The sequence below is a fragment of the Carcharodon carcharias genome, chromosome 3 (assembly GCF_017639515.1).
Source record: "Carcharodon carcharias isolate sCarCar2 chromosome 3, sCarCar2.pri, whole genome shotgun sequence".
NCBI classification, from domain to species: domain Eukaryota; kingdom Metazoa; phylum Chordata; class Chondrichthyes; order Lamniformes; family Lamnidae; genus Carcharodon; species Carcharodon carcharias.
Window position 1 is genome coordinate 149,870,798 of NC_054469.1, and position 124,538 is coordinate 149,995,335.

The 124,538-nt window shown below is 43.8% G+C and overlaps 1 protein-coding gene across 5 annotated transcripts; it reads right to left on the reverse strand.

Annotated features, from left to right (window-relative positions):
* Nucleotides 1-9,175: 9,175 nt before the first annotated feature.
* On the reverse strand, nucleotides 9,176-112,068 carry cpvl (carboxypeptidase vitellogenic like). 5 transcript variants are annotated; one of them, XM_041185083.1, is made up of 14 exons: nucleotides 111,891-112,066; nucleotides 101,083-101,155; nucleotides 99,227-99,408; nucleotides 97,816-97,934; nucleotides 93,522-93,636; nucleotides 90,941-90,999; nucleotides 66,389-66,468; nucleotides 64,796-64,862; nucleotides 52,892-53,014; nucleotides 52,483-52,614; nucleotides 49,171-49,269; nucleotides 40,963-41,136; nucleotides 34,452-34,634; nucleotides 9,176-9,686 (listed from the first exon to the last, which is right to left on the reverse strand). In XM_041185083.1, exons 3-14 carry the CDS (start codon nucleotides 99,405-99,407, stop codon nucleotides 9,585-9,587), a joined length of 1,434 nt encoding a protein of 477 aa, XP_041041017.1. In that variant the 5' UTR covers nucleotide 99,408; nucleotides 101,083-101,155; nucleotides 111,891-112,066; the 3' UTR covers nucleotides 9,176-9,584. The 5 variants fall into 5 exon arrangements, with proteins under 5 accessions (XP_041041017.1, XP_041041016.1, XP_041041020.1 ...); XM_041185082.1 differs by having other exon boundaries at nucleotides 101,083-101,158; XM_041185086.1 differs by lacking the exon at nucleotides 111,891-112,066 and adding an exon at nucleotides 111,805-111,871 and having other exon boundaries at nucleotides 101,083-101,158.
* Nucleotides 112,069-124,538: the final 12,470 nt, after the last annotated feature.

Genomic DNA, 124,538 nt, shown 5'->3' on the forward strand with positions numbered 1-124,538 from the left:
GAAGGAAATCTGCCTGGTCTACATGTGACTCCTGACCCATGGAAATGTGGTTGACTCTTAAATAGCCTCTGAAATAGCCTAGCAAGCCACTCAGTTGTATCAAACAGGTACAAAGTCTACAAAAAGAATTAAAATCAGAGAGATCATTCGGTGTCGAGCTAGGCACCAGAAATGACAAATGGCCCTGTCAACCCTTCAAGGTCCTCCTTACTAACATCTGGGAGATCTGTCCCACAGACTAGTCAAGCTACAGCCTTACAGAATTATAGATTACAGATGATGTCTCAGGCACCATCAACATCACCAGAGGTGGCAGCACAGTGGTTTACAGTCGAGATGGAGTTGCCCTGAGAGTTCTCAACATCATCTCTGGAACCCATGAAGTATCCTGGCATCAGGCCAAACATGGGCAATGAAACCTTCTGCTCGTTACCACCTACTGCCTCCCTTCAGCTGAAAAATCAGTGCTCCTCCGTGTTGAACATCATTTAGAGGAAGCACTGAGGGTGGCTGTGGCACAGAATGTACTTTGGGTGGGGCACTTCAATGTCTATTACCAAGAGAAGTTTGGTAGCACCACTACTGACTGAGCTGGCCGAGTCCTAAAGGATATAGCTGCTAGACTGGGTCTGCAGCAGGTGGTGGGGGAACCAACAAGAGGGAAAAACTTACTTGACCTCATCCTCACCAAACTACAGGTGCATCTCCCCATGACAGTATCGATAGGAGTGACCACAGCACAGTTCTTATGGTGATGAAGTCCCAATTTCATATTGAGGATACCCTCATGTTGTGTGGCACTATCACCATACTAAATGAGATAGATTTTGAACAGATATAGCAACTCAAAACTGTGAATCCATGAGGCACAGTGGGCCATTAGCAACAGCAGGAATGTATACAACCACAATCTGTAACTCCATGGCCTGGCATATCCCCCACTCTACCATTACCACCAAGCCAGGGGATCAACACCAGTTCAATGAAGAGTGGAGAAGGGCATGCCAGAAGCAGCACCAGGTGTACCTAAAAATGAAGTATCAACCTGGTGAAGCTACAACATAGGACTACTTGAATGCCAAACAGCAAAAGCAGTATGCAATAGACAGAACTAAGTGATCACACAACCAACAGAACAGATTTAAGCTCTGCAGTCCTGCACATCCAGTCGTGTATGGTGGTGGACAATTAAACAGCTAACAGAGGGAGAAGGTTCCACAAATATCCCCATCCTCAATGATGGAGGAGCCCAGCACATCAGTGCAAAAAACAAGGCTAAAACATTTGCAACAATCTTTAGCCAGAAATGCTGAGTGGATGATCTACCTTGGCCTCCACCGGAGGTCCCCAGCATCACAGATGCCAGTGTCCAGTCAATTTGACTCACTCCATGTGATATCAAGAAATGGTGAAGGCACTGGATAGTGCAAAGGCTATGGGCCCTGACAATATTCCGACAATAGTACTTAAGACTTGTGCTCAGAACTAGCTGTGACCTTAGCCAAGCTGTTCCAGTACAGCTACAACACTGCCATCTACCTGTGGACAGTTGCCCAGGTATGTCATGCCCCCAAAAGGCAGGACAAATCCAACCCAGCCAATTACTGCCATCAGTGTACTTTCAATGATCAGCAAAGTGAAGGGAGGGGTCTTCAATAGGGGACTATCAAGTGGCACTCACTCAGCAATAACCTGCTCACTGACATTCAGTTTGGGTTCTGCCAGGGCCACTTAGCCCCTGACTTCATTTTAGCATTTGTCCAAACATAGACCAAAGAGCTGAAATCAAGAGGTAAGGTAAGAGTGACTGCCCTTGACAGCAACACAGCATTTGACTGAGTGCGGCATCAAGGAGCTCTAACAAAACTAGAGTCAATGGGAATCAGGGGGAAAAAATCCCCACTAGCTTGAGTCATACCTCGGCACAAAGGAAGGTGGTTGTGGTTGTTGGGGGTCAGTCTTCTCAATCCCAGGACATCACTGCAGGAGTTCCTCAGGGTAGCATCCTAGGCCCAACCATCTTCAGCTGCTTCATCAATGACCTTCCCTCCATCATAAGGTCAGAAGGGGGGATGTTCGATGATGATTGCATCATTTGCGACTCCTCAGGTACTGAAGCAATTTGTGCAAGTCTTGGACAACATTCAGGCTTGGAATGATAAGTGGCAAGAACCATCTGCGGCACAAAAGTGCCAGCTAATGACCATCCCCAACAAGAGAGAATCCAACTATCTCCACATGACATTCAGTGGCATTACCATCACTGAATCACCTGCTATCAACATCCTGGGAGTTAGTGTTGACCAGAAGATGAACTGGACCAGCGTATAAATACTGTGGCTACAAGAGCAGGTCAGAGGCTGGGAATTCTGTGGAGAGTAACTCACCTCCTGACTCCCCAAAGTCTGTCCACCATCTACAAGACACAAGTCAGGAGTGTGATGGAATACTTACCACTTTCCTGGATGAGTGCAGCTCCAACAACACTGAAGAAGCTTGATACCATCCAAGACAAAGCAGCCCATTTAATTGGAACCCCATCCACCACTTTCAACATCCACTCCCTCCACCACCAAGGCAGTGTCAGCAACTGTGTACCACCTATAAGATGCACTGCAGCAACTCACCAAGTCTCTTCGACAACACCTTCCAAACCCACGACCTCTATCAACTAGAAGGACAAGGGCAGCAGATGCATAGGAACACCACCAGCTGCAAGTTCCCCTCCAAGCCACATACCATCCTGACTTGGAACTATACTGCCATTCCTTCACTATCGCTGGGTCAAAATCCTGGAACTCCCTCCCTATTGGCTCTTTGGGTGTACCTACACCACATGGACTGCAGCGGTTCAAGAAGGCAGCTCACCACCACCTTCTCAAGGGAAATTAGGAATGGGCAATAAAAGTGCTGGCTTGGCTAGCGACACTAAAGTTGTGTGAAAGAATAAAAAACAAAGAAAGGCACAAGGGTATAAAATGGCAGGAGAGAGTGGACAAGAGTTTGGAGGAACCTTGGGGGTTATAAACCAGCAGAAGAGAGCAGGTGAGAGTTTGGAAGGGGTTTGGGGGCTATAAATGGGCTAAAGAGAGTGAGCATAAATTCAAAGAGCAGTAGGGTTATAAACCAGCAGCAGGGATTGAGTGAGAGTTCAGAGAGCAATGGGGCTATAAACCGGCAGGAGGTGTCAATTGAGAGTTCAGAGAGTAGTGGGGGCTATAAACCAGCAGGGGGTGTCGATTGAGAGTTCAGAGAGCAGTGGGGCTATAAACCAGTGGGAGAGAGTGAGTGAGAGTTCAGAAAGCATTGGGGTTATAATCCAGTGGGAGATAGTAAGTGAGAGCTCAGAAAGCAATGGAGCTATAAAGCAGTGGGAGAGAGTGAGTGAGAGTTCAGAGAGCAGTGGGGTTACTACACAGTCTATGACTTCAGACCGCATTTGGAAACAAAAATTGAGGTGTGACATCACAGGGAAATCGTAAATTGATTGCCTGATGAGTATTGCCACTTAGGGACTCAGTCTAAACAACTGGCAGATTAAAAATGTTAAAAATATTAAGTATTAATAAGTAACAAGTGAGAAGTGAGATTCTGGTGGGTCTTACCTTTTATTTTTAAGTAAGGTTTATCGCTACTAGTAAGGTGTGGTAAATATTAGTAGGATTTTCAGTATTAGGTGTATTCATGCTTATTAATAGCAGTAAGGTTTATTAGTATTGGTAAGGTTTATTAGCAGTATCAAGGTTTACTAATAAGTAGAGAAATGGCAGTGCTGCCCCAATCTCTAGAATGCACATCCTGTGCTATGTGGAAACCCCAGGAGTCTTCCTGTGTTTTGAATAATCATTCATGTAGGAAGTATCATTGGTTGCAGCAGCTTGAGCTCTGGGTTTTGGAACTTGAGCAGCAGTTGGCATCACTGCAGCGCATCTGTAAAGTTGAGAACTTCATGCATAGCGCATTTATAGATGTGGTCACCCCTTGGCTTAAGAGTATGCAAGAAGAGAAGGAATGGGTGACTACCAGGCATTCAAAAAGGAACAGGCAGTTAGTGCAGGAGTCCTCTATGTACAACCCACTCCAACAAGTATAAAACTCTGAATACTGATGAGACTGATGGTTCAGCTGGGGAATGCAGCCAGAACACCAAGTCCATGGCACCATGGGTGTCTCAGCCATATGGGTTGCAGTGGGTGGCGGTGGGGGGGGGGGGGGGGGGGGGGGGGGGGGGGGGGGGTGGTGGTGGCTGAAGGGGTTGCAAGGAAGACTGATCAATAGTGTGGCAACAAGTGCTGGCCTTGCCAGTGATGCCCATGACCTATGAAAGATTTTTTTTAAAGTTAGGGGAATAGATAGGTGCTTCTGCAGACACAGATGTGTAGCCAGAATGGTGTGTTGCCACCCTGGTGCCAATGCCAAGGATGTCACTGAGCATTTGCAGAGCACCCTGAGGGGAGAGGATGAACAGCCAGCAGTCATGGTCCACATTGGTACAAATGACATAGGCAAAAAGAGGGATGTGGCTCTGCAGTCAGAATTTAGGGAGCTAGGTAGGAAATTAGCAAGCAGGACCTCAAAAGTAGCGATCTCTAGATTACGGTCAATACCACACACGTGAATATAGAAATAGAAGGATGAAATGGATGATGTGTGGCTGGAAAGATGGTGCAGGAGGAAGGGCCTTAGAATATTGGGACATTGGGACTGGCTTTGGGGAGAAGGAACCTGTAAAGGCTGGACGGTTGCACCTAAATAGAGCCGGGACTGGGTTCCTTGTGGGGCTTTTTGCTAGTGCTATTGGGGAGGGTTTAAAAAAAAATTGGCAGGGTGTGGGAACCAGGAGATAATATCAGAGATGAATACCAAGGTGCACAGAATACTGGGAGAGATAGATAATACTAGAATATGAAGTAGTAAGTCAATACGTGGGATCAGACTAAGGGAAAAAGTACTAAAGTCTAAATCAGGGTTACTGTACACGTATGTGAATACACAGAGTGTGCTAAATAAGATTGGTGAATTACAGGCACAGATTACCATGTGAAAATACAATGTTATGGCTATTACAGAAATCTGGCACCTTGGTGAGGCCACAGCTGGCGTAGTGTGTGCAGTTCTGGTCACCACATGAGAGGAAGGATGTGATTGCACTGGAGGGGGTGCAGAGGAGATTCACCAGGATGTTGCCTGTGATGAAACATATAAGTTATGAAAAGAGGTTGGATAGACTTGGGTTGTTTTCGTTGGAGCACGGAAGACTGATGGGGCAACCTGATCGAGGTGTACAAGATTATGAGGGGCATGGACAGGCTGAATAGGGAGCAGCTGTTCCCCTTAGTTGAAGGGTCGGTCACAAGGGGACATAAATTCAAAATGAGGGGCAGGAGGTTTAGGGGGATGTGAAGAAAAACGTTTTTACCCAGAAGGTGGTGATGGTCTGGAATGCGCTGCCTGGGAGGGTGGTGGAGGCGGGTTGTCTCACATCCTTTAAAAAGTACCTGGATGAGCACTTGGCTCATAACATTCAAGGCTATGGGCCAAGTGCTGGTAAATGGGATTAGGTAGATAGGTCAGGTGTTTCTCACGTGTTGGTGCAGTCTTGATGGGCCAAAGGGCCCCTTCTATATTGTGTGATTCTGTGAAGGGCAGGACTGGGTATTAAATATTCCTGGACATAAGGTATTCAAGAAAGATAGATAAGAAAGGAAAAGGGGAGCGATGGCAGTATTGATTAAGGAAAGCATTGCAGTGCTGGAGAAAGAGGATGCCCCAGAGGGATCAAGGATAGAATTCATTTGGCTAGAGCCAAGGAACAAAAAAGGTGTGATCACATTGGTCAGCATAATCTAATGACCACCAACTAATGAAAAGGATTTAAGAGGAACAAATTTGGAAGGGAATTACAAAGAGGTGCAAAAATTGGAGTAGTTATAAGGGACTTTCATTACCCTAAAATAGATTGTAATAAAGGACAGAGAGGGGAAAGAGTTCCTAGAATGTATTCAGGAAAATTTTCTTCAGCAGTATGTTTCTAGTCCAACAAGAAAGGAGGCACAGCTCGACCTGGCTCTTGGGAATTAAGTGAGCCAAGTGGATCAAGTGTCAGTAAGAGAACATTTAGGGGATAGAGATCATTGTATCATAAAGTTTCGGCTGCTGAAAAGGACAAAGGAAAATCCAGAGTAAGAATAATTAATTGGGGGAAAGCCAACTTCAATAGGATAAGAATGGATCTTAAGAGTCAAAGGTTGACAGGAAAAACATAGCCCAACAATGGGCTACCTTCAAAGAAGAGATAGTTCAGGCACAGTTAAGATATATTCCATTGATAAGGAAAAGTAGAACAAATAAAGCCAGAGCTCCCTGGATGCCAAAAGAGATAGAAATTAAGATAAAGAAGAAAAAGTATGGTTATGACAGATGTCAGGTAGAAAATATAATTGAGAACCAGGCTGAATATGGAAGGTTCAGAGTAGAGGTAAAAAACAATAAAAGAAGCAAATAGGGAATATGAAAAGAGACTGGCAGCTAACATAAAAAGGAATCCCAAAGTCTTCTGTAGGCATTTAAAAAGGAAAGGGTGGCAAAAGGAGGGGTACAGGGCCGATTAGGGATCAAAAAGATTATGCATCGATTCAGAGGGCATAACTGAGATATTAAATGAATCCTCTGCATCTGACTTTACCAAGGAACAAGCTGCTACCCAGGCCATAGGGAAAGAGCATATAATTCAGACACTAAAATTGATAAGGAGGTGGTATTGGATAGGCTGTCTGTTGACAAGGACTGGATGAGATGCATCCAAGGAGACGGAAAGAAGCAAGAATAGAAACTGCAGAGGTGCTGGCCATAAATTTTCAGTTCTTTAGACTCTGGTGATGCCAAAGCACTGGAGAATTTCAAACATTACACCGTTGTTCAAAAAAGGGTGTAAAGATAACCCAGCAACTACAGGCCAGTCAGTTTAACTTTGGTGGTGGGGAAACAATAATTCAGGACAAAATTAATGGAAAAATGTAAGTAAATTAAGGAAAGGCAACATGGATTTATTAAGGGAAAATCATGTTTAACTAACTTGGAGTTCTTTGAAGAGGTAACAGAAAGTGTTGATGAGGGCAAAGCTACACCTTGGACTTCCAAAAGGCATTCACTACAGTGCCACACAACAGACTTGTGAGAAAAGTTATATCTCATGGAATGAAAGGGACATACCAGCATGGATATGAAATTGGCTGAGCGGCAGGAAACAGAGAATAGTGGTTAATGGTTGTTTTTTGGGCTGGAGGAAGGTTTGTAATGGAGCTCTCCAGGCGTTAGTTGCTTTTCCTGGTATATATTAATGACCTAGACCTTGGTATACAGGGCACAATTTCAAAATTTGTGGATGATATGGAACTCGGAAGCATTGTCAACTGGAAGAGGATGGTGTAGAACTTCAAAAGGACATAGACAAGTTGATGGAATGGGTAGACAGATGGCAGATGAAGTTCAATGCAGAGAAATGTGAAGTGATTCATTTTGGTCGGAAGAACATGGAGAGACAATATAAAAGAGGGTACAATTCTAAAGAAGGTGCAGGAGCAGAGGGACCTGGGTGTGTACATGCATAAGTCATTGAAGGTGGCAGGACAGGTTGAGAGAGCGGTTAACGAAACATACAGAATACAAGTGCAAGGAGGTTATGTTGAACTTCTATGGGACACTAGTTTTACCTCAACTGGAGTATTGCATCCAGTTCTGGGTGCTACATGTTAGGGAGGATATGAAGGCAATGGAGAGAGTGCAGAAAGGATTCATGAGAATGGTTCCAGGGATGAGGAACTTCAGTTATGATGATAGGCTGGAGAAGTTGGGGTTGTTCTCTTTGGAGAAAAGAAGGCTCAATGGAGATTTGTTAGAGGTATTCCAAATCATGAGAGACTGGACAGAGTCAATAGGGAGAAACTATTTCCAATCATGAAAGGATAAAGACCAAGAGAGTACAGATTTAAAATAATTGGCAAAGGAAGCAAAAGCAACATGAGAAAAAGCTTTTTCACTCAGCGAATCATTAAGGTCTGGAATGCATTGTCTGAGTGCATGGTCGAGGCAGGTTCCATCAAAGCATTCAAAAGGGAATTAGACTACTATCTGAAAAGGAAGAATGTGCAGGCTTACGGGGAGAAGGCAGGAAAATGGCACTAGATGAATTGCTCATTCGGAGACCTGGTGCATACATTGTTGTATGTTGGTTGTGACATGGATATGCCTGAACAATAACTGGTTCATTGAATGAACATAACTATTTAATTGGGCCCAGTGACTATCTGCTACTTGCAGGCGAGCAGCACTGCCCCTTGCGCTCCCAAACCTGCCTCTGGCAAAATGGCCTGGCTAGGGGATTGAATCAGAGAACCAGCATGCAAGCCAGTCCCAGTGGTGTGCATTTCAGTGCCTGCTCACCTCCGTTCCTGGTGGGTGCTAAAAATCCAGCCTATCTTGTCTATAATTGTGGTTTATGCCGTTCCATTTTCTTAAATAGGGAATTAATACTTGACAGTCTCCAATCTTTTGGTACAATTCATGTTTCCGAACAGTTTTGGAAAATTTATGATTAGAGCTATCTCCTCTCAGTTGCTTTCAGTATTTTGGGAGGGGGCATTCTATCTAGGCCTGATGACAGTCCTACTTTTGGTCCTACTAAGTTAAACCAAATGTTCGTCTCCAGTAATGGTTCGCTCAGCTACAGTTCCATTTTTAATTTTCTCTATAAAAACCAAGACAAAACACTTATTAAGCAACTTCCAAATTCCTTTATTCAAGTAAAATACAGCCCTGCTCATCGCTAAGTGGTTTCAAACCTTCTTTCAACAGTCTTTTTCCTTTCATCTACTTAGTGTTTCCTTTCATTCTGGCTACCAGTTTTCAAAATGAATATTCAGGGATGACATTTCAGGTCACCAAGGGTTAAAGTGACTGGTTCTGAAACATGTAGCTGCCACCAAAGAGAAAATGTTCTTATGTATAACTACAAAAAAACCACATGCTTCATTGTAAATGTGAAATTTATTTACTCAAAGTCTACTTAATTTCTACCCCCCCCCCCCCCCCCCCCACCCCAAACCTACCCCATTGAGGAAATGTTCTTTGACGTTTTAGGAGGCTGGCAACATACAAAAAACTGTGGAATGATAAATTGGCAATATGAAGGCATTTATTTCTCCAATCACATTTCGTATCTCGTAAGAACTGATATAAAAATTACATCAAATCACACATTTTTTACACTTTTATGAAAGCAAAATAGTGTGGAAGCTGGAAATCTGAAATGAAAGTAAGGTGGAAACTAAAAATCCAAAATACAAACAGAAAATGCTGGAAGTATTCAGCAGCTCAGGCATTATCTATGGTGAGAAGAGCAAAGTTAACGTTTCAGGTTGATGACTTTTCATCAGAGCATTGATGTAGTTCAGGTCTCTTCTCATGCCACAAAATAACTGTAGAGATATGCTAGGGAAATTCTGCATGCTTTCACACTTTGATGTCTCATTTAAAGCATAAGATATAATAAACTAAAAAAAAGAGACTGTATTCCACAATACAGTTCAAAAGAATTGTCCATTTTTGGAGATGAAACGGTCAATCATGTCAAATGCCCTTTCAGGTTGATCATACGGCAATAAGTGTCCACCACCTCGTATAATTACCTTAAACAGAAAATATAGAATGCACTTTAATAAACTTAAATACAACAAAATAAAAATTACAACCTGTTGCTAACATTTATACTGAATTTCTCCTGGATTTAACTTATGAGTGCACTTGATGCATATTGGAGATCAATGCTGCCTGAAGATTGCCTGATTGTCAACAATAAAATCTATAACCAATATACAAAGTTCCCTGCTCTGAAACTTTAAGAATAAAGGTTATCTTGTTGGCAAAAACTTTTCTAAAGTACAGATCATGCAGCAGTTTAATTTGCCTCTCCCTTTTCATTTTATCAAGGTTTTTCTTTCTTTTCATTTCAGTGGTCTGTGCCACATGGTGACGGTGTGTTACAGTTAACTCAGGGAGTCAGAGTTGCTGGAACAACATACACTTTTACATGCATGCTATAGCCTGGAGCTATGGAATAGAAGAGGCTCCAATTTTCTTTCCAACACATGGCTGACCAAGAATCTCCCCCAATCTTACCACCTGCGTGCCAAAGAAGGGTTTACAGGTTGAAACTTAACCTGTTTGGATGCGTTTTAAATGCACCTTCCCAGGCCATCAGGTCCTGAGGTGGGACTTGAACTGTGCCATGTGGCACTCCTCAATTGATGCAGCTCGAGTCTCTTTTTGTGCCATAAGATAACTCTGAAGATATTGCAAGGGATATTCTGTATGACTCATCTTCCAATTTTTCTCCTTATCTATGGAGTGAAAAAGAAGTGGTTGGCCCCTGTTCAAAACATCCCAGCAGCAAATGAAAGAATGGCAAGTGAGGAAATGCAGTTGCAAACTTGGATCTATTATTCTGGATCACGATGAGTTAGATCACTTTTGCATTTTGTACTAAGCTAGATTCTTTACTTTAAAAAATGTTAGCTTTGAGGAAATCAGGTTGAGCCTTCAAAAATTTCAATTAAAGGATCAGGATTTATGGAAGGTGATTTTGAAACAATGGCTATTTACCTAAAACTAGGTAACTTTAAAATTAGGAAACCGCTGGCATTTTAAAAAGCTTGAAATAAAGCAATGCATCATGGAAAATTCTGAATTCCTTTAATCTTAATAAATTTTATGACACAATTGCAAAAAGGGTACAATACTAATTCCCAATTTTCTGCAGCATCTGTGGATAGAGAAACAGATTGTAATAAAGGACAGAGAGGGGCCAGAATTTTTCCAGCTAGAGATGGGGTGGGAGGCAGGAAGGCTGGAAAAATAATGGCGGAAGGCATAGGGAGACAATCTGGATAAGCATCTTACTAACATCAGCACGGCTCCCCCACTGTAAGGGGAGACCACCAGGTTCACTGTGGCAACCTCCAAGTGTCTTCTCATGTTGGGGAGGGGGGGCGGTGTTGCTGGGGCTGCCTTCATTTAACAGCGGGAAATGGCCCACAGGGGGAAGCGGCAATGGCTGACTCTACAGCTCTGATGCTGTTGCTAGAGGGTTCACCCCTTTGATCGCCAGGGCCCACCCGTCAGGCCCAGGAACATTAAACAAAAATGGTTGCTGGTCTTCCGAGGGTGCATTCTCAATCTCCCAGCAGCCATGTCTACCAGTGACACTGCCAAGGCTGTCAAACTGCTGGCTCTCTGGTTGGGCAGGTAGTTTGGAGAGGTAGGCTGCCATTCTTAATGGGACAGTGCTCGAGGCAGTAGCCTCTTAACTAGCTACCAGCCCCTCTCCACTGGCAGGATCTTCCGGTCCCGTCAAAGTCAATAGACTTTTGAATGGTTCACTGTGCTCTAGGGATAGCACTTCCTGCACATGGGCAGTGTCAGCTGGCTGCAATAATACAAACAAGTTGGCTTGAAGCAGGCTAACAATAATGTTCAAGTTATTCATTTTTAGATCAGTGCAGTCCTTAATAATAAAAAAAATTGCAAATTCTTGTACTGTGTTTACCTATATTTCAGCAACTGTATCTCTGTAAAACATGCTTCTGATGATTCAGGAAATGAGGAAGATATATAACAAGGAAATTCAACAAATGAAATTCCTGAAGTTTTAACACACTGGGGGAAAAAATAACATTCAATATATTTTGCTCATATATTACACATAAACAAAATATATGTTCATGGTTTGATTTATTATGGATTGTGGCAAGTTAATTAGTGTTCTGTGTGGGGTCTTTAACCCCTCTGTAGATGCAGTCATTTCTCTTTCAAAGCCCCTGGGTGTCTTTTTAGGCCCAGAGTGGAATGGGAGTGAGGCATGAAGTATCAGTTCATTGGCTAAGCCTGTTTTATTGCCAGTTCCTTTTCAAACCATCTCAAAATAAAGCAAAAATACCATCCTGTCACTGAACAGAAAGGAGTCAGGAACAATTTCACATGTGCCGGCGGCTGCACAGTGGGTCGAATTTGCATGCACAACTGTTCCTGACACCTTTCTGGTCAGTGGCAGGAGTTACAGTGTTGTACATTCCCTTATGGAATAAAAACTCTATGGGAAAAGGTGTACAGCCATGGCTAAGTAGAGAAGTTAAGGATTGTTTAAGTTAAAAGAAGTTTACAATGTTGATAAAAAAAAAGTAAAGCCTGAAGATTGGGGGTGGGGGGTGGTTTAGAAATCAGCAAAGGACGACCAAGAAATTGATAAACAGAGAGTTAACAAAATATAGAATAACTAGCAAGAAATAGAATTCTGAGAGAGATTCTAAAAGCGGAAAGAGTAGCAAAAGTACACGTGGGTCCCTTAGAGAAAGTGTTAGGAGAAATTATAATGGGGAATAAGTTAATGACAAGACATTAAAGAAATATTTTGTATCTGTCTTCATAGTAGAAGGCACAAGAAACATATTGGAAGTAGTGGGAATCCAAGAGGCTAATGAGAGTGAGGAACTTAAAGTAATTAATATTAAAGAAAAATTATTGGAGAGATTAATAAGATTAAAAGCTGGCAAATCCCCTGGACCTGACAGCCTATGTCCTATGGTTTCAAAAGAAGTGGTTGCAAAGACAGTACATGTACACTGTATTCTGGAATGGCCCTCGAGTTGGAAGGTAGAAAAATTTAACCCCACATTCCAAGAAAGGATAGAGAGAAAACACAGGGGATTACAGATCAATAGGGGAGACAGTGGCGTAGTGGCTATGTTGCTAAACTAGCAATCCACTGGCCCAGGCTAATGCTTTGGGCACATGTTTGAATACCATCATGCAGCCGGCAGAATTTAAATTCAGTTAATAAAGCTGGAATTAAAAAGCTAATCTTGGTAATAGTGACCATGAAACTATTGTTGATTGTTGCAAAAACCCATCTGGTTCACTAATGCCAGAGAAGCAACCTGAGGGAGGAGAGGTGCAGGGCCAACAGGAAGTCCAAGGCGAAAGGAGCCACAGAAGACGCCACTATCCTGCTGCCAGGGTTTACAGGCGGTAATGCAGCTACCCCAATATGCCCAAGGTGAAATGCTGAAGGAGGCTCCGCCTCTCAAGGGAGACTGTGACCTCCAACTGTCAGATGATTGGCCCTGAGATCAGCTCTGTGAGGGTGGACACCCCATGCCAGTGGCTCTGAAGGTCAAAGTGGCCCTCAACTTCTATGCCGCTGGCTCCTACCAGGGCTCAGTGGTGGAATCTGTGTGGAGTCTCCCAATCAGCTGTCCACAGTTGCTTCAAGCAGCTGACAGACGTTCTGTTCAGGTGTGCACTGACTTTCATTCATTCCCGTATGGATGAGGCCAGCCAGACAGAGTGAGCCAGAGGCTCAGCAGCCATTGCTGGCTTCCCCTGTGTCCAGGGTGCAATAGACTGTCCACATGTGGCCATCAAGGCACCAGCAGGTGAGCCCGGTGCCTTCGTCAACAGGAAGGCCTTCCACTCCATGAACGTGCAGATGGTGTGTGATCTCAGGATGCTGACTTTACAAGTCTATGCAAGGTACCCAGGCAGCTCCCTCGACACAAACATCCTCCGACAATCCCAGGTGCCGGGGCTCTTCAGTACTCCAGCCCGACTGGATGATGGCTGCTGGGTGACAAGGGCTATCCCTCCAATAGGTGGCTCCCTGCCACCCAAAAACAGAGGGCGAGTAGCTGTACAACAGGAGCCACACCTCCACAAGAGCTGTGGTAGAGGGAACCATAGGTCTTCTCAAGATGTGCTTCCGATGCCTGGACCGTTCAGGGGGGGCACTCCATAATCCCCAGATCATGTGTCACCAATAATGGTTGCATGCTGCACTCTCTACAATCTGGTGCTGGAAAGGGGGGACACAGTGGAGGAAGAAGATCTTGACGCAGCTGCACAGACAACAGACAATGAGTCCGGTAGTGAGTCCGAGGATGAGCACGGTCAGGAGAATGCTGAGGGCCTGGATGCTGACCTGAGCAACCTCCAGGGAGGCAGAGACACCTGGGACACTTTGATTCCTTCAGCTAGACTACCTAATAAGAACCACCACCACATACCAGGGCTGCAGAGTCCATACTCAATCCTTGATAGCACCAATTCCTTGGTCAACAACATACACTATGTGCCTTTGCAATAAAGTGTCAGGAGACACACGTCCGTCATAACATCATGGCATACCCTGCATCTACAGAACACATAACAGAGGCCAGTTGCTCAAAATAACCTCTCACTTACTTGTGAATGTGAAACATTGCTGAAATTAACATTAATCAGTGTTTTCAATCACACCATTAAAAAATGTAAAGAAAAATGGAGGAACAAAATCTCACTCGTGTTAAGTCCATGTTGTGCTGAAGGTGCTTTAAGTTTTCGTTTGTGGGTGCTATGTCTAGGTGCTCTCCCCTCGCTGGCACCAGCATTGGAGACAGCCTGCTCACTCTGCTGTCTTGTTGGCCTTGATGACCTTGGCGGGCGTCCTCTGACCCGTGGAGCCTGTGCTGGCCTCGCCTGGGAGGAAGTGGCCAGTGCCACAGCTGGCATCTCCCCAGTCACCGCAGCCTCATCAGATGCCACGGTCACTGGCTGAGGGGTGGAGGAGCTGCTGCTGTCATCCGGAGCACCCTGAGAGGACCCCGCAGAGACAACAAGCAACTCATGCGCCAACGTGAGGTCACATTGGACCTCCCTGCTCACCACTGACGGATGGGCATCTAGCTGGGATACTGGGCGCCCAATCCATCTCCCACACTGACACTGACCAGCTGAGATCTGTGTGAGGACTTGCAGGTCAGAGTGCATCCCGCAGGACCCCCGGATTGAGTCGCTGGAGGAGCCTCTACATGAGAGTTGCCACTCTCTTGATGGAGGAGGCATTGCACTCAGCCAAGAGGGTAAATGCAGTGCTTATTCTCCGCAGGGACTCCTCCACAATGGACACCATGGCAGGCATTCCCTCAAGCATCTTCACCAGATCCTCCCGCACACCCTACTGGACATCCAGCAGCCGCTGCCTGATGGATGACCCCAATGGCCCATCACCAGCTATCAACTGAGCATTGCCCTGGTCCCCAGGGAAAACTGTCTACAATGTTACATGATAATCCTAAGGTTATTCCACATGAACATAGTAACATAAGCCATTCAGTACAGCAGTGAAAATAATCTCAATTAAGGAAAATACAAAATTACAACTAAAAATCAAATTGCGTTATGAATAAAAACTCAAGAAAAGATCTAGTGTATAAACTAACCAGACAGAAAGAACATTCCTATTCCATATTGAATATATTTTAAGTTTTGACCCTCTCTATACATTAATTGTGAAAGCAAATATAAAAAAAGCAGAACTTGTGTCTAATGAATGTGCTGGTAATTTTTAAATTTAGACTTCCTCCCTGCAAAATGAAGAAACATAGCAGGAGGCCTTATTTTAAACTTGCAGGAGTTCTAGATTTCCCCCGGACTACTCATTAGAGTAATTTATGAAAGTTGAAGGACCAACAGCTTGTCTGCAGGATATTGCCACAGTTTTGTGTCTGGATGTGGACATTTCCTTAGCAGTTGACCACTTTCCACACAAAAATGTATATAGGGTGACCTTAAAGAAAGCCCCACTCAAAAGTAAACTACTAATTCATCAAAACTATTTCCTTCATTTCACACAGAATTATAGGATTGCATTAAAGTGGACACATAAACGGCAAATCAACAAAAAAACAACAATATTTGGACTTTGACCTTCTCAACTGGATGACCTTCTGCAGAAAGGGCTTTCATGAACCACAAGACATAAGCCTTAACAGCTGTTTCCATAATCCAGAAAATCGAATGGGAAAATGTTTTACATATGTCAAATTAGTCTTTTTTGTAAAGGGGAGGAATTTGAGAAGCAGATTTCTTTGTTATGTTTTTATGAAACGTGTTCACAATGGTTTACCTTTACTCTGTTAGCTTTCAATACATCTCCCTTAACAATGCAATTGGACCAGACTGCACAGCTTCACTCATAGGTTACCTTTCCACCATACTCTGTGATAATTGTTTGCATACAACTGCCATCATATCCTTGAATAAATGCTTACACCACTGATTTGAAACTTGTTGAATGGTACATTTGACCAAATTTGCCATTGTTCCAAAATACATTTTGCAAAGGCCATGTTCAACAAAAGATATAAGGACACAAGGTAATTGAATGAGAGGCATTTAATCTGTTGGGTCTGTTGGTTCCAATGGGCCATGTTTACTATCTGTATTGTCTGATCAAGTTATGCAAAACAAGAAACAATTAAAAATCTCCCTGATGCTGAAGGAAAGAGTAAAATCTAAAGGATGTCCATAACATATAAATAAGGTTAGTAGCAAGCCATAGAACACCCCCCTTTCAAATGCCACTTCACCCAATTAAAGTCTAGTTAATGTCACCACCTTGTGCATTTTTTTGCTAAGACAGCTGTCAGCAATCTGGTTACTATGATTAATTTCAGGTGCCCTAACTTTTTTTAAGAAATAGGGCTTTAAAAATAATTACTTCTGGCATTTGTAATTAAAATTATATCATACTTTAGGTGTCCTCCTTAAGTAATTCTAGAAGATTTGTAAGACTAAACTCACTGGAGAAAGTTTTAACCCCAGCAATTTGGTGGATTTGGGAATAGAAAGTTAAATTTTTTTTAAAATTGCAAACAAACGAAGGGATGGATGCCCAATCTGCCCTCAGGAGGTGGATTCCTTATTTAAATATTTTAATGAGGCTGCATGCCTAAGATTTTATCTCCGTTCCAGCTTTAATACTGTCCAGCCAGGTTTCCCAGGCCTCGGGAGTGATTATGGGTCGTGGGTGGATTGGTGGGGTCGCCCCCAGAGACATCAGAGCCCTGGGAAAACATCAGGATGGGACCATGGAGATAATCGTAAGGTGACGATAGAGAAGACTGGGGGTAAGCCAGGAAGGAGAATGCGGTTAGAGAGGGCACTGGACCTTATCAGAGTGGGGAGGGGGGAGGGTGGAGGGTGTGATCCGTTTGCTAGGAAAGTTATTAGGCTAGCTTGGGGTGTGACAGGTGGTAACATTCCTGCCCCTCTTGAATCATAAGTAGTGCTGGAAAAGCACTTGCCTGTTCCATCCAGCAATCTTTGCCACCCTTCAGCAGCCAGCTTCTCCAATCCCTCCCTGTAATTATCAGAGCCATTGGGCTGAGCTTTGTGGAGGTGGTAGAAGTTCTAGCGCTGAAGCCGAAAATAGGAGGCAACCTTGCTTCAGCTGGTGACAGGATACAGGGAGGCATATTGCCAGTGGTGGCCAATTAAGAATGGTGATGTGCCCCAAGAGCTGCTGGGCCAATCAGAGGACCGCAGCTCAGTAGCAACCCTGCTAACAAAGGCCATTGCTGAGGCTGTAGCTCCAAGGAGAAAGTGTCTCAATGGCTAAGTGCTCTTGAAGAAAGGTAAGTGGGGTTGGGGGTTGCCAGGGCCAGGCATGCAGGCCCCGACAAGTGGCAGGGGTGGGGGTGGGGCATTGCGAAGGCAGTCATGCCACCACCATCGTGTGCCCAAAAAGGAGGGCTCCCAACCTTACTCCCTGTCCCCACGGAGTGCACTGTGAAGCTGTGGGACCTCCCCATCTGGCAGCAGGCCAAGATGGGCAGCTGATCTGGCAACTTCCCTGCCACTGGCAAAATGACATGGCAGCAGGAAGATGTCAGGCACCCTTCACCACCACCTCCACTAACTCCATCCCGCCTTCCCACCTCCAAGCCAGCCATTGGGCAGCGTGTTTCATATGGGCGGGCTTGGGCGCAGAGCTGATCGTTGCCCAGTATCGGCTCCGCGCCGCCATTTTATGCAGGCGGGCCATAAACAGTGTAATATGCAGCCGGTAGCACTACATGTGCGGGTTGGGGGAGGAGGGAGAGTCGGGGCCAGCAGCCTTTTACGCATGCGTGCGAAGGGGCGCAGAAATCTCCGAGACATGGAGCTGCCTCAGGGAGATTGAATCGATGTTCAAAAGATTAAATAAAAGGGTTATAAATTGATTTAAACATGTCCCCTCATGTGACTGTGTCACAAGTTGGGATATTTTTTATATTAATGAATTTTTAAAAATTTATTTAATAAAAGCTTTAGAAAACCTCATCCTGCTGCTTGGGCTTTTCGCCTGCCCGCCAACCTTAAAGTTGGACAGGCAGCATTTATAATAACCTTAATTAAATCCTTAATGACCTTAAATAGGCTGTTTACATATCAGCCCTAAATCGCTACCCAGCGCGATGATGTCGGAATGCACGCCTGATATCATCGCGCGTCATTTTACACGTGGGCGCACGCCAACTGAAAAATCCTGCCCATTGTTTGTAAATCACACTGACAATTCCCTATGGTTTCTGCTTTGCTTCCCAAGGTCAGTGTTAAAGTTAGAACAGAGATAAAATATTTAAATGATGGACACTCGCCCGGGAACAGATTCGTCATCCATGCCTGGGTTTGTTTGATTTTTTAAAAACAATTTTGACTTCCCACTCCTCTCCCACGCCCCTTACCCCACACACAAAATCCACCCAATTTTGTGATTTGTCTTTGCTCACAATGAGCCTAGTTTTACAAACCTTATGGAATTGCTTGAAGGCGCCACTAATGTATAATTTAAATTGAAAACTTGTCAGAATGTATTTTCTAAAGTTCTACTTTAGATGAAGTGTCAGCATTGGCTTAGTTGGTAACATCTTTGCCCGAGTCAAAAAGTTGTGGGTTCGAGTCCCACTCCACAGACCTGAGCACAAAAATCTAGGCTGACAGTTCAATGCAGTATCGAGGGAGTGCTGGACTGTCAAAGGTGTGGTCTTTCAGATTAGATGTCACACTGATGCTCCATCAGCCCTCTCAGGTGAACATAAATGATCCCATAACACTATTTGGAAGAACAGGGGAGTTATCCCTGGTCTTCTGACCAATATTTATCCCCAGTAAACATCATACAAAAACCCAGATTATCTGGCCTTTATCATGTTACTGTTAGCAGGAAATTGCTATGCACAAATGTCCTGAGATTGTGAATAGTGCTATATAAATCAAAGTCTCTCTTTCTTTCCCTCTCTTCTCAGGAACATAGGTACTGTACCATAAAAGCCATAATTTTCCCATTATTAATGTCAGATTATCCCAATTTTTGCTTTTAATGCCAGGATTACGTGACTCATTCATCTATCCTCTGGTTACAAACCTTGTATTTAATGTTATGTCCAAACTGTTCATCCCACATTCCCAACCCCCAACCCTTCAATTTCTTCACAAATTCACGTATATTTTATCTGGTCAAAATGCCCTGAAAAAGAATGATTTGCAGATTGCTTCATAAACTTGAGAATTTCCTCCTTGGGGTCTCTTTCCTTCAAGGGTTAACCACATCCCCTTCACATATTAGATTACCACATGGATCTATGTGAAATTAATGCACAAGATGAATGAATTCTTGTGGTTAACAATAAGCTGAAGGAGAACAAAACCTGCACAAAATATTACAGCATTCCTCATACTATACTGAATGAAGTTGAACAACAAGCATGTATTCACATAGGACATTTTGTGAACCAAACTTACCTCCTAGAATCTACAGCCGGATACAAAATACTACCATTATATAGGCTGTATATATTGAAATTTTACTCAACTTAAGAGTTATCTTTTTGGAGTGCAATTGTCGATTTTTAGTAACCAACAATTTCACAATTTTGACCCAAAGTATTAAATTTTGAGCAGATTGAAACCATTACAGATGACTGGGACACAGCAATTGAAGAAGGAAAAAAGTTAAAACAGGCAAAGGAATAGATTCTGGGAGGTGGTGGGAGACTTAGAGATGGCACAGCAGGCTTTGCACACTGGAAGCGCCATTCATGGGGTGTGGGCATCACTGGCTAGGCCAGCATTCATTGCCCGTCCCTAACTGCCCTTCAGAAAGTGGTGCTGAGCTGCCTTCTTGGACTGCTGCAGTCCATGGGGTGTGGGTACACGCACAGTGCTGTTCAGGAGGGAGTTCCAGGATTTTGACACAGTGACAGTGAAGGAACAGCGATTTATTTTCAAGTCAGGATGACGTGTGGCTTGGAGGGGAACTTGCAGGTGGTGGTGCTCCCATATATCTGCTGCCCTTGTCCTTCAAGTTGGTAGAGGTTGCAAATTTGGAAGTTGCTGTTGAAGGAACCTTGGTGAGTTGCTGCAGTACATCTTGTTGATGGTGCACACTGCTGCCACTGTGAATTGGTGGTGGAAGAGTGAATGTTTAAGGAGATGGATGGGGTGCCAGTCAATTGGGCTGCTTTGTCCTGGATGGTGTCGAGCTTCTTGAATGTTGTCAGAGCTGTACTCATCCAGGTAAGTGAAGAATATTCTATCAGACTCCTGACTTGTGCCTTGTAATTGATGGACAGGCTCTGGGGAGTCAGGCGGTGATTTACTGTCTATAGAATTTCCAGCCTCTGACCTGCTCTTGTACCCACAGTAATATATGGCTAGTCCAGTTCAGTTTCAATGGTAACCCCCCTGAATATTGATAGTAGGGGATTCAGCAAAGTGCAACCCCAATGAACATCCCCACTTCTGACTTTATGATGGAGGGAAGGTCATTGATGAAGCAGCTGAAGATGGTTGGGCCTAGGACACTACCCTGAGGAACTCCTGCAGTAAAGTCCCAGGACTGAGACAGTTAACCTCAAATAACCATAACCATCTTCTCTGTGCAATATGTGACTAACCAGCGGAGAGTTTTGCCCGATTCCCATTGACTCCAGTTTTACTAGGGCTCCTTGATGCCACACTCAGTCAAATGCAGCCTTGATGTCAAGTGCAGTCACTCTCACCTCACTTCTTGAGTTCAGTTCTTTTTTCCATTTTGGATCAAGGCTTTAATGAGATCAGGAGCTGAATGGCCCTGGAGGAACCGAAACTGAGCAGGTTATTGCTGAGTAAGTGCCACTTAATAGCACTGTCGACGACGCCTTCAATTGATCTGTTGATCGAGAGTAGGCTGATGGGACGGTAATTGGCCAGGATAAATTTGTCCTGCTCCTTGTGGACTGGACAGCCAATTTTCCATATTGTCTGGTGGATGCCGGTGAGGTAGCTGTTCTAGAACAGCTTGCTGGGGTCGTGGCAAGTTCTGGAGCACAAGCCTTCAGTATTATTGCCAGAATATTATCAGGGCCCATAGCCTTTGCCATATCCAGTGCCTTCAGCCATTTCTTGATATCACGTGGAGTGAATTGAATTAGCTGAAGACTGGCATCTGTGATGCTGAGACCTCAGGAGAAGGCTGAGATGGATCATCCACCTGGCACTTCTGGCTGAAGATTGTTGCAAAGCTGAACGTTGTGACAAGATTCATTCCCTCATTGTGTTCCTGGTCTGCAACCAAGCATCTTCCCAAAGATGGAAGAGGAGAAAAAGGAAAGACATCTTTGGGGGAAATAATCAATCATTACCACATCATTGTGATTACACCTACACACAGTGACTTACAAGTGCTTTCGGTAGAAGGATGCAAAAAGGTAATTCCCTCTGGAGACAGTCAGCAACACAAGGAAGAAAGAAAATAGACTTGCATCTGCTCAAGTTCATAAGAGTAAGAGGCGCCTTGATTGAAACATACAAGATTCTGAAGGGTCTTGACAGGGTGGATGTGGAGAGGATGTTTCCTCTTGTGGGAGAATCTAGAATTAGGGGTCACTACTTAAAAATAAGGGGTCGCCCATTTAAAACAGAGACGAGGCGAAATTTTTTCTTTGAGGGTTGAGAGTCTTTGGAACTCTCTTCCTGAAAAGGTGGTGGAAGCAGAGTCTTTGAATATTGTTAAGGCAGAGGTGGATAGATTCGTGGTAAGCAAGGGAGTGACAAGTTATCGACGGTAGGTGGGATGCAGATTTCAGGCTATTATCAGATCAGCCATGATCTTATTAAATGGCAGAGCAGGCTCAAGGGGCTGAATGGCCTACTCCTGCTTCTTGTTCGTATGTTTGTAAAAAATACAAAGAAGGAACAGTAACTGTTACAAATCCTTTTTTACCATAGATAATTTCTGGTTTTGTGGTGCCAGTTGCTCCTATAAGTGTTCTGAGCTCATACTATTGAGTGCTCACACTACCTCATCCACTTGTACAATATTGTACAACCAGGGATTCAACAATAACTACACATCATTCTCTGGACCATATAATTGAGTCACATGAACATCATTTCTTTGAAGATGGACCAAACAAAATGAGGTGAGGTGAGGCTTGATCTGATTTCTCCAACAGCTTCCTTGATAACCACATACCCTCCACCCGCCATATAGTCCCAACTTGTTCAGAACACTAGTCCACTCGCACATCAGCCCTGCCTTCACTGACCTACATTGACTCTTGCCTCTTAACATTTTTAACGATAAATACTTTTAGCCACCTCTCTTAAGTCTCTCATTGCATTGCAGAATCTATTCCTTTGCCTATTTTAGCTTTTTTACTCCCCTTCAATCCTCTTTAAAATGCCTTGGAATGCTTTTTTTCTTAAGTTAAAGGCACAATATAATTTTAAGGCATAATTTATTTTGTTAAAGGAGTTGTATGGAAATTCTATTTAGTTATAATTCAACAATGAAGAGGGTTGAAAAATCTGAACCAGGTGTGCACATGCAGCAATTTAGCCTTAGGTATTTATTTTTGACATTAACATTTTATAAACAGGGTACACTAGCTAGGTGTTAGGGCATCGTTCATAACTATTCAAAAGAGAGCTCAACGAGGAATGATACATATCTATTGATTGAGTTCACTAACATCAAGAAATTTAAAACAAAAAACCCAGGGATCTCCTGTTGTAAGAACATAAGAAATATGAGCAGGAATAGGCCATATGGCCCCTGAAGTCTGCTCCACCATTCAATATGATCTTGGTTCATTTTTTATCTCAACTCCACTTTCCCACCCAACTCCCATATCCCTTGATTCTCTTATTTTCTTGGGATTTTATGATCTCTGTCATAAAATATTTAACGACTGAGCATCCACACCTAGGGTGGAAAATACCTAAGATGTATAATCCTTTGAGTGAAGAATTGTCTCCTCATTTCAGGCCTAAATGATGGCCCCCTTATCCCAAGATTGTGACCCCCAATTCTAGAGTCTCCAGCCAGGGGAAAACAGCCTTTCATCATCTATCCTTCATGTAGGAACATGTAAGAAATCAAAAGAGGATGGGGGCTAAATTTGATAGCCCATGCTAATTTATTGAAAACAGGAAACATGCCAACTTTGTGCTGCTTATTCATTACAATGATTTGTGTGTGCAGCCAGTGCTAACTACTGGTCATTGGCTGCACACATCAGCATGGGGCCCAATATAGCAATTTCCTAGCACCACTTAAAGCCAGCCTGCACCTCTTAAAATGGGAGATGTATTATGGCTAGAGCAGCTGCTGGGAGCCATGCAGGAAGTGAATATGTGCAGGAGATCAGTGAAAACTGGCACAATATAGGAGACAGCAGTATCCAAATTTTTTGGATGTGGAATTGAAATCCTGGTGGAGGAGATGGAAAGGAGGAGAGATGTCATGTATCTGTAGAGGGCCAGGAGTCCCTTCAGACATGCATTCAAGAGCAGCGGGAACAGATAACTGTGGAAGTCAGTGGCCAGAGTTAAGCCCCAAAGACCTGATTAGAGTATCAAAACAATTTAAATAATCCTATCTCACATAAAAAGTCAAAGTCCCCGAATGCACCTTCAAATGCCAGATCATACCAACTGCACCATAAGGCTCACACACTGCTTAAATCATTACACTCCCATCACTCACTTACCAACAATCTCTATCAATCAGATCTCATGAGCTGGATTTTCCCGACCCGATGGCTGGCGGGCTTTAAAAATAGCTGGTGGAGCCAGAGCAAGGATTTCCATCCTCGTTTCCAGCGATGGCAATTTCCATTGGTGCAGGAAAAGGGTGGGGGTGTGGAGGTGCAGCAGCCTGCATGCTGCTGCCTCAATGTTGCCAGCACCATTGTCTAAGTGGGCATTTTGGGAAATACAACAATTCTGATGGAGCCGGGTGGGTTTGGAAGGCGACATGAATCACAGCAGCAAAGAAGTGAACCATGGGGGAACCATGATTTGGAGCTGGGAACCATATGACAGGTCAGTACAAATGGTGTTGCCAACTTTACAGGCCATTATGAAATGCTATAGCATAAGTTATATCTGTTTTTACATTAGTGAGTGATGAAAAGGCTGTGTTTTGAAAAGATAAGTGATCATTAAATAATGTAGTTGCCAGGTTGTTAATTCTGATGACTGGCAAGTTGTCAAGTGAAAGGACAGAATTGTGAAAGGAGAAAAATCTTCGTATGCACTAGAATAGATTATCCATTGGATAAAGTGCTATTCTGTATTGCACAATTTTTAAAGACTAACCCAGTTTGAAATCCAAACATGATTGCGTGAAATTCCCCCATAGCTTTCACTTTTTCCTTGAAGTTCAGCTCAGCTGCCTGTTTAGCTGTTTTAAAGGCTTGACAGATGACTGAGCATCTGGTGACCTTCAAGTGCTCTAATATATGCTGTTTAGGAGGGTTAGTTTGCACAGTTGTTCAGGGAAATGTAATCTGAATGCTTGGCTGCCTTTCAGACCATTAATATATTCTGCCTAGCAGGGGTTGTTTACACGGTTGTCCAGGAGGATGTGAGCTTGTTCATTCTAATAGATTTATGAGTATTTTTGAAGAGGACAATGGTTTTTAGTGGCTATACATGTGTGTTTATTTTGGCAGGTTTATGAGCATTTCAAAGGCTTCCACATGTAATAGGGTTGTTCTGTTTATAGCAGCCAATGCTCTAGTGGGTTCAGGGGGGTGAGGGGGGGCGTGTTGGATTAGAATGGGCCTCACACTGATCTCCAGAACTGGGCTAATGTCTCTGGAGGCCGACCGTTTAACTTGGCCACTTTTTCGCATCGACCCACCTCCATCTCTGCCTCAGGCCTACTCTCTCCCCATTCAGGCCATCCTCCACTGGATAGAAATCCTGCCGGCCAGCACTCCCAGTAGGCCCATACTTTTGGCACTAGCTGCCGTATGGTCAGTTTAATGTCCAGTGTGAATGTTAGTGAATGGCTGAATGTTAGTGGATGGGTGAATGAAGGAATGGATTGGGTCGTAGGGTGGGTGAGATAAGTGTGTAAGTGGGCAGGCTGGATGAGGTAAGTAGGTAGAGGGGCAGGTGGGTACAGTGGTAAGTGGTAGGGTAGAATGAGGGTGGGGAAAGTGGTTAGGGTGGCAGATGGGTGAGGTGGCAGGTGGGTAGGTAGAGGTGTGGGTAGTCGGGTTGGGGGCTGTAGTCAGGGAGGGGGTCAGTGTGAGTAATGGGGTGGGGGTGGGCGGGTCAGTTCTCTAGTTACCCAGGAGTTAGATGAGGATTTTTCTGTCTAATGTTTCCTGGGTAACTATTCAGGTAAGTACTTGGAACTATCTGAAGCCTCTGACTCTGGCAAGGGGTCCCAGGGATCAGGGGAATTGTCTGTTGGATGTTCAAACTTCCTGGGAAATTCCGAACAGAGGTCAGTATGCCAGGATTTCCAAGGAGTTCCGACATGCACCTTGGTCGGACGTCCGGTCTCCAATGATCTGGAGACTGAAAGATCTGGGCCATTATCACAAATTTATGTCATGCAGCCTTGTGATACACCAATCCCACTGGCCACCTCAGCTAAGTTTTCTTTACACTGAAGAAAAACAGAGCTGCAGTATTAGTTCTACTGTAAAGTAGAAGTAAAGAAATTCAATTGATTTAAAATTTCTTTTGAAATCTAATTCGGACAACAAGATCTGTCTACAAAATCAGGAGTTATTTGGATCATTGAGAATTGGAAAACTCCACTTTATTAATATGCCTCTATAAAAAACATATGTAAAATTTAGTCGAAATGTAGGTTTTAAAACAGCATTCATAATTTGTAATTTTTTTAGTCTCACTGGATTTATAGCTTAAATAAGAATCATGGCAAACATATGACTAAATTTTAGGGGTTTCAATAGGAAATAGGCAAATTCCTGGTGTCTGAAAAATTTGTGCTTCTTGTATCTTACGTGTGATAGGGATATCTCAAGGAAAGATAGTAAATAATTAGATGGGTAGGCCACATGCATCAATGGTCTTCTGCCTAAAACAAATTACTTAAAAAAAAATCTGCAACTACTGAAACTCAGTATTTACTCTTTCCCTTAAGAGTAAGGCCAGAATTATGTAAAATAATATAGTCAGAAGTCTCTAAACAGGATGCTTACCCTCAAGTCTGATCATGTGCCAAGCAACATTCTCTTTCTTGGGAAACATGTTTGTTGGCCAGAAACTTCAACTGGACAGCCACACACGTGCTATAGCTACTATAGCATGTTCAGTATTTTGCAGCGAGTGTCATACCTCCTGACTCCCAAAGCCTCTCCACCACCTTTAAGGCACTAATCCGGAGTTTTATGGAATGCTCTCCATTTGCCTGGATGTGTGCAGTTCCAATAACTCGGTGAAGCTCGACCACATTAAGGATAAAGCAGCCTGCTTGATTTGCATCCCATTTACCAGTTTAAAAATTCACTCCCTCCACCACTGTCGCACTGTGTACTATCTATAAGGTGCACTGTACCAACTTTGACAGCAGCTCCCAAACCTGTGACCTCTACTATTTAGAAGGATAAGGGAAGGAGACGCATGGGAACACCGTCGCTTTAAAGCCCCCCTCCAAGTCACTGACTTGGACATGTATCACCTTTCCTTCATCATCACAAGGTTAAAATCCTGGAATTCCTAAACTAACAGCACTGTTGGAGTATCTCCATCATCACTTTCTGGAGGGCAACTAGGATAAACAATAAATATTGGCTTTGCTCTTGATGCCTTTCCTCAGAATTAATTTCCAAAAAAAAATTCTCACCCTTCTGTCACACCTGGTCTCAGCTTGGCATATTCTCATAATGTTACAGCTATAATTCAGAAGTTATGCTCTGTGAAATCATGGACTTGAGTCCATGTCCTACCATTTAGTGTTACAGCATCAATGCTTGATCTAACTTACAATGTTAGTTAGGCATTTTTTAAAATTATAGCTATGACCTAATTAAAGCAATAACTTTGTTTCCAATTTTTGATGACTAAATTGAGACTAAAATCTGGAGTCAGGAAGAAGAAGAAAAACTACACAAATTCCTCAAGGCCAATGAAGTGATGCCTGTTGCCTCCAGCACAGTGGGTGCTGAGGGCTAGTATTATTGGACGTGAAGGTCCGAGGCCTCCCTTGTGCGGATTGTGCACAAGCTTTAATGCGGTCTCCACATTTACTTAAATGTAGGTTCTTTCCCCATAATGCAATCAGAAGGAGAGGCCATTTCTTTTAGGATGTTATGGAGGCCTGTCCTTTCAGTTGGTTCCTTGATGTTAAAAGGACAAGGACAAAAATTAATCATTTCTGCATTGTTTTGGTTATGTAGAACAAAATAATTTATTGGACCTTTTTGTGGCCTTTCCAATAGCTCTTTAAAGCTGTACTGTATCTTTTGTCATCAACTATTCGTATAGCTGCAGTTAGAGCTCCTTATCTTTTGGATAGGGTATTCCTACACGCATCTTTGCAGGTTTTAAGAGGACGAGGATCACACAAGATGTAAAACACAAACACAGGTGAAATTGCAGCTTAGAGATATTCAGCTACAGAGACAGGATCTCTTATTTGGGTCTGATTGAAGAAACTTGTCACCACCAACTCGGATTCCCACAGGAAGCCTTGACTGAAACCTGAACACTCCTGCAGCTACACCTGAAGACTTGACCCTTTGAAACACAATAGCTGAAAGATGCGCCTGTGTGTGAGGGAATGAGAATATATGTAAGTAACGAGCGAAACAAAGGATCTCAGCCATGAACTTGAGAAAGCCCTAAAAAATTGTTTTTCACCATTTTAGCTCTTATATTACACGTGGCTTTTACAAAATCCAAAGGAACGAGGGATCCAGGAGACAAAGATAATGGAAAATGCAACTAATGCAATTAAGTCTTAAAACCAGAAATTCCAAATTCCACTTTCACACCAAAAAAATTAGTCATCTGTACTAATTTAAAGTGGAAGTGACGAGCAGGATAACACTCTGAGCGGGACTATAACTGCCAGCCAGCCATCTACAATAGCAAGTACGACTGTTGTTTAAATAGGGCTGAATTATCCAATTAGCATCCGAAATATGATCAGTTAATGGGCTGCATTTTCTCCCCAGTTCCACTTAGGAGTGGAATACTGTGTTTTTCAAATTTTAACTTGGCAGTTGAGAAACAATTAGTCACTGCCAGCTTTATGCCTTAGTCCCCAGTCCCCACTTAAGGCATCTGTGCAATGTTCACACTCAGCTTTGCACATGTGTGGATGTGCAGTGATCGGAAATGTGCCACGCAGGGAACAAACAGGTCACATACAAGCAACCTTCCTTTTCAGATGTGCACATGCGTGGTCATGCGTCAATCTTAAAGGGACCACTCAGCACAACAAGCTGGCTTCACACAGCAAACAGAAGTTTAAGAGAACACTGCATCTGTGCCCTACAGGTAAGGAAATTCAGAAAAGTGGACTGGCTAATATAAAACAGCACAAGGAAACAGTTCAGCCATTAAATAAATTTGTTTCTTTTCGAGGCAGTGCAGAGAATACCAACTAGATGGTTTTACTGTGCCCTATCACTGGATTTTGTTTTTATTTTTTTTTTAAAAAGAGCATCTGGCCAGATATGATTGCAATCTACACTTCAGTGGAACAGGGCTCAGTCTATATGCTCTAATTGTAGTTGGTAGTGAATATCTCACCTTTCATTTTACCAGCAGCAGCCAAAAAAAATACATGAAAAGTCTAAAATCTGCCAATCGGTTAATTAATGGGTGCACTCAGGAAATAAAAAAAACAAGTCTTTCCTTCTTTCAAATACAGTAATGATGTTTCATGGCACAAGTCACTATTAAACTCAACACTTGACACAATTTAAAAAGACCTACTTGATAAAATGCTCTAGCCAAAACATGAACTTCTTGTTCTTCAAATGTTGACTGACTTAAGGTGTATTTTCAGCATTTTTCTCACGAGGAGACATTATTATTGTTTTAATTGACATTACTTTTATTTGTTAAAATCCTGACCCCAAAAGAAATGTGTTGGAGATTCCTGACCCCAAAAGAAATGTGTTGGAGTAATAATCTAAGAACTCATCGTTAATAACCTGTACTTCAGTTTGTAGGGAGATACTCACACTTATATACTGAACACAGGAGACGCTCCCTTGACATGGTTTGAAGTTTAATTCATCTTCCAAGTTATGGTTTCTTTCCCACACCACTCAATACCATGCTTTGCACACGTGTGATCAAAGTGAAAGCATAATGGCATTATGCTGCTTGTGGTTTAAGAAAAAATATCGCAAACTTCCTCCTTCCTGTCTCATGGCTATTGCCATCTGGATGAGTTTTGAGGCATCTGTGGGCTGCTGAATTTGCACCAGTGTAATGAAACATGATTTCTAAGGGCTGCATAACTTGGATATAACTGCTTTAACTTTAATGAAATGAATCGTCTGTAAAATGCTACAGATGAATCTTTAGAGTTCAAGATATCAAAGAGTGCATAATGTACAGGGATTAATTCACATGATTGCCTGGATTAAAATTTATGTGATTTTAACCCACAAATTATTCAGCAAATTGAAACTTTTGCATCAAGAGAAAAAAAAGACTTGCATTTATATAGCCCCTTTCATGACCTCCAAATGCCCCAAAGCACCTTACAACCGATAAACTATTTTTAAAGTGTGGTCAATGTTCTATTAGCAGAAACACAGGAACAATTTGTGCACAATAAGGTTACACAAAAAGACAATGGGCAACATTTTCCCACCATCAACATTTTCCCACTGTCGCGATGGGGGGGAGGGGGATGCGTGGGAAGGGGTATAACGGGTGGGTTCCTGATCTGCGGCCCCACTTGGAGGTGCGCCATCATTTTACGTGGGCAGGCCAATTAAGACCAACCCAGTGTGACGTCCGCCAGGAGGGGCTATGCGCTCCCTCTGCGGGGGGGGGGGGGGGGGTTCCCTGAGCCGGGAGTGCATTTTCCCACGTATGCGCGCAAAAGAGCACACTCATTTCCCTGAGTCTAAGTACAGCCTCAGGGAGATCAGCTCTGGTTTGCAAATTTCAACAAAGAAGCGAAAAAAATTACTGACATGTCCACTCATGTGACACTGTCACATAAGCTGGGACCATGTCAAATTTTTTTATGTAAACATTTTATAAAATTTTAATACATTCATGAAACCTCATCCCGTCCGTGGATGAGGTTTCATGCTTTTTCAGAAGCCCGCCTGGGCTCCCAGCCTGCCTGCCAACCTTAAGGTTGGACGAGCAGGTCCATTAGTCATGTTAATTACTTTATTAATGGCCTTAATAGACCTTTGACAGTTTGGCAGGCACACAGCCTGAAAATCTAAATGACGCGGGGTGACATCACCCTGCGTTGGTGAGGGGGGCCCCACCCGCCAAACAGAAGATTCTGCCCAATGAAATAATGAACTGATAATCCGTTTTGGTGATATTGGTTGATTTAAGTCCACCTGAAGGAGATGTGGCCTCTGACATGCAACATTTCCTCAGTAATGCAATGAGATGTCAGCCTAGATTATGAGCTCAGGTCTCTCTCACGGAACTTGTGCCTGCAATCCTCTGACTTAAGAGACAAGAGTACTATTTCTAAATCTTAGGGAAGGTTGCAAGGACATGATTGAAGAGTTAGACTTTAGTAAGCTTTTGAAAATAGAGAGAGAGCCAGTGGGGTGGAATGGCTAATAGAATTAATTCCCGACTATTCAGCAAAGGTGGCTATGGCTCTCTTACACAAGGTGCAACGGCAGGTGGTAGGATGCAAATTTGGAAGAGTAGGAAGACTAGTACATTGGCAGTAGAAGGTTGTAAAGGTAGGGAGAGGCAACACCATGGTAGGATTCATAAATGAAGACCAAGATTTTGAACTCAAGGGGCTGAATTTTGCCGTTGGCCAGCAATGGGTGGGGCCCACTCGCCGACGCATGAAATGAAGCGGGATGATGTTGGGTGGAACTCCTGACGTCATCCCGCCCCATTTAAATTTCCAGGAAGGCAGGGGCACAGCAAAACAAGCTGCGGGCCTGCTGACCTGTTAATGGCCAATTAAGGCCATTGACAGGATCGTTAAAACAATTAAAGGACCTGCCCGTCCAACCTTAAGGCTGGTGGGCAGGAGAGGAGCCCCGGCGGGAAATAGAGAAAACATGAAACCTCATCCACCGGCGGGATAAGGTTTCATGTAGGGTTTTAAACAGTTTAATAAAGTTTTTAGTGTAATTTATGAACATGTCCCATCTCATGTGACATTGTCACATGAGGGGGACATGTTAAGGATTTTTTTTTCTATTTTTAATGTTTTTAAAAGTGTCAGTGATCTCCCTGAGGCAGCACTTTGCCTCAGGGAGATGTGCGCTCTTTCATGCGCATGTGTGAAAGAGCGCACTCTCGCTTTTGGGGAATCCCCCACCCCCGTCCGCCCGCACAGGAAGCGCATAGCACTTCCTGGCTGACATCACGCTGGGTGGGCCTTAATTGGCCCGTTCAGGTAAAATGGTGGTAGGGCCCGCTTCTCCGGTGGGGATCAGCTCCCCGCCCGCCGGAAGTTGGGTTGTGCCCACCCGGCAGGCAGAAAATTCTGCTCAAGAGCAGGGTTTTCCCAGCCCTGTAGAGATGGGGGGTGGAAAAATAGGGGTGAGCTGCACTGGGATGGCTCTCCAACACATCCCCACCGCTTGAGGTTTCCCAGAAGTGGATCAGTGCCCACACTAATGAAGGTGGACAGCTAATCCAAATTAGGGCTGATTTTTCAGGTCATCTTGAGGAGGGGCACTCACCCCTCCCACCGCATGGAGAACGTTAGCTCAATAGAAGTGGCTTCCCTGCAGCAGATCAGGAGGTCATTAGTGCCAGAGACTACGTGCTCCAGTAACAGGGCCACAGAAAGGAAAATCCACCTGCAGCCAGAGGGCTTTCTCCTCTCTTCTGTGGGGCATTTCACTTTTCTCCCTCTAAAATATTGAATTATTTTTATCTCTCCGAAGGTGATTCCATTTTGAGGGGCCGTTATGTTCTCAGGCCTACCTCATTAGTGCCCAGTAGGGCTGCTGAGGCTACCAGCCCTGCGATTGGTCCAACAACATCGGAAGCCCACCTTAATTGGAAGATGAATACACTAAAGGCCACCTTCAGGAAAATAGCTCCCCTGGTCTGGCCCCTGGCAAATGTAGGCTTGGGACCCCATTTTGACCTGACATCAGGATCCCGCAGCCCGCAGATAAATCCTGCCCAATGCATGATGGAAGGAAGCCTTTACAGTCAATGAGGGTGGTGAGTTTGAAAGACTATGTCAAAGGAAACAAGTGTGGAGATGCTTTAGTAATATATTAAAAGCTGACATTTGTCACCCAAATGAAATTTTAGTACTTGATCAGGCAAAAGACTCAGTTTTGTTCCCAGTATCAGTGATACAACACTCCAGCATATGGCACATCAACTGAACATGTATGGACAGGGGAGCTACCAAAACTAAAGGGATACTCATATTCCATCCAAAGAAATAGCATAATTAACTCCATTATACACTTATCCTTTTATGGCTCTTTACATCGATCTTGTGCTTGCTTAATTTTTGTGCTTCATATCGCTATTTAGTTATAAGTAAATATCTTAGTTGCTTTAGTCTGAAGGACACTTCATGTCTAATATTTGTCATGCAGTTATGCAAGATTGCATTAAATCCTGAAAGTAGTTACAGCTGTTACAAATGGGGTAATTATTAATCTTCAAGTAAGCTATTCTGCTAATAACAGATGATAAAAAAAATGTGCAACTTCCATTTTGTGTGAAAGGCCACATTCTTAGGAATTGCTGTTGGAACATTTTGAGAAAATGGGCTGAATCTTTAGGCCCTGACGAGGGCGAGCAGGGGCCCAGAGGGGAGGATCCGTAATTTTGCGCAGTTTTTAGCACCATCCTACCCCCAGGCCGTTTTCCCGAAGGCAGGATGGAGGAGGGTGGGGTGGGGAGGAGGCAACAGAGCTACCTGCCCACAAGCAGCTGGCAACTAATTAGGGTTATAGTAACAAAGTGCTGGAAACAGCAGGTCTGGCAGCATCTGTGGAGGGAGAAACAGAGTTGATGTTTTGAGTCAGTTCTGAAGAAGAGCCATATTCCACTAGAAGCATCAACTTTGGTTCTCTCTCCACAGGTCCTACCAAATCTTCTGAATATTTCCAGCACTTTGTTTTTATTTCAGGTTTCCAGCATCTGCAGTATTTTGCTTTTATTAAGCTAATAAGGATTGTTTAAAGGCCTAGGATTCAGTTCTTTTGTTGAAATAAGTGGTTTGGGTTCATCATGGGTTCAGCTGTAATAATAGGACTAGGGAAATGTCAACAATGAACTCTATTGAAACTGCAGGAACAGATGGCTAATGTTTTTTTTTCAAAGCTACACAAGGTGTTCTGTCAACCAATGCGTTCCAGCTGTGGGTTTGCTTTTTTACTTTAACTGGCAGCCACAGCCAGCATTTTTTCATTTTTAAAGGGCTGGGGATTTAAATAATTTCAGATCATGACACTTAAACACACCTTATCTGCCCTTCAAGAGCGTTTATGCTTCCCCCATAAATTTGTGGTTCCTATATTGCGGGTTAAGGCCTTGGAACAGAGAAAATGGGGATTTTTTGAATTCAGCACTAATTTCAAATGGCCTGAGTTCAGGTTTCCTGCCTGTGTGATTCACGCCCTGCCCCATTACGCCCACCAGCAAAAAATTGGATCTGCTGGAAATGGAGGTGGGACTTTTGTATCTGGGCCCCACTTGGCATTTTTAAAAGGCCTCTGGAATCTGCCCAACTCTGGAAAAATCCAGCCTCTATTGTCAAAGGCCAATTGGAATGTTCTCGCTGACAACGATGGCCCGGTGGCTAAGGGCATTTTTTATTTGACAGTTTAAAAAGGCTGGAGAGAGGGCGCTGCAATCTAGGGGCACCTACTGTCTTAGTTACATGAAAAGGCAGCCTGCTGCATTTTCTGAGCCAGAGGAACTCTTATTGGCCCTCCAGCTTCAGATCACTCCCGCCATTTTCAATTGGATAGCGAGCCTCACAACGTGCAGGCTTTCAATCCCCATTTAAGCCGGACGTCAAGGTCCTGAAGCCCACGAGAAAAATCCTGCCCAAGAACTCAAAGCCAGGAAATACCCTTTGGGGTCTCAAAAGATTCAACAGATAACTGTAAGTATGGTACCTGATAAAAGTCGCCAACTTTTCGAACGTAGCCGGCCACTTCAGTGTCACTGGGATTGATGAACCAAAAGTGCCGCTTTGCATTTTTGAATTCCTCAGCTTTGGACCACGGCACAGTAAGCAGAAAACGTTCAGTTAAAGGAGCTGCTACAATTATATCAAGTTGTCCGTTATACATCAACACCTGAAGGAATAAAATCGAGAATAGGAAATATGAAGGACTTTCACAAATGTCCACTATATTGGAACAGAATACATGCTGAAGGAACTAGAACTTTGGGCTGGATTTTTGCCAAGTCACGATGATTCAGGGGCCCCTTAAAAATGGCAGCTGGGACCCCATTCTGGGATTTCCAATCTCTCTCCCCACTTGGGGTCTGATTTTCTGGAATGGCTTTTAAGATTGCAGACTGGTTCCAGTCAAATGCCCACAGCCTAAACTGCTGACCAGCTCCAGTGAGGGGATAGGCATGTCCTAGTCCTCTGCAATTTTCATGGAATGAGACTAAATTCTCAAAATTTCATTGTTCACACCACCTCAGAGAACCACAGTCTGCATGAGGGGATCTTTTAAAAGGCAAGTTAAAAAGCTCTTCCTCATGCCCTCCATGCCAAGCTATGGGACCCAAACATACCCTATGGCTTCTTATGCCTCCCAAACAACCTGTATGGCCCCTCATGCCCCCCAAGCCAAGCTATGGCACTTCCATGCCCATTCACCTACTATACATTATATAGAGCCAATGAACCCAAAGTGAAAGTAGGATGTGTGAAAAAAGCTTTCTTCAAAAAAGTAATTCATTGAAAATTTTCCAATTTCTTAAAAAAAACCTTTTTACAACATGACAATAAAAGTGTCGATAATCCAGATCCTTTAAAGTATCAATAGTAGAAACTGCAAGCAATTGAAATCTCTTTATCTTGTGCAAATAAACATTGTGAAATTGGCAACAAACAGAGAGCCTAATCTGTCAATCAAGCAATATCTTCCCTGGGGCTCAGATGATTCAATAAGCTACCTGATTTGTGGGAAGCCTCATTATGTATTCTTGGCTGAGAGCCCAGACATCCTTTGAAGTACTAAAACACCCGAGTCACAGAGAAAACATTGCCTGATTGACAGTTTTGGTTCTCTGATCTATGCTGTCAATTTCACAACATTTATTTACACAAGGTGGTTTCGAGGGCTTGTGGTTTTCATTATTGATACTTTAAAGGATCTGGATGATTAACACTTTTATTTGTAAAAAGGAGTTTTTTTTAAAGTAAGCAGAAAGTTATCAATGAATGACTTGTTTTTTTAAAAAGCTTTTATTTTTCCACATCCTACTGTTCTTGGTTCTATACACTGCACATTGTGTGAATGGGCACGGAAGTGCCATAGCTTGGAATGGAGGTATGAGGGGCCATAGGGGTTGTTTGGGCAGCATGAGGTAGTATGGGGACATAGGGATTGCTTGGGGGGCATATCTTGGCATGAGGACCATTGAGGTTGTTTGGGGGGTGTGAGGTTTGTCATGGGAGGCATGAGGGGCCATAGGGGATGGGTGGTGGCCCATGAGGTGGCATGGATGGGGCATGGGCAGTGCATGGGGTGAGGGCCTATTTTTATTTAAACTGAGGTGAATTCCCACAGCACCAAGGCGGGCCTTTTAAACAGCCCATCTTGGCATCCCGCACTCCCTGTGGCTGCCTCCGAACTTTTTCCCTGGTCGGCTGGCTCGACTGCAGCCTGTGCCTGTGCCCGTGCCCACACCCACCCCCACAATTAAAATCCCATCCTTGTGGGCACTTTCTCCCAAGGCAGAAATTTTCTGGACTCCTGCTACCCGTCTCAAGGATGAAAATCTAATCCATTAAGTCTATAAGTTGACAAATGTAAATATAACCATCCTTTGCCCATGGATCATGACACTAAACCGTACAATTTGCTAGATAATTTGCTAGCTCACTTGTTATCATACAACATGTTTAAGCATTCAGCATAATTCATGTAAAATAAGACAATAAATTGGATGAAATGGCATTTTCTTATGCTTTAGAAAACCTATGGTACATTTAAGAATTGTATCTGAAGAGTAGAATGATTGCTAAGTGTTCCAAACAAAACCCTTCACAGCTGTTGAGTGCATGTTGCAATGTGGAAATAATCAAGTGATCCCTGAACACAAGGCAGAGACTAAAGTACATTATGCACTGCAGGCCTGAGAGGCCTAATTAGTCTTGATAACAATCCATGAATTAGTTTCAGGAACTGACAAGTTTCCACCCAACATGATATTAAATAAGTTTAGGCTTATTAACTAAACAAATTTGTTTCTGTGAAACTCTACTATGTGTGATAGGAACTATCTGCTTCCCTATAAAGCAGAAGACAAACAGCAGAAGGAAAGTTATCACAAATTTCAACATGCTCCTAACTTCCAATTTTAAAATGACGAAATTTACCAATTGAGAACAACACCAGGGCTCGTATAAAAACAGAAAATGCTGGAAATACTCAGCAGTTTAAGCAGCATCTGTGATGAGAGAAAAAGAGCAAATGTCTCAGGTCAATGAACTTTTGCCAGATCTGAGAAAAGTTGGATATATAATAGATTTTAAGTGAGTGAAGCGGCAAGGAAAGGATGGAAGGTGGAGAAAGAACAAAGTGAAGGCCTGTAGCACAGTGAAAGACAGGAGAAATAAACTGACCAATGGGATTATGGTGAAAGGCAAAAGGCGATGGTAACGGGACAAGTAAATGAACAGAAGTTAGATTTAGAGGAGGCATAAATGGAAATAGCAGAATCATCAATTGTTCCCTGAAAAATGGGGAACGAGGATACGATCTGAAATTATTGAAGTCTGAAATTATTGCATTATGCTGAGACCAGAAGGGTGTGAAGTGGTCTGATCGAAAGATGAGATGCTGTTCTTCGAGTTTACATTGAGTTTCAACAGTAGTAGGCCAAGCACGGATGTTAGAGTGGGAACGTGGCAGAAAATTAAAATGACAGGTGACCAGAAGCTTGGGGTTATGCTCACACTTAAGATCTGAATGGGGGTATTCCACAAATCAGTCACTGCTTAGTCTTCCCGATGGAGAGGAGACTGCCTCATGTGCATTAAAGAGAGTATAATAAAATTGAAAAACGTACAAGTAAATCTCTTCACCTGGAAGGAGTGTTTGCAGCTTTGGACAGTGGGAAGGGAGGAGGTAAAAGGGCATGTGTTGCAGCTCCTGTGCTTACATGGAAAATTGCTGTGAGAAAGGGAGCAGACACTGGGGGTGATTGAAGAATGAACCATGGTCACAGAGGGAACAGTCCCTTTGGAATGCTGGAAGAAGAGGGGAGGGATGTGTTTGGTGCTGGCATCAGGTTGGAGATGGCAGAAATGTCAGCGAATGATCTGTTGAATGTGGAGTTGGGTAGGAAGGTAGGTGAAGGGGAATCCACCCATCACCTCCACTGCCCCCTGTAAAATGGGAGACAGGTTGGGCTGAAAGGAAGGCGGCAGGCAGGCCACGCTCTCTATTTACAAGGCTCCCTGCATTAAAACATGCCGGCAGGGGAGTGTAAAATCCAGCCCCAGGTCTCTGGATTACAAGTCCAGTAACCTAACCACTATACTAGCATACTCCTGATGAGAATAAAGGAAACCGAGGCCAGAATTTTGAGGTTGGCGGATGGGCACAGTCGGCACGGCCAGGATATGGCCCACTACCCGCGATTAGCCCCCAACCGTGATTAATGGCCAGCCAGCGTGAAAAGTACACTGAAATGCTCGGTGCTGCTGAGGTAGGGGCGGGAGGAGCGAGTGTTGAAGTCAGCGCAGGTGATGGAAACACTCACAGAAAGCTCCCTGAAGGCAGAGAGCTGTGTCAGGGAGCTGAAGGAATCAAATCCAATAAAAACTGGTTTTAAAATCTGGAAAAAATGCCCATGCATCAGAAACACAGTCACCTGAACACACAACATGAAAATTCTGTGCAAACTTTTTAATTTTTTTTTATTTAATGATGGAAACCTCATCCTGCCCTTGGATGAGGTTTCCTGAAAAATGCAAAGGCCCCCTGGTCGATTCGCCTGCCCGCCAACCGTGATGTTGGATGAGCAGTGGAAAATCCCAGTTAATTGTGCCATTAATGGGCTTAATAGTCCTCTCAATTGTTGGCTGGTGCGCTGCTGACTCTCATGCCGACTGAAATATTGCCCAAGTGCGTGATGACGTCGGGATGCTCACCTGATGTTATCGTGCGCTATTTTACACTCAAGCATGTTGGGCACATGCCCGCACACTGAATGAAAGATTCTGCCCAGAAATGATACATTTTTATGCAGTAGTTGACCTGAACTTGCATCGCCTCCAGTTGCCTTAACAGGATGGAAGTCAAACTGTAAAATAATGCTTATTTTCAATTTGGTTAGCTGTTGTGTGGTTTACATAGTCGTGGACAATGCAACACTGTTAATTGTTTGGAAAAAAGTTCAATATGCACCTTTGAGTGATTAGTAATTGTGCTTTAAAGGGCAAAAACTATGAACCAAATCAAACATAACCCAATATTATCAATGCCATTGTGTATATTATTACACATTATGCATCATGTGTTTCATTTGGCAACATCTTTCCCCTTATTGAAGCCTCCTGCTTGGCTACACTTTCCACTACTTGACCCACCTAAACAGCTACAGTTACTGTGTAACCCTATCACCAAATCAGGCCTCGGCCTTTCCCTATTCTTCCCGCAACTCCATCTGCTTCAAACATCTCACCTGTCTTTCGGCTCTCCTTTACATCCCTCACTGCGTGCAAAATCCCCAACTCTCGCTCCAAGTTTTACCCCAAGATATCCTCCATTTCCTCTCTCAGCAGCTCCATGAAGCTACTCTTCAACCTCGACAATTTTGTCCATCTCCACCTCAGCCTACCTTGCCCATCTTCCCTGAATTCATTAACATATTGTCCTCACTGTACCTTGCACTCCACATGAACCTTCTTACCTTGATTCATGGCCTCTCACTTGAACTCATCATTTTCCATGGTTTCTTGTGGTCTTGATTACTGACAATGCCATCTTCAATTGCTTTCTTGTGTTCCTAACTGCCTGCATCCAATGAACCCTCTAAGCTGTGCCACTGCCTGAACCTTTCCACACAAGCCGCACACAAATTGGCTCCTTTAAGTGACGTGCCTGTGTGGCTACACCCAAAAAATTTTAAAGGGCCCTATCACTTAAAGGAATCGCTTGTAAATAACAAAATAAAAGCACTTTTCTTGCATCTGCTTATTTCTTTCCAATTCCACTTATTAGTGTCTGTCCTGAAAAAAACTTCTCCCCTCTCTCCTCCCCAGCCAAGGCACTCACAATTGCACTATCAAACTCTCAACTGCCTGGACAGCCATCCCAAGATATTTCCTGTAGCTATTCTTTAGCCCAATCACTCCCTCATCTCCATGCCTGATGCCCTGCTCTTTAGCAAAACTTTTGGTATCTTCTAACCTAGCCATCAGTCCTGGTATGACGCTTACATTCGTTTCCCTCAAGTCTAAAAGGTACAGATTGAACGTAACCGCATTAGCTATCATTACAAGATCTGTATCTGTTCACTGGAGTGAAGTAGCTTCTTATTTCCACTACCAACTACCTTTTCAAACATTCCGTTCTAACCCTCCATTCTCACCTCCAACAAATATGAGATGATCGTCAATTCTTTGTTACTAAGATACAATCAATCTGTTCAGCCACATCTACTGCTTTCCTCCCTTCCCCATGCTCACTTAAGCCAAAACTCCCCTCAGATCCCCTAAGAGACTAACCTTGAATCACATCCCTTTCTAGTTTCTCTCCCTTCTGTCTCTAAGCTCATCTTATCTATGAGACCTGTCTCTTGCTCACTGTAATTCCATTTTAATACCTGGCCCCCAAGCTAGTTAATACTGTAAATGGTTCCCCCTCTTCTGGTATTGTCCACTTCCTTTTAAAACTGGCTCTCAGTTCACCTTCACCTTAAATAAAAATTCTCAAACTTGGTGTTTAAGTTGCTCCACAGCCTCATCCCTTTCTAGTGCTGTCCCCTCCTCCATGCTAGAACTACGTGTTCCTCTGAATATGTTCTCTTGTGCATTACCCTCTCCCCCCACCTCACCAGAAGAAGCCATGGCTGATGACCTCATACTCTAAAATACCCTCCCTAAAATTCTCCACTTCCTTGTCCCAGTCCTCTCCAAGGTCCACCCAAGAACCCAAATGGTTGACCATCGCTCATATTTTCCCTTAGCTCGGTAGCCTTTTATTTCATTACACCTATGTGAAGCTTTTTGGAATGCTTTTATATGTGTACTACAAATGCAAGTGTTTGATGTTCTTGTTTCATGTTCCACCACTCTAGTGTGTTCTCCAATTTGGCTAAAACATTGGGGTCATTCTCACAAAATACAGCTCTAAAAATCCAGAATAAATATACCAAAGCTTATATTTTGAGAATTGGTTCCACTGGCCTCATCTCCACAGAAGTGACTCTTACCCTATAATTATTCATTAATATGGCTACCCATGGCTTTACTGATTGCATAATATCCTTCAAAAGATGTTTCTCCACTTCTGATCCATCATGGAAGGTTAGGTTTCCCACATGAATAAAGCTCCTCACTTCAGGCTGTGATAAATAGGCACCAAAGTAATTTTGATCCAAAGGTTCCTGTTAAAAACAAAATCATTATTATGATCCGGTTAGGGGCCATTAACATTTGAAGAGAAATCTGAACAGCTTGTTATAACCAATAGAACTATGCCACAAGATTTCACGTTTTTAAACAAAAACACAACTTTATTGCATATAACAGACTTAAACAAAACAAGCAGTATTAACTTAACAAGATGTTTTATAATTATATACATTGCACTCAAGTTTACTTCTTACTTCCCTCAAGAATTCTCTTACAAGACGCATCAATCTTAAAGTTATTTATTCTTTGGGACCACCTATAAGTATGCAACAGTCCTCTGGAGACTAATTTAATTCTCCTTAGCTCAGCTATTCTCAGATGTAAAACTTAATTTACCATCTCTTGATGGTGGATGCCTCAGTCCCTTGTTCTGATTGCTTTTCCAATACTGCCAAAGTAATCTGCTGGTTACTTTCTTTGGCACAAGACTCTGGTGACCATAGTAGATTTTTGAACTAGTTTCTGTTCCCTCACAAAATTCAAATTGAGATTAAGCCTCAGCTGCATTCCACACAATGAATGATGAAGTTATTTTTGTGATCCCCTTACAGTACAGGTCTATCTAACTGTCATTTACTTTGGCTATCTTCTCTCAGCGACCTGCAAACTGCGCACACCAGTTCCAAGCTGCAACTACTACTTGGACGGTTCTGTATCCCTTTACGTAGCCTCAGCTGGTTTCAGTCTGCCCAGAAGTTTTGGTTTCCAAATCCCAGGTTCAGTTATTGTTTCCTTAGAAAGGAAACTGACCCTCCCAGTTTCTATTTTTCCCTTTTCATTTCAGTTTCTGTTTTCAGCTAGGTCATGCATTGTTTAGGTTTCTCCACCTAATAGCTCAATCTCTTCTATTCTGATCTTTTAAGTGTAATAACCCCCCCAATTTGTTTACATTGCATGTACCCCATTTTCTACAGTTAAAACTTGAATTCTTAAAACTATATGTTATATTCTGAAACTAAAAGGTATATTCTAAAACTCATGAACCATGAACTAGATAGTTGCAACATCATGGATATATCAAGGAACATCATGTTCATAGAAGATTTTAAAATTATGTAGAGTACAAAATTATTTACATTATATGTTGCATTATATTACATAAGATTAGTTAAAAGCTATGGGTTAAGCAGTTCAAAACTTTCACTTTGAATACTCTTTATCTTAATAGTTAGAAATTCCTAATTTGCAAATTGCAAGAGAAACTCACCTCTGCAGCAAAATGTACTCATCTCACTCGCCGCCATTCTCGCCCATCTGCACCAAGCCTCTAACTCAGCTCCAATTTCCCTCTTCCTCTAATCCGCCCTCCCACTCCCAACTTTTCTCTGCCTTTCCTGTTTAACTTCTTTTGGCTGCCCATGTTGCAGTTCTCCCTCTGTACTGGCCAAATTATTCTATCCTCTAACTCCATTTGATTTGAAGGTTGCACTTAGATTTTCATTGCCATATGCAACCTACAGGAGAGCAATTGCTAATCATAGAAAACACATGAGGTAAAAGGAACTTGACTTTAACATCGGACTAGCAATAGAAAATTATTTTTACATGATCATCCAAGAATAATTTCTTGTAATATTACACAGTGCAATGTCTGTATTTGTCAACGTTACTTTTGCTCAGATATTACATCATTTATATGGCCTCATTCCTTCGTATTCCTTGTAATTTTTATTATGAATGACACAGGAATGCATTGTGAACAGCATGCAAACCTAATAGGGCAGAAATACCAATTTTTACTGTGCTACTCACCAATGATCCAGTGACATATTTCACCATGTCTGATTCTAGAGTACAATGTGTACATTATTCTTTATGGTACAAAATAGCACTAGCGACACGCATGATTTTCTGTCGACAGATCAATTCATTCCAATTCCCCACTTCCACAACTAATGGTTTTTAACAATTGTGGAATTCACAAATTTGAGTCAGATTAAAGCTGCACCTTTGAACGTTTGCTTTACATTTGCTGACCATCCAGTAAAACTTCTCAAAAGTACAAAATTGAAATCCAGTAAAGCAAGTTATGCCATGATCCTGTAATTCTTACATATCAAAATGGAATTTGAAGGCTGCAGACAAGACCAGGAAGGATGTCCATGTGCACATGTCTGCAACATCCAAGACTGAGGGTGGAGGGGAGGATAGAGTCCATCAGCCATCAGAAATTCCTCAAGCAGGAAATGCTACATGCCAAATTTTTGACTTTTGATCAATATTGAAAAGAAAAAGAAAACAGAAGGCTTGTTTTGTAGGCTAAAGGACAATGGGTTACCATTTTAGGATAACATATGTTCTTTATTTACACTGCACTGCAATTTGTAGAACTGGCGATTTATGTAGTAAACTTGCATTAAAAAATTACAAGCTGCTGCACATTATCAGCTTTAGTGTTAAATTATTCCAACCTCAGCTATTTTTGAATGATGCCTAGGAATAGGTCATATTATATTTATTAGAGTAACATTTCTGACCCACCAAAATTTTTTATTCTGGGAATAAATCAAACACTGCAAGATAATTTATAAATGTGGCAGAAAATAAAATAATTTTAAGAAAAAATTGAAGCAATGATTTGAATACTATGAAACATTCAAACTACCACAAGTTGCACTTTTCACAAGTTCATAGGCTTCAGCTTTCAATTCCCTGGCAATGAATCAACAGGATTCCAGAGTAATAATCTTACTGAAGGATTGTTACATTAGAAGTGTTGTGTTGGCAGTTTGCTCAGTGTAATATGTTATGTGTATCAATGTGTTTCCCCAAGGTTCCACACATTACTCACCAAACACTTTTCAGTTTCTGCTCTTCAGAAGATGGAAGTTAGACACATCCCAAGTTGGTAACAAAAAGGAATTAGAGGGAAAGGTGTCATGGTATTCTGACAGCCTTTGTCACCTAATTGTAGGATGGACATTATTGCTCGAGATGATTTCAAGGATTTTTTTCCCCCCAGTGTGCTCAGAGTCTAGTTTTACAGACACGTTGGTAGGGAGCCAAGAAGAGTTTGCCTGCCAACCTTTTTAGCCTGGGAGTGGGACTTAGAAGGGGCGTAGAATCTTTTTGTGCTAGTTATTCCCAAAGTACCGTCCCAAATTCTATTGCAGTGAATAAATATTAGGAATAAAGCTGGACATCAGTCAACAACTGGTTATCTCTGTGCACTACCTGTGAAAGACAAGCATTTTGTGCACTGTTAGACAGTACAGCTTTAAATATAACATGAAAAACATATTGGAATGCACAAGATGTTTGTTGGACTGCACATGGAGTACTGTGTGCAATAACCATCAAAAAGATATTGATCCGGGTATTAAAGTCAGTGGAGAACAAATGGTGCTAGCCATTCAGTATACTTAACAGTAGTCTACTGACTTCCATAAGAACATAAGAAATAGGAAGAGGAGTAGACCATTCAGCCCCTTGAGCCTGCTCCGCCATTCAATAAGATCATGGCTGATCTTCTTGTGTTTCGATTTCCACATTCCCATCTAACCCCGATAACTTTTGATTCTCTTGCCCTAACAAGAATCTATCTACCTTTGCCTTAAAAATATTCAATGACCCTGCTTCCACCACCTTCTGAGGCAGATAATTCCAAAGTCACACAATCCTCAGAAAAATTTTTCCTCAAGTCTGTCCTAAAAGGGCGACCCCTAATTTTAAACAGTGCCCCAATGGGTTTTTTAACTGGAACATGCTGTGATTAGAAACTTATTTTGGTACAGCAGCCTGTGCAGAGGTCTAGGACCTGTGTAAACAGGGCAAGCAATCTGATTATCCAATCAGATCGGCACATTCTTCCTGAAGCATGCAGATTCTGAAGCAGGATGTGAAAATTAGAATAGCTAATTCAATGTAAAGATCATAGAAAGTAAATAGAGGGGGAAAATTTATGGGATTAAGGGAAAGATAAAAGAGACAAGAAAAATTATTTTTATTTTTTAAAAATCTCCAAAGATAATTAAAATCCGAAGGAATAAAACTTCATTCTGTTTATTTTTCAGTGCCAGAGACCAAGGGCAGAATTTTCCATTCCCGTTGGCATCAAGCATCATGGCGGGTGTGAGCGGACAATATGGCTGAAGGCCAAAAATTAGTTTTACACCATCATGGAAGCAGTTTGCGTTCGTCCGCTTGGCCCGTCAATGGTGGGCTGAGTTTCCCGCTGCCGCACACCAGGAACATCATTTTAATGCATCTTCACATCATCATAAGGCCTGCTCGCCAGAATCATCTCCCCACAAACATACCGCCCAGGTCGGTGGGAAAACATGCTGGTGCAGAACATGTCTTAACAAGTGTGACGTGCAGAAGTCAGGACATACTGTCAGGGCCTTGCTCACATCGCAAACATCCGAGGAGCCGAAGATGCTGAAGCCCGACAGCAACTGGACCCTGGAAGAACGTATGCATCACATTCTGGGTGGATTCTCATGGACATAGCTCTGCCGCCAGACAGCTCATTGAAGGTGGAAAGTCATGGCTGAGGCTCTGCTTCAGGACATCAGTGTCTTGATGACCATGGTCTGTTGGGGATGATCGTCGAGGGGGTGGGGTGGAAGGTCCAGCTGAGTGGGAAAAGAAGGTGTACTGGAGGTTGGGAGAGTCAGGTCTAGGTTTTACTTGGAGAAGAAGGTAGGAATATGTACCGGGGGAAGATAAGGTTGGGAGGGGGTAAACTGTGGTGCGTGGGGGGAGAGGAGGTTTGGGGGAAGGAGGGAGTGTGGGGGGAGGAGAGTGTAATGGGAGGAGAATGCAGCAACTGAGGAGGAACGTGTAAAGGGAAGAGTTGGCGGGGAAGGAGGAGGAGTTTGGAATGAGGCAGGACTTTGGGGAAGGACGGACTTCGGAAGGATTCTGGGTGAGGAAGGAGCAAGGGGGTGAAGCTGTCCAGGTGAATGTGCAAGGGAGAGGTCTGTGGAGTCAATGACTGTCTCCAGGGAAGCAAACTTAGGGTGGGTATGGTAGGAGGGAATGGTGAGTACGAGAGAGGGCAGAGTGAGCTGATAGGGTGGAGGCTGAGGATGCATTGGTAGCGGAAGAAGGGATGGTAAGGGTGGTTGGTGGGGACTTGGGGGCAGACATGATCCCTGGGGATGGCAAGGAGGGGGTCGGGGGAGATCAATGTGGATGGGGGTGGGATTCTTGGGAAGATAGGGAACGTGTGTGTTCCCTGGACATCCTGGAAAGAAAAGGGTTCTGGCTGGCAGGTGATGGTGGGGAAGTGGAAGGCGATGTCGGGGGGGCGTCAACAGTGATGGGAGAAAGGACATGGGTGACTGGGGAAGGGAAAGAGTGGCAGAGCTGAAGACACACTTCACTACAGCCATCTTGCAAAATTGAAAGTGAACAGAGCCTTGTGTTGGATAGGCACAGGTGCTGCATGGGCGTACGATCAGCATGTGGGTGGAGATGCAGGTCCGCTCAAATGGACAACCAAAACAGAGCCCCAGCAGGCAGCATTGAAAATGATAAGAACATGGAGATTAGGAGTGTGATGGAGGGAGGGTCTGTGTGCGTGAGAGAATGCTTGCAGGAGGCTCCTGGAGCACACACTCTCCAGAATCACTCGTGGTCTGGCCGCGTGCTGAACTGATAGGTTGGGTGGGAGGGTGCAGGGGACTTACAAAGTCTGTAAATGAAGCAGACAGACACCATTCAGTGAAAGCGAATATATTTTCAGATTATAAAGTGACAAAATGCGTTCACCCGTGCAACCACTTGTGATCAGAAATTTTTAACTTTTCTAGGCACTGCCCTGACATCCGCAGCAGGGGTGGAGACAGCTTGTGCAATGGTTGGCCCTTTTGCCCTTTTGCCTCTGATGATTTTGGCGTGGGTCTTCTGGAGAGCTGAGGCCTTGTGGCCCTAGCTTGCTTTGGCTGTCCTCCTGTGGGCCAGCTGCTCCCTCTGCAGTGACAGAGGATGAGGTTGAGAGAGTTACAGGCAAAGGGGACCCAGAGGGAGAGGAAAGCATTTGAGATTCCTGAGTGCATGACCCAGGGGTGTCCAGCTGCTGCTCCTCCTCCCTTCATATGCCCGTGGGCTCTGGCCTGACTCTTTGAGGGGAAGGAGCACCTGGACGGACATCGAAATGCCCCGTTTCTCTCTCACGTTGCCACTGCAGGAACTCACCCATGGCCCCCATGATGGAGTGCAGGTCTGCTCACATCTCCACGTTCTGCTCGCCCAGGGTCTTGATGGTGTCTGCCATCCTTCCCATGGAGACCTCCTTACGCACATATGTGGGCACCACTTCATCAGAGAGCAGGTGAACGCACTCCTCTGACTCATGTGCCCCTCTGTTGAGGGCTTCCAACTGCTCTGTGTGATGTTCCCTCACCTTCTGCTGACGCTCCAGGATGAGTTGGAAGGCCAAATCCAGATGCCTCTTCCCCAGCAGTCCTCCAAGTGCCAGGGAGCTCGGCTGAAACTGCCTCCCTCTGCTGCAGACACGTGTCTGTGCAGTGACCACCAGCTTGCGAACCTGAGCCTGTTCTAGATCTAGGTTCAACCGAGGTCTCTGCGCTGGTGGACGGTGTGGGTAAACACTGTGACGGGTCTTCCAGGCTGTTTATTTCCAGCTGTTCAATGGAGAAGGTGTCCTCTTTGCTGAGGGACTGGCTGGCTGAGGGTTTTGGTCACTTGGCAGAGCTCCCTGTGAACCAAAGTACAGATGATTAATGCATGGCAGCAGAGTCAAAAGCAGGAGAGAGAACACTCACAGTTGCATTGAGAGTGGAATCATGTGCTGCAGGACCCTCACATTGGTGTTCACCGCTAACCTCACCATCACCACAGGCATGGCCCATGTCCTCACCAGTCAGTGCCATGGCACACTCCTCAAAGTGAGTGAGGGACCTCATGTGGGCCACTTCACCCCTAGTCTGTGACCTCTCCCTTCTGTTATGAGCCAGCTTCTCCTGAATGAAAACAGACGGAGAGAGTGTGAGCAGGACACATGGCACTGAGTGGAACGTTTGTGTGGTGGGCGAAGCCAGGGACGGGATGAGGACAGGAGTTTGAAGGAGGTGTGAGGGTGTGTGTGAGAGTTGGTGTTGTCCCTTGAAGTGTGAAATTCCTGTGGGTGTGTGATGAGTTTGAGAATGTGTGAGTTGAGGGTGATGAGAAGAGTGACTTTGGTGGAAAAGATCATCATTCATCTTCTTCCTGCCCTGGGTGGTTGTCCTCTTTTGCAGGGCGTTGGCACTGACCACCACTGCCACTGCTTCCCATGCTGGATTTATCACCTTGCTTGCTGGCTTTTGCCCAGAGTCGAGGTAGAGGACATCCCGACAGGCCTTCACTGCGTCCAGTAGGTGCTCAAGGAAGGTGTCACTAAATCTGGGGGCAGCACGTTTCCTTCCCTTTGGCAGCCATCAGTTCCCAGCAGCTTCCTATCCCTTGAAGAGTGCTAGCTTTTTGCAGGCGCGGCCTTTAAATATGGTGCCCAGTTTATTGAGGCCTGAATGGGGTGGGGGAATGGGAGGCCGCCTCCTCAACGACCTAGCGTGTTTCCAGGAATGCGTGATGCAAGTGGCGGGATCAGGACGATATGGCGCAAAAACCCACCATTGCAGCCAGCATTCCCGCCTGCTACTGCACTTTGGTACAAATCTGTACAATTCCGCCTGAGTTAAAATAGAGCAACTCAGACAGCTTATTGCTGATTTACGAAGAAGTAGCTTACACCAGAGCATTATAATAAAAGTGGAGTGGATAATAGGTTCTCTATATTGCAGTAGGTTTCATGGACTACTGTTTTATGGTCTTTACCATGTTACTTGATTATCACACTAATAATTTTTCAGATGTATGAAAGGTTATACTTTGGAAATGTTTTACTGAAGTGACCTATGTTATGCCACAATACTACCCCGGTGCAAGATGCCATCAGGTAATTTTATCTGTCTTTCTCAGTTCCTCCATTGAAACGCAGAGGACATTCTAAAATGCACAAAGCTTGTAAGAATGGTTTTAAGATTCCAGTCACTCACCGTGCACTGCAGAAAGTTGAAATAGTTGGTACACCCTGTGACATTCTTGTAGAAGGACGGATATTCAACTGTGTCACCATTCAACAAAGTATCAAACACCTAAAGGAAAGTAATAAATACAGAAAGCATGAAACAGGAAAACAGCAAATATTGTCAAATGTACATTAAGATTAATTACCTATTTCTAAAGTAGAACTGAAATTTTATCAAATATATGAAGAATTAATTTTCTAAAATATGGTAATTGGATCTTATAGAAACAAAAAAAAAAATCATAAGGCTCCTGGACGGCCATTTGAGTAAATATACTGCATTACGTAGAAGTAGTAAATCATAGCAAACCAGAAGGTCCCAGAATTAACCACTAGACTAAACTAAGTTAATGGCCTCAGGATAGAAATGGAGAATGCAGGGAGTTAAAAATGAGATCAATGTTTCGGATTAAAGAGAAAGAGCTAGCCAGGGTTCCCACTCCTGAAACTGATCCAATAATCCTTGCCATAAACTGAAGGATGATGACTGAGATAGGTTCCAATTACATGTACTACTTTGACATTCTCACCTTTACTGAGTCCCTTATATCCCCCCAAGATCTTATTCTCAGGGTATGCAATGTCTCTTGTAAAGGAGCACCATACTTGTAAATCTTTGAATGTCATGAACAGAATCAGGCTATTAAGCCAATCAAGTCAATGCCGGATTCTGTCAAAAAAAGCATTTCTTCTCTTCAAGATCTCCCTACCTACAGCATAATTTGAAATATAAAATCCCGCCCTACAGATGTTGACACACTAGAGAATAAATGAACCCTCATATTACCCTCTAGGAATGAAAAGAATACTAATTTCTCTTCTGGGAGTGCAAATGCTCCCTGATTATCTTGATGTGTGTTGGCAGTACAAGCACCATGACATGTCTCAGTATCCTTAGGTTAGGCAAGGTAAACCCAACCAGGGTTCCTGCTTATGATGGCTATTCAGTGAGTCTGATGGAAGCATATGTGTGAACATCAGGAAATAACAGATTTTGGCTCAGCTGTAATACATCAAAAATGAATTAGATTTTAACAAAATAAGGTGAAACATGTTGTGGTGGGGGCCCATTGGACAGTGGGGAGTTCTTCAATCTTCAGTCTAATGATCTGTGTTACTGTATTGCAAACCACTAGTCAGTTAGCCACTCAAGATGCAACATAGCTATAGTTGGTGCCACCTGCCTAATCAGCTTAGATCAGAATGCTGGTTGATTAATGTTTGAGCATGAATGTATCTATTTAATATTGCTTTGTGTGGTAACCGCATAAAGACTGCCACATATAAATAGGTCATTATCGACATTTATATAATTTCCCGCTTTTCCTTTCTTCCACAGAATTAATTTGCAAAATGGGTCAGTGTCACATTCCTTCTAACTAAAAGCAGCTGTAACACAAAACTATTCTATAGTATTTTATATGGCATAATGTTTGCTCTATTTGAAGATGTAACCTAGACTTAACACATGCAGAGATAAATGCAGAGATAGCCATCCACAAGGTAATTACTTTAATCTGCTATAGGAAACTATTATTTTGCATGTGATTTATGATTAAAAATGGAACAATCCAATATAATTGCTTTAATTAACATGTAAAGAACAATTTACCTGAAGAATTTAGATAGAGAAAATAAAAATGAACTGTTTCCAAAGGTTGAAAGGTCGTTAACTAGAGGCACAGACTTAAGGGGTGAAATTTTCCAGTCCCTTGTGGCGGGTTTAATGGGGGGCAGAGGAGGACAATGCGGCGGGAACGGAGAAGTTGGTTTACCCCGGCATGAAATGACGGCAAGAACAGGTACTGCCACCCGTCATGGCAAGTCGCCATTCCTGACAGAGGCCGGCATGAAACCATTCTGCATCCCATTAATATCTTGCACATGTCGGTTTTAGCTGCAAGAAGGCCTGAGGCAGCTTGCGGAAAGTGGAATTTGGAGACTTCCAGTGACCTTTATCCCCACCTTTTATCCTATTTTCAATCTTACATCCCCACCACCTCACCCCCACAAGGGCCATCTGTTACGTGTTCATATTGTTCTTTTCAGAGTGCTTACCCTTGTTCTGCTATTATCACATTCTGCTTTCTTACCTTTATGCCACTATCAGCACCTCCTTTAGCTCTTGTCATTACCATTAACACCTCCTTTGTCCTTTTGTTCATGACATCTTTGTCAATCTCTCCTTTGCCCCCACCTATCACTGGTCTTCTATACAGCTTCATCTGCTCCACCCCCCATTAAACAGTATAAATTTCATCACATGTTTACTTCTCTTTAGCTCTGAAGAAGAGTCATACAGGCTCGAAACGTTAACTCTTGTTTTTTTCTCCACAGATGCTGTTAGACCTGCTGAGTTTTTCCAGCATTTTGTTTGTGTTTCAGATTTCTAGCATTTGGAGTATTTTGCTTTTGACCTTAAACATGATGGGGTCATGAAGAGCAGCAGATGCCTGTGAAACTCTACTGCATAGCCTTTAGGAGAGAGAGCAGAAAACTGGAACAGAAATAACAATAGGGAAGGGAAAATACATATTCTGTTGTGGAAGTAAATGTTGTTACCAAATGGAGTTGTCAATGAAATTGTTCACAATATCTGCATCATAAGTTGTTAATAAACAGAGTTATTGTGACAGTGCAAGAACTACAGACATGTTAAAAAATTGTGGAGCTGTTGCGAGAGAATAATAAACATCCTTGCTGAATAACTTATTCATTTGGCACTTATTCAACAAGGAATTGTGTCAGTACAGAAAGAAGAAATGATCTGAGTGAAATACAAGGATAGTTCAACAACTGAGTCTGATTTTGCAGGGATGAATATTATCACCACATTTGTAGTGATAAATAGCACAGTGAACTAGAAAAGGAAAGGCTGCCAATCAATAGAATAGGATTTAACTCAAGCTACTCTTCTGCAGAAACAAGGAATATTTAATCAGGCACGTGAGCTTTTGACTCATAGCATTAGATAACAATATTAAGTCCTTTTCCTTATGCTTTTCAGTTGTCATTAACTCACTGATCTAGTGACAAGTTTGGGCAAGTACAAAAGGATTCCACTTTGTACACTTACATACAATTCAGAATTGTTCTGTTGATTATATTACATTTTGGAAAGGGAGAGCATTCATTAGAATATCGCAACACTGATTGCTTTTAAGCTGAACAGCATGCCATCAAGCAATGAACTTCTGACCCCCCATCATGCTCTCCACTGACCCTCACACTACTCAGATGTTTCCAATTTTAAGACCAAGACCAAGCCTCTGGTACATACTTCAAAGGCTTCCACCCATTTCTTCTGTTGGATGTAACGCACTCCTATGTCTGTCTGCTGCTGGACGTACTGCTTTTGTTTCTCATCGATGATCCCAATCTGGTACATGAACTCCGCATAACCACCTAACATCTGTGCAACAGACACACAACAAAGGAGTAACTTTGTTGCCTTACAAAAATTCAATTTCAAAATTTGAAGAGTGATTTTTCAAAGTCAAAGGCTGCAATCAGCATGGTCAGCAAGGTATAATTTAAAGCAATCTAGTAGTTACTGGCAAGATGAACATATGGTAAAAATTAGCATCTTGAAGTTATGAGGAAGTAGTCTAAGAATTGACTTCCTTTTATCATGATAAAACTAAATTACAACTCAAGCATTCTGCTTAATTTATAACAAAACCACTTACTACTTCGGGATCACTCAGTCCATCGCCAATGGCCATTCCCTTGAAGTTGATCTTTACTTTGGCAGTAGGGTTGTGGATATGAATATGGTAACCAATTGCAGGCACATACTTTCCAGCATAGGACTGATGTTAAAAGACATACACATAAGAACTTCAGTAAAACATTCCATTCACAACCCCACGGCTTGCATTGATGTTATTAATTCTCTATATTCCTGTAACCAAAGTAATGCTTTGAAAAGAAAGCCAAAATAGATTTTATGCAAATTAGCATTAGTAAGATAACATTTTCCAGTAGTTTTCAAAACATTGATTATATGCTGAAGGGAAAGCAGAAGACAAATGTGGCCATAGATGTGCAAAAACAAAAGAACAGCATTCAATAACAAGGTCACAATTATATATGAATAAACTGCCTATGGTGTTGACAGATAAATTTAATCTATTACAAAGTGACAACAGAATTGGAGACAGACTTCGGAAACTCAGTCCACAGTGCCCACAACTCCACTTTGACATTTGGCATATCAAAATTTTACAGGAAATGTTGACATATCAGATTATATATATTATATATATTATACATAACAGTGGTCAGTGTTGGGACCACAACTTTTCACTTTATACATTAATGATTAGATGAAGGAACTGAGGGCATCCTGGCTAAGTTTGCAGATGATACAAAGATAGGTGAGGGACAGGTAGTATTGAGGAGGCAGGGAGGCTGCAGAAGGATTTGGACAGGTTAGGAGAATGGGCAAAGAAGTGACAGATGGAATACAACGTGGGGAAGTGTGAGGTCATGCACTTTGGTAGGAAGAATAGAGGCATAGACTATTTTCTAAATGGGGAGAGAATTCAGAAATCTGGAGTGCAAAGGGACTTGGGAATCCTAGTCCAGGATTCTCTTAAGGTTAACTTGCAGGTTGAGTCGGTAGTTAGGAAGGCAAATGCAATGTTGGCATTTATTTTGAGAGGACTAGAATATAAAAGCAGGGATGTGCTGCTGAGGCTTTATAAGGCTCTGGTCAGACCACATTTAGAATATTGTGAGCAATTTTGGGCCCCGTATCTCAGAAAGGATGTTCTGCCCCTGGAGACGGTCCAGAGGAGGTTCACGAGAATGATCCCAGGAATGGAAGACTTAACATATAAGGAACGTTTGAGGACTCTGGGTCTATACTCGATGGAGTTTAGGAGGATGAGGGGGAATCTGATTGAAACTTACAGAACACTGAAAGGCCTGGATAGAGTGGAAGTGGGGAAGATGTTTCCATTAGTAGGAGGGACTAGGACCCGAGGGCACAGCCTCAGAGTAAAGGGAAGACCTTTTAGAACAGAGATGAGGAGAAACTTCTTTAGCCAGAGAGTGGTGAATCTATGGAATTCATTGCCACAGAAGGCTGTGGAGGCCAGGTCATTGAGTGTATTTAAGACCGAGATAGATAGGTTCTTGACTGGTAAGGGGATCAAAGGTTACAGGGAGAAGGTGGGAGAATGGGGTTGAGAAACTTATCAGCCATGACTGAATGGTGGAGCAGACTCGATGGGCCGAGTGGCCTAATTTCTGCTCCTATGTCTTATGGTCTTATTACATTGGTAAATGTTGAAAGAAAAAGGTGATCAAAATTGGTGCACCCTACCCAAGATCTTTAATAAAATATTGATATGTATATATGTTTAAAATACAATCTCTGTGTAGGAATGAGCAATCTCTACCCTGCTCTCGTCTTTTGAGTATCAGTCCTTGTGGTAGGGCACACCTTTGCATGTATCAGTAACTCACCAATATCACACACAAGTGCTCATTATTCACATGCAAGTCTAAACAGCATGCGTCTGCAGGCTTTTGGCTCATGAGTGTACATCTCAACTGAGTCCAATCCTATTCTTAGCTGGTGTCTACAGCAGTTAACAAGGCACCACTAAACAGGTAACTAGAACTGCAGCTATGACCAAAGCAATCCTGTCTAGTCAAAGTATACCAAGATCAAATGTAGCAATTCTACAATATTGGGCCATTCGTTAATTTGCCAAAAGACAGGGATCAACCTGAAGACTTTCCTGGCACAGCACCTCATTATAATATGTATTTAGCCACTAAGCCACAAGGGATCTTGTATTTTAAATAAAATATTTCAGAGACTAATTACCCACTGACAAAATTCATCCAATTATGGACTTACAAGACTTCTAACCAAGCCACCAGTTAACCGCAAGGGAGAACAGAGCAAATTATTATTTTTTTTAAAGTAGTTGTTCTATGATTCCTTGGTAACCAACAGGGGAAGACAAAAAGACAAAGTGGCTGATTTTCATCTCTCCACTGAGTTGGATGAAAGCAATAAAATGATCAGAATCATGGCACAGAGCTTACTACCCTACTCCCAGCTCCGCCATTCTCAGCACAATTTTGAAATGAACTGGGATATAGGTGAGCAGTGCTCATGCCCAAATCATGCCCTACTCAATATATGAAAATTGAGAGTCTATGACACAAGAGGCTCCACTGCGATTTTGGGCTTCCACTGGGCAGCATAAGCCCCGCCAAATAAATATGTATATACAATAGCCTACTGAATAGTTCTTAAAGAGGAAGGTGATCTGAAACTGCTGCAAGCAAGTTCCTGCAATGGTTCTTTTGGGGTCCAGGGAGGACAAATGCACCTCCTGGCTTCAGAAAGTTTCTTTGGAATTCTCTACCCCAGAGAGCAATGGAGGCTGGGTTATTTAATATATTCAAGGTTGAGTTTGACAGTTTTTTGATTGACAAAGGAGTCGAGGGTTATGGGGGCAGGCAGGAAAGTGGAGTTGAGGCCGAAATCAGATCAGCCAAGGTCTTATAGGATGGCAAAGCAGGCTCAAGGGCCAAATGGCTGACTCATGCTCCTTTTTCTTAGTTATTTTATAAAGATAGTCACACCAGCTACTGATCCTTCCTTGGCCACCCCTAACTGTTGCTGACCCCCTTTAAATGGTGGAAATTTCCTACACCACCCCACAACCCTTCCATTTTGACAAGCTGCCTGCCATGGTGGTGGTGTAGTGGTATTGTCGCTGGACTAGTAATGCTCTGGGGACCTGCATTAAGGTCCCGCCATGACAGATGGTGGAATTTGAATTCAATAAAAAAAAAATCTGGAAGCTATGAAACCATTGTCGATTGTTGTAAAAAACCCATCTGGTTCACTAATGCCCTTTAGGGAAGCAAACCTGCCATTCTTACCTACTCTGGCCTACAAGTGATTCCAGACACACAGACATGTGGCTGACTCTTACATGCCCTCTGAGGTGGACTGGCAAGCGTTGTATCGAAGCGCTACAAAGTCTCAAAAAAGGAATGAAACCGGATGGACCACCCAGCATCGACCTAGGCACCGGAAGCGACAAAGACAAAACCAACCCTGTCGACCCTGCAAAGTCCTCCTTACTAACATCTGGGGGCTAGTGCCAAAATTGGGAGTAAGGTCTCACAGGCTAGTTAAGCAACACCTGACATAGTCATCCTCATGGAATCATTTCTTACAGATTATGTCCCAGACTCCACCATCACCAGCTCTGGGTATGTCCTGTCCCACTGGCAGGACGGACCCAGCAGAGGTGCTGGCACAGTGGTATACACTCGGGAGGGAGTTGTCCTGGGAGATGTCAACATCGTACTCTGACCCCATGAACTCTCATGGCATCAGGTCAAACACGAGCAAGGAAACCTCAGCTGATGAATCAGTGCTTCTCCATGTTGAACACCACTTGGAGGAAGCACTGAGGGTGGCAAAGGCACAGAAGGTACTCTGGTCCATCACCAAGAGTGCCTTGGTAGCCCACTACTGACCGAGCTGGCTGAGTCTTAAAGGACATAACTGCTAGACTGGGTCTACGGCAGGTGGTGAGGGAACCAACAAGAGGGAAAAACATACTTGACCTTGTCCTCACCAACCTGTCTGCTGCAGATGCAACTGTCCATGACAGTAATCGGTAGGAGTGACCATCGCACAGTTATTGTGGAGATGAAGTCCCGCCTTCACATTGAGGATACTCTCCATCTTGTTGTGTAGCACTACCACTGTGCTAAATGGGATAGATTTTGAACAGATCTAGCAACTCAAGACTGGGCATCCATGAGGGGCTGTGGGCCATCAGCAGCAGCAGAATTGTATTCGAACACAATCTGTAACCTCATGGCCCAGCATAACCCCACTCTACCATTACCATCAAGCTAGGGGATCAACCTTGATTCAACGTACAGTGCAGGAGGGCACGCCAGGAGCAACACCAGGCATACCTAAAAATGAGGTGTCAACCTCATGAAGTTACAATATAGGACCAATTGTGTGCCAAACATCATAAGCAGCAAGTGATAGACAGAGCTAAGCAATCCAACAACCAACAGATCAGACCTAAGCTCTGCAGTCCTGCCACATCCAGTTGTGAATGGTGGTGGACAATTAAACAACTCACTGGAGGCGGAGGCTCCACAAATATCCCCATCCTCAATGATGGAGGAGCCCAGCATATCAGTGCAAAAGATAAGGCTGAAGCATTCGCAACAATCTTCAGCCAGAAGTGTCGAGTGGATGATCCATCTTGGCCTCCTCCACAAGTCCCCAGAATCACAGATGCCAGTCTTCAGCCAATTTGATTCACTCCACGTGATATCAAGAAACTGCTAAAGGCACTGGATACTGCAAATGCTACGAGCCTGACAATATTCCGGCAATAGTACTGAAGATTTGTGCTCCAGAACTTGCCACACCCCTAGCCACGCTGTTTCAGTATAGCTACAACACTGACGACTACCCAGTAATGTGGAAAATTGCCCAGGTAAGTCCTCTACACAAAAAACAGGACAAATCCAAACCGCCCAATTACCACCCCATCAGTCTATTCTCGATTATCAGTAAAGTGATGGAAGGGGTCATCAACAGTGCTATCAAGTGGTACTTGCTTAGCAATAATCCATTCACTGATGCCCAGTTTGTGTTCCGCCAGGGCCACTCAGCTCCTGACCTCATTACAGTCTTGGTTCAAACATGGACAAAAGAGCTGAACTCCAGAGATGAGGAGAGAGTGACTGCCCTTGACATCAATGTAACCTTTGACCAAGAGTGGCATCAAGGAGCCCAAGCAAAACTGGAGTCAGTGGGAATCAGGGGGAAAACTCTCCACTGGTTGGAGTCATACCTAGCACATAGGAAGATGGTTGTGGTTGTTGGACGTTAGCCATCTCAGTTCCGGGACATCATTGCAGGAGTTCCTCAGGGTAGTGTCCTCAGCCCAACATCTTCAGCCACTTCATCAATGACGTTCCTTCCATCAAAAGGTCAGAAGTGGAGATGTTCGCTGATGATTGCACAATGTTCAGCACCATTCACGACTCCTCAGATATTGAAGCAGTCCATGTCCAAATGCAGCAAGACCTGGACAATACCTAGGTTTCGGCTGACAAGTAGCAAATAACAATCGCGCCACACAAGTGTCAGGCAATAACCATCTCCAACAAGAGAGGATCTCATCATTGCCCCATGACATTCAATGGCATTACAATCACTGAATCTCCCACTATCAACATCCTGGGGGTTACCATTGGCCATAAATTGAACTGGGTTAGCCATATAAATATTGAGGCTACAAGAGGTCAGAAGCTAGGAATCGTGTGACAAGTAACTCACCTCTTGACTCCCCAAAGCCTGGCCACCACCTAGAAAGTACAAGTCAGGAGTGTGATGGAATACTCCCCACTTTCCTGGATGTGTGCAGCTCCCACAACACTCAAGAAGCTCGACACCACTCAGGACAAAGCAGCCGCTTGATTGGCGCCATGTCCACAAAGATTGACTCCCTCCACCACCGACACATAGTAGCAGCAGTGTGTACCATCTAAAAGATGCAATGCAGGAATTCACCAAGGCTCCTGAGACAGCACCTTCCAAATCCATGAGCACTACCATCTAGAAGGACAAGGGCAGTAGATAGATGGCAACACCACCACCTGGAAGTTCCCCTTCAAGCCACTCACCATCCTGACTTGGAAATAGATCAGCATTCCTTCACTGTCGCTGGGTCAAAATCCTGGAACTCCCTCCCTAACAGCACTGTGGGTGTACCTACACCACATGGACCGTAGCGGTTCAAGGCAGCTCACTACCACCTTCTCAAGGGCAACTAGGGATGGGCAATAAATACTGGCCCAGCCAGTGAAGCCCACATTCCCCTGAATGAAAAAAAAGCTAGAAAATTAAGAGCAGCTCAGCTCTCAGTTTAAAATGAGACCCAACCATGAAAATGTTTTGCACCTCTTGCAAATGAATTGGGCAGACCTGTGCTATTAAGAAAAGGAAAGATTTGCATTTACAATGCTCGTTACGAATAGTACAAAAATAGGTCCATCACGTTTATGTCAAATTCTTAAAATGATATGGACAGTATCCATTAAATTCACAAAATATACATTTGTGTCATTTGAGATATTTCTTTTGAATTTCATGGGTTGGATTTTACCAAAGGCGAGCAGGGGCGGGGCCCGCTCGCCGACGCGTAAAGTGACACATGGTGATGTCGTGCGGAATACTGCGCCTCATTTAAATTTTCAGGAAGGCGGGGATGCAGCAAAATCAGCTGCGTGCCCGCCGACCTGTCAATGGACAATTGAGGCCATTGACAGAGCAACTGAAGTAATTAGCGGACCAGCCGGTCTAAACTTAAGGTTGGCAGGCAGGCCAGGAGCCCCAGCGCAAACTAGAAAAAGCACGGAACCTCATCCACGGGCAGGATGAGGTTTCATGTAGGGTTTTAAAAATTTTAATAAAGTTTTTTTGGAAATTATAAACTTGTCCCAACTTATGTGACATTGTCACATGAGGGGACATGTAAGGGAAATTTTATTTTTCTATTTTGAGCTTTTTAACATTTACAGCCGATCTCCCTGAGGCTGCACTTAGCCTCAGGGAGATGAGTGCGCTCTTTCATTTGCATGTGCGAAAGAGCGCACACTTGATTTTAGGCATTCCCCCGCCAATATAGGAAGCGCATAGCGCCTTAATTGGCCCGTCCACTTAAAATGGGGGCTCCAATCGGAAGCACGCCCGCCCCATCAACTGAAAATTCAGCCCCATCTGTTTCACCAATAAATATTGTAGGTAATTTTTGAGAAAAGAATTGAAATGAAAGCAAAAATTTGTTGAATGCAAAAATACAATTATCTAATTCTTCTGTGGCATAGAAATCATTCCCAACTCCGATGTAGCTTCAAAATGAAATTCATGATATTCATAGAATATCTTAAAAAATTGGACTTCTGTGCCCACTGCCAGCCAGAATTTCAGCTACATTCCAATATAAAGGCACATGTACATTGCATGCATAGAATTAAATCTATGGCCCCTTGTTACTGATCTCTCTGCTAAGGGAAATTGGTCCTTCCTTTCCACTCTATCTAGCGGCTCATAATTTTATACGCCTCAGCTCCCCTCAGCCTCCCCTGTTCCAAAGAAAATAACCCAGCCAATCCATTCCCACCTTTATTGGAACTCAATGTTTGAGTCCCTCCAATCAGGTTTCCATCTGTGCCACAGTACCAAAATGGCTCTTTTCAAAGTCACAAATGACATCATTTGTGATTGTGACAAAGGTAAACTGGCCCTCCTCATACTTTTCTGCCTGAGGCCGTTGACAAGGCTGACCACACCATCCTCCTCCAACGCCTCTCCCACTGTTGTCCAGCTGGGTGGGGCTCCTCTTACTTGGTTCCATTCTTATCTAACTGTAGTCAGAGAATCACTTGCAATTGTTTCTCTTCCTGCTCCTGCACCATTACCTCTGTTGTCCCCCAAGGATCTATCCCTAGCCCCCTCCTATTTCTCATCTACATGCTAATCTCTGGCAACATCATCCAAATATGCAGAATTAGTTTTTACATATATGCTGAAGGGCTCTACCTCACCACCACTTATCTCCTCCTCCACTGTTGCTGAATTATCAGATTGCTTGTATGACATCTGATCTGGAATGAGCAGAAACTGCCTCCAATTAATCCCTGGGAAGACTGAAGCCATTGTTCTCAGTCCCTGCTCCAAATACCGTTCCCTGGCCACTGACTCCATCCCTCTCTCTGGCAACTGAGATTAAGCTAGTCGTTCACAACCTTGGTGTCATTTGATCTCCAGGAGAGCTTCAAACTCATATTTTTGCCATCACTAAGACCACCTAATTCCACCTCTGTAACTTTGCCCACCTCAACCCATCTCCTTCTGAAATCCACATCCATGTCTTAGTTACCTCTAGACGCCACTGTTCCAATGCACTCCTGGCTGGTCTCCCATGTTCTATCCTTCATAAACTTGAAGTCATCAAAAACTCTGTCGACTGTGTCTTAACTCTCAGTAAGTCCCATTCTCCTATCACCCTGTATTCATTAACCTACACTGGTCAAGCAATGTATTGTCTTCAAATCCCACCATGACCCATCCCCTCCCTATCTTAGCAATCTCCCCAGCCCCACAACACTCCAACATATCTGCGCTCCTCTAATTCTGGCCTCTTCTGCATTCCCAATTTTAATTGCTCCACCATTAGTGGCCGTGCCTTCAGTTACCTAGGCCCCAAATGCTGGTGTACCCTCCCTGCACCTCTGTGCCTCCCCTTTAAGACACTCCTTAAAACCTACCTCTTTGACAAAGCTTTTGGTGAGCTAACCTAATATCTGCTAAAATGGCTCAGTGTCATACTTTGTTTTATTATGCTCCCAAGAAGCACCTTGGGATGTGGCATTACGTTAAAAGCATTAAATAAATATAATTTGTTGCTGCTGTATCTACATTTATGTCTAAATCATAGAGGTAGATTTTTATATACACATATAAATATAAACATTCATATATGATGAAAAGCAAGGAATCTGTGTAACCCCACTTGAAATAACCTTCCAGTCACAAATCAGACCTGTCGACCATCAACCTTTGGTTTCTACCAACTGAGTGAATTTTGGATTCAACTTGCCACTTTCCTTTGGATCCCATGGGCTTTTATTTATCCAACCAGTCTACCATATGGCACTTTATCAAAAGCCTTGCTAAAATCCATGTACATCAAACTAAGGGATAAATACCAACTTGTATTTATATAGTGTCTTATCCAATTCTCAGGACACCCTATGAAATTATTTACAGTATACTGGCTGTTATTTAAACAGATGTGTCAGCCCAAACTCAAGAAATGGAATGAATGACCAGTTCATTTGCTTTTGGTGGTGTTGACTGAGGGTTGGAATGCTGGCCAGGACACCAAGGCGAACTCCCTGCTCTAAATCAAAAAGTACCATGGGATTTTCCACATCCAGCTGGCTTGACATTTTATCTGAAAGAGTGCACTTTAACCATGCAGTATTGGACTAAAGTTTCAGCTTAGATTATGAGGTCAAAGGCAATTTTTCCCTTTTGTGCTTTGGCATTAATAACTGCCAGGGTGGCTGGAGAAAGAAAACCAAGTGTGGAGGATTACATGCCTGTAATGGTGCCTGCTGATTTTCCAGCTATTTATATTCAAGAAATCACCATTTCCTGAGTTGGGTGCGTGAGTGTTGCTAACTGAGCCATGTGGACACCAGAAAAGAATTATAACAGTATACAAGCTGACAGTAAAGCACAGTCAAGTCACAACAGATTTTCTAAACAATTGTAACGAACTTCATTGAAGTTGCTCTGAAAAGTAATAAATTCCTTTACACAGACACTGGTTTTGAAATTTTTAACTGTATACATGATCAAATTTAATGAATACTGGTAAGCTCTAAAGCAGCTTTAAGAATTTTGCACCAATGTAGAAGGCTAATCATGTCACGAAAGTGGATCACAGCCCCAAATTACTTACATACATATTGAACTTTTTAGGGGAGACGTGTGTTTTTTAAAACAGACATACAAGCAAAGACACTGAGCAAAAGCTGGCTGAGAATTTACAATAACCACTTCCAGCAAAATTCCCATGTAGATTATACTTGACTGACTAGTTCAGATAGAACATGGAATGTCGCACCTAAAAAGATATCAAGGCCTACTTCTGACAGAGACACTTGAAAGGAAGAGATGGAAGGCAAAAAACTGAACTTTAATCTCCTGTGGTTGCAGAGACAATGGAGACTGATTACCACACCTCAGCACACATCCAAAACCATCTCCTGTTGAGTTCTCTCTCAGATTGTGGAAATGATCTGAGTTGAAAAAAAACCAGACTCTGAATGAAGAACATTTTTCCCTTCCAGGAATACACAAGGAAATGGGTTAAAAATCTAGATGCCAACTTGATCTGTGTGTGCTAGTGTGCTGTAACAGCAGAAGGTGGTCAGCTAGGCACCCTTGCGGTTTGCAGGCAAAAGGCTATATCTCTCTCTCTGTTGCTGGAGGCAAGTCAGCAAAGATCCAATCAAGGAAAAGAAAATGGACAGCTTCTTCAGTCAAACTGCAGAACCATGTGTCTCCAAACCAATTGCTAAACTGCCAAAGTCAGCTCTACCGGAATTACCCAATTTATCGCATGCAACATTTCAGCCTCTACTCCTCACGGACTATAAAGACTGATATGTATATCTTTTTTAACTTTTATTTGGATTCAACTTCTCACTTCTGATCTATGTACATGTGTGTTGCATTTTTATTATTTTTCTCGGGTTTTTAGTAACTAATAACATTTTTTTTTGGCTCAAGAAAACATGGTTAAATTGGCTCCTTCTAAAACATAAATACATTTGGACTGAGAAAAGGTATCCACGAAGGAAGGGATCCTTTTTAAATTAACCTTGTTGCGACCAACCAAGGGGGATGAGTAACGAAGGGGAGCCAGCTCATTCCTCCTCACCCAGGAGCATAACAAAATTTCAGCAAGTTAACAAATTGGGAGACCTCGCCCGGGGACCAGTTGTAACAATCTCTAAACCATTCTTAACCAGCATTTTGAACATGAATGTATCCTCCTCACAATGTTCCAAGTTACATTTTGAAATTACAAATATAGAGACCATCAGAAATTTATATCTACTAAAATATCCTGGAATGGGAGAGAAGGGAAAAGATAATATATGTCAATACGATTTTCAAAGTATACAGTTGTACCTTTTGAAATGTTTCCTTTGAATTTTATTTATGTAACCAATAAATATCATAGGGTAGAATCTTCTTCCCCTACAGGTGGCAGGGATTGATACCCGATGCTTTCCCACCTCCATCAGAAGCTCCTGCCTCTCCTCTACTTGATACCTCAAGTTGTCAAACAAAGACCACTTAAGGGCCTCTTCCCAACTCTACTGCAATCTTCTCAGCTCCAGACAACTTGCTGACATGCGGCCTGTACAACCAGTTAAACTGTGCAGGCTGCATGTCAGCTGGAGCGAGGGGGCGGCGTCCACTAATCTGTACATGATTGAGAATATGGACATGGGCAAGGGGGGTGGCCACTGATAGCCACCACCCTGCACTTGCTGCCAACCCCCGTGGTGCTACTGCCCTCAACGTCCCTCACCCCATGAGACCCCCAACAACACTTAGCCTTTATCCTGGGTTGCTCCGTGATTCTAGGGCTCTGGGGGCAGGGGCGGGAGGTGTTGTTCCGGTAGCAGCCACGGCCTCTTCCGTGGCGCTGCTGAGTGCAAGTGCTGTCGGCCTCTGATTGGCTGGCAGTACGTCGTATTCTGGGGTCCTCAGTCAGGCGGAAGGTCTGCCACTGTCCACTCAACTGCCTGATGGGCAGAAGATACGGAGGGCCTTCCTCCTCCAGAGTGCAGGTGCCTTGCCACTTTATCAGGCAGCGCACAAGACACCCACTGAAAACGGAAGATTCTGCCCATTGGTTTTTTTTTTGAAGAACAGAGTTGAAACGGAGGCAAAGATTACAAAAATACAAAATTACATTACCCACCTCTCCTGTAGCATAGAAATCATTCTGCTGATATTCATAAAATATCTGGAAGAACTGGATAAGGGCACTGCAAAAAAAAAAGACATTTTAAATGATCCATTTTTGCCAATCCTGCAGCTGGACTTTTCATCCAACAACTCAACACAAAATTTGACTTTTTTTTAAGGTTATAACTGTAAACAAGCACAACATCTACAACACTGCTAGCAAAGCAATGCGATTTCACTACAGGTTTGAAAACAGTTGCCAGCTGAGTGCAATCATCCATTTATAGTTAATTATTGAAGTTGTCGCTAAAAAGTGGAATTAATTTTCCTTAGTTAAAGCAGCATGGGTAAAAGTGCAGCATCAAAGTGCATTAGAGGAAGTTACCAATCCTACACCCAATATAAACAACCTCATAAATTTGTCACCAGTGAAGGCTGAGAAAAGAATGTTTGCATTTTACTCACTTTGTTTTTGAAGAGCAAGTTCATGTGCAATGTTCTGAGCACATGGAGAATATAGAGGATAACACAGGTGAACCTAACTTTGGCTAGAAGATGGGGAAGTAGAACAGTATAAATCAAAGTCCACTACCTAAAGAGCCTATCCCCATTTTATGACAGATTTTCTGAAAATTTAATTAATAATGGTCTCTGAAATGCGAGTTTCACAAAGGCTTTATTCTATTAAGCCCCTTAGAAGTATCAGATTAGACTGGGGGACAGTTATGACCCCCAGCTGAACTCCAACAGCTTCCAAAGCAAACTGCTGTCTTCCTTCTGTGTGTATGTCTATGGGAGGAACCTGCCTATCTGGCCCTGTTGCTAGGCAACAACACTTTTTCTACTTGTGTGTTTACCTTTACTTATAGCAGTCGTAAGCTCATTAGAAATGCAAGCAGCCTTTTAAAGTGAAACTAAAACTCCATTTGACCTCTCTTAACACACAGATACAGAAATACAAATCAAACTTAAGCTTTAAAATTAAAACTCATTCCTAACAACCACAAATACATACTTAAACTATCTCTATTTCCTAATAGGGACCTTAAAGAATCAGTTTCTTCTTCAAGGTATTCATCAAGTACTAACTTCAGCACAACTATAGAAACAAATATGGGTTTAGAGGATGAGGAGGACTCATTAAAAAGATGTAAAGTAGAATTAATACATTTTTAAGCTGGGCACAAGGTCATGTGAGCTGGTGAGGTTGAAGACTCTTTCTTAGAAATTGATTTTGTACAGGAAACTAAGCTGTTTTAGACCAAGGTGGAGACAATAACGGTCAGCAATTACAGGAAAGAACATTTTACGTTTGATGCAAATTCTGAATTCAGCTCTAAAGAAAGAAATAATTAAGTATGGTAGAAAGAATTAACTTAAAAAGTGAAAGAGGTACGCAAGCGCATAGGCTGGAATAAACTCTGATCTAATTGTGAACAGACTTTGCTCTTTCTCCTAACAACAAGAATAGTATCAAAAGATGCAGATCGTCACAGCAACATAAATTGAAGAGGTCACATTGAGGGCATTTACTTAAGGAACAGGAAGTTAAATTTCTATTTGTTTAAAGTTTAAATATGCAAAAACAAATACAAAGAGGACTGACCTGTACAGGTCCCTTCCCACATCATCTTCATTCTGCGCATAGCCTTCATCCTGGTCAGTAAAGCTGAAGCCAGTGCCAACCTAGTGTCCAAGAATAATTAAATATTACCTCCATATGACATATACTGAAGTAAAATGGCACCAAGTACTCCCATTTCACCTGACAAAAATGAATTCTTGAGGCCTTAATTTTGTAAATGTTGAGTGACAATTGCCACTGCATAGTGCGCACAGTACAGAAACAGGCTGTTGAGCCCAACAGATCTACAGCTGCGTTTATGGCCAGAATTTCACACTCCCCCATCAGAGGGTTTTTAGACTGGAGGGGTGGTGGAGGGGGGAGTAGCGTGAAATTGAAAGGGTAGGACTCCCTCCTGGTTCCTGCCCGCCCACTTAAGGGTTGTTTCCTACCCAGCCTCAATTTTTAGGCTGCCAGGAGGATTGAACTTGCATGAGGGAAGGCCAAAAATCAACAGAATTACATCTCGGGCAGCATGGGGGAGGGTGACTCCATCAGAAGCCCCCTTCTGAAGTTGAGCGTTAAGGTCCGGTAGCCTCTGGACATCCCTCCCCCGACCAGCCCTTTTCCCAAGAGCCCAGTCACCCCCTTCACGCTCCCTCATGGCTTCCCTACCATTTCCGCTCTAGGACCCCCATGAACTTACCTAGGCCCCAGTGCCCAAATTTAGTCTCAAGTGTCCTCCTGCATTTTGTCTGCTGTCCACTGCAGGAACTGGAAAGCTGCCGGCCAATCAGATTGGAGTGGGGATGTGTTCCAGTTGAATCTTCAGATGGCGGGAAGTGAGACTCCACCATCTGAAAAATTCAGGCATATGTTCCACATGAGCTGCCTCTCACTTTACTACATTTCAACCTATCACCATGGCCTGAATTTCACACTTGCTGTGTGCGCCAAGTTGGCCAGAATGGAAGCGGATGTGGAATCCGCTCCTGGCTGCGGTCGTGTTGATAACACGATTTCATGCTGAATGGCCAATTAAGGCCAGCCCAGTGTGAAACGTGTCCTCTCAATGATCGGGAAGGGCCTGCCAGGGGTGGGAGCCTATCAGGTGCCGGGTACAATGGCGGGCACTTTAAAACTGGCAGAGGCAACTCCTGAAGGCTGCCGGGGAGAATCTTTGGAGTCTGTCCAAGAAACCATTTCATTCAAACAATGGCCTCACCAGCTGCTGGAAATGCCTGGCGGGAGGGCAAGTCGGGTGGGCACTCAGCACCCCGTTCCCTGGATGAGTGCCTCACAGTCCTTGTGGAGGAGGTCGGTGTCAGGCAGGACACTCTACTACCCAGGGATACAGGAGGAGTCCACCGCACCTGGCCAAAAAAAGCCTGGGAAGAGGTGGCAGCCGAGGTCAGCAGCCACAATGTTGGATGGCGCACACGGGTACAGTGCCATAAAGGTTCAACGATCTGCTGCGCTTGATAAGCATGAGTACCGAGTTGGCAAGGGTCAGTGTGGAGAAGTGTTAAGGGCTAGTCTTCCCCTCATGGAGCTCAGGGGTGTTAGAGTCTGAGTGCCAACAGTCACTGACACCAGCGCCGGCCAAGAGGGTGAGCACTGGCTGTATGGCCTGAGTGCCTTGTGGGTCGAGGGCCACAACTCGATGTGCCCTGCACGGTGCCCTGGGGGGGGGTCGTAGGGGGGAGGTGGTTTGCCAGGTTGCAATGTGGCTGTAGACAGAGAGAGGACAAATCAATGCTCCTCAGTCATTTCAGGAGAAGAGAAGCCATAATACCAATGAAAGAACTAAGAAAAACAAAGGCCCCCCCAAAATTCCTCATTCTGATGAGGTATGAAATGGATGTCTTGGAGCTGGAGAGCCACCACCTGCCTCAGTCAGCCGGCATGAAGAGGCAGGGGTCTCTGACGAAGGTAAGTGTGCAGTGCACAGAGGTGAGTGTGTCGGATTGTGCAAGAATTCTTGTGTAGTCTCATCATTAATGGGAGCCTCAAACCTAGAGTTCCCATTGATCATTGAAAGACTTTGGCACCAAATTGCAGATCTCCATTGTCTCACCAGGGTACCAGGCATGCATAGTGGCAGTGTGATGACTTTAACTAATGACATGTCATTGTTCTCCCCTAGAATCGCTAGCTCACCCACAAATGCAGGACCCTAAAGAGCCACCCTTGACGCCAGAGGAGCACTGGGCTTTAGAAACACCTACATCACACCCCCTCTCTGCACCAAGCACCAGTGCAGATACCGGCACCTTGGTGGGCATTATATCATTAGCTAAAATGTTGGGGCATAACGGTGAGGGCACTTCACACTCACCTGAGGAGCAGGCAGAGGCAAAGAGTGCCCAGGGTGCCAGCAACTGAAGGGCTGCTGAAGACCAGGATGATGCCAATTCAAAGGCAGATGATGAGCTTCTGGAGTCATCAATTAGGCGGCAGATGCTGGATGTCCAGCAGGATGTGCGGAAGGATCTGGCGGAGATCCATGAGGGTGTGCGTGCCATGGTCTCTGTTATAGAGGAGTCCATGCAGAGCATGAGCACTATGCTGCTCGTCATAAGTGAATGCGCTGCCTCTTCCATTGAGAGAGTGGTGACTCTCTGGAGAGGCAGCTCCAGGGACAGAGTGAGGGGTTCCTGAGGTTGCGCTCGGACCTGCAAGCCCTCACACGGGCAATGACCTCACGAGGTCAGTGCCAGTGTGGGAGATGGATGAGACACCCAGTATCCCAGCTAGGCGCCCATCCATCAATGGTGAGCAGGGAGGTCCAGGGTGACCTCATGTTGGCACACAAGCTGCTCATCATCTCTGCGGGCTCCCCTCAGGGCACTCTGGATTACATCAGCTGCTGCTTCTGCCTTCTTCAACTCTGAAGAAGTCATACAGACTCAAAACGTTAACTGTTTTCCCTCCACAGATGCTACTAGACCTGGGGAGTTTTTCCAGCATTTTCTGTTTTCGTTTCAGATTTCCAGCATCCGCAGTATTTTGCATTTATCTCAGTGTTTAATTCACTGCCAGGAATGCCTACCTCGAAGAAGTACTGCTTTTTTCTCTAACACCAGATATTGTTATGTTCATTTGATGTGAGTGCCAACATGATATAAATTTTGCTTTTGTCTTAAAGGTCTGAGTACGCTTCACTTGTTCTGTAGGCGCAGGGCACGCCAGTATCTCATGCTGGACATGAATGGCTCTAAACTCTACTGCACAGGCACTGAGTGGACTTTGGATTCAAAGGAAAGGCTCATTTCAAACAACCAGGATGGAGGCCGCACCTCTGGCATGAGGTGGAAGCAGGTCTTTGGCAGCCTAGTTGAAGAAATGTCGGATCAAGGCGTCCCTGGTGTCCCAGCCTCCCTGAAGGATACAGAGGCCTGCCTCCATGTCCTCACCATGCTCCTCTTCTGACTCACTACTGGATTCATCCTCTGTGGCCTGTGCAGCTGCCTCAAGATCCTCTTCCTCCCATGGATCCCCCTTGCCAGAGCCAGATTGTGGAGAGCACGGCATGCAACCACTATCAGTGACACCTGCACTGGAGGGTAACATAGTGCTCCCCCTGAATGGTCCAGGCATCGGAAGCGCATCTATGGCCCTCTCTATCAACGCCCTTGTGGGGGCATGGCTCCTATTATAACTCTACTCTGCCTCTGTTCTTAGGTGGCAGAGGTTTGTCATAAGCCACCTTTTCAATGGATAGCTCTTGTCACCCAGTAGCCATCCATCCAGTCGAGCTGGAGCAGTGAACAGCCTTGCCACTGGTGAATGCCTAAGGATGTAAACATCATTGGAGCTGCCAGGGCACCTTGCACAGATTTACAGAACCTGCATCTTGTGGTCACAAACTATCTGGATGTTCATTGAGTCAAAGCCCTTCCTGTTGACGAATGTGCCCGACTGACCCACTGGCGTCTTGACGGCTACACGTATGCAGCCGACGGCACCCTGGACGTGGGGGGAACCAGCAATCACTGCAAACCCTTTGGCTCACTCAACCTGACTGGCCTCGTCCGTACGGAAATGAATAAATATTATTATCCGCCTGAACAGAGCATCAGTCACCAGCTTAACGCAACCATGGACAGCTGATTGGGACATCCCACAAAGATCCCCCACTGACCCCTGGAAAGAGCCGGAGGCATAGAGGTTGAGGACCACTGATGTGCACAGTCACTGGCATGGGATGTCCACCCACACAGTCGGAGCTGATCTCAGGCCCATTTATCTGGCAAATGGAGGTCGCAGTCTCCCAGACAGGCACAGCCTCCTTCGACATTGCACCTCACACATGTTAAGGTAGCTGCATTGTTGCCTGTAAACCCCGGCAGCAGCATAGTGGCGTCTTCTGTGGCCTCTCATGCCTTTGACTTCCTGTTGGCCCTGAGCCCCTTGTATCTGTGCCCCTCCTCCCACAGGTCACTCCCCTGGAAGCTGCATAGGGACACCTGGCCTCCTCTCCCTTCGGCCCCTCTCTTCCTCCTTAGAGGAAGTATCACTGGCGGAGACCACATCCACATTGCCAGGGTAACAGAAGGATGTCTGATACCTGGAAGGGTCCACACGGTCAAAATCCTCCGGGGACCTTGGAAACACCAATGAGTCCTGAAATGAAGCCAAGAAATGCTAAAACTGAAGTTCAGAACAGAGATGAAGCTGTCAAGTTCAAATAAGCAACCAGCAGCAATAGGCTAAACTCCTCACTACTCACAATGGCAATGCTGCTGACCCTTTTCATCCCGCCCTTGGGTGAGGTTTTGTTAAAGGCGGGCTGCCCATGCTATGAGTGCAAAATCGCATGGGCACTATAAAATCGGGATCAATTGCCTTTTTAATGGTCTTAAGTGGCCCTTTAATTGTTGGTGGGTGCGCACGGATAAAGATTGCTCGCTTGTGGGATGACGTTGAGACACTTAACCCACGCCATCTTGCACTATTCATGCTCGGGTCGGGCATGCACCTACCTGCAAGATTTAAAATTCTGGCCCATATCTTTTTATTCCTTTCTCCCTCTTGCACCTATCTAACTTCCCCTTCATTTCATCAATGCCATTCACCTCAAATATTCTATGTGGTCGCAAGGTCCACATTCTAAGCCCGCTGAATAAAAAGCCATTACACATGGAATTTTTTTTAAAGAGATGTTTATGCTAATACATCTAATTGTGTGTCTTTGTCCTGTTGTCAATTTTTCCCATTATGAATTCCAATGCACACAGTAATAATGGAAACGACTTATTAAACTTGTCACATTTTAATTACAATCTCCACATGTGATGGACCTGTGGATCAGTTTTGCACCTCCCTGGTCCACAGCCTATGTTGCAGAGAAACCCCTATGCTTCAACCATCTTGGATTGTCTGCTTCCCAAATTGCCGTAAATTTTACTAATTGGTTGAAACTTCCCATGTGCAATGCCACAGAAGAGTCTCTCGTGTATTTATTTACTGAAATATATGCATTTATACATTTCCTGCTATTCTATTGCTTGTTTGTCTTTTCTACATACATGCATCTAAGTTGACAATAAATAAACGTTCAGGTTTCCCTTCCCAAATTATATTCTAATTATGATTTTGGTGACATATTTTAGAAGGGTTTTTGGTGATTTGGGATTTGACATCACTTCTTGTTAGGTGGTTGGCAAGAACCAGTAACATGCCAGATTCTTGACTCATACTGCTTCCAAGTACCAATTACAGTGCAACTTACAGCTGCAGAGGGGATTCCCTGCACCAGCACAACATGAAATTCGACATGACTCATAGTACTGAAATTTCTCATCAAATTTATACCACTGCCAAATATGGTGCAAAAATCACAGTTGAATCTAGCTCCATGTTAGCTGTATCACCTCTACTGAAATCCACCCAAAGATATAGTCTGGTATACAGTAATATTGTGCTGACTCCAATCTAAAGGTGTGTCAGGATCCAAAATGAGAGTTCTACATTACGGTTCTCAACTGAGAAGATTTCAGGGGCTTGAGTTGGTTTGACCCATTAGTAGTCTCTCCTGCTCCCCTACATATTGGGATTATTGGAATAGTCTCAGATACAAAGATTGTACATACACAGGTTCCCACTGTTGGACATCAATTGCAACATGGTTGGGCAAGTTCCCCAGCAAAACACTGGCTTCTACAGATTTATCTCCACATTTTCTTTGCTTCTCCGTTTATAGACATAACCCACTCAGTGCTTTTAATTATTAAACAAAATAGAGGGAATTAGAACTTCTCAAAACATGAATGGAGGGCAAGAAAAAATAGTGAGTTAGTCTGGTGTTGCATGAACTGAAGTAGCCCTCATTTCAACCCTTTGCTTTCACCTCCTGCAGTGTCATCCTGTGTGTGTAGGAAACAGGTTATATATTTTTTTCTTTATTCTTTCATGGGGTTTGGGCATTGCTGGTGAAGCCAGCATTTGTTGTCTATCCCTCATTGCCGTTAAGAGTCAACCATACTGTTGTGGGTCTGGAGTCACATATAGGCCAGACTAGGTAAGGACAGCAGATTTCCTTCGGCAAAGGAAATAGTGAACCAGATGGATTTTTACAACAATCAGTGATAGTTTCATGGTCACCATTATTAAGACTAGCTTTATACTCAAGATTTATTAATTAAATTTAAATTCCATCAGCTGCCATGGTGGGATTTGAACCCATGTCCCCACAGCATTAGTCTGGGCCTCTGGATTACTAATCCAGTGACATTACCACTATGCCGCCACCTCTCCTGGTTGAAAGGAGACTACCTTTTCACTCGATGGTGGTTGAGATGAGAACCCGGGTGCTAAAAATGGAGTATGTTACATGGTCTTGGAAGGAAGAAAGAGGTGTGGAGGCAGCAAGAAAAGGGACTTGCCAGTGTCTGGATTTTCAACAAGGCCATAACCCATGTATGGTATTGAAATAAGAGGAAACAGGGGCTTTGAGATTAACTGTAGCACGGCCTTCCCACCCTGCCAATTGAGGCTCTTAAGTGGAGCATTAGTGGCCATTTGAAGGCCTTATTCCTCTACTGCTAGTATTAACCCAGTAGCCAGAGGGGTACTCGCCACGCAGGGATCACGACAGGCAAACCTGTGCAGTGGGGTCCCTCATTCAAAGACATTCAGTGCTTGATCAAAGGACCTGCATCAGGAAGGGGGTGCCTGCTGAGAACGACCACCTGCCCTTACTGCCAAACACTCTCACCCGCAATCCCTACCCTGTGACCCCTCTCCCCATCCCCCCGCCATTCATCTCTGGCCTGGGATCCAGTGATGATACTTATGCTTGGGTGGGTGTCATACTAACAACAGCCCGGTGGGCAGGACTTCCACTCCTGGGTTCACTGGTCCTGGTGAAAGCTCTCCGCTGTCACGTTAAGTGCCTAGCTGGCACTTAATTCGGCAGGCCTTCCCTAACAAAAGGTGACGCAGGGCTCTCGCCATTAAATACTGCCCAGTATGTGGCAACCAGATTATGCACGCACACCTGGTACCCTGGCTTCCTCCACTAAGCATACATTTGGTATGCATTCCGAATCTGCTTGCGGAGTGTTGCTCCCAAACTCAAATAAAGCCAGAGAACCTTGCTTAGTGGAGACAGTATAATCTGATCAATCCAAGTGAAGGGTTTCATTACCACTGCCATGGGCAACTGCAAATGCTGAGGTCTGCAACTGATTATAAATTGTGCTTACGTAGACCTTGTGACAATCCTAATAGCCTGAGATTGTTCTAACATTTATTTTTATGCAGTTAATATAACATTAAATTCTGTATTACATGGGGGAAATGTCTCTTTCATAATTGTTGATAGAAATGAACAGTATTTTACAATTTACAGGAAGTACAAAATACCAAACCTCCATGCCACTGGGAAAAGTTTGAGGTTGGTGGGGTTTTGGCCGGGGGGGGGTGGGGGGGGGGGGGGGGGCAGATTGTGTGCAGGTATAAAGTAGAATGTATTAGCGAAAGTAGAAAGAGAGTCAACCAACAACCAACTGATGAAGAACGCTACTGTTCTGAAATCAGGATCAAAGAATTTTTACCTTGTACAGTATATATTTTTTGGTAAGTTTCCTTAAAGGCTTTATGAAATTCACCAAGTATTGGCGTGATAAAAGCAGATTTCCACTAGCATTGCTCACAGGTAGTCTGAGGATCTGGTGCAATACTGTAATATTTAACTACCAACCTGGTCAATTCCTTTAAGGGGAATGCTCAGGTCACCTCTATGGGGCAAGAAGTTCAAATAAATACTGAAGTAAATTAGACTCTAATGATTATTAATGATATTTGGAGAATTCTACAGGTTAGCAGCTATTTGGCTTCTATTTTTTGTTACCCTAAACACAAGATCCTTAATAAGACGAGGAACAGGCTTATTTAGAGATAAACAGATCTTTAAAAGGCAGGGATGTAGGTAGCAAAGGAAATGGGCGCAGGTGGTATAAAATTGGTCTTCGTTGATACCAGAAAACTGTTGTATACAATGGAAGAGAAAATCAGGCAAAATGTTAAAACTGGCTGCCAATTCATTATTGTCAGTTTTGCATTACTGCCAAAGGCCAATTTCATCCCAAGGTTTTATAAATAGGCAACTGAATGCTAAAGGAAGGAAAAAATGTTGAATTTGCACAAGACATTGACTGGACTACAGCTGGACCAGCATGGAGACCTTATTACCAAGAGGGTGCTAGAATCATGGAAAGGATACTGCAAAAATTCACCAGAATGACATAGTTGTTGAGAAAAGTTTTAAAAATTTGGACATCTTTCCACTGAAACAGGGAATTATCGTGTTCCATTTTGGGCGCTTCCTACTAATGTCAGGTTACCTGAAGATATTCTGTAAGGTACAGCAGCACTGGAAACTCCATAAAAGGTATTATACTCAGAAGTGTGCCTGTATTGTCCAACATCTAATTATATATCCTTTGTTCCCAGCCAGGGGAGAGCTATGATATTGATTTTCTCTCTAGTCAATGATTCACAAGTAGGCTTGCCCATACAAAACTGTCAAATCTCCTCCCCTTTAGTGTGTGAGTTTAAACACAATGGGGGAAATATTAGGTTGAAAACGGGCAAGGTGATCATGACGCACGATTAATGTGCACTTGCTTGCTCCGACGCAAGCAGCATGCAAACTTTGTACTGCCTGCTAATTTCACGATAGCAGTATGCAGCCTAGCACTAAACACATGGAGTAACTGGAGGAGCAGGAAGCCCAGGTTTTTGCAAGGCTAGCACTTAAAGCTAGGCTGCATCTGCGAGTTTGCTGCACGCAAAGTTGGCTGCAGCATTTCCTACATTACTACAGTGACTACACTTCTAAAAGTACACCATGGCTGTAAAGCACTTTGAGACATCCAGAGGTCATGAAAAGCACCATATGAATACAAGTCTTCCCTTCTTTCTTCTACAATTCAATCCCAATATGTGGAAGTGCGCCATTATGGATAGAACAGTTAAGCCATAGAAATTTGGGCATGGGTGTAGGGGCATTTTCTGCAACTGATTGGTGATGCCTGAGGTGCATCAGATATTGGGATTCGGCCTTCATTACCCTCAGACCAGTAAGATGTAGACTGTAAATAGGTGGCTTGCTGCAGTTTGAAGATCATGCTAATGCTGGCGTCACAGCAGTTCTCAGGAAAGTGATGAAGGGAGGCAACTGAGATGGAGAGCGATCAGATCAGGAGAAAGCAGTGGTCATGTGAGAGTTGGTTGTAGTGATCAGGGCCTAGATTTTCGGAGTTACAGAGACTCTGGGGACCTTTAAGAATGGTGGGCGGGACCCAGGTTCAGAAGGCCCACCCCCTTTGCTGACAGATCCTATTTTTGCCAAGGTATCGGGTGGGATGTGGCTCACACATGAAGGAAACCCGAATTCAGCAAAGTCACTTGAATTCAGTACTGAGTTCAAATAGACTCTATTTTCACTGGAGCAAGGGCCTTAAACCACAGTGTCAGAGTTACAAATTTTTAAGAATAGACATAAATGCTTGTGAAGGGCAAATAAGGTCTGTAGAACTGTCAAGATGTGGAGTTATTTAAATAGGTTATTTAAAAATTGAAAAAAACCACCTGTGTCTGAGAGTTGAAAGCATCTGTGCTAGCAGTTTCAATAGGTGCCTGTTGACATAGCCTTAAGTGCCATCATTATAGCATTGTTACTGCCTGGCCGTTTTCTACAACCCACCATTATCACAGTGGGGGAACTGTACGTTTAGTTTGACTGATAGCTATAAGAGGTTATTAAAAGATCAGCTGTCTTTGACATGGGGTTATCAGTACAAATGCTTGTTTTTATATGGGATTAAGTCCTTAGGTATTTAAATATATTGAATGGGCTTTCAGGAATGAGTGTTTTTTTTTTATAAAATGAAATCTGTAATAGATATTTAGAACCTTATTTTATTTTATCTCAGCATGGCTCCTGAGGTCTGCCAAATTGGATACTGGGTGAGTTGGCATAGGATGTAAGGGCTTAGGAAGGTGGGAGGGGAGGATGAGTTGGCATTAAGTTGGCATAAGGGCTATAAGGGGCCTTGGAGGCAGTTGGGTGCATTGGTTGGCATGAGTGGGAATGGGGAGTGGGTGGGGGGGGGAGCATGTGTGAGGGATGAGCTGAGAGGGCCTAATGTTTAAAGGAAACAACTGGGATGAAGGTGGGTCTTTTAACCAGTCTGACTCAGCCCTCTGCAGCTCCTGTTGCCACCTCTGCTCTGCGTCTGGGGCTGGTGGGCCCAAATCCATCCTGCACCTGCGACCCCACCTTTTCCTCCAAGGCAGATGAGGCGAGCTGGGAGATTTCCTGACTCTGAACATCCGCCTCAGGAATGAAAATTCAGGCTCAGGAATGGGATGAAGTGGTGTGGTGCTGATGATGGCGATAGGGCTGGCAGGGGACAGTATTAGACAGGACTCAGGTTCCTTCAATGCTGGATAAGGATGCTTGCTCCTCTCAGCTCTGTATTGAAGTAAACACATTGAAATAGTTTCTTTTTTGGCTGTGGCTTAACACGTGACCCCTTTAAGGGCCACCTGTAGCCCTGGCTTTCCTAACCAATCTTGCACTGGGGGCCTCAAACAAATAGTAGGTCCCCTATTTGCATCTGCAAAGGGATTAACAATTGCTGAGATAGACACAGGTTTCTGTAGCCAAGAGTGAGAGACCAGACGGTGGTGCTGCCTGCCCAATTACAGGGCTCGGGACATCTGTTCTGGGCTAGAGAGGAACTTGCAGTAGAAGGGGGAGGATCCAGTTGTCGTGGTCCACATAAGTACCAATGACATAGACAGGACTAGGAACGAGGTTCTGCTTAGGGAATATGAGCAGCTAGGAGCTAAATTAAAAAGTAGAACCTCAAAGATAATAATCTCTGGATTATTACCTGAACCAAGAGCAAATTGGCATAGGACAAATAAGATTAGAGGGTTGAATGCATGGCTAAAAGGTTGGTGTGGCAGAAGTGGGTTTCAATTCATGAGGCACTGGCATCAGTATTGGGAAAATGGGAGCTGTACCAATTGCACAGTCTTCATATGAACCATGCTAGGAACACTATGCTAGCAAGTGGTATGACTAGGGCACTAGAGGGGACTTTAAAGCTAAATAAGGGGTGGCGGTATAGTGGTATACAGTTGGGAGGGAGTTGTCCTGGGAGTCCTCAACATCGAATCCAACTCTATGAAGTCTCATGGCATCAGGTTAAACATGGGCAAGGAAACATCCTGCTGATTACCAAATACTGCCTTCCCTCAGATGATCAATCAGTACTCATTCTTGTTGAATACCAGTTGGGGAAGCACTGAGGGTGGCATGGGTGCAGAATGTACTCTGGGTGGCAGACTTCAATGTCCATCACCAAGAGTGGCTCGGTAGCACCACTACTGACTGAGCTGGCTGAGAGCTAAAGGACATAGCAGCTAGACTGGGTCTGTGGCAGGTGGTGAGGGAACCAACAAGAGGGAAAAACATACTTGACCTCATCCTCACCAACCTGCCTGCTGCAGTCGTTGCAGAGACGAAGTCTGGCTTCACATTGAGGATACCCTCCTTCATGTTGTGTGGCACTACCAACGTGCTAAAGGGGATAGATTTCAAACAGATCTAGCAACTCAAGACTGGGCATCCATGAGCTGCTGTGGGCCATCAGCAGCAGCAGCAGGATTGTATTCGAACACAATCTGTAACCACATGGCGCGGCATATCTCCCACTCTACCATTACCATCAAGCCAAGGGATCAACCCTGGTTCAATGAAGAGTGCAGGAGGGCATGCCAGGAACAGCACCAGGCATACCTAAAAATGAGGCGTCAACCTGGTGAAGCTATAACACAGGACTACTTGCGTGCCAAACAGCATAAGCAGTAAGTGACAGGCAGAGGTAAGCGATCCCACAACCAACGGATCAGATCTAAGCTCTGCAGTCCTGCCACATCCAGTCCTGAATCATGGTGGGCAATTAAACAACTCACTGGAGGAGGCGGCTCCATAAATATCCCCATCTTCAATAAGGAAGGAGCCCAGCACATCAGTGCAAAAGATAAGGCTGAAGCATTTGCTACAATCTTCAGCCAGGTGTGCCAAGTGGATGATCCATCTTGGCCTCCTCTGGAGGTCCCCAGCACCACAGATGCCAGTCTTCAGCCAATTCGTTTCAGCCCATGTGATATCAAGAAATGGCTTAAGGCACTGGATACTGCAAAGGCCATGGGGCCTGAAAATATTCCTGCAATAGTACTGAAGATTTGTGCTCCAGAACCTGCCACACCCTTAGCCAAGCTGTCCCAGTACAGCTACAACACTGGCATCTACCCAGCTATGTGGAAAATTGCCCACGTGTGTCCGGTACACACAAAGCAGGACAAATCCAAACCGCCCACTTACCATCCCATCAGCCTACTCTCGATTATCAGTAATGGAAGGAGTCACTAACATTGCTATCAAATGGCATTACTTAGCAATAACCTGCTCACTGACGCCCAATTTAGGTTCCGCCAGGACCACTCAGCTCCTGACCTCATTACAGTATTGGTTCAAACACAAACAAAAGAGCTGAACTCCAGAGGTGAGGAGAGAATGACTGCCCTTGACATCAATGCAGCATTTGACCAAGTGTGGCATCAAGGAGCCCTAACAAAACAGGAGTCAATGGGAATCAAGGGGAAAACTCTCCACTGGTTGGAGTCATACCTAGCACAAAGGAAGATGGTTGTGGTTGTTGGAGATCAGTCATCTCAGCTCCGGGACATCACAGCAGGAGTTCCTCAGGGTAGTGTCCTCGGCCCAACCATCTTCAGTTGTTTCAGCAATGACCTTCCTTCCTTCATAAGGTCAGAAATGGAGATGTTTGCTGATGATTGCACAGTGTTCAGCACCATCCGCGACTCAAGGTACTGAAGGAGTTCATGTCCCAATGCAGCAAGACCTGGACAATATCCAGGCTTAGGCTGACAAGTGGCAAGTAACATTTGCGCTACACAAGTACCAGGCAGTGACCATCTCCAACAAGAGAGAATCCAACCATCGCCCCTTGATGTTCAATGACATTACCATCACTGAATCCCCCACTATCAACATCCTGAAGGTTACCATTGACCAGAAACTGAACTGAACTAGCCATATAAATACTGTGGCGACAAGAGCAGGTCAGAGGCTAGGAGTCCTGTGGCGAGAAACTCACCTTCAGTATACCCAAAGCCTGTCCATCATCCACAAGACACAAGTTAGGAGTGTGATGGAATACTCCCCACTTGCCTGGATGAGTGCAGCTCCAACAACACTCAAGAAGCTGTCAAGCAGCCCACTTGATTGGCACCACATCAACAAATATTCACTCCCTCCATCACCGACACACAGTAGCAGCAGTGTGTACCATCTACAAGATGCACTGCAAGAATTCACCAAGGCTCCTTTGACAGCGCCTTCCAAACCCACAATCATTACCATCTAGAAGGACAAGGGCAGCAAACACATGGGAACACCACCACCTGGATGTTCCCCTCCAAGTCACACACCATTCTGACTTGGAATATATCAGCATTCCTTAACTGTTGCTGGGTCAAAATCCTGGAACTCCCTCCCTAACAGCACTGTGGGTGTACCTACATCACATGGACTACAGCAGTTCAAGAAAACAGCTCACCACCTTCTCAAGGGCAACTAGGGATGGGCAATAAATGCTGGCCGAGCCAGCGAAATCCACGTCCTATGAATGAATTAAATAAACAGGAAGTAGTAATGGTGGCTTGTGAGAAAGGTGCAGTGATAATCATGGGTGATTTCCATCTACATATAGATTTGTCAATCTGATTTGTCCGAGGTAGCCTGTAAAATGAGTTCATAAGAGTGTTTTCAGAACAGTTTCTTGAGCAACACATTATGGAGCCAACCAGAGGGCAGGTTATTCAAGACTTGGTAATGTGCAATGAGACAGGATTAACTAATGACTGCATAGTAAAGGAACCCCTAGGCTGCAGCGATCATAACATGATTGTGTTTCACATTCAGTTTGAGGGAGAAAATAGTCGGAATGGATTATTGCTTTAAACTTAAATAAAGGCAATTGTAAGGGTATGAGAAGAGAGCTGCCTAAAGTGAACTGGGAAAGGAAGTTAAAGGATAGGTCAGTAAAGATGTAGATGAAGACATTTTGAGATGTTTCGTAAAATTCAGCAAAGGCACATTTCAGTGAGAAAGAAAGACTCTAGGAGAAGGGTGTATCATTTGTGACTAACAAAGGAAGTTAAAGCTAGTATCAAATTGAAAGGAAAAGCGTACAATTCTGCAAAGATTAGTGGCAGGTCAGAAGATTGGGCAGAATATGAAAATCCTCAAACAATGACTGAAATAAAAACAAAAGAAGGGAAAAATTAGAGTATAACAGAAAACTAGCTAGAAATATGAAAACAGAAAGAGTTTCTAAAAATATTTTAAAAGGAAAAGAGTAATAGAGTGAACATTGGTCCTCTAGAGAGTGAGTCTGGGGAATATATAGTAGGAAATAAGGAAATGAGAATGCATTGAATAGATATTTTGTGTCTGTCTTCATGTAGAGAACACAAATAACATTGCAGAAATACTTGTAAATCAAGAGTTGAGAAGGGAGGAACCCAAAACAATTACAATCGCCAGGGAAAGGATACTGAGAAAATTATTAGAACTAAAGGTTGACATGTCCAGAGGTCCAGTTGGGCTTCATCCCAGGGTCTTAAAAGAAGTGACTACAGAGATAGTAGATGCATTGGTTTAATTTTCCGAATTCCCTGGAACCTGGAAAGGTCCTATCAGGTTGAAAAATAGCGAATCTAACTCCTCTATTCAAGAAAGAAGGGAGACAGAAAGCAGGAAACTGCAGGCCGTTTAACCTAACATCTGTCATAGGGGAAATGCTAAGGAGGTTAGCAAGGCACTTAGAAAATCTTAATGAAATAAGGCAGAGTCAACATGGTTTTGCGCAAGGGAAATCATGTTCAACTAATTCACTCAAGTTCTTCGAGGAAGTAACATGCAACATGAATAAAAAGGAAACCTGTAACTGTGCTGTACTTGGGTTTCCAAAAGGAATTTGAAAAGGTACCACATCAAAGGTTACTGCACAAATTAAGAGTTCACGTGTAGGGGTTAATATATTAACATGGATAGAGAGTTGGTTAGCTAACAGGAAACAGAATAGGGATAAATGGGTCATTTGATGTAACCAATGGAGTGCCACAGGGATCAGAGTACTGGGGCCTCACCTATTTACAATCTATGTCAATGGCTTGGATGAAAGGACTGAATATATGTTGCTTAATTTGCTGATGACACAAAGATAGATAGCAGGGTAAGTTGTGAAGAGGACATAATCTATCTACATCCCTTTGCCCTATATCCTTAAGTGAGTGGGCAAAGGTTTGGCAGGTGGAGTAAAATGTGAACTTGTCCACTTTGGCAGGAAGAATAAAAAGCAGTACATTATTTAAATGAAGATAGTTTGCATAACTCTGTGATACAGAGGGATCTGGGTGTCCTAGTACATGAATCTCAAAAAATTTATACGCAGGTGCAACAAATAATTAGGAAGGCAAATGGGATGTGGTCTTTTATTGCAAGGCGAAAGGAACATAAAAGGAGGGAAGTTTTGCTACAGTTGGACAGGGCGTTGGTGAAACCACAGCTAGAGTACGGTGTACAGTTTTGCTCTCCTTACTTCAGAAAGGATATAATTGCATTAGAAGCAGAGAAGGTTCACTCCACTGACTCCTGGGATGAAGGGGTTGTCTTATGAGGAAAGGTTGGATAGGTTTGGCCTGTATCCATTGGATTTTAGAAGAATGAGAGGTGATCTTATTGAAACATAGAAAATCCTGAGAGGACTGACAGGGTGGATACTGAAAGGATTTTTCCCCTTGTGGGAGACACTAGAGCTCAGACACAGTTTAAAAATAAAAGGTCTCCCATTTAAGACGGAGATGAAGAGAATTTTTTTCTCTCAGAGGGTCCTTAGTCTGTGGAATTCTTCTCCCCAGAGAGAAGAAGCAGGGGTCATTGAATATTTTTAAGGCTGAGTTAGATAGATTCTTGATTGACAAGGGAGTCAAAGGGTATGGGGAAAGTAGAAGCCACAATCAGATCAGCCATGGCAGAGCAGGCTCGAGAGGCTCAATGGCCTACTCCTGCTCTTAGCTCACATGTTCGTTTGGATGCTTCAGATGTAGGCATTGCAGGCCAATTTTTTGGCATTTACCTAAAGGCTGGTGGCGCATTTCTGGCCTATTATGAGTATATGCTTCCTGCCTACTAAATTGAAGGCTTAAGATGCCATTTAGCATCCACAAAACAGATGATGGAATTTCTAAGGCATGAGTGTAGATTCACCAACGTGTTGAAAGGATCTACAGAAAGAAAAAAGACATCAGATACTATGACTGATTCTACTGGAGCGTAAAAGGTTAAGAAATAATTCAATAGATGTCTTTAAAATTGTGAAACGTTTGGAAGCACAAACAGGGAACTTCTGGTTGGGGATTCAGTAATGAGTGGTCATCAATCATCGCTCAGTAAAGAGGTTAAGAGAAAATTCTTTGCATGGAAATGGAAACAGAGCAGATAGCTGCAACTGAACAGCTGGACCAGGCACAAGCATGATGGAACAAATGGTTTTGTTCAATGCTGCAATTTCTATGATTACTTCAACAACAGTTTCAGTGCATCTCAAACTCAGCAAAAAAAAAACAGCTGGAAATAACAGTCTTTTTTTCTCATTTTTGTTTTCAATTGTGTGTATGTAAAAGCAACAAACCACAATTGAACAAAGTGTAACATTGGCAGTGCAATGTAAGAGGCTTTTGTATAAACAGATGGAAGAGTATTGCAATTGAACAACAAAAGGGCAATATACTTGGCATTGCTTTTCGACAAAAATCCTTAAGCAGCAGAAGGAAGGCGAAAGAAAGAGAAACTCAGTCAGTAGTAAGGAAGTATTAAACCAATAAGTTATTGCAGAGATTGTATCTACACTTAAGTATACTACTTTTGATTCAACTACTGCTAACCCTTCTGATTTACTGCTGCATTAACATACTTAAAAAGGCATGTGATTTGACTTTGATAATAAGTGGAACCATTTCAAAACTCAAGTTCTTCAATTTTAAAATAGGGAATACTTGATGGAGAGCCATTGATAATATCTGCATGAAAGGGGCAACTGCATAATTCAAATGTTGGTTAAGATGTGTTGCACCAAATCACAAGCAAGAAATTCTAAGCTCAAATGCCTGCTAAAGAATATTTTATATGTACAAGTATGGGAAAAGTTTTCAGCTTGATTAATCAGGACCATTATAAGCACAGCAAGCATTTTGCTATCTCCCATGTCAAATTGGTTTTTCACTTCCCTCCTTAGCTCTGCTGAGAACCTACTTCACAGTTTCTGATCTCAGCCGTGGCCTTGCAAAGGGAGCCCTGTGAAAAGAAATGGTTCACCCACTTCAAAAAATTCATTACCAAGACTTGTCACAAATGAAAAGCAGGTACAAGTTTAACTAATGTATGTTTTAATTGTGAAGAGTGAAACCCAAGAGCTAAATTTTGTGGAGACGGCATAAGTCTCCTCACGGGGGCCAAAAGCAGGAGGTGATCCTGCTCTGGCAAGTAGCGACACGTGGGCAGCCTCTTAATCGGCTGCCTATGGGGCTGCCGTCCAATTAAAAGCCTGCCCTCAAGAAGGTCAGCAGCCTCACCGCTAGAGCTGGCCATTGGGGCATAGGAACAGGACTAGGTCATTTGGTCAAGTTGCTCCTTGATGAGGCTGTAGCTGCAGGGGAGGGAGAGCAGCTCAATAGCTGGGCACCCTCAAAAGGTGTTCAGGAAGACTGGAAGAAGCTGGGAATTGGCAGCCAGCCTCCAGCAATTGCGAGTGGGTAGCCATGGAGAACTAGCAGCACCTTTGCCATGGGGGCAATCCATTGGCCAAAGAGTGCCCATTGAGAAATGCTCCCTCCACCAGAGCCTGTTGACAGGTTGTCAAGTTTGCCTGGGAAATCTCCCTGCTTGGCAGCGGGTCTCTGGAAGTGTAAAATGTTTCTGAATTAACTACTTAAGTGGCTCAATTGGGCACTCGACATGCACCAATCCACCAATTTTGCCACTGCTGGCAATATGGCATGATGTCAAGAAGTGGGTGGCATTCCTCCCACATTGTGCACCCGCCATTTGCCAGCCCTCCCGCCTCCTTTCAAGTCCCCAAAAGGCCCAGAAAATTCTGGCCTAACTTCCTAGATTTTTGACTTGCTTGCACTATATCTAAACATAGTTTCTCGTGGCAAGGATGAACAAAACCTTTGGCCGTTAATCTCAGTAACATGGATGCAATTTTTTTTCTCTCCACCTGATTTTAAGGCCAGAATTTTCCGTTTGTCGGTTGGGTGTGCCCGACTGACTCAGCGGTGGGCCAACAACCGATTGCCACTGAAGAAACGGGCCATGCCGCCATTTTTTGCCGGCAGGCCAATTAAGGCCCGCCCAGCGGGTTAGCGACTCCCGTGGAGAACGGGAAAACAGTCGGGGGGGCGGGGGGCGGCAGACTGCCGGTTCCAATGGGGCGCTGGCAGCCTGCTCGAGGCAGTGCACCATGGCCACTCATGGAGAGAGGGAGGTAGGTCCGAGTGCACAGCAGCATGAGCAGCAGGAGGGGGGCAGGCTGCAGGAGAGGCCAGCGGGGGGGCCACGGTGCCCCCCGATTTTCCGATGCATGCCTTGCTGTCCTCCAAGAGGTGGGCATCCGTCGGCACCTTCCGTATCTGGAGGATGGGAGGAGGGGGGGCCCCCATGTCGCCAGCCATGCGTGGGAGGAGGTGGGTGGCGCACCCATGATGTGTGGCGCACTGGCACACAGTGCAGGAAACAATTCAATGATTTGCTGCACTCTGGAAGGGTGGGTACCATGTTAGTCTTGGCCATTTGACCCAGAAGGCAGCCTTTAACCACCACCCCCCCCCCCCCCCACCCCCACCACCCCCTTCCAACCATGTCTTGCTGTTGTTACTGCATTGGGCATCTGTCGCACACTGGGTGGGCAAATGGGTACTGACCATGCTTACATCAGCCTTAGTGGTTGAGGAGAAGAAGGGTTCTCCCCACAACATTGGTCTTTGTGGCATTTGAGGAGTCGGGGGGCAACCTGCAGGGGAGGCAGCACGACACATACGCAGACTCCAACACGTGTCATATTGATGGCAATGAGATGGTGCAAGGGGTGCCTCAAGGTGTTTTGGGCAAGTACCATCTGTTGGCATTGGCACCACACCTAGTTGCGCCTCCTTGCCATGGGCGCTAAGAGCCGTGTGATATTCAAAGTGATGGACGCCAAATGTAAATAAGGTAGCTGTTGGGGGAAGAGGGTTGGGACTAGCTGTGCCATCTTCTGGGGACTGATCATCAGTGGTGTGGACAGGAGCTGCTGGATGCCTCAGATGGGCCATTGTGGTTGGGGTGCGGCATGCACGTGCAGAGTACATGAACGATCAGCCTCAATAAATCCTCTTCTTTGTTTTGCAGGCAACAACTCACCATAATGCCCAGGAGCGCCAGAGGGCTGGAGATGGGCGCGCCCTCCTGCAGCGCCTCACGCCTTTTGAAGAGCAGGCCATGGAGCTGGGCAGGAGGCAGTTGGCCGGGGGCGGCAAGGCTGGGGTCCAGCGGCCAGGTATTTGAGGTCCACAGTCTCATCCACTCTGTCTGCCCAGCATCCAAACCACTGATGGTTGCTGCAATCGTTAATGCTGAAACACTGCTCATTCACAGACTGAGACACTCTGACGTGTGGGTCATACAGAAGGGACCCTCCTCCCGTTGAGGATTCGCGTCTCCACCACCTTCCAAAGTCACCTTATCCCATTTGTGACCACTATCACCATGGTCTAACATGTCATTGGATCGCTGCTGCACAGCCAAAGAGTCATTGCATCTGAGGAGGTTTGGGACCTCCAGCACCCTTTCAGCCAGTGCGCCCCACATTAATTTGTCCAAAAGGTCCTCAGCAGCTCAGCTTCGAACCTCATGGCACTCAGCTTGAATGAATGCTACCACGTTACTCATCCCTGCGCCAAGCGGAAATGTTGCCTTCTGCCCACCCGCTCTATGCCCCTCCTTATGGAATGAAGGTCTGCAAGGGACGAGGCACATGCTGAGTCCAGCACTGATGATGTGCCTCTGGAGTTGTCCCCAATGCAGCAGCAGCTGCAGGACAGGCAGCAGGAAGTGCGTTTGCATCTGGCAGGGTTGCATGAGGGAATGCTTCAGTTGTTCTCTGCGACGGAGGTGTCTAGGCAGAGTGCACGTGAAGAATCCGCCCTCAGGGCAGAGCATCAGGATTCCTTCAATGAAAGACTGGCAACTCAGAGAGCGGCTTCCACTAAATGGATCAAAATACGATTGGGTTATGCTCTGACCTGCAAGCCCTCATAGCAGTAAGGGCCACAGGTGGTGTTTTCCATTGTAGGATATGTTGTGAACACCAAGCACCGGTACTCATGCATCTGTGGTGAGCAGGGAGATAGATTCAGACCACACTTCGGCGCAGCAGCTGCCTGCCGTCACTGTGAGCTCCCCTCATGGTGCTCCAGACCAGGGCAGCAGCTCCTCCGCCCCTCTGCCAATCAACATTTCTTCTGTTGAGGCTGCGACAACTGGGAAGGTGCCAGTTCTGGAACTGGCCACTCCCTCCCAGGCAGGGCCATTACAGACTCCACAGGCCAGAGGACACCTGCCAAGGTCATCGAGGCCAATAGGACAGCAGAGTCAGCAGGCTGTCTCTCAAGCCACTCCAAGCGATGGGGCCAGCACCTAGATGTAGCACCCGAAAATGTAAGCATAAGGCACCTTAGGCACTCCACGGGTATGTCACTGGTGATTTGGTGTTGGTCTTAGAATAGGGACCCAAATTTTTGTGATCGCTTACAATTTTTGTTTTGGACAAAATAAAGTCCACCTTTGTAACCATGGCTGAGGGTCTTTTGTTTGTGGTGCATTTTTCTTTTTCACATATTTACGAGTGTTTGAGTGGACACTGATGTTTCTGTACTAAGCCCTTAGTTGCAGCTGATGAGGTGGAAGATGTAGCACCTAAGTGCCACGTGTGGAAGTGCCAGGCAATGCTGGTCCTGCAGATCCATGTGTGTGGAGCTAGCTGAAGGTTCATTGGATTAAATTGTCCCAGGTGTCCTTGCCTCCTTGGTGTAGTAGCGGGTCAGCGTGCTGCCCCTCATCAATCGCCCTGTGCTTCCCCATCCTCTGAGGCACAGCTGGATTCATCATGTGCAGCTTCATCCACTGCATCAAGGTCTTCATCGTCAACTGCATCCCCCCTTTCCAGCGCAAGATTGTGCAGTGCGTAGCAGACTACCACTATCAGAGAGACGCGATCTGGGGGGGTACTGGAGTGCGCCCGAGTGGTCCAAGCAACGGAAGCGCATCTTGAGAAGACCAATGGTTCTCTCCACCACAGCCCTTGTGATACCGTGGCTCCTATTGTACCGCTGCTCAGCTTCTGTTCTTGGATGGCGTCATGAGCCACCTTCTGAAGGGATAGCCCTTGTCACCCAGCAGCCATCCATCCAGCCGAGCAGGAGCACTGAAGACCCCCGGCAACTGGGAGTGTCTGAGGATGTAGGCGTCGTGGGAGCTGCCTGGGTACCTTGCACAAACTTGTAGAATCAGCATCCTGTGGTCACACACTATCTGCACATTCATGGAGTGGAAGCCCTTCTTGTTGACGAAGGCACCAGGCTCATCTGCTGGCGCCTTGATGGCCACACGTGGACAGTCTATTGCACCCTGGATGCGGGGGAAGCCAGCAATGGCCACGAAGCCTCTGGCTCACTGTGCCTGACTTGCCTGGTCGCAGCGGAAGTGGATGAAGGTGGATACCCATCTGAACAGAGCGTCTGTAACCTGCTTGACACAAGTGTGGACAGCTGATTGGGAGACACCACAAAAATCACCCACCGAGCCCTGGAAGGAGCCAGAGGCATAGAAGTGGAGGGCAACTGTGAGCTTTAGAGTCGCTGGCATGGGTTGTCCACCCACACAGTTAGGGGAGATCTCAAGGCCAATCATCTGACAGATATAGCTGACTGTCTCCCTTGAGAGTCGGAGCTTCCTTTGGCACTGCACCTCAGTCATATTGAGGTAGCTGCTTCGCCGCCTGTATACCTTGATAGCAGGATAGTGTCGTCTTCTGTGGCCCCTTGTACCTTAGATAACCTTGGCCCTGCGTTCCTTGTGCCTGGCCTCCCAAAGGTGGCTCCGCTGGAGGCTGATTGTCCAGTCCTGGCCTCCTCCTTATTCTATCCCTCCCTTCCTCCTCCTCAGGGAATCTGCCTCCACTGCAGAGGTCAGAACCCATAGCCCCGGGCTAAATGGAGGCCTCTGGAAAGCTGCAAGGCCAAAAAAGAATGCTGTTTCCAGAATGCTTTCACTTTACACAACAACCTCTTGGACATCAATGAGAACTACTAACAATCACACAGGTATGTCTTAAATACTTTCATCAATTATAACTTCGTGAAAAACATGAATAACCCCCCTTTGAGTCCACATAGCCCGACATTGCAAAAGTTCTCTTAAATAATCTCCTACCCGTCTTCCCGTTGGGCCCGTGCACCGACCCGAAGTTCGCACGGGCCCCTCAAAATCGTACACAATTGGCAAGTTAAAGGGCTTAACGAGCCCTTCAATTAATGGCGGGCAAACTGATCGCGCCCGCCCACCAAACTATCGCGATGGCACGCACTGATGTCGGCACGCTCATGCAATGTCAGCGCACGTCGTTTTACGCACTGACGTGCAGGCTACGCCATCTGCATGTCAGCCGGAACATGGTGTAACTGTAAAATCTGCCCTCAGTTACACTTTTATTCACGCTTTGAAATAATCTGCAAACTTGGGGTTTTACTTTATCTGCTGGTAGAATTGTAACTTCGCTCATGGCCCTCAAGGTTGAGTGCCACTAATGCATCAAATGTTATAGCATTTATCAAATTTAATGCAATGTTTATAGTTTGAGGCACCAAGTTTGTAATGTAAACCATAGGTTCGCTGTTGATGTGTTCAGGCCTTTAATTAAGATATTCATGGATACTGAGCGAAGTGCAGGAAATTGGAAACAGGGATTTTTCATCAATCAAGAAAACTCCCAAGTAGAGTCAAAACATGATTTTCTTTCAGTGGCACTGTTTTAGGCAGCTCTTGATACAATCTCACTCTCATAAGAACAGTTCCTGGATTTGCAACCCTTCCAAAACCTGCCACTAAATAAGTTTTGCAAATAAGATGCCAGGCGATGACCACCTCCAACGAGACAAAAGATAACCATCACCTCTTGATGTTAAATGGCATCACTGAATCCCCCACTATCAACATCCTGGGGGGGTTACCATTGTCCAGAAACTCAACTGGACTAGCCATATACGTACCTGCTACAAAAGCAGGTCAGAGGCTAGGAATCCTGTGGGGAGTAACTCACCTCCTGATTCCCCAAAGCCTGTCCACCGTCTACAAGGCACAAGTCAGGAGTGTGATGGAATACTCCCCACTTGCTTGGTTGCTCCCACAACACTCAAGAAGCTTGACACTATCCAGAGCGAAGCAGCCCATTTGATTGGCCACAATTACAAACATTCACTCCCTCCACCACTGATCCACAGTAGCAGCTAGTGTGTACCGTCTACAAGATGCATTGCAGGAATTCACCAAGGCCCCTTAGACAGCACCTTCCAAACCCATGACTACTACCATCTAGAAGGACAAGGGCAGCAGATAGATGGCAACACCACCACCTGATAGTTCCCCTCCAAGTCACTCACCATTCTGACTTGGAAATATATCAGCATTCCTTCACTGTCGCTGGGTCAAAATCCTGGAACTCCCTTCTTAACCGCCGTGGGTGTACCTACACCACATGGACTGCAGCAGTTGAAGACGACAGCGCACCACCACCTTCTCAAGGGCAATTAGGGATGGGCAATAAATGCTGGCCTAGCCAGCCCATGAACAAATTTAAAAGAAACACATAAAATAGTAAGAACACTTACGGGATTGTCAATATACAGCACTGAATATTTTGATGTCCATGGTACCTTCCGTGCCTTCACTAGATTTGAGCATATATATATGTAAAAAGAAAATGTTAAATTAGCAAGCAAAAGTCACTGAATTTAAAACTTGAAAGATTAGTTCTCTTTGATGATCAGTTCTCAAAGCCAACAAAATTGCTGGCTCTTTATGTTTCATTAAGATTTGGTCAAATTTGACTGAGGACTTATGACCTGTACCAAAGGTGGGAAAACATTTCTGCACCCAGTGATGTGTCATTATGCCAATATCCAGCATGTCTAATCCACATAAGAAGGTGGCCGCCAAGAACAGAAAGAGCGTTAAAATTCAATCAGTTCATAAATTTCAATCCCACTATTTTTAGGCATTAACCTCATAATTAATTTCAAAGCACCAGAAATAAAGAGCGTGTTGTGTGTGAAAATATTCAATTGTATTGAAAAATTTTCACAAAAGAACCACAAACGTGGATGAACTACCAGCACCAGGTGTGTTTCTGCAACCTGAAGTTCCCAATCTGCACCACAATTTGGAGCATTGGTTTCTACTTGCTGGATATGTGTTACTGCCAGTATAAGGCTATTCACGCATATAAGTAAGTTCTGTGCTCTTATATGAGTAAGTTAATGAACATGAAAGAATGTGAGGGTAGAGATATAAGAACATAGGAGCAGGAGTAGGCCTTGGCCCCTCGATCCTGCTCTGCCATTTAACCAGATCACGGTTGATCTTTTACCTCAATGCCATCTTCCTGCACTTGTCCGATATCCATTAATGTCAATGGTATCTAGAAATCTATCAATTTCTTCCTTATGTATACTCAATATATGAGCTTCCACAATCCTCTGGAGTAGAGAATTCCAAAGATTCACCACCCTCTGGCTGAAGAAATTCCTCTTCATCTTGGTCCTAAATGGCTCTTATACTGAGATGGTGTGCCCTGTTTCTAGCACCCACAACCAGGGGCAACATCCTTCCTGCATCTACCCTGTTGAGCCTTCTACAAAATTCAATGAGATAATCTCTCATTCTTCTCAACTCTAGAGAATACAGGACCAGTCTTCTCAATCTATCCTCATAGGACAATCCTGCAATCCCAGGGATTAGACTGGTGAACCTTCATTGCACTCCCTCTATGCCCAGTATATCCTTCCTTGGGTAAGGAGACCAAAACTGCACATAATACCCCGGGTGTGGTCTCACCAAGGCACTATACAACTGCAGGAAGACTTCCTTATCCCTGTACTCAAATCCCCTTGCAATAATGGCTAACATAGCATTTGCCTTTCTAATTGTTTGTTGCGCTTGCATGTTAGCTTTCAGTGACTTAGAAACAAGAACACCCAGGTCTCTTTGGACATCAACATTTCCCAATCTCTACCCATTTAAGAAGTACTCTGCATTCCTGTTTTTCCTACCAAAGTCCTTATCGTCACATTTTTTCACATTATATTCCATCTGCCATGTCCTTGCCCACTCAGTTTGTATAAATCTCCTTGAAGCCTCTTTGCATCCTCCTCATAACTCACATTGCCATCAAATTTTGTTTTTAATCAGCAAACTTGAAAATATTACATTTGGTCCCCACATCCAAATCATTAATATAGATTGTGAACAGCTGGGGCCCAAGCACTGATCCTTGCAGTACTCAACTAGTCACAGCCTGCTATCCTGAGGATGATCCATTTATCCCTACTCTGTTTTCTGTCCTTAACCAACCTTCAATCCATGCTAGTATATTGCCCCCAATCCCACAAGCTCTAATTTTGGTTACTAACCCTCTTGTATGGGACCTTATCGAAAGCCTTCTGATAAGCCAAATGTACCATATCCACCGGTTCTCCCTTATCTATACTCAAAAAGCTCCAACAGGTTTGTCAAACATGATTTTCCTTTCATAACTCTATGTTGAGTCTGCCCAATCTTACCACTATTTTCAAAATGCCCAGTTATCACATCCTTTCGAATAGATTCTAGCATTTTCCCTACTACTGATGTCAGGCTAACAGGTCAGTATTTCCTTGTTTTCTCTCTCCCTCCTTTCTTAAATATAGCAGGGTTACATTTGCTACCTTCCAATCTGAAACAGCATACAACAGTTAATGAGAAACCATTGCTATCTCACAACACCAACAAAATCCTACATCTGTTTAGCAACAAAAGGAGGGAAGGGGAGGGGGTGTTGGAGAAGTGAAGTGAGTGCCAATTCTTCATTCATACAATGTCAAATAAATATTGCATGGGCAATAGCCAAGCAGAAAACAAGCACTTGCAAAAAAGAATTATTGTAGTTCCTTTCTTGAAGCACAAAGTTAAAAAATATATAATTCAACATCAGTTCACGACTTATATACAGCTTAGCATTTTACATTAAAGCAGGAAACAATAATTCAGAATAAATTGAAAAGTTCAAACAAGTGATTTTTTTTAAAATAACTGAGCGGCCTGTTCAAAGCATTCATGGGGAAAACAAACCACACATTTCAAAGGAAGAACAACAGCTAGATTTTGGGATATGGAGTCAACATATCCACCCTATAAGATCAAAGTTATACCTACATGTAAGATTTTTAGTGACAACATATGGTCCATGTTCAACAAAAAGCCCAAACATTGATGAGCCTCCAGGGCCACCTTGAAGCCACAGCAATACAGGGGCATTCTGTGGGAGTGTCTGTAAAAGCATACACAGTTATCATTAAATCACAAATAAAAACACTAATATGATGAATGGCATAGGGTCTGGGGAAAATGCCCATGAGGATAAGGGGAAGAAATGATTGTACAACATTAAAACCTATTTAAATTGCATCTACAAGGGGAAAGAACCAGTTTTTCTTCAAAACAAACCCAAAAGACAAATGAGCAGGAACTAACAGATAGTAAGTTTAATACACAACCTGGGAAAAGAAGTGCAACAAATAAAAGAGTCTTTACAGACGCTGCAAATTTCAGTGCCTCTAGAAGTCCGTGGGGAAAGGGTTGACTATAGCAGACGGTCAAGAATTGGATTTTTGTTGGATCCAGTAGGATTGTAAAATCAACCAGCAGCTGGTCTCAAAAATCTGCTGTGCTGCACAATGAAAATCACACTTTTATAAAAATATTTATTTTTAAATGATGATTTCAGATGTGCTTTTGTGCATCAGATTGAAGGGTGTTGGGTCTGTGGAATGATACTTTTCTTTACTGCCCTGTCCCATATTCATCATTCAGTCAAGCATTCCTTGTGCAGGTAAGATACAGCCAAGTGCATCAGGAATCTTCTCCTATTCTAGTTTAGCCTTTAACACAACCCCTTCTACTCAGCAAAGGGAGTCTTTCACAGGTATCATTGAGCATGATTAATAGTTTATGAGGAATTACAGAGTATTTTTCATTTTGGTACACGCACTGAGATTTACATTAAGATGCCCCAAACTCATTTTATGTCGGAACTATACAGTTGTTTTATCCATTAGGCGATGATAGATTTCAACCTGAGGCTGTGATAACCATGCAGTTCAAGAGGATAGCAACAAAAAGAAAAAGATAGACTTGCATTTATGTATTGCCTAGCACAACATTCATATGTTCCAAATGTGTAATGCAGCAAGTAATTTGTGCAGAGTCAGGTTCCACAAACTGCAATGTGATAATGGCCAGATCATCTGATTTTAATATGTTGGTTGGCCTCGACACCAGGAAGAATATCCCTGCTCTTTTTCAAATAGTGTCCTGGAATATTTTACATCCACCCAAGAGGTTAGAAGAGACCTCAGTTTAATATTTCATCTAAAAGATGGGAACGGTAGTAGGATAGAGGTAGGAGAGAAACTAGAATGGATGAGAAAGGAGTTGCTGGGTGCTACATTTATGCCACATCGGTGAAGTACAAACTGTACCCTTGGTGACTCCCTTCCATGTCATGTCACCCAACACCTCACATGCAAAAGGGCAGAATAATGGGACAAAGGAGCAGAAGAGCAAGGAGTGAAGTAGAAACAGGAGATGAATAGAGGTGAGAAGGCAATCGAAACAAAAAGAAGAGAAAAGTGATACAAGGACAACTAAGGGTATTAAGTCGGGACTCTTGTGTTCTGATTCAGCTTGAAAAATACCACAGGGAAATCTATAGAAATCTATTTAAAGTTTTACATGTAACATTCAATTCCTATACCTACAGGAAGATCACCATGTTACTTTAGCCATGATTAGGTGCCACACATAATTTTATCTGGTGAGGTTTAAGTTTCCAACTACCTGTGATTGCAGTTTCTCCCAATATTTGATCCTGTAAGGTACGAAGCTGTCATCTGTCTGCGTTTTACTGAAATAAAATTCCGGTCTCTCCAAGCTCCCTCCAGATTTTTTTGACCCCCCCACCAGTTCAATGTCATGATTTTAAACAATAGCAAATGACTATTGTTGGTATCTGGTTTCCTTTATATTTTTAGATATAATTTTCTTACTGACTGATATTTTTTAACTCAACAAATCTTATTTGTCACCTTGATGTCCCCTGATCCGTGTGTGTGTCTGGCTCTCACTGTTTTGTTCCCATTCTCTCTATGTTGGCTTCCCCACTCTCCTCTGTAACTGCCTCCCTCCACTTCCTCCCCATGCTCATTCTGCAACTCGTGTTTCTGACCACTTTGACAGCCCGTACTCTCTCTCCTCTCTATCCATCATTTCTATCCAGTTCAGCTGTTCTTTCCATCCTCATTTCCTTTCTCTCGCCTTCACTACTACCATTTAATTCCCTGCTTTCTTTCCATTCCTCTGTGGCTGCCTCTGTCTGCTTTTCAATCTGTTCTCTCTCCAGTCCTCTGTTGCTTTTCATGTCCATTTAAGTCTCCTTTGTCTGCTTCAGTCACCTACCCACCACCCGCCACTCTCTGCTTCCCTACGGCTCGTCAAGAAAAGGGAAACTCATCAAACAACAAAAGCATTTATAACAGATTGTTAATCAGCCTACAAATCTTTCTACTTCTTTGCACTATTCTTCAATGAAACAGTATAAAGATACAACACAATCCTCCAATTCTTCTTTTCAAGACTGAAAAGCCCCAATTTTCCTCATACGAAGAATCAGTCTTATGGCTCTACACTGCCTCCAGCACTTGCGTCTTGGTGACCAAAACTAGATAGAGTATTCAAGGTTTCATTGATTCAAAGCGTGTTTTGACCAGAATAAAATATAGTTTGATTATTACTTCCTTGAAGGAGTGCATAAGAGGCCATAGTTGGAGGACATAGCTTTGAGTATTGTAAGGCTGGAGGAGATCACAAAATAGGGAGGAGGCTTGAACATGAAAATGGGAATTTTAAGTTAAAGCATTGGTAGACCGGGAGATAACACAGGGGTAATGGAGTAATTGTGACAAACAAGCAGTGCAAGTTACATGCACGGTCTTCAATGTATTATGTGGATTATATAGATAAACAGAAATAGACAGAAAAACACACGAGATCTGCAAGGCAATTTGCCTAAAATGTTTGGGAAGCAAATCGCTATGCACAAGCTGAAGAGAACGTGCTATAAACAGTGATGGGAGTAAGATATGAAGCTAACCTACTACTGCCCTCTGGAGGAAAGTTTAGCAAGACTGAGGAAATTAATTTTGCACTTCTAGGGGTGGTTTTCCTGGATTTTAAAAAAATCATTCTATGCTTAAAGGTTAAACCTAAAGTATCATGGCTATTTGTGTAATACATGAGATCAACAGGTTCAATTTTAGAGGCAGAAATTAATTCAACATTAAAGTTTATAAATAGTAGAATGGGGAATATTAAACAGTCCTGCATCTATGGTCAAGATATTAACTTGCAGGTTTCTCAGCATGCTGTGGAGTTTCAACTCGCCCCTTTGACAAATTCTCTACTTGGAAGTCAGCTTGATTAACAGTTGGGCATGAAGGACTCCAGAGCAGGCCACAGGAGCAGTAGGAAGTCTGCAGCTGTTACTAAGATCCCAGGGGTGGGGTGGATGGCTCCATTCCCCAATCTCAGAGGTCTTTGTAGGGGAACGTCTGATGCAACCTGTCTGATTTTATACACCTCTGAAGTCAACACAGAGTAAAATCAGGTGGAGTGTAAATCACATATCTGACCCAAACCTGCCCCATTCTCCTTGTGCCGGTTAGATTAAAAATCGGGGCTAAAATTACTGCATAACATTTGTACAGGTCACCAGATGTCAGTTGGATAGCATGTTAAAAATTGCTGAGTGCAAAAATTTTCATGCAAACATTTGATTTGTTTGGGATTTTTAACCTCTTGAAATGCTCTAATTGACCCTGGCTAGGGAGGAGGGGAAATCAGGGAATGTTTCCATCTCTGATCACCCCCATGCTCACAGAAATTCGCTTCCTCAATACACTGAAACCTTGCCTTCTTTGAGAGTGGCAGCCTGTGTAGAGCAGCACAACAGCAGAAGCAGCATCGTAAGGAAAGGAAGAACTCAAAAGGAAAAAGTTATAACCACCTAACAAGAAAATACACATTATGAGAAAGAACCCTGTTCTAAATTTTATCACTGTTCAAGGTTTTGACATAAAATTGGTTGATTTTTTTCTTACTTCAGCTGCAAATTATTTTCAAGATATGAATTCGGCAATAGAGACTAAGTGGTCAAAGATATTATTTCCCTTAACATTCCCTGCACCATGTATGATTATTACTTTCAGTGCTGCAAAAGGTTAAACGTGAGCATAGCAAGTTTCCTTTTCCACCCTTGTCAATTTAGAATCTTTACGAAGTTTTGATATATAAATCCGAACAAGTCAAAAATCTACACTCAGCTGATGTTACACTCTTTCTGGAGTACTTAGAAAAAAATCTTTAGTTTCTACGTGCTATAATGAACATTTACCTGTGCAGGGAAAAACCAGAAGAAAAGGTTGCTATTATAGGACTTATTCACGGTCAGAAATCCAGAGTAGCTCTTCACAGCTGGACCTTCTAGAGGGCCCACTAAACTCAATTCCCTAGCTGAAAAAAAGTGAACAGAGTTAATACTTTTACACACTGGAGTCCAAAGTAACTCTATATTTGTTAAAAGATCATCATTTCTTCACAATTTTTAACTTGCAGGAGTCAAAACTCAAAACAGATGAGTAATTTAAACAACACAGAACTGGAAAATAGCTTTGAATAAAGTCCCATAACCAAGGCCATAGCTCCAAGGTCACTAAATAAGGTGAATGTCACTTTATTACATTGAATTTCAGGATTTTCAAATTAGTGCATTGGGATCACATTCTATAATTTGATAACATGGGTGAGGTTTTAACTTAGGAGGAGGAACTCATCTGCTCAACAGCTGCTGAAAGCCTCATCAATGCCTTTGTTACTTCCAGAATTGTCTATTCCAATACACTACTGGCTGGCCTCCAACTTCCACTCTCCATAAACTTGAGCTCATCCAAAACCCTGCTCTCTAACGCACACCAATTCCTTTTTACCCGTCATCCTTGCTCTTGCTGACCTACACTGGTTGAGCAATGCCTCGATTTTAAAATTCTCATCTTTGATTTCAAATCCCTCCACAGCCTGAACCTCCCTATCTCTATTACCTCTACCAGCCCTACAACCCCTTGAAATATCTCCAATCCAACAATTTTGATCTTTTATGCTTCCTTGATTTTAATCACTTCACCAGCTTCAGCTGCCCAGGCCCCAAGCTCAAGAATTCCCTCCCTAAACCTCTCCACTTTACTACTGCTCTTTTCTTCTTCAAGACACTGCTTAAAACCTACTTCTTTGACCAAGCTTTCTGTCATCTGTCCTCACTTACATGGATTTGGGTCAAATTTTGTTTGATAACGCTCCTGTGAAGTGCTTTGGGATATATTACTACATTAATGGTGCTACCTAAATGTAGTTGTTAATGTTTAAAAGTACTAAACTACACAATAAAGGGGTATTGGGAATGCCAGATGAGCTGCAGTTTCCCCTTCTAATTCTATTTTATTAACACCTGAAAATTAATTACTTAAAAATGATTCAATCTTTGGAGCCTGTCAACATTTACAAAACATTCCAATTTCACTTATTTTAGCTTGCCGTCAGAAACACAGTTGAATTAATACCTGAATTATGAATTGCCAGAAACCTATTAGTCTATAAATCATATTCAGAAACTTTTCATAATTAATTATAATCAAAGCAAACTAACTGGAAGATAAAGGGAATGGGAAAATTCTAAATGTATCCTTCCCAGTTGGAGTTAAATGAGTTGTTGTTTGCAATTATATTGAATGTAGGTCAATATTTATTCTCACCTTTTTCAATTTCTCCAGATTCCAGGTAAGGAGTGAGAAAGAGGGGTTTTCCAGGATCTACCTTTGGTGGAGTAGAAACTTTGACACCTTTAAACATGTGACGGAGAAAAGTAAACTTTCCAGATATACAACATGTCTGAATGGAAGCGAGTGCAATGACCAGTAGTCGTGTGTGCCACATCCTAAAGCAGATGAGCAGAAAGTTTATTCAGTTTTAGGAGAAGAAGAAAGCTTCCCATTTCTTTGTTGCATGCAACTGTAAAGTTGTACATTAAATTATAGTTAAACAGTTTGACACAGTAAAATCATTAATTAGAAAAATCATTGTAAGATAACGAATTGATGCTTTATAAGTTCAACATTGACGAAGATGATGAGCTGCCTTGACTGAGAGGAATGAGTGGAGCTGCAACACGTGTTGTTCTGAGGTGTGCAGGAGAATGCTGGGGAATTCAGGAATCAGGCTTGAGGGTTAGAGCCTGAAAATGGGACACCACTCACCTTTCCTTCCCTAATGAAGTCATCAAACTCCTTGGGGCACTGAATCCAGCTGCGTGGCATTATACTCCTGCTGCTCACTTCTTCAGCTATTTCTTCACCTGCTTGGTTTGTGAGGCTGGTCTCCTCCTCCTGTCTAGGGACCAATGCTTCTCTTTGGGTGCTCACAGCCAGGGTCCGAGATGGGGGATGAGTGCTAATCACCAATCACCAGGGTCCTTGCCTTCAGGGGACCTGGGCTTGACAGCACTGTCCCCTCTCTCAAGTGGCCTTATTTTGCTCGCAAACACACACCCAGTGGGCACTCTACTCCAGGACAAAGTTCCAATACTCAAGATCGGATTGTCCTGGAATGAGAGCCCAAGTCCCTTTGTTTTGATAGCCAGGGTGCATTCTGGGACACGTGGTGTACCCTTGGCCATGTGTCTGCCCTCCGGCACAGGTGACAGCCCACTAAAAGGCAGCAGGAGTCAAGATGGGGAGGACAGGAGGAGTGGCGGCTGCAGCAAGGCCCAGGGCAGCTGGAGATTTAAATAAGGCCGAGAGGAAGCTCACCTTGCCACCTTCACAGCCCCCTAGAACTCCTCTTCAGCAATATTGATCTCCAAACCTCCCAGGCTGTGGGTGAGTGAGTGAATGCCAGTTGTGAAAGACCATAGCAAGACATTGACCCTTCTTTCTACTAGTTTAAGATTGGGCAACTGCAGTTCAAGTAGAAAACGTGAAGTGATAAATTTTTGAAGTAAGAATGGGGAAAGGAGATATAGACATCAAGAGTAAGACATTAAATGGAGCAGAGGAATCTTATTATGCAGATACAGGTTCTTAAAAAGATAGAGTACAAGTACATAGGGCCATGAAAAAGACAAACAAATCCTTGATGTGTCTAGAAGTACAGAATGCAAAGGAAAGGAGGTAATATTGGAATTTTACAGGACCATAATTAAACCATACTTGGGGTTACCGTGTAGCTTTGAGAGCTCTCAATCAGAAAGTATATAAAAGTAATAGAAAACGTGCATTGTAGGTTCCCTATTGAAGGACAAGGAGGTAGAGTTAAGAAGAGAAACTTGAGAAGTTTAAGTTTTTTCACTAAAGTTACAAAGAATGAGTGAGCGTGTGAGAATGTGTGTGCGAGAGAGAATCCTGAGAGTGGGAATGAGACACACACAAACACACCCTCCTCCCATTACTGCCTCCCAAAAAAACCTACCCACACACTGCACTCAGAGAAGAGAAAATCCAGGCTGAAGGCAACCCGCTTCCAACCCCCACTCCCATAAGAATTCTGTTGAGGTCAGCTCAAAGTGTGCGACACCAGAGGCAAATGCAAGATCAGTGTTAGTTAAACCTAATACCTTAAGCTCAGCTCCAGTCCCCTCCTCCTTTCCTGGTGACCAACATTTGGGGCCTAGTCTCTCTCTAGCTCTCCTTCTTAAACAAAAAGACAAAGAAAGGTTTTTAATAGTTAGCTCTGCTGCCTGGCACTTTTAATGGTCATTTTTATTAAGTACTCATTTTTAAAAAAATTATCAAGTTATTGCTTTGACATTGTTTTTTTGCTCAACAAGTTATAGAGTCAGAGGTCTACAGCACAGAAAAATGCCCTTTGATCCATCGAGTCTGCGCCGGTCAAACACCTAGCTATTCTAATCCCGTTTCCAGCACTAGGCCCATAGCCTTGTATGCCATGGCATCGCAACTGCACATCCAAATACTTCTTAAATGTTATGAGGGTATCTGCCTCTACCACACTTTCAGGCAGTGAGTTGCAGATTCCCACCACCCTCTGGGTGAAAAAATTCTTCCTCACATCCCCTCTAAACCTCCTGCCCCTTACCTTAAATCTATGCCCCCTGGTTATTGATCCCTCCACCAAGGGGAAATGTTCCTTCCTGTCTACCCTATCTATGCCCCTCATAATTTTATATACATCAATCATGTCCCCTCTCAATCTCCTCTGCTCCAGGGATAATAACTCCAGTCTATCCAATCTCTCCTCATAACTAAAACTCTCCAGACCAGGCAACATCCTGGTAAATCTCCTCTGCACTCTCCCTCTAGTGCCATCACATCCTTCCTATAATGCGAATTCCAGAACTAAACACAATACTCCAGCTGTGGCCTAACCAGCATTTTATACAGTTCCAGCATAACCTCCCTGCTCTTATATTCTATACGTCGACTAATAAAGGCGAGTGTCCCATATGCCTTCTTAACTACCATATCTACCTGTCCCGCTACCTTAAAGGACCAGTAGACGTGCACACCAAGGTCCCTCTGATCCTCAGTACTTCACAGGGTCCCACCATTCATTGTGTATTCCTGTGCCTTCTTTGTCCTGTCCAAGTGCATCACCTCACACTTACCTGGATTAAATTCCATTTGCCACTGATCAACCCATCTGACTAGCCCATCTATACCCTCCTGTAATCTACACCCCTCGAACATCACCCTCTGCTTTGCCGCTTAGCCAATTCTGGGTCCAATTTGCCAAATTGCCTTGAATTCCATAGGCTCTTACCTGTTTGTTTTATCTTCATAAATTTAAAAAAGTTATGTTTAATGTTAATGTTTATTTTTATGTTGTGCCAAATCAGATCTTAACAGCTGGGTTTCTTGCTGAAGGTGAATGAGAGGCTCACAACAAGTCGGGTTGCTTTTTGGAGGGCTGGAAAAGAGGGTTATTTTTACTCCGATAAAAACGGAATGTTGGAAATGCTCAGCAAGTCTGGCAGCACCTGTGCAGAGAGAAACAGGGGTCAGTGACCCTTCGTCAGAACTAATGCAGATCATGGACCTGAAGTGTTGACTCTCTTTCTATCTACACAGATGCTGCCTGGCCTGAGTAGTTCTAGCATTTCCTGTTCATATTCCAGATTTCCAACATCTGCAGTAATTTGCACTTCTATTATATGCTCCATTTGTAAGTCTGGTTAGTTTCAATTTAAAAATGAGAAAGTATTTATTATTCAATGCAAAAAGCCTAATTTTTCAGTGAACAAAGCCCACTTGTGTGGATAGAAATAGCACATTACTGCAGGTGAATTGGCTGGTGCTACTTTACTGAAAGGTTTTGCCATTTTTAAACTTGGATGTGAAACCAGGAGTCATGTGCCAATACAATACATCACTGTTAATTCTAGATATTCTCATTTGTACATGGGATTGTTGTTTGAGGTGCAAGTCTTTGGATGTTGCAACTTGGATATTGTATTAGGCCAGGTTGAAAGCAAGCAAGCTGGGTGCATAATATGTACGGCCAAGTTGTGTGTAATTGTCTGACAAAACCATGTTTGTAAAGTATCTTGCTGAAACCTGAGTTTTTGATGGGTTTTATAAGTAGAGACGTGGAGTACAAAAGCCAAGAGGTTTTGCTATGTTGACTATGGTTCCCAAATATGGGCAGCAGAAGGATGTGAGGGAAAGGGTTAAAGTGGGGAATAAGAGGCCTGGAAACAGGAGAAGCACCAGGGCCAAAGATTTCTCTCCCTGGCCTTGCTCACAGCCCGCAGCATGATCTCTAGGGAAGCAACCTTTCCAAATTGCACATCCATTCTTCTGGTCACTGTATACTCAGTGAGAGACCTGAGCCCTGAGCCGTCCCAATGTCACTCTAAATAGAAATCCTTCAATTGACACCCTTCAATTCAACACACCCACACTCTGATTGGTGGGAAACCGGGAAGCGGGATACTAATACCATGATTTGAGTTAAAGGCAAAAGTTGATGCAAATCCCTGATTTGTTTGCTGAAGCAAACAGATTCCCCTATCCATTGCTGGCCCCCCCTCCGCACCCACTGCTGTGAATGGGTCTTCTACATGAAATTTCTGTCCGGAATGTTGCGCAGATAAGCATAAATATAGCTAAAAAGATAGAAATTAAAGGAAAGAAAAGAAAAAGAAACAAAAAAGAATCAAGATTTAAATTCAGTCTTTAGATATTTTACTTTTTGCAAATTAGATAGCAAATCCTAGCAAAATATATGAGTTTACTCACCTGAACTCCCAACCAAGAAATCTATAGCAATATTCTCCACAACTCTGGAAAGAATGCATATTCATGGACAGTACTATTTTCACATGTCAAATTGCTAAATTCCATAGGAATTCTTTTGAATGATGGAACTTATGCCTTTATCTTAAATGCAACGCTGATGCTTTTAGACTCAGCTACAACTCAGTGCAATAGACTGCTTCTGGCTCAACAATTTTTATTTAAAAATTCTTTCACAAGATGGAGGCACCGCTGACCAGGCCAGCATTTGTTGCCCATGCCCATTTGCCTTTGTGAAGTGGTATTCAGCTGCCTTCTTGAACCGCATCAGTCCAACCGGTGTAGGTGAAGGCACAGGTCTGTTAGGAAGGGAATTCCAGGTTTTTGATCCAGTGACAGACAGTGAAGGAATGGCGACATAGTTCCAAGTCAGGATAGTGTGTGGCTTGGAGAGGAACTTGCAAGTGGTGTTCTCCATGTGCCTCTGCCCTTGTCTTAAACGGTGGTCACGAGTTTGGAAGGTGCTGTTGAAGAGGCTTGGTGAGTTACTGGAGTGCATCTAGTATGTGGTGCATACTGCTGCCACTGTATGCTGTGGTGGAGGGAACAAATTATTAAGGTGGTGGATGGGGTGCCAAACAGGATGGTATCGAGCTTCTTGAATGTTGTTGGAGCTGCACTCATCCATCACACATCTGACTTGTGCCTTGTAGATGGTGGACGGGCTTTTGTGGATTCAGGAAGCGAGCTACTTACCACAGAATTCCCTGCCTCTGGCCTGCTCCAGTAGACACAGTATTTATATGCCTGGTCCAGTTATGTTTCTGGTCAAAGATAACCGCCAAGATGTTGTTGGTGGAGGATTCAGTGATGGTAATGCTATTAACCGTCAAGGAGAGATGGTTAGATTTTTTTCTCCTTGGAAATAGTCATTGCCTGGTACTTGTGTGATGTGAATGTTATTTGCTACTTTTCAGCCCAAACCAAAATGTTATCCAGGTCCTGCTGCATGAGAGAATGGACTGCTTCAGTATTTGAGGAATTGTGAGGGTACCTAATGCTTTGGAATCATCAGTGAACATCCCCACTTCTGATCTTATGATGGAGGGAAGGTGATTGATGAAGCAGCTGAAGATGGTTGGGTCCAGGACACTACCCTGAGGAACTCCTGCAGTGATGTCCAGGGGCATAGCCATTTTCCTTTGTGCTAGGTATGACTCCAACCAATGGAGTGCTTTCCCCCCATTTCACATTGGCTTCAATTTTGCTAGGGCTCCTTGATGCCATGTTGAAATGCTGCACTGATGTCAAAGCCAGTCACTCTCACCCCATCTCTTGAACTCAGCTCTTTTGTCCATGTTTGGGCCAAGGTTGTAATGAGGTCTGGAGCCAAGTATCCCTAGCAAAACACACTGATCTTCAATGAATAGGTCATTGCTCTGTAAATGCCATTTGATAGCACTATTGGCAACAACTTCCATCATTTTGCTGATGAGTGAGAGTAGACTGACAGGCAGTAATTGGCTGGGCTGAATTAACATCTATCAGTTTAAACTATTCCTGTAAACACAATGACAGAATTTGCATTCCTTGCCAAGGTTGGGAATGAAGGCAGACAGGGCCGTAAACTGCCAGCGCTGACTGACCTTCTGAGCACCCCCTTTCCCCACATCGGCCATTTCTACCGAGGCAGGTTTGCAGCCAGTAGAGCTGCCCATTCCCACGAGGTGGGCATAAACACAAGGGACAGGAGTAGGAGTAGACCATACAGCCCATCGAGCCCACTCCGCCATTCAATACAATCATGGCTGACCTTAGGCTTCAATTCCACTTTCCCACCACTCCCCATACCCCCGATTCCCCAAGAGACCAAAGGTCTGTCTATCCCAGTCTTAAATATAGTCAATGATGGAGCCTCCACAACCTCTAAGTTAGAGAGGCTCACAACCCTTTGAGTAAAGAAATTTCCTCTCATCTCAGTCCTAATTGATTGACCCCTTATCCTGTGCCCCCATATTCTAGATTACCCAGCCAGGGGAAACAACCTCTGTGTCCACCTTGTCAAGCCCCTTCAGAATTTTGTATGTTTCAATAAGATCACCTCTCCTTCTAAACTCGAGAGTATGGGCCCAATTTACTCAGCCTCTCATCACTGGACGACCCTCTCATCCCAGAGACCAATCTAGTAAACCTTCACTGCACTGCCTCCAAATGCAAGTAAATCCTTCCTTAAATATGGAGACCAAAATTGCACACAATACTCCAGGAGTGGTCTCACCAAAGCCCTGTACAAATGTAGCAAAACTTAATTCCTGCACTCCAAAATCCTTGCAATAATGGCCAACTTGTCATTGCCTTCCTAATTGCTTGCTGCACCTGCAAGCTAACTTTCCGAGTTCATTGGATGTGCACACCCAAGACTCTCTGAACATCAACATTTACAAGTTTCACACCTTTTAAAAAAATTCTGCATTTCTAAAGGGATTGACCTCACACTTCCCCATGTCACCCTGCATTTGCCATCTTGTTGTCCACTCACTTAACCCGTCTATATCTCTTTGCAGCCTCTCTGTGTCCTCCTGACAACTTTCATTTCCACCTAGCTTTGTATCATCAGCAAACTTAGATACATTACTCTCTGTCTCTTCATCTAAATCAGTAATATAGATTGTAAGTAGCTGAGGCTCCAGCACTGATTCTTGTAGCACTCCACAAGTCACAACCTGCCAACTTGAAAATGCCCCATTTATGTCTCTACTCGTTGCTTCCAGTCTTTCAACCAATCCTCAGTCCATGCCCCCGACTCCATGAAACCTAACCTTGCCTATCAACCTTTTGTGTGGCACCTTGTCAAATGTCTTTTGGAAATCCAGACATATTACACCTACTAGTTCGCCTTTATCTACCCTGCCTGTTACATCCTCAAAAACACTGCTGAATTTGTCAAACATGATTTCCCTTTCGTAAAACTATGTTGACTCTGTCTGACCATACTATGATTTTCTAAGTGCATTATTAAGGCTTCCTTAATAATAGATTCCAGCACTTTAGTGATGACTAGTGTCAGGCGAACTGGCAACTAATTAACTCATTAAAGAGTCTTGTTATGCCTTGTTAAGTACTGCCAAAGGAGGCTGACCGGGATTTTCCAGACGGCCTCAAGTTTCCTGATGTGACATTACTTTAGGATAAAGGGTTATCAGAAGCATACTAGTAGCTGATGTAATAATGGTGTCAGATCATTTGACTGAATAGTAGGAGAGATCTTGAAGAGAGCAGAGGCTCTTACCTCATGTGGAGGTCCAAATGTGTAAATATTTGCTGTAAATAAATAGTTCTGGTTAAAAAGACTACCGACTCAGGCAACATCCTTTTTGGAATCTAGATAATCCCCAAGCCTTGTCTAAACCTCTACCACAAAACAAGACAATTAAGAACACCAAAGATTTTAGCACAGGAAGAGACTTCAATGTTGCACTGTTCAATTGTACTGAGCTAACCATTTAAAACCACAAAGGTTCCTGGATACAATACAATAATTACATCTGAAACTTCAGATTAGAATATCCAATTTTCAAGAGGTTAGGTTGTAATTCTGGAATCATCAGCTTTGCACAGCTAAACAAACAACATAACAAGAATACATTGTTCTAAAGACTTCAATACAAGCCAAGTTCGAAAGAAGTGACAATCTCAATAAGCCATTTCTTTGCACTAAACTGACAATGCCACTGATGCCTTTTCCTTCCATTTTAATTCTAACACTCAATATTAACAGTTAGACCCGCCTGGACTATGGGTACTTTGCACAACCACATTTTAACTGTTGTGCTAAGCGTCAGTCCTGATCTATTTAATGTGAAGTGGAGATAAAGTCCAGTGACATATACAGCTCTTAGGAAATACTAACAGGTATTTAACCAAAAGAAATGTGCTGTTCTGGTGGCAAAATGTCAGCTCTTCATAGATAAACATGTATATATTCAGTCATCGCAACCTGTGTTAACCACATAGTTATTCCTCTTAATTCAGCAAGGGTTACTGTATATCTTGAATATTTAGTGGGATCCCACAAGTGCTTTAGTTTGTAATTAGCTTAATCAAAAGTCTGTAAGTTAAAGGACTGGGTCTAACACTTGTGATATTTGTAAGACTTAAGAATGTCAATCCTCCAGGATTGCCCAGGACATCCCAGGATAGGTGATTGGCCCCCTGGTCACTGCTGCAGACAACTCAGGAGAAACAGTCCTTGTACACACGGTTGACACAACACAGTGCCCTGATTGTCATGGCCAATAACCAAACAGCATCTAACAGACTCTGCAGTTGCCTGGAACCAGAAATGCAGCTTGTAACACATGTTGATGGTGGAAGGAGTTACTGCAGAGCACAGAGCATACAAGAGACAGGGAACAGTGATCTATAAATTAGTATGTGTAAAAGTTTGTTGTAATTGACATGAACCGAGTATTGTAGAAAGACAAGAGCAGAAAGCAATGCCCTAATTAAAGCATCCTTATTAATGGACTCAAAAAACATTCTGGGGAAATTCCTGCAAATTTTAAGAAAAACCAGACTTCAAGAGAATGTCAATTTTGTTTGTATTTTGTATTTGAGGGAAGGAGGAAGGAAGTATGAGTTAGTGAAAAGGAAGACTTCCATTTAATATAGTGCCTTTCATGAACACCAGATGTCTCAATTGCTACAGCCATTTGCAATCACTGTTGCAATTTAGGAAATGTGGCAACCGATTTGTACACAGCAAACTCCCACAAACATCAATCTAATGACGACCAGATAATCTGTTTTTGTGATGCAGTTTGAGGGATAAATATTAGCCAGGACACCGGGATAACTGCCCTGCACTTCTTCACAGTATGGAATCTTTAACATCCACCTGAGCAGGCAGATGGGACCTCGGTTTAACACCTCATCCGAAGGACAGCACCTCCAACAGTGCAGCACTCAATTTTTTTTAAATTCGATCATGGGATGTGGGCATCACTGGCTGGACCAGCATTTATTGCCCTTCCCTAATTGCCCTTGAGAGCTGAGTGGTTTGTTAGGCTATTTCAGAGGGCATTTAAGAGTCAACCACATTGCTTGTGGGTCTGGAGTCACATGGCCAGACCAGGTAAGGATGGCAGATTTCCTTCCCTAAAGGGCTTTAGTGAACCAGATGGATTTTTATGACAATCGACAATGGTTTCATGGTCATGATTAGACTTTTAATTCCAGATTTTTATTGAACTCGAATTACCCAGGACCCCAGAGCGTGACCCTGGCTCTCTGGATTACCAGTCCACTGACTTTACCACTACACCAACGCCTCAGCAGTGTCAATTGGTTTCTGTGCTCAAGCGCTGGAGTGGAGTGGAACTTGAAACCGGAACCTTGTGACTCAGAGACCAGAGTGCTGCCACTTGGGCCACAGCTGTCACAGGATTTAAATTCAAAGCCATAATTGGACCACGTGGCATAAACAGGGATTAAATGTTATTAAATATAAGAATTCTTGCTCCAAATAATTATAGACAGCATGATAGTGAAGCAACTTGTCACTCAATAACAACTCAATTAATATAGTGCCGTTAAAGTATTAAAATATCCCAAGGCACTTCATAGGTGCATTACCAAACAAAATTTCACACAAAGCCATGTAAGTAGATATTAACACAAGTGACCAAAAACATCTCAAACAGGTAAGTTTCAAGGAGCAGCTTAAAGGAGGAAAGGTAGCAAAGTGGAGAGGTTTAAGCAGCCAATTCTAGAGCTTAGGGTTTAGTTGAAGGTACAGCCATGAATGGAGGAGTGATTAAATTTGGTAATATGCAAAAGACGAGAATTGGAAGAGTGCAGAGACCTTTCAGGAGGGATTGTACAGCTGGAGGAGGTAGAGAGAAAGAGAGGGGCTTAGTCATGGAGGGATCTGAAAACAAGGAGCACAATTTTAAAATTGAGGTTTTGCCAGATGGGAGCAATGTAGGTCAGAAGTGATGGATGAATGGGGCTTGTGCAAGCTAGGCAGCAGAGTTTTGGATAAGCACAAATTTTCACAGGGTGCAATGTAGGAAGGTGACAAGGATGGGTTGAAATGGAATAGTGGAGAGTAATGGTAACAAAAGCATGGACATGGGTTTCAGAAGCAGGTAAATGGAGACAGGGGTGGAGTTGGTTGATGTTATTGAGATGGAAGTAGGTAATCTTGGTGATGGAGAGATGTGGGTTGGGAGCTCAGCTCAGTACACAAAGGTTGCAAATGGTCTGGGATAAAGTCAGTGGCTAGGCAATAGAGTTTGCGGCAGGGATTGTAGATATTGGCTTTGGCCTTTCCAATATTTAGTTGGAGGAAATTTCTGCTTAGCTAATATTGGATGTTGGGCAAGCAGTGTGTCAAATCATAGGCAGCAGATAAGTGGAGAGTACACGTATTGCTGTCTTGTAAATCTCAAAATAATACAAAATCTTTAGTTAGAACTTACTTATATCAATGATGTTTTCACAGAACCACTTGAATTTCTTTGGTGTTTCTCATTGCAATCAATATTGTAGAATCATCACAAATATTTATTTTAAAATTACGCACGTTTAAATTTCTTTTCGTGTCCTTCCTTCAGTTTATCAGTTATGTTGCAATTTGTTTCACTGATCAATTTTTTTTGTAATAAAAAGTTATTTTAGTTTGCACTTAGTGATAGAAAAATGTTGCTAAATACAGCAATCCTTACAAATAGTTGTATGTAAAGCAACTTTTTCAAACTGTAGGCAAATGTCACATGGTCAAATAATGTGATCAAGCATCATATGATCAAGGCTCACATGATGGAATGTCACATAATGAAAACTCCAACAATAGGTTCCACCAGACTTAGTAATCCTAATGAGACTTAAATAAAGTATGCAGGGATGGGGGCATGCATGGAACCATTCGCCAGAATGAGAAACCACCTTCAAAAAGAAAAAATAGTTTAGAAAAATGGTACTGTACCTTCACTGATAACTACTATAGTTATGCTGGATTCTAATTACAGTAGCATTGTTACTGGTATTCATTGTAGCTAAAGGGCTTTTAATATTTAACCCCAGTCATGGGACTCAATATCCTTCACAACCTGAGTCTAAGGATTGTGGGTTCCAGGCCTTAGGCACAGAAGGATCTAGGCTGACAATCCAGTACAACACTGAAGGAGTGCTGCACTGTCGGGGTGCCAACTTTCAGATGACATGTTAAAACTGAGGTTTTGTCTGCTGTCTAAGGTGAACATAAAAGATCCCATGACATTACTTAAGGCTGAGCAACAGACACAGGTCTGGCGACACTCGGATTCCATGAAAGAATTATTTTGGAGACAAGGGGGGGGGGGGAAAACGTTATCCCTGGTGTCCTGGCTATTAATTATTCCTCAATCAACATCGCAAAAACAAATCATCTGGTCATTATCACATTGCTATTTGTGGGAGTTTGCTGTGCACAAATTTGCTGCCATTTTTCATTCATTTAAACAGTGAACATAGTCAAATGTTACTTAATTGCCTGTGAAGCACTTTGAGATAGCCAGTGGTCATGAAAGGTGCCAAATAAATGCTAGTCTTTGTTTTTTTTCCAGCAGTATTTAAGTTTTAGACACAAAACCCCTTTCTGGTGCGTTCCCAACAGCGCATGCCCTGCTCCACTATTGAAGGCATACCTAAGGTCTATAATAATCAATCATTTCCCATCCAACTCATTCTCCAGAAAGAACTCCTCTGCACGGGCACCCAAGTGCAAGTTAGGCTGACTCCAGTCCAACTATCAAGTGGACAGGAACCAGAAAAGAAAAAAAAAATATCGGCCAATGAGCCTATATATCAGATCCCAACCACAAACCCTGCCAGTTTTCTGGGTCTGGGTTCACAAGGGAAAAACAGATTGTTGGCTGTGTTAATTCAGTCAGGGCAGCAAGCAGCATCGCCATCAGAAGCGGGGCCTGGAACAGAGAAACTAGAGGGAGAAACATGAGACAGGCAGGAATAGGGAACCTGGAGTTGATAGCCCACGATAATTAAATGCAGCATCCTGCCCCTTTAAATCATGTTCAAACCAGTGTTGTACGTGGCGACGCTGAAAGCTCAATGCAAGACGCCCCCCTGGCAAAGACAGGGTCCCTCCAGATAGCACGAAACTTACCCGGCTTTCAGCTGCGGCCTCTTCCTTCGAGCTCCCTCTTCTGTCCGCTGTTTCTTCCTGTGTCCCGGGCACGGGAGAGAAGTGAAACCCGGAATGGGGAACCAGCGACTAAGAGAGCAGCTTATCCACAAGGGTCAGCTCACTCTATGGCCGTTTTAACCTCTACAGAGATCTGCAGCGCAAAAACCCACCCAGCTTGCTGACACTGCATTGGGCAGATAAAGAGCAAAAGCTATTTGCATTGACACTTATGTAAATAAGAGACTCCGGATCTACAAAACCAGAAATTAGAAAGGTTGACTGAACAATGGTTTTGAAAAGGTTTTTAAAGTGGGCAAATGTAAAAAAAAATCACTGAACAAATTTGAGGGAGTTGCAGACAAGAAGAACCAGAGTACACAAAGATTTGTATTTATATAGCATCTTCTGGCCGTCCCAAAGAGCTTTATGTATAATGAAAAATGTTTGAAGTCCAGTCACTGCTGTAAATATAGTAATCGCAGCAACCGATTTGTGCACAGAAATCTTCAAAAAAAAGAAATAAATAACCAGATTATTCCAGCAGAGACACGATGGGCCAAATGGCCTCCTTCTGTGCTGTATGATACAATCAACTATTTGAGGTAACAAAAACAAAAATACCTGGAAAAACTCAGCAGGTCTGACAGCATCTGAGGAGAGGAATACAGGTAACGTTTTGAGTCCATATGACTCTTCAACTATTTTTGCATTCCACTATTTGAGTTGTTGGCTGAGGGGTCAATGTTTGCTCCTTTGTCAGCAAAGGCTCCAGAAACCAAGGAGTAAACAAGTATAATTTGGGTACTAGTGTTTCATTGATTTGGAGGTCATCATCAGTACCAACAGAGCTGTGTGGACGATTGGCACTCCATCTTCTAACAAGTTATATCATAATTAGTCAATAAAATTAAGGAGATGCCTTTGAAAATTAAGGATTTATGAGATGGTGTTTTCACACCAAAGTCTCAGATTTCAGTTCACAACCTTCTTGGCTCTTATTTTAGTCCTAGTTCTTGTACTAGTCTTTGCAATAGAAGGTGTACAAGTTTGTCATCGAATATATGCAAAAGTGCATATCTGACAGAAAGTTAGAGCTATAACAGTCAGGTAGGAGCAGGTACTAGCGTCTGAGATAGATGTAGAAGTATAGTAACTTAGAGGTAAGAGTGCTACCAATTGAGCACAGCTGACACTTAGGTTAAATAAATCAAATAGGCATCAGACAGCTGCAGGCACAAATCAGTCAACAGAGGGCAGTTAAATTTGGAGTCAGGCAAAGCTGCCCTCTCTCCTCTGTCCTGTTTGTGTGTTCCATAGAACCCTTTGCTAAGTCCATCAGGAAGGATCTGGGCATAAGAGGAGAGACATTCCCAGGCAGTGGAGGCACTCAGGTCAAAGCCTCCCTGTACATGAACGGTGTCACCGTCTTTTGCTCGGATCCGCTGTCGGTCCGCAGACAGATCAACATCTGTGACCAGTTTGAACTGGCCTCTGGAGCCAAGGTAAATCATGGCAAGAGTGAGGCCACGTTCTTTGGGAACTGGGCCAACCCATCCTTTGTCCCCTTCACCGTCAGGTCCGGCGGCCTGAAGGTGCTGGCGATGTGGTTCGGAAGCACCGGGGCATGTTAGAAGCGAGTGTCTATGGTGAAAAGAAAACTGGGCATGTGGGAGTGACGCTTCCTCTCCATTGCGGGTAAGAACCTGGTCATCAGGTGTGAGGTACTCTCAGTGTTGCTGTACATGGCGCAGGTCTGGCACATTCCTCATTCCTGCGCAGTGGCGATCACCCAAGCCATCTTTCACTTTATCTGGAGGTTGAAAATGGATCATGTTCACAGGGACACGATGTACAAGTCTCTAGTTTGAGGGGGGAAAAGCGTGCCCAACATCGCCCTCATCCTGATGGCCACCTTTGTTTGCAGCTGCATCAAGCTGTGCATAGACCCTCAGTATGCAAACACCAAGTGTCACTACATGCTGAAGTTTTACCTGTCCCCGGTGTTGCGAAGGATGGGTCTGGCCACGCTGCCTGGGAACGCTTCAAATAGTTGGACCGTGCCATGCCACCTGTCCCTCATGGAAAAATTTATGCAGAGAAATACTTTTGACCACAAGTCATCAGGCAGTGGTCAGCACGTAACATCCTAGAGGGCCTGTGGGAAAAGGAGATAGTGGATCCTTTCGGATGATTCCCCGAACAGACTGTCAAAGTCATATGGCAGAATACCTTATCACCAGAACTTTCTAACAAGCACCAAGATGTAGCTTGGCTGGTGGTGAGAAAGGCTCTCCCCGTCAAACCCCTTCCAACACGCCAGGAGTCTCACCCCCTCGGCACGCTGTCCTCAAGGTGGCTGTGGTGGGGAAGAGACCATTGTTCACCTCTTTGTGGAATGTGCCTTCCACTGCATCTGTCTCCAGACCTTCTATGCAAAGGCACATTATATGTGCTGACTAAGACCTTTCAGCCATAGTGCACTGAGGGGCTGGGAATTGTATGGATCCCTCGGGCTGTATGACTCATATTGAATGTATGCAGTGAATATTGTGTATCACAATTGTATTGAAGGACCTCAGAGTGCAACATGTAAATAACTTAAATACCATTGCACTGTCTGTCTGTAATGACCACGTTGAAATGTCTGTAATGTTCATTGATTGTATTGAAGCACCTCATGATCTATGTGGAAAACTTGAAAATGATTGCATTTTTTGTGATGGCCATTTTGAAATATTTTGTAATGTTCTTCCAGATATTTTACGAATAAGGTATATTTTTTAAAAAATCATCAGAGGGCAGTGCTGTCTGTTGTCTCCCAAACCAGAGTGGGAGACTCCAGACCCTGTTGGGCCAGTATAGTTGAGAACCTCACCCTCCCTGCTCCCAACTTTCACATACAAGACAGACAGGAGAATGCCAGTGTGTGAATTCACCCTGGCCCCAGCAGCAGGCCAGGCTAAGAGCAAGACCAAGCAAATAAGGGGGATGGCCACAGTTTATCTCAATCATGCACAGGCCCCTTCCCCCTGGAGAGGTCAAGATTCTAAAGGAGGAGCAGGGGGTGACAGTGGAAATTAACACTGACTCACTTCTCCTCACACCCAAGTGGGAGACTTTTAAGATCACCCACCCAGAATTAGCCAAGGATGACCTTAAGCAGGTTGTTCTTGCCATGTGCTCTCCAGAGTTAAAACGAGAAATGGATTAGGGCACTCTGAACAAAAGCACAGTCGGGAAAATGGAGGCCAACTGTGGGAACCACAATGGGAGGAGAACATTGACTTTCACCAAGTCCTAGTTAACACCAAGCAGGACCCTAACAAAAGGCCAAACATGTTCACAGATAGGCTCCACAGCATTTATCAGCATACGAGAGATGGTGAAGGTCATTAATTTAATTCCCTAAGTTTTGGAATGGCCTCCGCCAATTAGTCCATAGTATGTGGGGCACTTACAACACCAAAACAACCCACTGGGAAGAGTTCCACACCCACTTCCACATGGTCTGGGAGCAGATCCACGATGATGCTCCCCAAGCTTCTGATAAAGCTAAAGCCGTGGCTGTCAAAGCCCATTGCCTGGCCAGAGATCAGGGCCATCTATCGAGGGGCTATCCTGCTGCGCTGTCTTAATTTCAACCACCTGGGCCACTATGCCCATTATTGATGCAATCACTGACAATAACATGAGTCCCATATTTCTTTCCCTTCCTGAATAAATGGATCCCAATTACTTGTTGAGCAGAGGCTGAAGATGATGGAGGCAGAAATAGAGGCCATGCAGATCAGTGATGGAGCTTGGCCAAGGTGCATCAGGTATCTGGGTGACTCCAACAGGCTTCCTAAAGAGAGATGGTCCCCTCTTCAATACGATATTGGCAGGAGACTGGTAGTTTGCACCATTGGTACCAGAGGCTGTCAACAATCAATGTGATTGGACACTGGCTCCTCTCACACCATCATTCATGGTGCCTACTTTGACCCTAGGAAGGGTGTGCCTTGAGTTTTATCAGGTTTTACAGAGGGGTACGAACCAACCACCTCTGATGATCCCAAGGAATAGGCGATTCTTGAGCCTGTGCCAGGTGTATTCACAAACCACACATATGATTGCAGAAACAGGACTGAACCTGAAGATATTCTTGGACTGGTACATGCTTCCATGCACCAGCACCCAGCTGAGAGTACATCACACATTTGAACCACTGCTGAGCATTTTTAAAGCAGGGTGTTGTTCATAAACAGCAAAAAAATTGGTTTGAGGAAGAAGCTCAGAGGTTTGAAAACAATTGGAGTTTAATCAAATGTTGTAAGAGGGCAACCTTATGGTACAAAACACACTACCCAGCTGAAATGGTTACCATCAGAGGCTCAGCTTCATGGAGATGTCTATCAATGTCTACAAAGACTGCATCTCTCTGGGGAGGTGGTGGTGGGAGCTGTACAATATGTTGGAGCAGTAATTGATGCCAATGGGAAGTGTGGGACACCCAATGCCTGTTGTCTTAAGGATGACATTGACACAACTTTTTTGCCTGCGGTTCATTCCAGGGAAGATCTATGTGGCATCTCTCAGTCAGTGACCCATCACTGCTTAAAGAAGGCCATGGATGCCATGTTCATATCAAGAGTTTCTCTCCCAGAAGCGGCCTTGCTGACCTTTCATTAGAAGCCCTTACCATCTCTGTATCCATATGCCAAGAACTTCTTTATTCAGTGGTCCCTTGCACTTGTACTCTTGAGAAGCATCTGCTGATCAGAGAGTCATGAATCTCCCAACCACGCATGTCACTGCACTATCAGCTAGCACCACCACACCACCACCATCCACAGCACCATCTTCATTGGCTGGCACCTGTTGAGTCACCTCGTGGTCATCCTCATTCTCTTAGGATGCTGCTCATTCGGTGTCTTCCTCTGGCTCAAATGCTACTTCCCACTGGACAGCCAAGTTGTGCAGTACATAGTCAATGACAGTGATGTGTGATACCCTTGAGGATGCATATTGTAGGGCTCTCCCAGATCTATCGAGGCATTTAACTTCATCTTCAAAAGACCAATTGTCTGCTTGATGGTGGTCCTTGTAGTCATATGGCAGTGGTTTTATGTGCCTGTGTATTAGGGATGCTTACAGGGATCAGATGCCTCCATGTCTTCAGTAGACACCCATCACACCCCAGGATCCAGACATGAAAGTATTCAGGTGGCCAGGAAAGCTAAGGCACTTGGGACTGTCTAAGGATGTAGACATCATGGCAACTTCCCAGAAACCCCTGCAGAATCCACTTACAGTGGTTATAGATGACAGGTGCTCATGAGGTGCTCACCTTTACAGATGGCCCATGTAACTGATTCCACATCTGGCCACTGTCAACTGACGCACAAAAATAAATAGATGAATCATTATATATTGACTGTCAAGACCCCCATCTCTCATAAAACATTAAAGGCTTTCACATTTAGCAAAACAAATCCCAAGTGCTAGCCCATCCATTTATGGATTGGCCTGCAGTAACTTCTGATCTGTATGGAGTTGTTGTGGAGGCAAGCTGCTGCCTTTCTTGCTCCAGTGAATTAGATGTCCATGCTTACCTCCTCTGAGTGCCTGAGCCTTAGAGGGGCCCGGCACATTTGGGATCACATGCATCTGTGCAGGGGTCATCTCAGCTATCAGACCAGCATGCAGAATTAGTGTCACTGTCAATGAGGCCAAGCGTCTGCTTTCAGCTATTGGAGTGTCTTGAGGGAGTCTCCATTGCCTTCAGCCTGCCTTTCCTTAGTCATTTCAGGCCCCTGTGCACCCCCAGGGTTGCCTGGATAGGTTCAACTCCTGGCAACAGGGAGTTGCTGACCTGTCTCACCCATCCATTGCTCTGTAGAATGAATGGAAGAGGCCATGCTATCTAGGTCTGTGCGCACCCCCTGCATTGACTTAGTGCTATTTTCCATCTGTGTCACTACTTTCAATGGAGAATATCATGCGCTTACAAGTGAGAGAAATAGGACCACTCATGGCTTTACTCGTGCTGGAGTCTCTCAAAACTTTGACAGGTTTTCACATATTTGATGGCTGCTGAAACATCTACGGGTTTGCCGATGATACCTGAGGCTCACCATCTGCATGAAGTTGAGCATTGCTGGGCCTCTCCTCACTCCTCCAAAGGGAAGTGGCAGCAGCCATCACTGTCTCTATTAACTCCTACTTACCAGATTGTGTCGCCCTTTCTACATGTGCAACAAAACCATCCAATGTGAGTATATCTATGCTGGTGGAGGGTGCATAGGAATAAAGTGACGCAATGTCCTGAGAAGGTGTTGCATCCTCTGAGTTTTCTGTTGTAGCTGGAGCCTCCATCTCTTCCTCATCTGCACTGGTGAGAGAGACATGATTTAACTGAAACAGCTGTTCCTTCAACCAACCCTTGGTGCCTCCCTTGAGTGAAGTTTCCAGTGGCATTAAAGGCCTATAGAGGTGCTACAGCTCACACATATTCGAGGGAATGATGGACACAATCATTGTTTTACTCATTCTCCATAGCTTCTAAACCTGCCTTGCCCTTGGTGTCAGGCTGGCCTACCATGACCCATCTGATCTCCATGGACCCCTTGTCTTTCATCATTGTCACCGCAGCAATGAAAGGCAGTCCACCTCCCATTGCCTGATGCTCCCTAGAATGTTGAGTGTGTTTTTCCTGCAAGCATAGTTAGACATAGTGTCACTGCTGCCTCCTGGCTCATCTGTGCTGGCCATTCTGTGGCAGTGTAAATGCACAACACCAGGCAACTGGAATGGCATGGTAATGTAGGTATTCAGTCATCTCAATGCAGTGTTCACCTATCATTGACCATGGATTTTAAATGTGAGGGAACTGGGCATCTCAATGTTAACATTGGTACCTGCTGTTGCTCCATGCATGGGTCTGCCGTGTGGCCTCACATTTCACGGGTGTTTTTTAATTCATGCTGGATTCTGGTTGGTAATTCTAAAGGCCAATCACCTATGTCTTCCACCTCCAGCCATGCCCTTTTATTTAAATCAGTCATGGGATGTAGGCATCACTGGCTGGGCCAGCATTTATTGCCCATTCCTAATTGCCCTTGTGAAGGTGGTGGTGTGCTGCCTTCTTGAACCGCTGCAGTCCTTGTGATGTAGGTACACCCACAGTGCTGTTAGGAAGGGAGTTCCAGGATTTTGACCCTGTGACAGTGAAGGAATGGCGATATATTTCCAAGTCAAGATGGTGTGTGGCTTGGAGGAGAACTCCCAGGTGGTGGTGTTCCCATGTGTCTGCAGCCTTTGTCCTTCTAGATGATGGTGATTGTGGGTTTGGAAGGTGCTGTCTAAGGAGCCTTGGTGAGTTCCAGCAGTGCATCTTGGAGATGGTTCATACTGCTGCCACTGTGCACTAGTAGTAGAGGGAGTGAATGTTTGTGGATGGGATGCCAATCAAGTGGGCTGCTTCACCCTGGATGGTATTGAGGTTCTTGAGTGTTGCAGGAGCTGCATCCACCCAGGCAAGTGGAGAGTAAAACCCCAAGTTTGCAGATTATTTCAAAATCTGAATAAAAGTGTAACTGAGGGCAGATTTTACAGTTACACCTGAAATCCGCAGGTTGGGGAGAAAAGAAATTGCATCCATGTTACTAAGATTAACAGCCAAAGGTTTTGTTCACCCTTGCCGTGAGAAAATATGTTTAGATATAGTGCAAGCAAGTCAAGAATCCAGGAAGTTAGGCCAGAATTTTCTGGGCCCTTTGGGGACTTGAGAGGAGGCGGGAGGGCTGGCAAAATGGCGGGTGCACAACATGGGAGGAATGCCCAATGTCTTCTTGACATCATGCCATATTGCCAGCAGCAGCACAATTGGTGGATTGGTGCTTGCAGAGTGCCCAATTAAGCCACTTAAGTACTAAATAAGGAACACTTTCCACTTCCGGAGACCCGCTGCCATGGTGGAGGGAGCCCTTCTCAATGGGCACTCTTTGGCCAATGGAGGGCCCGCCAGTTGCAACGACTGCCCCCATGGCAAAGGTGCTAGTTCTCCACGGCCACCTACTTGCAATTGCTGGAGGCTGGCTGCCAGTCCCCAGCTTCTTCCAGTCTTCCTGAACACCTTTTGAGGATGCCCAGCTATTGAGCTGCTCTCCATCCCCTGCAGCTACAGCCTCATCAAGGAGCAACTTGACCAAATGACCTAGTCCTGCTCCTATGCCCCAATGGCCAGCTCTAGTGGTGAGGCTGCTGAGCTGCTGACCTTCTTGAGGGCAGGCTTTTAATTGGACGGCAGCCCCATAGGCAGCCGATTAAGAGGCTACCCACGTGCTGCTACTTGCCAGAGCAGGATCACCTCCTGCTTTTGGCCCTGGTGAGGGGACTTGTGTCGTCTCCACAAAATTTAGCCCTTGGGTTTCACTCTTCACAATTAAAACATACATTAGTTAAACTTGTACCTGCTTTTCATTTGTGACAAGTCTTGGTAATGAATTTTTGAAGTGGGTGAACCATTTCTTTTCACAGGGCTCCCTTTGCAAGGCCACGGCTGAGATCAGAAACTGTGAAGTAGGTTCTCAGCAGAGCTAAGGAGGGAAATGAAAAACCAATTTGACATGGGAGATAGCAAAGTGCTTGCTGTGCTTATAATGGTCCTGATTAATCAAGCTGAAATAATAAATGAAAGCTTTTCCCACATTTGTCGTACATATAAAATATTCTTTAGCAGGCATTTGAGCTTAGAATTTCTTGCCTGTGATTTGGTGCAACACATCTTAACCAACATTTGAATTATGCAGTTGCCCCTTTCATGCAGATATTATCAATGGCTCTCCATCAAGTATTCCCTATTTTAAAATTGAAGAATTTAAGTTTTGAAATGGTTCCACCTATTATCAAAGTCAAATCACATACCTTTCAAGTATGTTAATACAGCAGTAAATCTTGAGTGTTGTTGAAGCTGCACTCATCCAGACAAGTGTAGAGTATCCCATCACACTCTTGACCTATGCCTTGCAGATGGTGGACAGACTTTGGGGAGTCAAGGTTCCTAGCCTCGGACCTGCTGTTGTAGCCACAGTATTTATAACGCTAGTCCAGTTCTGTTTCTGGTCAATGGTAACCCCCAGGATGTTGATAGTGGGGGATTCAGCAATCATAATGCCACTGAATATAAAGGGGCGATGGTTAGATTCTTTCTTGTTGGAGATGGTCATTGTCTGGCACTTGTGTGGCGTGAATGTTACTTCCCACTTGTCAACCCAAGCCTGGATATTGTCCGGGTCTTGCTGCATTTGGACATGGACTGCTTCAGTATCTGAGGAGTCACAAATGCTGCTGAACATTGTGCAAACATCAGCGAACCTCTCCACTTCTGACCTTATGATGAAAGAAGGTCATTGATGAAGCAACTGAAGATGGATAGGACACTACTCTGAGGAACTCCTGCAGTGTTGTCCTGGAACTGAGATGTTTGACTTCCAACAACAACAACCATCCTCCCTTGTGCTCCAACCAGCGGAGAGTTTTCCCCCTGATTCCCATTGACTCCAGTTTAGCTAGGGCTCCCTGATACCACACTTGGTCAAATGCTGCGTTGATGTCAAGGGCAGTCACTCTCACCTCACCTCTGGAGTTCAGCTGTTTGTCCATGTTTGAGCCAAGGCTGTAATGAGGTCAGGAGCTGAGCGGCCCTGGCGGAACCCAAATTAAGTGTCAGCGAGCAGGTCATTGCTAAGCAAGTGCCGCTTGATAGCACTGTTAATGACCTCTTCCATCACGTTACTGATGATTGAGAATAGACTGATGGTGCAGTAATTGGCTGCGTTGGAATTTCCTGCTTTTTGTGTATAGGACATACCTGGGCAATTTTCCATGTTGCCGGGTAGATGCCAGTGTTGTAGCTGGGGATGTGGAAGTTCTAGAGCACAAGTCTTCAGTACTATGCCGGAATATTGTCAGGGCCCAGTATCCAGTGCCTTCAACTGTTTCTTGATATCATGTGAAGTGAATCGAATTGGCTGAAGATTGGCATCTGTGATGCTGGGGACCTTCGGAGTAGGCCGAGATGTATCATCCACTCGGCACTTCTGGTTGAATTAAAAAAGCCATTCGTCCATGTATGTCACCCACCCAGAAAATGTCTCGACATCAGGGCAACAACAGCTCTTCTGCTGTTCAGACCACTATTCATTAAGCCATTGCAGGGGCTAGGTTTTGTCACCCATAAGCCTCCTGAAGTTATTCTCTTCCCTGAAGAGGTCAGAAAAGGACAGATTTTAAAGGGTGAAAGTGCATTGTGACAACTTCCCGCATAATTTCTCTGCTGTTCTGTGTGTAGTCACGTGACGATTGCACATTACAGTCTTATTGATATTACAAAGATCACTGATGGCTGCCTGAATTGTGCATGTGCCATACAAATTAAAAGTACTGCTCACTTTCCTAGCATATTCAGAGTAATGCAGACCAATGAACATGGATGCAGCTTCTTATGGGGTGGTTGGCAGAGCTGCCCCATTCTCTTTGATGAATTACACTTTTCTTGTACACATTTCTTCTGTAAGACATGTGTATATGCTATTTGGGAAGGGTAACATCTGGTGAGCTGCATTTTACTTATATGCTGCCTGGCACTTCTTTAATGTATCCTGTGCTCCTATTCCTTAATTGAATGGGCCAAACTGTGACAAATTAATTTCAGCATATACAAATGGGATATCATCCGCTTTTGACCTAAAAAGAGTAGAACTGGATACTTTCTAAAGGGTGAAAAGCGATCAACAGCGGAAGTCCAAAGAGACCTGTGGGTCCATGTACATAGATCATTAAAATGTTGTGAATAGGTACAGAAATTAATCAAAAAGGCTAATGGAATGCTGGCCTTTATATCGAGAGGATTAGAATACAAGGAGATAGAAGTTATGCTACAGCTATACAAGTTCCTTGTTAGATCACACCTGATGTACTGTGAACCATTCTAGGCACCATGCCTTGGGAAGAATATATTGGCCTTGGACAGAGTGCAGCATAGATTCACCAAAATGATACCTGGACTCCAAAGGTTAAATTCCAAGAGTGGTTACACATTCTCTGGAATTTAGAAGATTTAGGGGGGACTTGAATGAAGTCTTCAAGATATTAGTGGGGACAGATAGAGTAGATAGAAACAATTTCTCCTGGTTGGGCAGCCTAATCTTTGGTAGAAGGTTGGAATTCTCTATCACGAATGACAGTCAATGTTACATTAAATGTAAATTTTAAATCTGAGACTGGTGGATCTTTGCTATCCAAAGGTACTAAGGGATATGGGGGAAAAGGTGGATATATGGAGTTAGGTCACTGAACAATGAATGGAGGAGCAGGTTTAAGGGGCTCCTGCTCCCTTGGTCTTTCTCCACAATAATGGCTTTCCATGGTAGCGACTATCACATCTGTTCCTGTGACGCACTTACTTTGCGAAGGCAAGACAAAATTCTATCTATGGTCTCACTTTGTCAGAGATAGTGAAAACAAATTCAGGTCTGTATAGGCAGAATGGTAAACATAGCTCTGCAAAAAGTATTTCCCTGCTACAGAAATCATTGGTGAATTGTTCCTGACTCTTCTGGCTTAGAAATAGCTCCGCTTAGTGCTGGCAGTAGCTACACCATATAATTCTAAGTCAAAATTACCTGGAGTGCATTACGAGTAAAATCTCGGACCTGCAGTGTCACTGGCTTTCATTGTAAGACATGTAAATTCAGAAATGTAAGATTTGACAGATCGCAGGAAGGGCCAAAAGTACAAAAAAAGGCATATATATGGCTTGTGCCAGATTACCCTGCCAAAGAAAATTACTTTCGTCAGAAATATGCCAAAACTGTGAGAACATTCTCCCCCTTAAATACACAGATTTGAGATATTACCTCATTTTAAGTCAACAGAACATAGCACCTAAACTTTAAGCAGCATGTGTGAGTGAGTTATTATTTATAGATTATAAATGAGCAAATAATACATATCTCAGTTTATATTCTGTATCAGCAATTTATTGTAAATGAATAAACCTTCAGTTCAAGAAGCCACCATTTATAATCTGTGCAGGATTGATTATTCCTAGATACTTTAGTGCTACCTGTAGATGAAGTTAGAGTGCTCAAAGCTAAGGAATTTACTGTAATCTAGATAAAATATGGCCCTGTGCACTTTCAATTGAACTTTGAATATCAGCAAATGTGGTATCAGACGGGAGGAAAATGAAACCACTGCATAGTGACCACTAGATGGAGTCAGTATGCTACTACTGTGATAATACACTGTAGAGGGCTGTCTGCATTATATCAGGTCATTGATCTAGGATAATGTGCCTGGAGGTACAAGGTATTAACCACAGTTCCTTCCTTCCCTGATAATGCTTGAAATAGCCCTCCACTGTTTCTCTTAATGGGCTAGAATTTTCTGTCACAATAATGATGAAGTTAACAGTGTTTGACATTATTTGCCACAATTTGCACAACAACTTCAGGCCAGGACAAAGGTGTGGTTAAACGCAAAAATCCAAAAATCACTGTCCAAGATGTAGGTTTGCAAAAATTGCAACTCGCTGTCTTACTCACCATCCAAATAAATTGAATGACACAATATTCATGTATT

Bases quoted from the DNA above. Each gene is read 5' to 3' on its own strand.
- cpvl (XM_041185085.1), bottom strand. From the start codon at position 99,407: ATGTGGCACACACGACTACTGGTCATTGCACTCGCTTCCATTCAGACA. The intron at 91,000-93,521 runs GTAGGTATAACT...GCTCAAATCTAG, and splicing joins TGTCACTAAAAATCTTACAT to TGAAGGCACGGAAGGTACCA. The intron at 66,469-90,940 runs GTAAGTGTTCTT...CTTGGACACTAG, and splicing joins TGCTGTATATTGACAATCCC to GTTGGCACTGGCTTCAGCTT.